The 105,138-nt window shown below is 49.9% G+C and overlaps 2 protein-coding genes across 2 annotated transcripts; one reads left to right on the top strand and one right to left on the bottom strand.

Moving 5' to 3' along the window:
* The first annotated feature begins 23,077 nt into the window (after positions 1-23,077).
* Positions 23,078-32,432, top strand: CCDC177 (coiled-coil domain containing 177). Its single transcript, XM_061429244.1, has one exon. It carries the CDS (start codon positions 24,399-24,401, stop codon positions 26,493-26,495), a length of 2,097 nt encoding a protein of 698 aa, XP_061285228.1. The 5' UTR covers positions 23,078-24,398; the 3' UTR covers positions 26,496-32,432.
* Positions 32,433-61,115: 28,683 nt separating this feature from the next.
* PLEKHD1 (pleckstrin homology and coiled-coil domain containing D1) lies at positions 61,116-93,856 on the bottom strand. The gene is made up of 13 exons (XM_061429243.1): positions 93,394-93,856; positions 78,157-78,250; positions 77,744-77,833; positions 77,449-77,525; positions 76,519-76,610; positions 75,255-75,307; positions 68,642-68,736; positions 66,807-66,900; positions 65,163-65,341; positions 64,545-64,677; positions 64,004-64,148; positions 63,561-63,710; positions 61,116-63,253 (listed from the first exon to the last, which is right to left on the bottom strand). The coding sequence occupies exons 1-13, from the start codon at positions 93,540-93,542 to the stop codon at positions 63,084-63,086; spliced, it is 1,521 nt and encodes a 506-aa protein (XP_061285227.1). The 5' UTR covers positions 93,543-93,856; the 3' UTR covers positions 61,116-63,083.
* Positions 93,857-105,138: the final 11,282 nt, after the last annotated feature.

Genomic DNA, 105,138 nt, shown 5'->3' with positions numbered 1-105,138 from the left:
AAAGACTTAATGACTGAACAACAACTTCCTACTATGAGATGAAAATCACAGATACCATAAACTTCCTACGCACATACTTGCAGAAATTAAATGTATACATGTTACCAAAAGACAGCTATCAAAAGAATATTCACAGCATCATTATCTGCAATAGCACAAAACTGGAAACAACTCAAAAGTCCACCTACAGCAGAAGGGATAGATCCGCGTGGTATGTCCATCAATGGAATACTACACAATGACAAGAATGAACAGACTTTCAGTTCACACAACCATGTGGCTGAATCACAATTTTAAAAGAAGCCAGACACTAAAGAAGCATATACTACCTGATTTCATTTATATAAAGTTCAAAGATATATAGGCAAAATGAATGTCAGGTGTTAGAAGTCAGGATGGTCGCTAGTTACCTTTAGGGTGCATTGTGACTAGAAGGGACTTACGGAGTGCTAAGAACATTCTGTTTCTTGATCTGAGTCCTGGTTACACAAGTGTTCATTTTGCAAAAGCTCATAAGGTGTATACTTATGATTCGTTCACTTCTTTGAAGTTCATAGTTATTCAATACCAAGTTTACTAATAGAAAAAATCAATCAATCCAGTGCTTGCATCTAGAATCATCATAACTTTGGTAACTGTGAACACAGATGGATGTAGGGATATGGGTTTAGAGACCCAAATGCCTTGAGCAATGTTGCTGCCTGTTGATTTTTATGAAATGGTGAGCTCTTTTCAGCAGTTAGTAAAAATAAAACTCTTCATTTATGTGATTGTTGTATTTCTGATGGTCATAAACAGAGGCTTTTTTTTTTCCTGCATAAGCATTCAATGGAGCATCCAAGAAACTGCAGTTTCTTACGATGCAAGGCTGCTCTGTCCGCTGCCAACCTACTAGCCTCCCCTCACCCACCTTGCCAACTGTGAAATGGGTATGATGACAGTATCTACCTTGTAAGACTGTCATAAGGATTAAATAAGTTCCTTTCAATAAAATACGTCTGGCACACAGTGAGCACAAAATAAGTGCTTAAAATTACTTTCATCATTCTGACTTGCTGTTCAGTCCCTCGGTCGTGTCCGACTCTTTGTGACCCCATGGACTGCAGCACACCAGGCTTCCCTGTCCTTTACCATCTCCCGGAGCTTGCTTAAACTCATGTCCATTGAGTTGGTGATACCATCCAACCATCTCATCCCCTTCTCCTCCTGCCTTCTATCTTTCCCAGCATCAGGGTGTTTCCCAGTGAGTCAGTTCTTCGCATCAGGTGGCCAAAGTATTGGAGTTTCAGCTTCAGCATCAGTCCTTCCAATGAATATTCAGGACTGATTTCCTTTAGGATGGACTGGTTTGATCTCCTTGTAGTCCAAGGGACTCTCAAGAGTCTTCTCCAACACCACAGTTTGAAAGCATCAATTCCTTGGCACTCAGCTTTCTTTATGGTTCAGCTCTCTCATCCATACATCCATCCATATTATTCTGAGTACCCCCACCCATTAAATGCCAATGGTACTGTTAATCCTTATAACAACCAAAAATACCCTCACAGTTGTCCAAACAACTCCTAGGAGGTGACACTGCCCATAATGAACCATGGTTTTAAACCCACCAGATGACCACGGCTTACATGAAGTAGCAGCAGCATTCATTCATTCATTTACTCACCCACCATATGTTAAGGACAACTTATTTCAGGCCTCACCCTCAGGTTGCTACCAGGCTGAGTGGGAAGACAAAGATGTCCACAGATAGTGACAACACAAGATAACAAGTGTTTACACAGACTAGCAAATTGCCTATCGGCGATGCTAGCCTCCTGTAGAGGAGTGTGGTCAGCCTTCGGTTTGTTTTAATTTTTTAATTTAGTTACTAGTATTTGAAAAGGATATTTCACATAAAAAGCAAGACTTTCTGCTTCTCTTTTAAAATCCAAAGCTGTGTACACACTGGGCCTGTGTTTGCGTGTCTGGTTGAGAGTTATGCATCTGCCACAGCCTCCACCTGGCCTTCATTTACTTCCCCCTGTCTCGAGGACCCTGGAGCTTGGGGCCACTGTCATAGATATGGCTGCTGGTAGCTATGGGAACCCCAAGGAAAATGAAAAGTCTCCAGGATAAGCAGGTGAGTGAGTCTTGAATGCTCATTGCAGGCATGCTTAGTCATGTCTGACTCTTTGCGACCCCTTGGACTATATATAGCCTGCCAGGCTCCTTTGTCTCTGGAATTTTCCAGGCAAGAATACTGGAGTGGGCTGCCATTTCCTTCTCCAGGGGATCGTTCAGACCCAGGGATTGAACCCGCGTCTCCTGCATCTCCTGCATTGGCAGGCAGATTCTTTACCATTGAGCCACCTGGGAAGCCACCTTGAATGCTTGTTGGGAGGCAAATAAAGAGGGAAAGGATAGGGATTTCCCTGGCGGTCCAGTGGCTAAGAATCTGCCTGCCAATGCAGGAGGACCCAGGTTCTATTCCTGGTCTGGGAAGATCCCACATGCCACGAAGCAGCTAAGCCCATGCACCACAATTATTGAAGCCCTCGAGCCTAAAGCCTGTGCTCCACAAACTAGAGACGCCACCGCAGTGAGAAGCCTGCACACTGCAACGTGGAGTAGCCCCTACTCGCTGCAGCTAGAGAAAGCCCACATGCAGCAATGAAGACTCAGCACAGCCAAAAATAAATAACTATAAAAGTTAGAAAAAAAAGAGAGAGATAAAGGACATTTCACTGGAGAAGGAAACGGTGTGTTTAGTGGCTGTGGTCTGAAGCAGGGGCGTGCCTGAGGACCAGTCGCTAGGACACAGAGGCCTGCGGCAGAGTCCTTGGGCCACTGCAACAGGGGGTGGCCTGGGACCAGCTGGAAGCCAGGCCAGAACTTGGAAGTTCCCAGGTCTGAGATCAGCCTGCTGTCTTTCTCTGCATACTTGCTTGACTTGAGATAGTCCAAAATCAGAGCGACTGCCAGGACTGAGGTGCTGTCAGACCCTGACCACAGTGTCCTTGCCTCTGGGATTATCTATCACACGTCTGGGGACTGGGGCTCAGGAGATGAACAAGAAGAGAGAATAAAGTGGCAGGAGCAGCATAGTCCTTGGAGTCCTTGCAGGGCTGGTCTAACCTGGCATGACTGAAGGGTTCAGAGACAGCTTCTCGGCTCCTTTCACATGTCTAAAATACGCCATTCATGTCCTCTAGCTCAGTGCTTCTCAAACTTCTCTGTGCACACGAATCACCTGGCTATCTTGTTAAAAGCGCAGATCCTGGCTTAGCAGGTCTGGGGTGGAGCCTGAGAGTTTGCATTTCAAACCCACCAGGGATGCTATTCTGCTGATCCAGAATCACACTTGGAGACCCCAGATAGGAGTTTCTCAACTGCCCCACTATTGGTATTGTGGACCGGATAATTCTTTGCTGTGGGGAGCTGTCCCGAACATTGTGGGATATTGCAGCATCCTTGACCTATACTCACTAGATGCTGATAGCAGTGCCCTAGAGTTCTGTGCTAAGTTGCTTCAGTCGTGTCCAACTCCTTGTGACCTTATGGATTGTAGCCTGCCAGGCCCCTCTGTCCATGGGTTTCTCCAGGCAAGAATACTGGAGTGGGTTGCCATGCCCTTCTCCAGGGGATCTTCCCAACCCAGGGATTGAACCACGTCTCCTGCACTGGCAGGTGGATTCTTTATCACTAGCACCACCAGGGAAGCCCACAGCCCCCCATTTGTGATGATTAAGAAAATGCCTTCAGATACTGCCACATGTACCCTGAAGGAGGGACAAAATCACTCTTGGTTGAAATCCTCTGATCTGGAGTCTGGAGAAACTCTTAAAATGTGGAGTTTATATGTCTATGGGCTTTGCTGAAATTTAGAGAGCCTTCAAGGTACTGAGCAGGGAAGACTGCGTAATTTGTAGGGCCCAGTACAAAATGAAAATGTGGGAGTCCCTGTTCAAAAAGCAAGAAAAACATGCCACTAAAGGTACTAGAATGTAAAAGTTCTGCCTTTACAAATATTTTTATTACTTACGGAATCTATCGGGGGTAATAAAGATACATAAGGAACAAACTAACAAATTGTAAAAAAGTATTTTTGGTGTCATATTTTATATAATGCAATCAGTTCAGTTCAGTCCAGTTGTTCAGTCATGTCTGACTCTTTGCGACCCTATGGACTGCAGCACACCAGGCCTCCCTGTCCATCACCAACTCCCAGAGTTTACTCAAACTCATGTCCATTGAGTCGGTGATGCCATCCAACCAGCTCATCCTCTGTCGTCCCCTTCTCCTCCCACCTTCAATCTTTCCCAGCATCAGGGTCTTTTCCAATGAGTCAGTTCTTCACATCAGATGGCCAAAGTATTGGAGTTTGAGCTTCAGCATCAGTCCTTCCAATGAATATTCCAGACTGATCTCCTTCAGAATGGATGGTTGGATCTCCTTGCAGTCCAAGGGACTCTCAAGAGTCTCCTCCAACACCACAGTTCAAAAGCATTAATTCTTTGGCGCTCAGCTTTCTTCACAGTCCAACTCTCACATCCATACATGACCACTGGAAAAACCATAGCCTTGACTAGACGAACCTTTGTTGGCAAGTAATATCTCTGCTTTTTAATATGCTATCTAGATATAATGCAATATATAGTGATAATTCATTAATGTTAGATCTTGATTGAGCATAAGCATTTTCTGCCTTGTTTATCTGCAAGTTCATTTATTAGGTCACCAAAATTTATAATTTTCGCAACTTTATTTTCAGTCAGTATAATGGAGAGTGACGTTAGTTGCCCTTGCAAATGTAAGATAGTAAATATTTTCAATAATTTTTTATTTTGAGAAGGAGTTTTCTGCGGATGCAGCTGTTACTGAAGCTGTTAAGAATATTTTATGGCCTGTGAATACATTTTTAACAAATTATTTCAAAATATAAATTTTGGTACATTTAGATCTGATGATTTCCATGGAACAATCTTTCTAGGCAGATTTAATTCTTCATACAAGCCAGTTTCATGTAAGTTTGAATTTGGTTTTAAACGTAAATTTACACCATGCCTCTTTAATGTTTCCTTTGACTATTTCTGTACCTTGAGGTCAAATACGAAACTGAAAGTGGCCTCATTTTTGGCATGTAATTTAAAACACCTATTTATGCACTCTTTCATTGTATCTTAAATGACAAGAAAACTTAATTTTGAAGTCACCTTGCTTGTTAATAACTGGTTTAATTCAAGCTTCATATGAATATAGTGTTCTTTTCCATTGAATGAAAAAATTCAATTTGAATCTAATTTCTCTTTGTAAGCCTGTGAATATTTGCTTTGTAATTTTGTAGTAGTTCTTGAAGATTATCTAAACTCCTTGAAGAATTCTAATAATTCCTTGATATGCTCTATTATAATATCTATATATATGCCATTATTTTGTAATAATTTATTGACAAAATTTACTGCCTGAAGGCCAGCAATTCTTTTCTGGGAGCTCAGATCCAAGAGTTGTCCAGACACTGCAAGGATGGGCTCCAGGGGCAGAAGCAGGCCCCCCGGGGGTATCGGGTGCTGCCTTCCTGTGAGCCCCTCCACCCCCACCCCCCATCCCCCACCCCCCGCTCCTGTGGTTTCTGCCGCCGCCACTGTCACTGCCACCAGTATGGGTCCAGGTCTGACTGGGCCACACTGGGGCCCAGTGGTCCCCTAGACTTTGCCAGGCATGCATATAGTTGCAGGGCCACTAAGCCTTGTGTTCCTGTTGCCTGCCCGCCTGGGGTCTTGTCTCCATCAAGTCATTGGACTTCACTTACAAAACACTTACCCATTTCAAAGATTAAATTATTAGAAGTTTCAAGATGGAGACAGAAAAAGAGCATTAAATCAAAGCAGATTTAATGCTCTTTCTGAGCATAGGACCTGTTATAACCACCCAGGCTGCACACCCAGGAACCCGACCCCACACTGGCTGGTGCAGGCAATGGGGCTTAGTGAGAGAGCGGTTACCAGGAGAACCCACAGGCCTCTCAGAGGCAGCAGGAAGGCCTGCGGAAAGGAGAGCTAGGGACTTCCCTGGTGGGCCAATGGTTAAGACTCTGTACTTCCACTGCAGGGGGGATGGGTTCAATCCCTGGTTGGGGAACTAAGATCTGGCATTCCCTATGCAACAGTTGGGGGAAAAAAAGAGAGAGAGAGAGAGCTAGAAGACTCTGGGGGCACTAGGAGTTGAATTTAGAATCTACAGGCAGGCAGCCCCTGCACAGCTCCATGGAGGCAGGCTGCTCTGGTGGGGACAGGAGGCGCTGGGAGAAAGCCTGTTCACAGGGACTGCTGGCTCCCACGGTTACTCAGGGAGAGACCCTCCAGGTTCAAGGCCCTCTTCCTCTGCCCTCTAGTTCCCTGCACCTTCTCTATTTGCTGCTTTCACATCATTTCTTTTCCTAACTTCACTCCAACTTTTCTCTGCCTCTTCCTCCTCTATCCTGCCCTCCTTTGCAAATGTGTGTATGCGGAGGTTGCGGGGGCAGTGGGGGGGGGTGGGCAGGCAGGCCTAGATCTGTCTTGGTGGTAAGAAACTCTTCCATACAAAGATTAATTTCAGAAAGATGGAAACCTCCCCAAGGCCGAACATAAGTGGGGGGGTGGAACATGGCAAAGGAAAATTGGCCTCAAAATGCAAATACCTTTGGAAAACTTGAGTGAAATTCTAACACCAGCCTCTCAATAGCTTGCACGGAAGGTCACCACAGCTTCGGAAGGAACTGCCCAAGAATAAGCAGGGGACTTGGGCTGAGAAGAGCGATCACAGCAGAGAGAATCTGCGAGGCAAGTCGAACATCCCGTCCACAACAGTGCCACGGGTGTTTGGGCTGCCACTACTGATAAATTACACGTGTGCTCAGGGTCTCAGTAAAAGGGCATGTTCACATTCATGGCAATCCTGCGAGGCAGGAGTCAATTCCCTGCTTTAGCAATGGAAAAGTGGGGGCTCAGAAAAGTCAAGTGACAGGCTCAAAGTCAGTTACTTGAGCCAGTAATTGTCAGAGGAAGGATTCAAACGGTGGTGTACCTGACTCTAAGTCCGGTATCTGTTCTGTGCTGTTTCTGTTCAGCCACTCAGTTATGTGCACCGTGGGATAACATGTCTTTGTCCCAAAGCTGCCCTTAAGCAGATCAGCGCAGTCAGCAAAGTGTATCTTTCCCCACATCTTTTTCAGCCTCCTGGCCTCTCCTTTTGGGTCTTCTTTGACCTGATACGGCCACCCAGTGCTACCAACTGGCAGTGGTGGAATTTCAGGCATGGGAACATGCTGGTGGAGAGAGATGTCTTCTGGTTGGCACACCTCTCTGGTCCCTCATTCACCTATTCCAAAGGGCAAGATCAGCTCTGTCCGAGCTGCTGTGTTCTGTATACAAAACCATGATTTATGGGACTTATTTGGTGGTCCAGTGGTTAAGACTCCATACTTCCACTATAGGCATGAGGGTTCGATCACTGGTCGGGGATCTAAGATCCCACTTGCTGCGCAGCATGGCTAAAAAGAAACAAAACTATACCATGGTTTATGGATATGTCCCTACATTATTTCTACTGTTTATCAAAGTCTCACTCCTTGGCAAACTTCAGGCATTCAGTTGTTCCCCATTTCCAAATGCGGAGGCTGAGTATAAAGCTGCAAGAAGGAATGATATCCATGGAGTGCCATGTGGGTGGGGTGTTGGGGAGGCACTCATGGGAACGCCTGTTCTGTGCCCTTTCTGTCTGAAACGAGTCACTGTGAGGCCAGTCTCTGAAGGCACTGAGCGGGGCTCCCCTGGAGTCCCCTGACACCTGACCCTTCCTTGGCCTCTCCTTTCAGAACAGACTCTCCAGGTCTTTGCTCAACAGTTTTGTGAGCTAGCTGAATCCCCATCCATGCCGGCCGCCTGTCTAGCTCTCGGAATGCTGGCGAGCCACAGGCAACGTCTGCTCCAGAGGCTTAATCCAGCCTTTGGAAGCTTTCCCTTTTAAAATCTCTGGCCTGGCACCACTCCCAGCCCCAGTCAGCAAAGAGCTGCCGCATCACTGCGGCTTTTCCATCAATGGCTTTGTACGGTCGAGGGATCGGCTTTGATCTCTGTGGAGCTGGAAGGACTGGGGATGGAAGAAGGAGGCCAGAGATGAGAAGGCAGAAGGGCCTGTACACACTTGCTCAGGACCTTCCGCCCAGCACCTGTAGGCTCCATACAACCCCAAGGAGCTGACAGATGTGACTTACATAGTCACAGTTCAACTTTGATACTAACCCTCAGGCAGAAATAGTTGTCAGTTCTAGCAGTATATCAGGGAATTTGGAGTTAAGAAGGATGTCTCTGAATGTGCCTTTTCATCCAGTCATAGGCATTTTGATATTTTGTAATCATATGAACAAAGATGCTCTGTCTACAGTACTGCTCTCCAGGTTCCCCAGCTTCGCAGATTAAAGTAGTCCTCTCTAACATGTCTTGGAAGAAGATAAAACTTTTGTGACAAGGGATAACATAGACACTTTAAAAAAAACAGAAGTAATCCGTCAGAAGTCCCAGCAGTTTGGGGAATTCCTTGGTGGTCCAGTGGTTAGGACTCTTCACTTCCGCTGCAGGGGGCACGGGACAAAGATAAGCTCTGTCCCCCCAAGAAGGTCCTCTGCGGGCCACATTCCACTCTCCCTGCCACTTTGGGAAGGCCTTCAGCAGTGTTGCTTCCTCTCCATTCCATATCGGAGAGGATCTCAAGAAGACCCAGGTCTCAGAAAAGGTCCTCAGGGCTCCGATGGAGGTCCTGTCCACCTAACCAGAAATCCAGCCACATGTGCGCACAGGGCTTGCTCTTTCTGCTCTGTATTGCACAGTTTGATCTTGTTGCCACCGAGACGGTCTCAAGCTGACGTTGCTCAGCATAGTTAATAATGTGCTTGAACTTGAGTATCTTTAGGTGGAGCAGGCCCATTCTCACGCTGCCATGGGCGGACCGTCCACTCTGCATCGCAAGCACTTGCTATAGAGGATACAATTATCTGGCTGGTAGCCTAACAATTGTTTTAAAAAATGATGGGCCTTACTTCTCACGCATATTTTTAAGTCCAACCTTCTCTGGGAGGTATGAGGAGGGTATTCTCCAGCAACTGACTCCCTCTCCAGGGCTGTTGGTCTTTGAACATCTTTGCAGACATAGCATGGCTTTGAGCTGATCTGGATTTTAATCCTGGTTTCACTGATTAGCTGGGTTTAAAGGACTTCTCGTTGTAAACCAGAGCTCACTTCTGCTGATTCATTGATATGCATCAAACATCTTTAAAACACCCATGAAAAGTGAAATTGTTTGTCGCTCAGTTATGTTTGACTCTTTGCGATCCCACAGACTATAGCCCACCAGACTCCTCTGGTCATGGAATTATCCAGGCAAGAATACTGGAGTGGGTAGCCATTCCCTTTTCCAGGGGATCTTCCCAACCCAGGGACAGAACCCGGGTCTCCTGCATTGCAAGCAGATTCTTTATTGTCTGAGCCACCAGGGAAGCCCCACTAGTTAAATTATTAAATTATTGTCCATCCTTAACAAGAAATACTGTGCGGTGATAAGGATAGGAAGTATCTCCAAGATATATTGCATGCGTTCTCAGTCACTAATGTATCAATAAAAAAGGGAAAGATGTGCTTATAGTATATCAATTTTAGTTTTCTAAAGAAACGTGGATTATACAGACATATAACTGTTGTTTACACCCATTATCTCTGGGAAACACGCACAAGAAAGCAATTTTGGTTCAGAGTGGGAAATTGGAAACCAGTGTCAGAAAGACCTCCTTCTCATTGTGTATATCTTGTACCATCTGGATTTTTTTTTTTTTACCATGTATACATTTTCCCTTCTAAAAATAAAAATTTTAATACAACAAAAAGTGAAAAAAAAAGTCTGCATCATTTATCCCAGTAATTCCACTGTGACTCTATCCAAGTTGGAAATGTAAACCGAATGACTGGCAGGAGTCTGACTGGGACCACGCTTCACCATCCCATCCACAAAGAGTGTCCAGGATCTTGCCTTGGATTGCCAGTATTGCCCTGATCTGCCAACCTTGTCAAGAAAAGGAAACGAAAGCAGCTGGGCTCTGTTCTTGGTGATTCTTCTTTTCCTTTTGAGGCTCACAGACCATTCACTGGCGGACCCCACCCTGGGCTGACGTCAAGTTCACTTTTTGCCCTGGGCTGGGCCAGATCATGTAGCCTGGCAACAGAAAGTCTGCAGGTCCCTGCCCAATCCCCTGGGCTGCCCAGGGCCCTGGCTCTGGCTGTGCCAAAGCAAGGAAAGGCTCCGGGGGCTGGTGGGTTGCTCTGGTGGGGAGAAGTTAAGGGCACAGTGATGGAGAGAGGGAGGGAAGCCATGTATGACTTTCCAACACTGAGCAGAAAGTGCCTGAGATGCTCAGTGTTTGGAATCTGTTCTTTAAAGACAGATCCTCTCTGTGCATCCTTGAATAGAAGGCAAGTGCTCCCTGAACAGACACATTTCCCAGTTGTCATCTTAGGGAGACTTCCTTGGTGAAAAAGAGCCTCTGGTTCCTGCAGCCACTTGAGAAGAGGGCCACAGGGGCTGGGCTAGGCGGTTTGCGGGGGCTTGGCTCAGGTGGAGCTTTGTGACAGGGAGCTCTGGGTGGGATACCCACCTGGAGTCCCCCATAAGCTGATGGGGAAGAGTGAGTGAGCCGCACTTGGCCTGGCTCACTCCCAGCCATCCTTTCTGTCTCCGTTTCCAAGTCCCTTCCTCAGGGAAGCTCTCCCCTCTCCCAGACTAGGTTATATCCTCCTTTGTTCCCTCATAGCCCTTATTCCCTGGTGGCTCAGATGGTAAAGAATCTGCCTCAATGCAGGAGACCTGGGTTTGATCCTTGGGTTGGGAAGATCCCCTGGAGTAGGAAATGACAACCCACTCCAGTATTCTTGCCTGGAGAATCCCATGAACAGAGGAGCCTGACAAGCTACAGTCCATGGAGTCGCAAAGAGTCGGACACGACTGAGCGACTGACACTCATTCCATCCCTCTTTGCAACATGCACCTGTCTCTCTTTCCACCCAGCCACTAACACCACATGCTCCATGAGGACAGCGGCCACGTCTGCCTGTTCACCGCCAGCCCCAGCACCTTGCCCCTCGAGAGCATAGAGTGTCAGCTGAAGGAGCAAACGAATGGGAAAAAGGACAATCAAAGCAGGAGGGCGCCGTGCAGAGGCCCCGCTGCCCTGCACATCTGCCTCCGCCCACCTGGCCTCCCGGCAGAGACAGAGGGCAGGCTGGCCTGTTTCCTGTGCCAGGCAAGGGAAGCCGGTGTTTCCCAAAGATGCTTGTTGTCACTGTTCCACCTGCATAATGAATAACAGCCATTCTTCCCCAAGGATGAAGTCACTTCCCTGGATTCAACATAAAACCCCATAGGAAGGAAACTAGTATTTATTGCACACCTACTACGTGCCAAGCAGTTGGGTATCTTACTTAATTCTCACAACAGCTCTGCAAAGCAAACAATTTCTGTTTTCACAGATAAGGCAACTGCTGCTGCTGCTGCTAAGTCGCTTCAGTCATGTCCAACTCTGTGCGACCCCATAGACGGCAGCCTGCCAGGCTCCTCTGTCCCTGGGATTCTCCAGGCAAGGGTACTGGACTGGGGTGCCATCACCTTCTCCATAAGGCAACTGAGGCTCAGAGATGTCCAGTCATTTGTTGTGTTCATAAAATAAGATCCGAAATTTAGACAGGGAGGTGTGTGTGGTCCCGAAGCCAAGTCTCAGTGGAGGATGGCGTCCTGGTGAGCCTTAGCCCTGAGCCCTGCTGGCAATGCCCGTGGCTGCCTCTCCGCAGGACTCTCAAAAATGAGGCAATGATGGGAAGGCCCTCCCCAGAGAGGAGGAAAGAAGGGGGAGAGCATGAATAGAGAGATGAGACCAAGTATGTCTTGTGTCCATTTATTCCTCAAACCTTCTGGATATCTGTGTCAGGCCCAGGGGTTGGGGACAAAATGTCATAAAATACAAGTCCTTCCCTCATAGACATCCTTATCTGTGGGTAAACTGAATAAGAAAATCAGACATTAAGTTTAGCAAAACTGATGCTGTTAGTTCATTCACTCAATTTTTAAAAATGTTTGAAGATCTCTACAATAAAATGTTTAAAAATATGTATTGTAGGGCCTTCCCTTGGGCCCATTGGTTAGGAGTCCTCCTGCCAATGCAGAGGGCACGGGTTTGATCCTGGTCTGGGAACTAAGATCCCACATACAACCCGGCAACTGAGCCCATGCACCACAGTAGGAGAAGCCACTGCAATGAGAAGCTTGCACACAACCATGAAGAAAGGCCCTGACTGCTGCAACTGGAGACAGCCTGCACAACAGTGAAGGCCCAGCCCAGCCGATAATACATAAATACATATTTTAAAAATAAATAAAAAAGAAAATCATTCTCTTTTTTTAATCTAGAAGGAATTATATTTTTTTCTTTCACCTTGCTTACTTTTTAAAAAATTAATTAATTTATTTTAATTGGAGGCTAATTACTTTACAATATTGTAGTGGTTTTTGCCATACATTGACATGAATCAGCCACGGGTGTACATGTGTTCCACATCCTGAACCCCCCTCCCACCTCCCCACCCCATCCCGTCCCTCAGGGTCATCCCAGCTCACCAGCCCTGAGCACCCTGTCTCATACATCGAACCTGGACTGGCAATCTATTTCACATATGATAATATACATGTTTCAATGCCATTCTCTCAAATCATCCCACCCTTGCCCTCTCCCTCAGAGTCCAAAAGACTGTTCTTTACATCTGTGTCTCTTTTGCTGTCTCGCGTATACGGTCATCATTACCATCTTTTTAAATTCCATATATATACGTTAGTATACTGTATTGGTATTTTTCTTTCTGACTTATTTCACTCTGTATAAGAGGCTCCAGTTTCACCCACCTCATTATAACTGATTCAAATGTATTCATTTTAATGGCTGAATAATATTCCATTGAAAATAAAGTCATTCTTACCCCCTTGGAGAAAAAAAAAATGTAGTTCCATTCAAACACAGCACTCAGGGTGTGAAGAAAGCCCAGAGGAGGGGTGTCCAACCCAGACTGAAGGGCCAACCACGCGAGGTGTCACTGAGGAGGGGCCATCTGAGCTGCGTTTCTCAAGACAGGACAGAATTCATGGGGCAAAGGGGCAGGAAATAAGCATTGCCGGCAAAGCCTACGTGCAGAGAGAGATGCCAAAGTGTGAAACAGCATGGCCTCCCGAGAGAGTTGTAAGTGCACGTCAGTTCCTTGGACTGCAAGGAGATCCAACCAGTCAATTTTAAAGGAAACTAACCCTGAATATTCATTGGAAGGACTGATGCTGAAGCTAAAACTCCAATACTCTGGCCACCCGATGCGAAGAACTGACTCACTGGAACAGACTCTGATACTGGTAAAGATTGAAGGCAGGCAGAGAAGGGGACGACAGAGGATGAGATAGTTGGATGGCATCACCGACTGGATGGACATGAGTTTGAGCAAGTTTCCGGAGCTGGTGATGGACAGGGAAGCCTGGCTTGCTGCAGTCCATGGGCTCGCAAAGAGTCGGACACAACTGAGCAACTGAACTGATGACTGAACTGACTGTCAATTCCTATGGCCAAAAGGAGGAAGATGCTTCCTTCAATTTCTTCTGTAGAATTGTCCCTCGATTTAACATTCCTCTGGGCTTTAGGGATTGGGTTTGCTGTTTTCCGTCCTGATTTCTCACTTTTGAGGATAGCATGAGAACTACCAGATGAGCGGAGGAAGGGCGCCACCTGGAGGCCACAGTGTGAAGCGAGCATCGAGTTTCCTCCTCAAAATTTGCCTTCAGTAAACAAAATAATCTTGCCTGCCATTCAGCTTTATCAAAGAGCTGAGCATCAGGGAAAGCCCCTAATCTCCAGGGACAAAAGGCGAAATGAGTAGCGGGCAACATTTCCAAATGGAGAGAGGAACTGAAATTCAAGTTAAAGACATGACTTACAGGCATAAAGGAAATTAGCCAAAAAGCTTGGACTTGCTCATCATTTCATTCAAATTTAGCAATAATAATAATGATATTCTATTTGTGGAGTGCTTACCATGTGCCAGCCACATGGGTACGCTGTGCTATATGCTGAACATAGTCCCTCTTGTTTAATTCTCAGCAACAACCTTATAAGAGAGATACTACTGTACTTATTTTGTGGTGAACAGAGAGCAGTTCAGAGAGGTGGACTAACTCTCCCAGGATCACACAGCCAGGACACGGAAAAGCTGGGATTTGAACCCAGGTTTGTGGACTCAGAAGCTCAAGCTCTCAACCGATGAGTTAGACACCCGATGGATATGGCCATTAAACAGGTCCAAAAAGAAACTCATCATCTTTGCCCAAATCTTCCCCTTCCCCCTGCAGATGGTACTTCCATCCCAGCAGATGGTACTACCCTGCCCACATCCAGTTGCCTAAGCCAGCTTTCTAAGAGTTTTGATCCCACACCTAATCACTCACCAATTTGTGATTCTCTCATAAATATCTTTATCATTTTTCTATTCTCACTGCTGCCTTAGTCCAGGCCAAAGCCATCTCTTGCCTGACTGGATGCTCTTCCGGCAGTCTCTCTCCTTCCACCAGCACTTGTGTGATCGATTTACAGTCATCTCCCCCATTTTTCACTCCATGACAATAGGGTTCCACTGCTATAAAGAGATGGGAATACCAGACCACCTTACCTGCCTCCTGAGAAACCTGTATGCAGGTCAGGAAGCAACAGTTGAAATGAGACATGGGACAACAGACTGCTTCAAAATTGGGAAAGGAGTATGTTAAAGCTCCATGCTGTCACCCTGCTTATTTAACTTAACATGCAGAGTATATCATGCAAAATGCTGGGCTGGATGAAGCTCAAGATGGAAGAAAGATTGCCAGGCGAAATATCAGCAACTTCAGATATGCAGATGACACCACCCTAATGGCAGAAAGCGAAGAACTAAAGAGCATTTTGATGAAGGTGAAAGAGGAGAGTGAAAAAGCTGGCTTAAAACTCAACATTCAAAAAACTAAGATCATGGCATCTGGTTCCATCACTTCATGGCAAATAGATGGGGAAAAAATGGAAACAGTGGCAGATTTTATTTTCTTGGGTTCCAAAATCACTGCAGATGGTGACTGCAGTCATGAAATTAAAAGATGCTTGCTCCTTGGAAGAAAAGCTATAACAAACCTAGACAGCATGTTAGAAAGCAGAGACATCACTTTGCCGAAAAAGGTCCATATAGTCAAAGCTGTGGTTTTTCCAGTAGTCATGCACAGATGTGAGAGTTGTACCATAAATAAGGCTGAGCACTGAAGAATTGATGCTTTTGAACTGTGGTGTTGGAGAATACTCTTGAGAGTCTTTTGGACTGCAAGAATATCAAACCAGTTAACCCTAAATGAAAGCAGTCCTGAATATTCATTGGAAGGACTGATGCTAAGACTGAAGCTCCAATACTGTGGCCACCTGATGTGAAGAGACGACTTATTGGAAAAGACCCCGATGCTGGGAAAGATTGAAGGCAGGAGGAGAAGGGGACAAAAGAGGATGAAATAGTTGGATAGCATCACCGACTCGATGGACATGAGTTTAAGCAAACTCTGGGAGATGGCAAAGGACAGGGAAGCCTGGCAGTCCATGCTTCCTGCAGTCCATCGGGCTGCAAAGAGTTGGACACAACTGAGTGACTGAACAACAACAACGATGCACAGTGTTCAGTGTTAGAATTTCCCCTTTTTAAAAAAAGGAGTGTGTGTATGTCAGAGTGTGTGTGTGTGTTGCCAGATAGTTGGGGGAAAGGCCTGTGGGAACAGGAGCTACACAGAGTAATCCCTCTGAAAACAGAAGTGGCCTGAAGCACTGAGCAGGCAGGTGGCTTCATGCAAGAGACAGATGACCCAGCAAGAGAGGCAGAGACAGAAGACAAGTCTGGGTCACGAGCAACAGCTCCTCCTTTGCAAAAAATTATTTTTACTTATTTATCTGGTTGTTCTGGGTCTTCGCTGCAGCATGTGAACTCTTAGCTGTGGCATGTGGGATCTAATTCCCCCACCAGGGACTGAATCCAGGGCCCTCTGCATTGGAAGTGTGGAGTCTTAGCCACTGGACCACCAGGGAAGTCCCAAGAGCCCCTCTTTTGAGCAGACCCTTAAATGTTTCACAGTCAAAATGCCCAGGGGACCCCCAGGATCTGGCTGTACTGAGGACTGAGGCCACTTCTCCAGTATCATACAAAATGGAATGAGGTGTGGCCCTTCTGGGAGTAAGGGAAAAACCCCACTAGGTTAATTGTAAGACTCCCTCTAGATCTCCTTGCTGGCACACCTCCCACAGGACAGTCCTCAAACATGAGCATCATCTGCTTAAGACACTTGACTCTAAAGATTCATCCAAGTGGCCTAATAGCTCAAAATACTGTGACAAGGCCAGTTTCATGGGACATACGGTGGGCAAAGTAGCACCAATTATACCCTGTTCCCTTTTGCTGATGCATTGATCAGGAGGGTCTACTGTGCACCATTGATCAGGAGGGTCTACTGTGCTCTAAGCAGTTGTGAGCAGAAACAGACCTGGACCGGTCCTCCCACAGCTCCGAAGTCCCTGCTGCCTACACACCAAGCTGTGTAACTGGGCTGGCGGGTTCCAGGTAATTATTCGCTGCTGCTGCTGCTGCTAAGTCGCTTCAGTCGTGTCTGACTCTGTGCGACCCCATAGACGGCAGCCCACCAGGCTCCTCCGTCCCTGGGATTCTCCAGGCAAGAACACTGGAGTGGGTTGCCATTTCCTTCTCCAATGCACGCAAGTGAAAAGTGAAAGTGAAGTCGCTCGGTCGTGTCCGACTCTAGCGACCCCATGGGCTGCAGCCCACCAGGCTTCTCCGTCCATGGGATTTTCCAAGCAAAAGTACTGGAGTGGGGTGCCATTGCCTTCTCCGAGGTAATTATTTATCTTCAGGTAATTTTTTTTTCTTTCCTATTTTCTGTATTTCTAATTTCCCATTCTGATAAACATGTATTATTTCAGTGAAGTATGAAATAAAACATATTTATGTTTAACAACTATTACCTTTACCTGCTGGTTTGTGTGATAAATTTCTTCTTAAGGCTTTATTCTCAAGAACTGGGAATGATTCCTTTTGACACTGCATACTGCTCTGTGTCTAATCAGGAGATAGAAACTACACAGTAATTTAAAGTGAAAGTGAAAGTCACTCAGTCATGTCCGACTCTTTGTGGTCCCATGTCCTATACAGTCCACGGAATTCTCCAGGCCAGAATACTGGAGTGGGTAGCCTTTCCCTTCTCCAGGGGATCTTCCCAACCCAGGGATCAAACCCAGGTTTCCCGCATTGCAGGCAGATTCTTTACCAGCTGAGCCACAAGGGAAGCCCAAGAATACTGGAATGGGTGGCCTATCCCTTCTCCAGAGGATCTTCCTGATCCAGGAATCGAACCAGGGTCTCCTGCATTGCAGGTGGATTCTTTACCAACTGAGCTATCAGGGAGGCCCACACAGTAATTTAAAGGGGAAGCTGAATATAAAGAGGTACTAAGCTATGAAAAGAGAGTAAATATGAAGATATAAAGCAAATGCTCGAAGGTTCCCTAAGGCTGAGGGGAGTCCTCAAGGAAAGACAACTTGGAAGGGGTGCCCCTTCCTCAAGGTTGGGGCTCAGACCGCCCTGGACAGGGTGTGGCTGCAGCCCACTGGTCTGGGGCAAAGAAGTTTAGGGCAGAGGTGCTTTGCAGTTGCTGGGTGAACAGGAAACAATTGTCGCCGGCGCACAGAGGCTGGTGAGAGGGAGTGAAGGGGACACTACAGGCTCAAGGCTCGGAGCACGTGGTGTCTGCCTCAGGAAGGCATGGGAAGCTGGTCCCCAGGCTTGAGCCAGGGCGGCAAGGTTGCCAAGAGACTGTCCTGAGTATGCAGCTGGAGTTGGGGGTGGGGGGCCCACAGAACAGTCCCACACCTGAACTGCTCACTATGGAGCAGAAGAAAGAAAAGGTAAAAAGCGCAACACACAGGAACCAGGGAGAGATGCTGTCTTCCTCCTGCAAGGATCCTGCAGCTCCCTCACCTGGAAACCTCAGCATCGTGCGTGTGTGTTAAGTCACTTCAGTCATGTCAAACTGTGTGTGACCCTGTGAACTGTAGCCCGCCAGGCTCCTCTGTCCAAGGGATTCTCCAGGTGAGAATACTGGAGTGGGTTGCCATGCCCTTCTCCGGGGATCTTCCTGACCCAGGCATCGAACCCGCATCCCTTATGTCTCCTGCACTGGCAGGCAGGTTCTTTACCACTAGGGCCACCTGGGAATTATGCAGAGCAAGTACTGACCGGTAAATTAGGAGGTGCAAGGCAATAAATTCATAACTGGCACGAGCTGTTATCAGTCATTAGCATAGGGGTTGCCAAGCTTTTTCTATAAAGAGCCTGATAGTAAATATCTTAAGCTTTCTGAGTCATACAATTTCTGTCAAAGCTATTGAATTCTGCCACTGTTGCATGAAAACCAGCAGGGACAAGTCAACAAATAAGCATCGCTATTCCAATGAAACTTGATTTACAAAAATAGCCAGTGGTTTTGATCCACAGATCATTTGCCAACTCCTGATTTAGAACTTTAGATTGAATCATCTGTTCTGCGAAGGGGATTACATAGAGAGGAAGGGGGATGAATGCACAGAGCTGAGGTGGGTGGTGGAGGCTAAGAAAAAGGAATTTAAATGGAGATAATATCAACATTGTGTTTTATTTTGTCCAAATTAGATGAGTGCTATGTACTGAATGTCTGTGGCTACCCACCCCCCCAAAAAAATCCATTTGTTGAAACCTTAACGCTCAATGCAATGGTGTTGGGAGATGGAGCCTTTAGGATGTAATTAGGGCATGAGGATAGAGCCCTCATGATGGGCTTCATGCCCTTACAGGAAAAGACAGGAAAGGGCTTGCCCTCCGCCATGTGGAGATACATAGAAACGGTCATCTAGAAACCAGGAAGTGGGTCCTTACCAAGCACTGGCTCTGCCGGTATCTTGATCTTCTCCATCTTCAGAACAGTGAGAAATAAATTTGTTTTTTAAACCACTCAGTCTATGGTAATTTATTATAGCAACCCAAACTGACTAAGACAGTGAGCTATTATACTAAAGGATCTAGTGGGGGTACTTAATACATTTTTATCTCTAAGGGTCTCTGCAAGACAAAGGCCATGTTGTGCCTTCTTCTTTTCAGGAAGCTGAGACTGAGAGAGGTTAAGACACTTGCCTCAACTCATAAAGGCCAGCTGAGCCAGAATTTGAGTGATTAAACTGACGCCTAAGACTGCTGTGTCTACTGCCCCTCTCGCAAGGGACAGGTGGGTGTTCCCCAGCTGGGCTGCTTTTTTGGCTAGGTACCCTAATAAAGTTGGATTTAATGATCCTGATTGTTGACAGGCTGGGACTCCCAACCTGGGGGAAATCAAAGCTTAACCTGTGATAAGCCCATCTCCTGAAATGTCCAGGGCACTTAGAGATGAGAGCTGAGTGCTATCTGACTTTTCAATGGTGCCCCATCAATTACCAAGTTGATGCTGAACTGTCTGGCTAGGTCACTGTCCTAGTGACCTCTGCTCCAGTAACCCTCCCAGATAAAGCATCATTTCTTAATCAAGGGTGCAACATTTGTTGGGCTTTCCCTTAATATATTGCTGACACTACACGTGTCCTTATTCTGATCACACCTATTAGATGAGATTTTTCAAAACAAATAGTAAGGGGGCTTCCCTGGTGCTCCAGTGGTTAAGAATCTGCCTTGCAATGCAGGAGACACCAGTTCAATTCCTGGTCCAGGAAGATCTCACATGCCTCAGAGCAACTAAGCCTGTGTACCGCAACTGCTGAATCTACACTCTAGAGCCCTTGCTCTGCAACGAGAAGTGCCACCACACTCAGAAGCCCATCACCACAATTAGAGAAAGCCTGCGCGCAGCAACAAAGACCCAGAGCAAACAAAATTAAATTAAAAAATTTTTTTCATAAAAAAATAGCAATGATTTTATTACTGTTCATTGAAACGTGTCAGTCTAGGTACTTTGCCTAATTTCCAGTTCTGACAACAACCCTGAAAGGTGGCTATTACTGTCTCTATTTAAGAACAAAGATGACATTTACATAGCAGACATTATTAATTCTTGAGGTAAGCAATTTGGTAGGATCTTATGTAAGGAGGGGAAAATTGAAGTAAAGAGGTTTGAGGAGGTTGACCTGACCACCCCACTTATCTCCATCTGAATCCACGTCTCTCCAGAGGTTTAATTTGGAGTGGAAAGACAATGCACAGGACCCACTCAGGATGAGACTGAGCCAGGTCTAAAGCCCAGCCTTATCTCTTACTAGCCATCTGACCAATCACTCCTTTTCTCTACCGAGGGCAGTTCATGGCATTTCCGTATGTCTTGTAAAGGCTTTTAGTCTAGACTACTTTTCAAGGATGTTTGTACAACAAGCCTCCTTAGAAGACAGAGATAGTGTTTCCCTCAACGTGAGAGGGAAGATTTGTTTTCTCCCAGGATAACAAAAATAATGCCTCCCTCAGGGGCAAAGTTTAAACAGGTTTGCTAGCAGCCGCCTTTAAAAGGGTATGGTCTACACAGCTGAGCGACCCTCAACTTTGCAGCATGTGTGCTAAGTCGCTTCAGTCATGTCTGACTCTTTGTGACCCTATGGACTGTAGCCCTCCAGGCTCCTCTGTCCATGGGATTCTCCAGGCAAGAATACTAGAGTGGGTTGCCATGCCCTCCTCCAGGGGATCTTCCTGACCCAGGGATCAAACCTGCATCTCTTACATCTCCTTACCTGGCAAGCGGGTTCTTTACCACTAGCGCCACCTAGGGTTACAAAGAGGAGGACACGACTAAAGCCATTTAGCAGGCACGGCCACTACTAAGCTTAGGGTCTCTCTCAGCTGTGACACAAACCCATGTATAACCCCTATCTGAACCCACATCTCCATTGCCCCACGACACTTGGGGAGCAAGAGGGATCAACAAAAACACAAACTTCATGCCATCTGCTGTACCTGAATAACAAAGTCCTTTGTCTCTGACCCAGTTTCATGTCTTCCGTGAACATCTATGAATGGTGGCAGGCTAACTTACTAGCATGAAAGTAGGATAAAATCTCATGCCCTTCACAGTCCTTAACACTTCCACCCAAATGTCAAAAATAGTAACTTTCACGTTCTCACCTCCCACTGCCCCCCAACCTCCTGTGGTTTGGCATCAGCTCCCAGGACACTACTGAAGCTATTTCTGCTGATGTCACCAAAGACTGTCTTTCTGCCAGCTTCTGTGGGTATCTGATTCAGACAAACCTTTCTGAACCTTTGCAGCCTTAACAATAGGGGCACATCCTCCTTCCGAAGTGCGCTACCACTAGATTCCACGAGACCGAACTTTTCTGTCCTTACTGGTCCCTTTCATGGACTCCTCTTCCCTTAGCAGCCCCATCAATGCCCTGCCCACCTCCCGATTGCTTCACTTGCCCTCCCTGGATGATCTCACTCACACTGTTTGAGAACCTGAAATATGGTTCAATTGAGTCCAGTTCAGTCGCTCAGTCATGTCCGACTCTTTGTGACCCCATGGACTGCAGCATGCCAGGCTTCCCTGTCCATCACCATCTCCTGGAGCTTGTTCAAACTCATGTCCATCGAGTCGAGATGCCATCCAACCATCTCATCCTCTGTTGTCCCCTTCTCCTCCTGCCTTGAATCTTTCCCAGCATCAGGGGCTTTTCCAATGAGTCGGTTCTTCGCATCAGGTGGCCCAAATATTGGAGCTTCAGCTTCAGCATCAGTTCTTCCAAAGAATATTCAAGACTGATTTCCTTTAGGATTGACTGGTTGGATCTCCTTGCAGTCCAAGGGACTCTCAAGAGTCTTCTCCAACACCACAGTTCAAAAGCATCAATTCTTCAGCACTCAGCTTTCTTTATGGTCCAACTCTCACATCCATACACGACTACTGGAAAAACTGATGCGATAAACTCTAGCTTTAGTGCAGACCTGTGACACAACTTACTAGGCGCCTTACCACTCACCTTCCCAGCTGAGTGGCTCCACCTCAAACCCAAGTGGTCCTAAAAGGAACCCATCCTTCCTTGGCCCTTCACACCACCTAATCCTCCTTCTTGGACCCAGGCTCTCGGTTTGTGGCACACTCAGCCAGCTTGTCGCTTCAGGAAGCCATCCTTGCCCCTTCGCTGCTCCTCACACCCCACAGCCAAGCTCCCTCTGAGTACTGTTTCTCTTACTCTCGGGAATCTGTACACCCCCACTTCCCACCAGGCCCAGGCCTCCTGTTGTTTCTCCTCAGGCCCCAATCCTTCCTGCCTTGGGTGACTGTAGTGCCCAGTTAACTTGGTTTCCTGCCTCCCTTTTGCCCCCCAAAGCCTTCACCCCATCGTTGCCAGAGCTATGTTCCTAAAGTATTAATATAAACTGAATCATGTCATCTCCCTCACTGCCTGTCCGAAACGTCACGGTTATTAACGACAGAGTTCACCATGCTCTCTAAATGTTATGTCCCCCTCCCCCTCCAACCCTTTCCCTTAAGTACCCCTTCCATCTGTCTGCTGCAGCCACTGCCGCTCAAACTGCAAAAGAGGTGGTGAGGAGGTGTCTCTAAAGAGCACTCATAACTGGCACTGACTGGTTTTAATCGGTATTGTCTGGAACCAGGAAGTCGTAAAATGTTGCGCTAAACCCTAAACACATCTTCTGCCTGCCTCAAACCTGTTTGAATGTCCTTGATTTTTCTTTAAAAAAATAAAGTCATGGTTCGGATCAGGAGCCATAGTGCTACCAAATTGCCATCAAGATTGTTTGCTTGTCAGGCTGAGAAACAATCTGAGCAAGTCCTTCATTCTGCCTAGTTAAGGTGCTGATAGAATAGGGTTTCTTAATAAAAAATATTATGTATATATTATGTATGTATGTATAATGTATCATTTATATACATTTCACCCCCCCCCCCAACTTCTCTTTGCTTTCTAAGCAAGCAAATCAACACCCTTGAGCGTCCACCAGGAGGCGCCAGGGGGCGTCGAAAGACCTGCGGTCCCTTCGCGATTGGCGAGGCGGCGGTGGATGCAGCAGCGATGGAACCCGGCTTGCTTCCTTTTTTAAGAATCAGCGTGAGGGAAGGGAGCAGATCTGCGTTATTTTAGGGAGACCTTGTCGCACTCCCCCTCCTGCGGGTAGGGAGCGTCTGGGGTGTGCGCGGCCCCATGGAGAGACGCTGGCGGCGGTGGCGGCGGCGGCAGCTGGGGCTACTATCGCGGCTGCGGCCGGCGGTAATCCGACCCCGCCGGCGAAAGGACTGAAGAGGCACAAGGGAAAGCGGCGAGCTGCGAACAAAAGCCTCGGCGCGGGGCCGAGCCCGGGACGTGGGGTAAGCGCACCGGCCCGGGCACCAGGGAAGCGGACGGGCTCACTGAGCTCCAGGAGCCCAGCCTCGCTGGGATACGGTGGGGCCACTCGGAGGACGTCTGGGGACAGGTGTCCGAGCCTAGACTGGGGTGGATGGCGCTTTTAGCACGGCTTTAAGAGAGAATCGGGTGCATCTGGGAAGACCCAGGCTCCTTCATCACCCCGGGCGAAACCCGGTGGTGGGGACGCGGGGAAGGCGGGCACAGCTCCTTGCAAGCCCTGCCCAAGAGGCAGGAGCAAGGATCGATCAGCCCTCCCGGGGAGGTCTTTTTCGGGCAGAGGCACTTCTCTCCTCTCTACCGTCACCTCTGGGCCCTACGCCTGGGTCTCCTTTGGCAAAAGGGAAATCAACTATAAACTTCTTCCCTGGGCAAATGGGGTCTTCACAGCAGTGCACTGTGAAGATGCACAGACCTCCTTTTTTGTTTCTGCAAAGCTGCCTCCCCGGTCGCCCGCCTAAGCGACAAATGAATACGCTAATCCTCTCGGGAATCCTCCAGAGCCTCTCGGGTCGGCTGCCGCCCGCACCTCGATCTTTTCATTTTAACCTGCAACAGGGAGGAGATGCATCTAGCGGGCCAGACGCCTGGGGGGAGCTTGGCCACGGGCCTCCGCCCCGCACTCCGGCGCTGAGGGAAGCAGAGGCTGTGCATCCTCCCGCCCGCTTGGGTTTTCAGGGCATCGGTATTAGGACTTACATTCCACCGGGCCTTTGAGCCTAATCCCAGAGCGGATTAAGTTGGGTGAGGGGGGGGATGAACAGGAATGGGGGATTGGGGGGGGGGTGGGGGGTGGACTGCTTTTAAATGTATTCCTTGATGTCCCTCCCTTGTTATCCGCAGTGACTCCACAAAGGGACAGGGCTCAGCCATGGTGGATCCCGTGCCTGAAGAGGAGAAGCTGGGAGCCGAGCCCGGAGGCTCAGGAGGGGACGAAGCCGCCGCTTCGGTGCCCCCTGACTCCCAGGGAGCCCAGCAGCCCACGGCGTCTTCGGCCTCGGCCTCCGCCGTGGCGCCCCGCAAGGCTGAAGTCCCGCCCGCGGCAGAAGGCGGGCAGAGGGAGCAGTCCCCGCTGCTGCACCTCGACCTCTTCAACTTCGACTGTCCGGAGGCCGAGGGCAGCCGGTACGTGCTGACCAGCCCCCGCTCGCTAGAGGCCTGCGCCCGCTGCGCCGTTAAGCCTGTGGAGCTGCTGCCCCGGGCCCTGGCGGACTTGGTGCGCGAGGCCCCCGGCCGCTCGATGCGAGTGGCCACTGGGCTGTATGAGGCTTACGAGGCGGAGCGGCGCGCCAAGCTGCAGCAGTGCCGGGCCGAGCGCGAGCGCATCGTGCGCGAGGAGAAGCGGCGCCTCTTCACGCCGTTGGGCCCCGCGGCCGCCGCGGCCTCGGCCCCCAGCGCGGGCAGCAGCAGCAGCTGCAGCAGCGCCAGCCTCCCGGCCTCGCCTGCCCCGCGCGCCGCTCGCAAGGCCTCCTCCAGCCCGTCCCCGGCCCGGACCCAACCCCCGCCCGCGGGGTCGCGGGCAGGTAGGAAGAGCCACTCACTGGACTCCCTGTCCCGCCGGCGGGAGGGCGCCCTCAGCTCCGAGTCCGGAGCGTCGTCGTCGTCCTACAGCGGAGAGAGCCTGCGGGAACTGCACTGGCCGCCGCGGGCCTCGGCCAGGAACAGCTGCGCGGCGGGGTCGGCGGCCTCGGCTCCCAACCCCCTGGGCCGCCCATCCGCCCTGGCCCTGGTTCCGCTCACCGGCCGCAGCTTCAGCCTCGGCGACCTGAGCCACTCGCCCCAGACAGCTCAGCACGTGGAGCGCATCGTGCGCCAAGTGCGCGCCGAGCGGGGTCTGCGCGGGGTGCCCGAGCGCGACCGGAAGATCGCGGCGCTGATGTTGGCGCGGCACCAGGAGGAGCGCCTGCTGCTGGAGCAGCGCGCCGCGGCCCACGGCCAGTGGGAGCAGCAGCGCGTCCGCGCCGAGCAGCGGCGGGAGCGCGAGGAGCGCGAGAAGCAGCGCGCCCTGGAGCAGGGCCGCCGGGCCTGGGCCGCGCAGGTGGAGGAGCGGCGCGGCCGCCGGGGTCGCGAGGAACGCGAGGAGGCGCGGCGCCGGCAGCGACAGTGCGAGCGCAGCGAGGAGCGGCGGCGGGAGCTGGCCGAGCGCCAGGGACTGCTGCGGCGGGAGCGGGCGGAGCGCGCGGCCCGGGAGGATAGGCAGCGCAAGCTGCAGCAGGAACAGAACCTGAAGCAGCGGGAGGAGGGTCTGCAGGAGGTGCGCGAGCGGGCCGAGCAGGTCCGCAGGGAGCGCGCTAAGCGCGCGGCCCAGGTCAAGCAGCAGCAGGAGGGCCAGTTGCAGCGGGAGAAACAGGAGCTTAGCCGGGTGGAGCGGGCGCGCCACGAGGCGTTGTTGAAAGGTCGGGCCCGGCAGGAACGCCAGGAGCGCGAGGGCCTGCGGAGTTCCCTGGAGGCCAGCTTGGGCCGCGCGCAGGAGAATTACGAGCAGTTGGTGGAGCAGCGCACGCGGGAGCTGCGCGAGCGGGCCCGGCGGGAGGAGCTGCAGGGCCGGCGGGCCAAAGAGGCTGCTGAGCGCAAGGAGCGCGAGCATCAGGCGCACCTGGAGGCTCTGGCCCGGGCAGGCGAGCGGCGGCTTCAGCACGCGGCGCAGGCGGCCGAGGAGGCGGTGCAGCAGAAGGCGCGGCGCGTGGGCCAGAGCCGGATGGAGAAGGAGCGGGCCCAGCGCGCCAACAAGGAGAAGGTGGAGAGGGACGAAGACTGCCGCCGGCGGGAGCTGCTCCAAGCCATCGGTCGCAAGCTGGAGCGCAGCGAGCAGCTGTCTCGGGAGCGGCGCAGCGCTCTGGAGAGCGCTCGCTCCACAGCCCGCGCCTCCTTCCACGTGCGCGAGAAGGTGCGCCAGGAGACCAACACGCGCTCCTTCGATCGCATGGTGCGCGAGGCCCAGCTGCACGCCAGCCTGGACCGTAAATGACCGCCGCAGTGCGCAGGCCAGACTGCCACGGTCAGCCCCGCGGCGCGCCATTTTGTCCGGACCGTGGGAATCGCCAGTCGGGGCACAGCACCGTGGCGTCGCCAGGCTTCTGACCAATGAGGCGATGAGAGGACTGATGTATGAGACCCTTCAGTCCGCCGCCTTTGTTTTTAAAAATCGGCTTTGTTTGGAAATGACATAGCACAATCTTCCACCACATCCCACCTTCTTGGCTCCCACCCTGGTCCTTGCCAAGGTTCCCAATGTGTCTGTTGAGTTGGAAAGGAAAAGAGCTGGGAGAAAGGGGCAGGGTCGAGAGTCGGGCAGGGCCCCCAAGGGGACAGTGCCGAAGTGACTGGCCCCTCCTGCCGCAGTCACCCCAGGCGTCTTCACAAACTTGGTATCTGAGGCGTCTGCACAGATTGCAGCAGAGGAGGCATCTCCTTGGCTCCCCTCCATCTTTTAAAATGTGGCAAGTTGCACAAAGCTCGGAGGCCTCACAGAAAAGCACAGCTCTTACAAGGTATTAGGTCACCCTCAAGTGACCGAAAAGCTATTGACTTTTGTATGCTAGATTTTTAATCTGCCACTTGTGCAAACTGTGGTCTTAGTTCTGCTAGGTTTTCTGTTGTTTCCCTTAGATTCTCTAGTTAGACAATCATCTGCCAGTAATTATCAGTTTAGGTTTTTCGTCTTTCTTATGTTCCCCAAATGACACAGGTTTGGTGATGCTGTTTAGCTTTAGTGGAAGTCCCCAGCCCGGGGATGTGGATTCCTTAGGCATCAGTGTTCCACCCCACTGAGCTTTCTTGCAGGGTATTTTCAGGGGAGGTAGTGTCTAATGGACACCTCCCAGTGTGGGGCCCACTCCTCGCAGACAGCATCCATGCCTTAAGAAGCAGAGCTACCTATGTGCCTGCCCAGGCCGATTCTGCCTCATTCTCCAGCCCTGGATGCAGTCCCAAGAGTGGGCCCCAGAGAGTTTGGGGTGTCCGGTTCCCTCTGTGAAGGGATCATCACAGCTACTCTGAGTGCAGTTACTTTACTGTGTGGGCAGAAGAGCTGGAATTTGCCTCTTTTCGGTGAGGGTCGTTCTCACTATGGTTTGACAGTGTATCTTCCTCTCCTCTCCTTCCCCGAGTGAGGAAAAAGAGGACCCACCCCTACCCGACATTGCCGGTTCCCTCTCCCCTAGGACTGAAAGTATTAAGTCAGTTTCTCCGTGCCTCACTTGCCTACCGTCCAGATGGGGCCATCGGTCCTCTTCTTTCTCCCGGTACCTCAAGGCCTCCCAGATCCAAAGCACCGCCTCGGTATTATTTGTTGGTCTTCTTTGTGCCTTTCTTGACCTGGAGTTGGGAGGCAGGAGGACTGCTGTTGGCCTAGTTTGTTTCCAGGACTATGGATTCCTGGCAGTGTGTCATGGACAGGTGGTCATTTAGCCTCTGGGGGAAAATACATGCAAGACCAGGACACTTTCTGATCCAAAAAGTCCCGTTCAGTTGTCTTTCGGCAACTTTCACCCTTCAAGTGCTTCTCTTCCACGAAGCTGAAATCAGCCCCCAGGCATGTCCACCCAAGGACTCTACCTTCATCAAGGATGGTGGGGAGTAAAATATTACTTTTTACATGAACAGGATCGAGAAATAAAAGTTGCCAAAAGAGAAGAAGAATCAGGGTAGAGAAGTATTGTATTAGACATAGTTCATGTATATTCTGTTTGGCAGAATTGTCCCTAAAGTGTCTGGTGTCTCACTCACATGCACACACATGCACACATTCTGTTATTGACTCCCCCCACCCCCACCCCAATGAAATGCCAACAGGTACAGGAGTATTGTGTAGAAGGAAGCAGTGCTTAGCTGTTACACATCAGATGCTGTGAAACCAGGAAAGGAGCTGTGCCAAGGCTTATTTCTTGAATAGATGAAGTTTTCCTCACATTTTCATGTCGGTAACCAGGTTGTCAGTGAGCTATAATAATCAGCATTGTCGGTGAGTCAAGGGTATTTAACTAAAATGTTAGTGTGATACTGGTTCTTAACTGGTGGTTCCTGATTTGACAGAGGAGCCTCTGAGACCTTACTAGAAAGTTCCACCTAAAACCACTTCCTTCTAGGGTATATGCATTTGTTTGAGAAGGATACAGTCTGTTTTTTTTTTTTTTTTTTTTTGACAAGGCGCTGAAAGGTGATCTTACCTGCCCTGTAGTCAGTTGGTTTTCTGACTTCCTGAGTGACTTTGGGTAGATCGCCTCTGTGTGCCTTGGTTTCCCCACCTGTAAAGTGGGGATCGGGACTTCTGCCCTCCTCACACAAACACTGTGGGGATGAATCAGAATCAAAGGGGTGCTCTCAGTTCTAGGACTTTGGAACAGCAGGTACAATCACTGCAATCAAGGATTATGTGACTGCACTATGCCTAGAGTGTAATGTGCCATTGTGACCTAGTGCAGAAAGAAATGTTCTCGAAAAGCACACTGTGGATCATAATGCCACATATGATGTGAGGGTCCGGGTCTGAATGTCACCAAATTAGAGATTTGCGCTTAGCGAAAAGCACAGTGTAAAGGAAACAAGACTTTGGGATTCTTTAAATATATATATAAAATTCAAGCAAAACCAGACGCTAAACCTTGTAACAGTAAGGAATGGTTCTTCCGAGTTTCCAACCTCCTGATCATCCTCTAGAGTATGGGGCTTCTGTGTATTCTAGGATAAGTACTCATGTTACTCTTTGAGGAGGAACAATTTCCAGGACCCTTTTGTGTATGTGTGCCCTTTACTTATAGTCTTTTCTTTGAATCTATGGTAGAGAGGAATAGTGTTTCTTACTCTGAAATGCAGCAAGAGAAAATTGGAGGAGTGGGGCATGGTGGGGATGACGGACAGAGAAAGTCTTACTCCTCCTGATGTGAACATTCTCACCAAATGCCCAGAATTTGGCTTCCATGCTGCAAATTCCTACCATCCAGGAAAATACAGACTTGACGTGACCCCAGACCTTCCTACTTGCCCTCTTGGAATATCCCTTTTCTCAGAGCAGAAAGAGCATGAAATGGGATGAAGAAGAATGGGAAGGGTTGGGAAAAACTTTAGTTTGGTTCATTACCCAGGAAACAAGCAGGACCAAACCATTTCAGGTGGAATCAGTTGAGCTAACCCATGGTCCTGCTCAAGCAATGACCAGTGCCTACACCACATCTGGACAGGAAGATGGAAGTTTGCTTTCAGAAGCTCACAGACTGTGAGTCTATAGTGGGAGCAGTAATTAGGATTTTCCAAAGGCAAAGAGTCTGTGGGGTAGTAAAGGTACACGAGAATGCCCTTTGTGCTCAGGCCATTCTGCAAAGCCCACCACTTAGCATCCCCCTTCCTTTAAAAAGTCCACTAAAACAGAGGGGTGATTGGCTCTACATAAGGGGCTATATCTTATTTACCATTGAGTCTGCCCATGGTTTAGCACCTCTTATATAATAAGCACGTAAATACTAGATGGAGAAGAGGGATAGACAATGGATGGGTGGTGGTCAGAGAATGGTAACCAGAGGACATCTGTACAGGATGGATTGAATGGAGGCCTCCCTTCATCTGTCAAATTAGTATCAAGCACCTACCAGGGGGGCCAGGCATTGCTCTTAGTGCTGGGAAGACAAGGTCTCTGATATTGACCCTGGAGAACATAATATCATGAGATGAGCAGACACCTTTATCTCTTTGTTGGGCTTAACTGCCTTCCCATCATGGTATCCAACCACAGGCAGACGCGATAGTCCTTCAAGCACAATTTCAAGTGTTTGGAGTTTCCTGGGGCTTGCCATCCTCCAGCCTACTATCATCTGGCCCTTGTTCTCTTTCCCTTAGAGGAGCCCTGATTATTCAGGTCAAATTTGTAAGGTCATGTACTTAACTTTAAATTACAGTTAAAAAAAGATTAATTACCTTCAAGGGCATTATTGGTGTTGCCTTTAACAGAGGCAGTGTAAATAATGATCGTCGACGCAGAGAACCAAGCCTCAGGCCCTGCAGAGTCCCAGATCACTGAAACGGTACCAGCTCCATCATTCCACTCTTCTTGCTGAGATAAGAAACTCAACATTTCAGAAGCATTTCCAGTTTTAAAGTCCCCAAAAAAGAGATTTTTGATTCGTACTAAATTGCTAAGAACGTTCAGTGAACCAGAATATCCCACCTCTTAAAGCTTCTAGATGATTGAGATTACCCCCCGGGTTGCTATGGAGACTTGCCCATCTCCACCCTGCAGGACCCTGGGAAACACTGGGCAGAGGAGCATAAGGAAATCTGGCGTTTCTCGACACAGCCTGGGAAGGGGCTTTCAGAGATGCAGCAGACAGCTCCCGGTTCTAGAAATGTTATTTAGGCCTTAGATGTGACACGTTGGCTGGGGTATCTTACGCGGCACTGCAGCGTTATGCCTGATCATGTGCTTTGGCTGCATGACTCTTCGTAAGAGCACTACGTCTGTTCACGTCCTTGCTCTGTTCCATGGAGCTCTGGTGCTCTCCACACGCACCTCCTCCCAGGCCTATGCACCCCCACGTGCCCCTAGCCCCTTATATTCTCCCTGGTGCTGCTTTGGCTTCACATAGGTCAGGGTTAGGACAGAGGGTATGGTTAGTAGCAGGTGTTAGGATATAGAGGTGGAGGGTGGTTTCTTTCTGAGGAACACTGGTAATCACTGTTTACAGTATTGTTAACTTGCTGATGCATCAAACACCATCATGTCCCACTTGAGCACAAAAAACTAGTCCGAAGTGATTTTTTAAAAATATTTTTATTTATTTATTTGGCTCTGCCAGGTCTTCGCTGGGACATATGGAATCTAGTTCCCTGATCAGGGATCAAACCCAGGTCCCCTGCATTGGGAGCGTGGTGTCTTACCCACTCGACTACCAGGGAAGTCCCCAAAATGATTTTTCCCCCCAAAGTGATTTTTAAATTAGCTGCCATGTTGAAGTGCTCGTGCCTCTCTCCTCTCCACTAGTGCAGGATTGATGGCGTGTTTTTGTGTCAGACACTTGTGCAGTTCAAGGACTGTCAGATGATCCACCTCTACTCCTGTGTTGGAGTATACACGTGCATGCCCACACACATCCTCCTCCCCATCCCAGCATCAGCAGTCTTGCAGAGGGAGGGGTTCTGTAGCCATCTCATTCGTTCAGAGAAGGGTAAGCGCTGGGCACAGTGAGATGCCCCTTGGTGGGGGTCCACTGATCCCACCTACCTCCAGCTCCAAGGCAGCTTCAGTCTCTGGCTGGTGAGCATGGTGTCCATGTTCCCAATTCCATCATTGTGCCATGTGGGTGACAAAGGCTTTTCATATTGCCACTACACTTCTTCCCCCAACTTATTGTGAGAAACTGACTGGGAAATGGAATTTGGATGCCAGAATACTGACATCCAGAACATCTCAGCATGACAGAATGACTGGTATCTTCTAAAAATCCAGTTCATTGTGGCTACCATACCTTCGAAGCAAAGCGTTTGGCAAAGGAACAAGCTTTGCTGACTTATTCAAACTATCGCCTACTATTCCACAGGCTCCTCCTGTCATCTGTAAAATGGGGACAAAAAATCCTACTTGGTAGGGAGTTATTAAATGAGTTAAATGCTTGGAAAGCGGCACGGTCCCTGGCAGATAGCACTCAATTTGTGGATTCTGTTATTTTGAACTTGGAAAGGTAGTGAAAGAAGGCCTGGGGTAGATTGAACTTCAGCCTGGTGGGACTGGTGGACCCCAGGCTTGGCTGGCAGCCCTTTGCAGTGGTATGCACCCCTTGCTGTGTGGCAGTCCCCCAGCCGTTCCAGGGGAAGGGGCTTTGGAAAAATGGGTCCCCAGTAACGTGTTGTAGTCTAGGGTTGGGGGGATTACCATGTTTACCAAATGTTTGGCAATAAAATTGTTGTATGATGATAAGTTTTGAAATTTTACTTTAAGACTTGATGACTAAAATGACAGACTGTTTTAGGATTTGCGTCTCTTTCTTGGGGGTAAAGGAAGGTGTATTGTCCTGGTTGGACCCAGTGCTTTGATAGCATCTTTAGCAGAACCAAGTAGAAGAGGGTGTGGGAGAACCGCTGTTCTGGGGTGCTATGGTTCTGCAAGGTGTGGCACTGGGCAGGAATCCTGAGATGTGCAGCCAGCTCTGCTATGGCCCCAGGAGCATGAAGAAGAGGGTCTGGGACAAGCCCAACCTGGGAGAGCACCGATGGACTCGCTGTGCAAACCAATGTTGGACCAGGAAGGAGAGAGGTGGGTGTGCATTAGCATCACTTCATCCTCAACAAATGACATAGTCTGAGAAGGCTCAGAAAATGCTCCTGTCTCCTTCCCTGCTTCCTGGCCCTGCACACAGCTGCATGAAGGTTAGCTGAAGGACTGGATCTGTAGACATCCACATCCCACTCTGGATGTACATCAATGCACAGAGATGCTGAGCAGGCCATGCTGGCTCACACTGTGCATCAGAAGGTGAGGACTGCCAGTGAGGCAAGTTGCCGGGAGCTCCCCTGCAGTGCCACCTCTCTTCTGCCCCTAGATATCCTAGAGGGAGACCACAGTGGACCTTAGAGTAGGCGGAAGGTGCCTCCTAGGAATATCTGCTTGTTTGAAGAGAACCCTCAGGGTAAGAAAAACACGGAACCAAAGGGAGCAATTTGCTAACATGCTAAGCACTTCCATTGGACAGCTGACTGTTTTAATCACTTAATCCTCACTTAAGCTGTAACTGGTAAGGACATTATTATTCCCACTTTACAAATGAGAAAATTGAGGCACTGAGTTTAAGTCACTTCCCCAAGGTCACACAGCTAGTTGGGCAGAATCTGGTTTAGAGAATTCAGTTTAAATGGGCTTAACTTCAACTGGTACACATGTCCCTTACTAGACCAGCCTTTTCTGCCTCTTGAGATTTACAGAAAAAGAATGATAGGCGTGGAAGAGTTTAATTGTTTGATCTGGGCTCAGTCAAAAGCTCTGGCCCTACATTTCGTGGTCTGCTTCTGTTGCCATGGGTGGGTGGAGAATTTTGCCTGGGCTCCCACTTTCTGCAGCCACTAAAATAAGTGGAAATAAATGACGGGGAGGGAGGAAAGTGAGATTCTTTGGAAAAGGAAAGGGCTGATTTATGAAGGGTCATTAAAATAAGTGAGAGCATCATTGTGTCCGAGAAAAGATAAGATGCAATGAGAGTGGGAGAAAAAAGGAAGGAAATTTAAAAGAAGAGGTTGGAGAATACTAGGAAGAAGTCAGAGACAGCAAAATTCAAGGTTAGGGACTTCCCTGGTGGTCTGATAGCTAAGACTCTGTACTCCTAATGTGGGCGAGGCGGGGGCAGGTTCAGCCCCTGGTCAGGGAACTAAATCTGCATGCCCCAATGAAGACCTAGCACCGCCAAATAAACAAACATTTTAAAAAAGAAAAGAAAAATCCAGGTGGGATCTATGTCTCGTGAATCTGAGCATAGCTAAATAAGTCAATGCCTCAATCAAGGAGTAAGAGGCCTACCACTGGAGCTATCTTGAGGCAGCCAAAGCAAGGTCCAGGGAGGAGAAAGGAGAAAGTACCTAAGGCGTCCTAGGTACTGATAGTAGCTATAGTCCCAATTCAAACTTGTTCATAGTCTAGACCTGTCAGATTTACAAAGGAAATGGTAGGCTAGAAGTCTCTAAGGGGCTTTCCAAAAGTCACCAAAACTTCTAAGAAAAGAATGTATTTAATTTCTTGTGCTAGTGATTAAGCCAGTTAACAGATGCTTGGAATCCATTTGAAGGTACTTTTGAGATATACCTTCTCTGCGTGGGCCCAGAACAGATCTAGTCTCTACCTCAAGTAGCAGGAAAAGTAAACAAAACTCAAGGAAAAGAGACAGTACACTTTGTAACTTTGAGGGCATGGTGGGTAACAGTATTTAGAAGGTGAAGGCTTGAAATGTACACAGAGCACTAGAGTTCAGAACGATGTAGAAAGTAATTGATGATGTTTATTAGGCAAGAGAAAAATCTAGCACCGATTTTCTTTGATGTTCTTATCATCTAATTCCAATGAAAGAGCTAGCTTGCCCTGAAGCTATCAATTTGGCTGAATAGGAAATTACTTATATTCAACTGTTTTTTGACCTATAAAGCAGCAAACAGTGGGGTGACTTGTGCCCTAAATGGGCTGTCTGAAGCCCCTGCAGGAACTGGGGGTGGAAGTTCCTGATGGAAACCCAGATGGCTGGGACATCCAGGTCTCAGGCAGAGAGATGTCTCTTAAGGAGCCAGCACAGACAGGTGAAGGGCAGCTTGCGGGCATGCATGGGCAAAGGCAGCTTTTCTGCCTGCAGGAAGCATACATTTACATCAGCATTTCTAAGTGAGAGTCCATTTGGTGTCCCCTCCATCAGACTGGGCTGCAGGGCGGTTCATTTTCTTAAAATCTGCAAACTTTTCTGCAGAGGCTATAGCCTCGTGGCTGACTGCATGCTCCCAGGAGTCCCGCAGGGAGTGAGTTGATCAGCACGCTGCTGCCTGCCCAGAATACCAAACAGCAAACAGCAGTACAGACTCCCAGTTCTCTGCTGCAGCCGGCTCCCCTGGCGCCAGCTCCGCCCTCCAAGAGCCCTTTCTCTCCCTCCATTGTCGCTTTTCTACAAGCCCACTCATTTCCAGGTGGCAGAAAAGCATCTGCAATCCAGTGATATATTTCTAAAACCTTCTCCATGACAACACAGGGCCTCGAGGAGACTGCCAGCTTGCAGCAGCCAGAGAACTGCCCTGGGGGCAGGATGGCAGAGAGCTGGCACTGCTCAGCCAGGGATGCTAAAATCTGCCTTAGCAGTGTTGCAGTCTGGGGTTAACATTCCACAGATTCTGAGGAAGTGGCGAGCCCGTGCCTCCAGATGCCCGCAATGATAATTCATAAACCCTGATGTTAGCTCCAAAGCCAATAGTCCAGGGCAGCATGGACTTCTTTTCTCCTTGAATGATCTTTTGCAGCTGAACAACAAGAGAGAAATCTGGCAAAGAAAGGACCTGGGTTTTTTAATGGGCTGCCAGTGTTTTGTGACTGTAGAAATTCTTTATACATCTCAAGTGCTGTCCAGATGGTGTGTCTCACAGATGTCGTCTCCCTCCACCGACCCAAATCACCCCCCGCCCTAGCTGATCCCACAGTGGCCAGAGCCTCAGAACCAAAAGCTCTACTTCCCCTCCCTAATATTGAACGACATTAACCTTGGGGCAGAATGCCAGGCACGGCAGAGATGGCTGCTCCAGACCCAGAAGCCACAGCGAAGCTTTGTGGAGCTTGTCATCAAAAATATGGGGGCATTAGACAAGGGAGAAAGCCGGAGGAGCAAGCTGGGGTTTATCTGTGAGCTGGAAACAAGGGTGAAGACACGAACCAAACTGGATGGCACTGATTCTCCTCCCCAACTCCGCCTTTCAAACTAGCTTCTTTATGGCTAAACCAGAGGCGGGACCCCCAGACCTTGGGTAGCTTTTAGTAAGGAGCCACCTTGCCCACACTGTACCCCTTCCCAACCTGTTTAAGCAGAGCCCTTTCCAGTGGTGTGGTAGTTTGATCGTTTGGCTGCAAAACAGGTGGTACCAAAGGCCCTGAACTCCAGTCTGAAGTCAGAAGACGTGTTTATGTCCGAGGCATTGAAATCAGACCATTGGCCGCCAGTCAGGGCACCAAGCAAACCCAAACTCAGGGAACCTTGAGCCACCTTCCCCCATCCTCCTGAGGTTTTCATTAGCATCAGGACTCCCTCCACCTCCGTTCTTCTGATGGAGACAGTGCTGAGTTCCTGCTCTGCCATCAAAATCAGCCCTCTCTGCAAGGCAGGGAGTGGCTGTCTCCTCCAGGTTGCTTGCTATGGTCACAGAAAGTGAGTTGACAAGGGGGTGCCACAGGAGTGTCAGCTTTGACTCGGGGGTAGTTCACAGCTTCTTCTACTCTGTGTCATAGTACTTTTTTTTTTTTTTTCTGGCCTCACCACATGGCATGTGGAATCTTGATTCCCTGACCAGGGATTGAACCCAAGCCCCCTGAAGTGGAAGCACTGAGTCCTAGTCACTGGGTCAGCCAGGGAAATCCCACAGTACATTATTTTTATCTCCTAAATTCCAGGACCAATGACAAAACTGGCAGCGCCCAGTGCAAACTGGAAATGGACACCCTTTCATTCAAATACCATAAACCATTTCCAGACAGCTATCGCAGAGCAGCCCAAAAGCACAGGACCCTTCAAAGCACAGGGCCCCGGGTGGCGCTCAAGAACTACCCCCATGAAGCCAGCTCTGCCAAATCCATATACTTGGTAGAAGAAGCTGTAGCCAAAGATACACCATGTGGGGAGTTTCAAACTTGAAGGGTGATAAGGACCTTTACAGTTGCAAAACCAGACTCAGGCAAGAAAGAAATTCGGACAACCTATTTTGTTGTTTTCTTTTATCTAATTCCCATTCAGATCCTTCCCTACTCATGAGCACAAAGGTTGTGGAATATTTTTCTGGGACCATCAGAGGTGGGTGATAAAACACAGCCCTTTCTGAAATGGAAGAACCTGGTTTCTGCCCATTTCATTAATAATCAGCCCTTTAAAAAATTTTTAACTAAGGGTGCCTTCTTTTGTTTATTTATTGATGGCTGTGCTGGGTCTTTGTTGCTGCATGAGGGCTTTCTCTAGATGTGGCGAGTGAGGGCTGCTCTTCTTTGTGGTGCCCGGTCTTCTCTTGTTGCAGAGCTTGGGCTCTAGAGACTGGGTTTCAGTAGTTGTAGCACATGGGTTTAGCTGCTCCTTGGCATGTAGGATCTTCCCAGACCAGGGCTCGAATCCGTGTCCCTTGCATTGGCAGGCCTACTTGCCCTCTGCAGGCCTGGCAGCCGGGTAGACCAGCTGCCTCCCCAGGAAGGCCAAGTTGGCCAACGCAACTGGTTGACCCAGTGGCTGGGGCCTAGGGAGGCCAAGTCAGCTGGATTCCTATCCACCGTACCACAAAGGGAGTCCCAATAATCAAACTTTTTGCAAAATTATGTAGTGGTCAAAACTGTGGTCAGTGTTCCCTGGTAGTCCAGTAGTTAAGAATCCACCTTATAACACAGGGGACATAGGCTCAATCCCTGGTCTGGGAAGATCCCACATGCCACGGGGTAAGTAAGCCTGTGCTGCAATTACTGCAGCCCGCGCACCTAGAACCAGTGCTCTGCAACAAGAGAAGCCCCCACAAGGAGAAGCCCAAGCACCACAGTGAAGAGTAGCCCCTCTCACCACAACTAGAGAAAGCCCACGTCCAGCAATGAAGACCCAGCACGGCCAAAAATAAATAACAAAAATAAAAAAACTGAGCAGACAACCTGGCGTTTGCATCACCTTGAGCAAATTATATAATTTCTCTGAGCTTCAGTTTCCTTATCTGTAAAGCAGGCATAATAATGGTACCTACGTCTCAGGTGTCATAAGAGCTACATGAGATAAAGTGTGAAGAGAGAATAGCACAGTGCCTGACAAGTAATGTGAGCTCAATAAACTGCTTTTATGATTAATTTCATTGTTTCATTTTTTTTTAAAGTAGGTGCTTCTAAAAGTTGGGGTCTGTTGAAACAGAGGTAACTATGAGCTGAACTATTTCTCTTAGCCTCATTCTCAGTAAGAAACTGCTAGAAGGGATAGAGAGGCCGGCTGGAGGTGTCTGTATTCAACCCAAATCACAGACCCTAACAGTCCATTAGAGTGGGGTCGTGGACCCTCAACTAAGCTCCCCCAAAGCTGAATTGATTCTTGTCAATTCACAGACAAAATTAAGCATAAACTGCCTTAATTTTAGGACCCTGTTGCTGGGAAAGATTGAAGGCAGAAGGAGAGGAGGGTGACAGAGGATGAGATGGTTGGATGGCATCACCGATTCAATGGACGTGAACTTGGGCAAACTCTGGAAGATGGGGAGGAGTGGGCAGGACTGGTGTGCTGCTGTCCACGGGTCACAAAGAGTCAGACATGATTGAGCAACTGAACAAACAAGCCAACCTCCACCCATGCTGTTTTTCTTAAGAAAAAGACTTTGGTGCTTCTGGATATCTAAATTGTTAATACAATGTAGTCGAAAATGGTAGCCATTTAAAACCAAAGTGTATTGAGTATTTTGAAGTTTAAGACCAAAAAGATTCATGATTTGCACGTGACTTGTCACCTGAACACATTTAAGTAAGGTGAACATGAACTTTGAAACAGTGTCCTAGGATCAACATTAGCTAACTCGAACTAGTCCCAGGGGAGGCCCTGGAGGACTCTGCTTGATGGCTTATCTGAGGGTGGCCTCCTCTCCCACCCTCGTCACACTGTGCTCCACTGGGGAGGATATCTGAACAAGGCCCATCAGAGGCTGAACCCGAGGAAGCTCAGCCCTTTGTATCCCTCCACAAGTGTGTGACATCCTGTCTCAAACGCCAGGAACGCCTGCTACTGCTACTGCTAAGTCACTTCAGTCGTGTCTGACTCCATGTGACCCCATAGACAGCAGCCCACCAGGCTCTCCCATCCCTGGGATTCTCCAAGCAATAACACTGGAGTGGGTTGCCATTTCTTTCTCCAAAGCATGAAAGTGGAAAGTGAAAACTGAAAGTGAAGTCGCTCAGTCATGTCTGACCCTCAGCAACCCCATGGACTGCAGCCTTCCAGGCTCCTCAGTCCATGGGATTTTCCAGGCAAGAGTACTGGAGTGGGGTGCCATTGCCTTCTCCACCAGGAACGCTCAAACCACCATAATCTCCTTGTTGTGGTCAAGGTTGTGGCTGAGACTAAAAGCCCCACTCTGAGGTGGTACTCCTCTTCTCAAAAGCACCAATCTCATTCTTTCTAGGCTAAATGATACATCCCCCTGGTCTGGGGTAAACTCAGCTTCTTAGGACTGGGGCTCGCTTAAACCTACCAAGCTCTCAGGGAAGCTGACGCAATTTCTGAGCCTCCTGGGCTGTGGGATCACAACACTGCATGTTTGGAAATTTGGATGATGCCGTGGGCTTGGTCCCCAAAGCCAAGGCTGATGAACAGTGAGGCAGGCCAACCGTGATCTTTTGAACTCACAGACCTCAATGAAAGCTGCCATCAACATAGAGTACCCCAAAGAAAGGTCTGGCAGAAGACAAGGAAGCACTAATGAAAAGCAACAGCATCTAACTGCTGCCAAGGCCAGCGCTCCTGGGAACTGTCTTCAAGGAAAGGCTGGCAGGAGGCCAGAGCCTCTGCATTCAAAGTCAGCTGCCAAGGCCTTGGACCATTGGATGGTGCATTCAGTGATGAGAAATCCACCAGGACTGCCCTGCTCCAGGTTTGTAAACAGACCTCATTGATGTATATAAATTGAAAACAAATACAAAAGAGCTTGCATATCTTTTCTAATTAAAATTGATGTATGGGTTTTCCCCATTTTTACCAAAAGACTATTTTTTTGCCCAGGCTTTCAAGTCAAAGATAATCTAGTGAGGGTTGGTTAGTTAGTGTTAGTTGCTCAGTCGTGTCCTATTCTTTATGACCCCATGGACTGTAGCTCACCAGGCTCATCTATCCATGGAATTCTCCAGGCAAGAATACTAGAGTGGGTAACCAGTCCCTTCTCCAGGAGATCTTCTCAACCCAGGGATTGAACTTCAGGTCTCCTACATTACAGGTGAGTTCTTTACCGTCTGAGCCATCAGGGAATCAAAACACTCCCAGGTCTCACATTGGGGTGGAGCTCATGGCTTCCCTGGTGGCTCAGACGGTAAAGTGTCTGCCTGCAATGCGGGAGACCCGGGTTTGATTCCTGGGTCGGGAAGATCCCCTAGAGAAGGAAATGGCAATCTGCTCCAGCACTCTTGCCTGGAAAATCCCATGGACGGAGGAGCCTGATAGGCTACAGTCCATGGGGTTGCAAAGAGTTGGACACGACTGAGCGACTTCACTTTCACTTTTTACTTTCTCCTGATAGCAGGACTCTTGTGGAAATGTACTCCCATGGACTGGGTCCAGTACTGGATTGCATCTGGCCATAGTCAACAAACCCCTGGGAGAGTGCTACTCTCCCGAGCCTGGTCTGGACTACTGGACTGTGGAAGAAAGCCCTGAGTATGTTTGGAGGAAGAGAGGAATGGGGGTTGGTTCTTCAGCTTTTGTTTGGGATTCAGCAGTGGGAGTGTTGAAGGTCCCTTCAGGGAAGAACTAAGGCAGTCTGCAGGTGCGTGGCCCTGCCGCTGATCTAATCAGCGCTCACTGAGTGCCTCCTGTGTTTCAGATCCCGAGAACAGAGAGCGTGTGAGATTGCCGTCCCTGCCTTAAAGCACCGCCAGGATGGTGAGGGTTACAAATAAGCCAGTAGATCTTTGTAAGACTCTGTGGTGTGTGCTTCAGTGAGGACACGGGTGAAAGCTGGTCCTGGGAGCAGCAGAAACAGCTTCCTAGAGAACTGAGATCTAAGCTGAGGCCTGAGGGATGAGCAGAAGGCTGAGGGGAGGCTTGCTTTTCTCTTGCATGGTATTCCATAGGCAGGCAGATGGTCCAGGCTGGGTAGATGCTCCAGGACCCAGCTCCTTCTCGCTTACTCTGCCATCTTCTAGGGCATTTCTCTCACGTGTATAATCAAAGCCAACTCACCAGCACGGTTTTCACATTTCAGGAAAAGAGAGAACACAAAAGACAATTTCTTCTTGTAGGAGCTGCATACCTCACTTTTGCTTCCATCTCACAGGCCATAACTTAGTCATATGGTCACTCTGGGCTGCAAAGAGGCTGGAGAATATAGACTCTGGCTAAGCTGCCATGTATCAAGCTAAAACTAAGAGGGAAGAAGGGGGGAATGGACACTAGTGAACAATTAGAAGTCTCTGTCACAGTGGGGATAGAACGGTCTATGCATGTACCATAGTCAAGGGCAGGAGGCAAAAGAGAGTACAACAGACTTGGGAAAGGATGTACCATACAGTAGACTAAATACATTAACTACATTATTTCATTTAAACCTCACAGTTCTATATATAAATAAAAAGTGTTACCATTCTAATTTTACAGAAGCGTAAAGTGAAGGTCAGAGAGGTTAGGTAATTTCCCCAAAGTCACTCAGCTTTAAAGGTTAAGCCAAGATACTGATCTAGGTCCACCCAACTCCAGACCTGTTTACCTCTCCATGAGGCTACAGTTCCTCTACGTAAAGCCACTAGAAGGTCAGGGAGGCTATAGGGGACTTCGGGAGTCTCTGGCAGAATGGTGCCCAATGGTGAAAGCACTGTAAGGAATGAATGAAGAATAGGAGGCAGAGAGGGTATTGGCAACAGTTGACAGGTAAATCCAAGAAAGAACATCAGATAAAGCCAACCATTTCTGAGTCTGAGAATCAATGATCAGAGTCTGCTCTGAGATCAAATTATTCCTAGTAACTGCATTCTAGAATCTCAAGACACTCAGTTACAAGGATGATCTTTTCCCGAAAACTGATCAACAGGATAATTCTGAATAATCATCCACAGTTAGTCCAACACTACCCAAAGCAGGAGCCCCTCTAACAACATGCCTGGTGTTTGTTCATCATGGCCAACTCAAACACTTTCAGGGCTGGGGAGCTCACTGCCCCCAACCAGTGCCTCTGGGTAAAACTTCAGAAAACTCTGGGTACCCTGATCCCCTCCTGAATGGTCCCAGCTGAGGGGGAGATGGATTCTAGACAGGTGTAGAGGTTGAGTGAGTCCCAGCTATCTTCTGGTGTGTTTAATCCATCAGTCCACTGATTGAAGAGTTCAGGGAGTCCGGAGTTCTATCTACCCAAGGCCACGGTTTTGTGAATCACTACACAGGGCATTTCTCTTCAGTATGCTTGTCCTAGGGCCTTATGAGACAGACCCTGCACTACCTGATTTCTGAGGGCATGTCTGACCTCCTTGAAAGTTAGGCATATTCATTAATTCTTTCACCCTCAGCCTCATAACCACAACCTTGAAAAAAAAATCACTTTGAAATTTGCAACAGATTTGACCTATGAATAATTCAGCATGACTCTCGACTCAGGGGAAGTATTGAGTTTCTGAAGCCTCTGAACCTACAGGAGACAGTAGATAGGATGCTGCAGGCATGCATCTGCTTAGATTTGAGTGCATGCATGGGAGGGAGGAGGGAGAGTAGGAAGATAAAAGGAAGGAGGACGGGGAGGAGGGAAACAAGGCGGGAGGAAAGTTAGGTATAGAACAAATTTCCTCCTTCAAGCAGTCTCAGAAGATCCCAAGGGCTTCAGCTCATGCGGGGAACAGGCACTGAGGGAAGAGAGGTGGTCAGGTTGTGGTGCCAAGCCAACACGCCTCCCAGGGCAGCTGCAAGAGAGTAACAACTGAGTGTGGAGCTTGTCCACCGTGGAACCAACCTTGACCCCAAGTGTGCAGAGCTCCTCCCAGAATGCCCAAGGCTGCAGGGCCATCCCCCATCCTCCCATTTTGTCTTGGCTTTGTCTCAAGACTAGAAGAGATAGAAGGAAAAAGATGGAGACCTGGCTGAATTTCAGCTCCGGTTCTACTTATCATGGCGGTGGGACCTTGGGCGGGTCGCTGATGTGTGGTTTGAGCAGGGTGACTTTATCCGGATAAGGATGACAGTGTCTGGCCAAAGACCCTCCCAGTTCCACCATGGGTGGGATCTCAGCTTACTATCTTGGCATTCTTTTGCTTTTTAAGTAAATGTACTTTTTACTGTTCACCTCTCACTCTAAATAAATGAGGTGTATAGAATTAAAAAAAAAAAAAAAAATCCTATCTTATCCCAGGGCAAACAAATGTAGACTCTTGAGTACTGAAACTCGTTTGTCCAAGTGGACCAGGCTGCCCTATGTAAGAGACTCCCTATTGTAGGCTGAGGGCTCACTGAAGGAGCTTATTTTTTCCTTCTGAATCCTGAAACTACTTAACAGTCACATAGCAAGGAAAGGTAAGTCCCAGGAAAAGCATTCAAGGAAACGTGAGCAAGAATTTCTGTCCAAGACCCAGATAGAGCATGTCCAACCCACATTTCTCAGGCTCACTCAGGGAGAGAAGTCCCAGGCATGGAGAAGGGCGCGAGGAGGCGCCCTGCCCATCCTGCAGGCCCAGAGCGCTGCCTGCCTCCCCAGGCCCTTGATCACCCCTGGTAACATCCTATTCCTGGGGACTGGAGGGGAGGATGGGCAGGGCTGGGCAGAGTGAGATTTCAAACTTCTCTTGAACCTGGCACTCTCTCATCTCTGTTTCTTCAACTTTAAAACCGAAACTGGAAAAGCACCACCCTGTTTCTTTAGGGGCCGAGGCAGTGGAGGTAAAGGCGTACTGTCAACAGCAAGGAGCCTCACAATAATGGCCATCATTGCGGAGCCACCAGTCCCCATTTCAGGACGCTCTCCCTGGAGTGCAGATGGGCAACAAGCCCATTCTGGCTGCCGCAGGTTCCCTGGAAGGGTGCACTGTGTGTGAAATACAGTCCCAGCCTGCCGGTTACCTAAATACTTGTCAGGAACAGAACATACTCCGGCAATACCGTGCGGAACCACCCTGCGATGGTAGACTGCCTGGTGCTGGTTCTTTGCTGCAGATAGGTGGTTGTCTGCAGTTAGCATGCTTGTTCTAGAATCTGAGTCCCACAGCCTCCCTCCAGTCAGACTCCTGGCATCCTCCACCCTGTAGTGGAGTCGTCAGGACTCCCAGTCTGGTCCTTAACTCAGCAGTTCCAAAACCCTTTCAGAAGTTAATCCACCATGGGAAAGAAGTTCACATCAGCCAGCCCCCTGGTCCAGATGAGCATGCATTCTTTACATTGGAAAAGTGCCCCCCATCATTTGCACAGAGCCCACATCCACTCAAGGGACCTAGGGAGAGACCAGAGGATTTCCTTGTAAGAAGAGTGAAACCAGTGGGTATTGGTCAGCCTCACAGGCCATCACCTGTTACCCCATCACACTTGCATGGTTACTGCACCTTGGGCCCTTCTTATCCACAGTCTCTTTCTCTCTGAGCATCTTGGGAACCCTCACTCTCCTGACAGTCTATTGCCTCTCCTTGTTCTGTCCTCCATGTTTTTCTACCAAGAAAATAAGTTAGATGCAATTTATCTGGTGTTGTGCACACAATGGACATGGGTTTCCTTAATAAGACTCACAGTGAGCCAAACCCCTAAGAACTGCCCCACGCATCCAGGCTGCCAGCCCCAGGGAGCAGCAGTTCCTTCCATGATTGGTTGCATTGTGGTCACTGTCCCAAGGACCAACTCTATCCTTCAGGGGAGACTTCATCCCCACTGCCAAGAAAGGTTCCAGCAAACAATCTCTTGGGCTCTGATTCTTGACATTTTTAAACTCATGGTCCAAAAAGACTCCAGCGTGCTTTACTACTATCTGTGGTCAGAAGGCCAGAAATGCTGGATGGTGATCATTATTTTAAATTATATTAGAATATTGGATGTATTTGCAAGCTCTGTGACACCCAGTCCTCGTGCTGACACCCTACCCTCCCAGAAGCAGGTTCCCCTCCACTCCCACGCCGTGGTGAATCACTGTTTGCGGGTCACCTCTTCAAGTGGACCTTCTCACTTGGCAGTGAAATCAATTCCACAAGCATTGGGAGTGCCAGGCTCTATGCTGATATCGCCAGCCTGTTCGTGGGTGGACTCCGGGGGGTGGGGAGAGGCAGAATTTCAGAAATAATTAACACAAAATTCAAAGAGTGGAAGAGTGATTTTTTTTTCCCTGTGTTTGAATTCTCAGAGTGGATCTGAAGGTGAAACATGGCATCTCACTGAATGCAGAAAGATCCATTCAGCTGTAGAAGGAAAGATAAGGACCCTCTGCAGGGAGTCGAGGGAAACTGGAGGAGGGTGTCCGGTGACCACACAGTGCTGTGAAGGGAGAGGTAAGGGTTGGGGAGGATGACCCAAGATAAAGAATAATCCCTCTCCTTTGGTTCCTTTCCAGCCTTCAAAAAGGTGACTCATTCTGGCCTCTCCTGGTTTCTACCTCTACAGTCTATGCAGAGAGCAACTTTTTTCCAGTTTCCTTCCATGGACAGAGGAGCCTAGTGGGCTACAGTCCTTGAGGTCACAAAGAGTCAGACACAACTGACTAATCAGCAGCAGAGGACCTAATGGTCTCTTTCCCAAGCTGCTGGGAGGACAAGTGGGGCATCTCTGGGAGTTTTCTCACTATTAATTATCCTGTGACGCCTCCAAGGCTTTGTCTCTGCTGCGAGTGAGAAAAATGAGTCGTGAGCATCCCCAGCGCTGAGTCATGGGGAAGAGTGAGACTGTTTTCCCGAGGGCTGCTTTCCTGGGGATCTGAGTGGAGCCACACTCCCGGGCCAGTGTATACTGCCCTCAGCTGGGAAGGCTGACTGCCGCTCCATTGGCCTGAGCAGGTGAGAAAAGTCACCTGGAGGGAAGCCAGGGAATGGGGGTGCGGGAGGCTGCCAAGGGGACTCACAGGGAGGGGGAGCGGCAGGCAACGCCCCTCCTGGAACAAAACGGGGCACGGTGGTAGGGGAACCTCTGCTTCTGGAGACTGGAAACCATAGGGTGATCAGAATACAAACTTTGGGCTCTCATCTCAGATTTTTATACTTTTCACTTTAAAGGTCAGAGATTTGGAAGCAGAATCAGCTCCCATCTCTCGCCTAGGAAAAGCCTCACATGGTCCTCAAGACCCTGCATGATCTGGTCCATCACCCCTTTAACCTCATCTCCTACTACTGTGCCCTGCTTACCCAACCCAGCCACCCTGGCCGCCTTTCAATTCTTCTAACTTGTGGGCATATCCCCACCCCAGGCTCTTTGCTGCAGCCATTCTATTGCCGGAATGCCCTCCCCACCAGATATTCCAATTCCCTCACCTCCTACAATCCCATCCTCAAATTTTGCTTTCTCAGCAAGGCTCGTTTTGGACTGAATCGTGTTCCCCACCCTCCCTCTGAATTCATATGTTGAAGCCTGAACACTCAATGTGACAGTATTTGGAAATGAAGCTTTATTGTTGTTCATTGCTAAGTTATGTCCAGCTCTTTTTGACTCCATGAACTGCAGCACACCAGGCTTCCCTGTCCTTCACTATCTCCTGGAGTTTGCTCAAATTCACGTCCATTGAGTCGGTGGTGCTATCCAACCATCTCATCCTCTGCTGCCTTCTTCTTTTGCTTTCAATCTTTCCTAGCCTCGGGGCTTTTTCCAATGAGTTGGCTCTTTGCATCAGGTGGCCAAAGTATTGGAGCTTCAGCTTCAGTAGCTTATAAGGAGGTAATAAAGATTAAGTGATATGATGAGAATGGGACCTTATTCCAATAGAGCTGGTATCCTTTTAAAAAGAGGAAGAGGGACTTGCCTGTTGGTCCAGTGGTTAAGACTCAATGCTTCGAATGCAAGGGACATGGGTTCAATCTCCCATCAGGGAACTAAGAGCCCACATGCCCCATGGCAGATAATACATGAACAATGATGTCAAAAAAAAAAAAAAATAGGAAGAGATCCTGGAGCTCTCTTTCCTCACACACACAAAGAAGAGGTCATGTGAGCACACAGGGAGATGGCAGCCACCAACAAGGAGAGAGAAGGGACCTCAGAATGAAACCTAGTTTGCACCTTCATCTTGGACTTCCCAGGCTCCAGAGCAGTGGGAAATAGATTTCTGTGGTTGAAGCCGCCAGGTCTGGGGCATTTTGTTATGGCAGCCTTAGCCGACTGATGTGGAGAAGGCAATGGCACCCCACTCCAGTACTCTTGCCTGGAAAATCCCATGGACGGAGGAGCCTGGTAGGCTGCAGTCCATGGGGTCGCAAAGAGTCGGACATGACTGAGCGACTTTACTTTCACTTTTCAGTTTCATGCATTGGAGAAGGAAATGGCAACCCACTCCAGTGTTCTTGCCTGGAAAATCCCAGAGACGGGGGAGCCTGGTGGGCTGCCGTCTATGGGGTCGCACAGAGTCAGACACGACTGAAGTGACTTAGCAGCAGCAGCAGCAGCAGACTGATCCTGTTTCTTTATTACTATTGCAACCTTCCCTCCCTCCCTTTCTGGGACACCCAGACTCCCTTACCTTGCTCAACTTGTCCTATTCACCATAGCCCTCGGTGCCTTTTAATAAATTATTTATCTTTTTTCTTATATTTGTTGTTTACTGTCTGTCTCCCCTGCTGGAACACAAGCTCCTTGAGGGCAGGGGTTTTTGTCTGTTTTGTTTACCAGTGTATCCAAGTGTCTAGAACAGTGTCTAATACATAAGGGATGTTCATCAAGTCTTTGTCAGGTGAAAAGATGAGGCCCCTTTCTGAAGGTCAAAAAAACCTAAGGAGAGAGTTTTTAAATTTATCTTGGGTCTGCTTGTCTCTAAAGGGAAAGCTGTCCCACCTGGCCAGGGGTCGCCAGATGGGCTGGGCAGGCCTGGCCACGGCCTCGTGCACCCAGAGGGACAAGTGTGGCTCAAGAGGCTCAAGCTCAACCTCTTGGCTGGTGCTGTCCTAGTCTGAGAGTCATGCAGATGGGAGGAGCCGCTACCCACCTTGTTTAAAGAAGGTGCTAACGTTCTCCAGTGGAAGCAGGAAGATAGTCCAAGCACACAGCACATGCAAAGGTACTGAGGCATGAAGCCATCCGGGAATACAGATTTGCAAGGAGTGTGAGTGGAGGAGAGGGACAGTGAAGCAGAGAGTCCAGAGAAGGCAAGATCATGAGGACAAGGAATGTCAAGTTCAGGTACTTGAGCTTTAGTCTATCAAGAATCAGTGGCCACCACAGGACTTAAGCAGAGAAGCAGCCTGATGGGATTTACTTGCTAGAAAGACTACGTGGGCAGCAGCCGGAGGAGGAAGGCTGGAATCGGGAAGTCCACATGGGAGGATATTTCACCAGCCCCAGGCACCTCATCACAGCATATTTGCATCTTGTGAGCTCTCAGAGTGCAGAACACACATCTTTGTTAGCCTGTAACAGGCAGAACTAGGGCCACCTGTCCCCTGCAGCCTCAGAGGGAAACTCAAACTCCATCCCGCCCTCCCCCACTCAGAGTGAGACAACCCAAGTAGCTGGGGTGGGTCTTTCTTTGGCTCTTAGCAAGAGAGGTGCTCATCTATAGGCAAATACCATTCAAAACATTCCAGCCTTAGTCTTTTCCTTAAGACATTCCCATCAGGCTGTTGCCATGACAACCACTGCTGACCCCGGGCTTCCGGAGCCCAGAGAGACGTGGTCCTGCTGTTACCGCTACTCATCAACTCGTCAACAATGCTTGTCCCATGATGCAACAGTCCCAGCCGGCTGTAGTTCACACACATACCCACACCCTCCCCAACACACACACACAGACCCACAACCCACTCCACACACACTCCTCAGCCGCTGTCCCCTGCACTTATTGTTTCCACTCGCCTCCTAAATTATGTTATATTTAATATATAATATATATAATATAATATATAACATAGAATATATATAATATAAATATATAATATATAAATATATAATATATTGCATTGCCTGACCAGAGAAGGCAATGGCACCCCACTCCAGTACTCTTGCCTGGAAAATCCCATGGACGGAGGAGCCTGGTGGGCTGCAGTCCATGGGGTCACGAAGAGTCAGACACGACTGAGTGACTTCACTTTCACTTTTCACTTTCATGCATTGGAGAAGGAAATGGCAACCCACTCCAGTGTTCTTGCCTGGAGAATCCCAGGGACGGGGGAGCCTGGTGGGCTGCCGTCTATGGGGTCGCACAGAGTCAGACACGACTGAAGTGACTTAGCAGCAGCAGCAGCATTGCCTGACCAATCACAGATCCAATTCTCCCCACCCACAGCAGTGATTGAACCAAGTGGTAAGCATGGGGACCGATTCATTCCTTGGGATGAATACAGGGAATGTCAAGAAAGTAACCCTCCTTCCCAAGCTGGGGCTGGGAGTGGCCAGCCAGATGTTTGCAGTGAGAGCGAGGTCAACACACCAATAGAAGCAAATACATAAGCAGAGAAGAGAGCGAACATCCCAGTGACAAGAGTCCTCAGTTCTAGGCCCTAAGCCCTGGATCCTGTGACTCATACTCTGACTCAGAGTCCTTCCCAGCCTCTGAAGCCAGTGTGTTCTGTCACAGCAACCAGAAGTGTCCCGATGGGCCCTCCTTCTTTCCAAGTGAATTCTGCCCAGTCACCACCCATCCACCTCTACTTGCCTCATCTGAAGAAATCCCCTCCCTCTCTGTGTCTTAATTTGCATAGGTCTACAACTGAGATCAAACCAGTCAATCCTAAAGGAAATCACCCTGAATATTCACTGGAAGCACTGATGCTGAAGCTGAAGCTCCAATGCTTTGGCCACCTGATGTGAAGAGCTGACTCACTAGAAAAGACCCTGATGCTGGGAAAGATTGAAGGCAGGAGGAGAAGGGGACGACAGAGGAAGAGATGGTTGGATGGCATCATCCGCTAAAGGACATGAGTTTGAGCAAACTCTGGGAGGTTGTGAAGGACAGGGAAGCTGGTGGGCTGCAGTCCATGATGTCGAAAAGAGTCGAACACAACTGAGCAACTGAACAACAACAAATTCCACACCCTCATTTAATCAAGGGGAGGTCGGCTGGCTTGCCCCTCTCTCAGTGTTAATCACTGGCTTTACAGGAACACCCAGGCCTCTAGATTCAGCCCAGGACCTTCCCGTGAGCAGCCTCCTCCTGGAGAGAATATTTCTGTTTCAGAGGACACTGGGCTGGGGGTGGGAGGGCCACGGGGAGGGGAGGGTAAAGGAAGGTGAAGGTCAGGAGACTGCCAGACTAGAAATGGTTGGAGGCAGCAAGAAAAGGCATGGTTGCTTTGCCAAGCCCTCAGGATAAAAAGTTCTGACCCTCAGGGCCTGCTACCCTGGACAAGCCAGATTTTGAGAAAGGAAGGATTCTAGGGAGACTGTCAGTTACCAAGCAGCTGAGTCAATCCCCCAAGAACCTATGACAGCAAATATCTTCCTAGAGACTCTTGAGGCCCTGAACATAGAAGTTCAGTTCAGTTGCTCAGTCATGTCTGACTCTTTTGCGACCCCATGGACTGCAGCACACCAGGCCTCCCTTTCCATCACCAACTCCCGGAGCTTACTCAAACTCATTTCCATTAAATCGGTGACGCCATCCAACCATCTCATCCTCTGTCATCCCCTTCTCCTCCTGCCTTCAATCTTTCCCAGCATTGGGGTCTTTTCCAATGAGTCAGTTCTTCGTATCAGGTAGCCGAAGTATTGGAGTTTCAGCTTCAGCATCAGTCCTTTCAGTGAATATTCAGGACTAATTTCCTTTTGGATGGGCTGGTTGGATCTCCTTGCAGTCCAAGGGACTCTCAAGAGTCTTCTTCAACACCACAGTTCAAAAGCATCAATTCTTTGGGGCTCAACTTTCTTTATAGCCCAACTCTCACATCCATACATGACTACTTGAAAAACCATAGCTTTGACTAGACTGACCTTTGTTGGCAAAGTATTGTCTCTGCTTTTTAATGTGCTGTCTAGGTTGGTCATAACTTTTCTTCCAAGGAGCAAGCGTCTTTTTATTTCATGGCTGCAATCACCATCTGCAGTGATTTTGGAGCCCAGAAAAATAAAGTTAGCCACTGTTTCCACTGTTTCCCCATCTATTTCCCATGAAGTGATGGGACCAGGTGCCATGATCTTTGTTTTCTGAATGTTGAGCTTTAAGCCAACTTTTTCCCTCTCCTCTTTCATCAAGAGTCTCTTTAGTTCTTCTTCGCCTTCTGCCATAAGGGTGGTGTCATCTGCATATCTGAGGATATTGGTATTTCTCTTGGCAATCTTGATTCCAGCTTGTGTTTCTTCCAGCCCAGCGTTTCTCATGATGTACTCTGCATAGAAGTTAAATAAGCAGGGTGACAATATACAGCCTTGCCGTACTCCTTTTCCTATTTAGAACCAGTCTGTTGTTCCATGTCCAGTTCTAACTGTTGCATCTTGACCTGCATACAGATTTCTCAGGAGGCAGGTCAGTAGATGTTTTTCTGGAATTCTCTTGCTTTTTCAATAATCCAGCAGATGTTGGCAATTTGATCTCTGGTTCCTCTGCCTTTTCTAAATCCAGCTTGAACATCTGGAAGTTCATGCTTCATGTACTGTTGAAGCCTGGCTTGGAGAATTTTGAGCATTACTCTGCTAGCATGTGAGATGAGTGCAATCTTTTTGGATTTGAAATAGCTCAACTGGAATTCCATCACCTCCACTAGCTTTGTTCATAGTGATACTTCCTAAAGCCCACTTGACTTTGCATTCCAGGATGTCTGGCTCTAGGTGAGTGATCACACCATCGTGATTATCTGGGTCATGAAGATCTTTTTTTATAGTTCGGTGTATTCTTGGCACCTCTTCTTAATATCTTCTGCTTCTGTTAGGTCCATATCATTTCTGTCCTTATATTGTGCCCATCTTTGCATGAAATGTTCCCTTGGTATCCCTAATTTTCTGGAAGAGATTTTTAGTCTTTCCCATTCTATTGTTTTCCTCTATTTCTTTGCATTGATCACAGAGGAAGGCTCTCTTATCTCTCCTTGCTATTCTTTGGAACTCTGCATTCAAATGGAACATAGAAGAGCTCCGCATACTTGTTGAAGGAAAGAAAGGAGGGAGGAAACTCACTAAAAATAATTTACATGTAAAAATTTACATATTTATACAATATTTTACATTCTAAAATTACATACTAATATTTACATATGCTAGAAAGGACATTAGCCATGAACTCCACTACCTGAAACTCCACTTAGAAGCTTTGTGGGACTCCTGGTGGTCCAATGGTTAAGTATCTGCCTGCCGATGCAGGGAACACAGGTTCAATCCCTGCTCCCAGAAGATCCCACATGCTTCGAGGCAACTAAGCCCGAGAACCTCAGCTACTGAAGCTCATACGCCTAGAGCCTGTCCTCTGCAACAAAAGCCACCACACTGAGAAGCCCTTGAACCGCAACTATGAAATCGCCCCTGCTCACCACAACTAGAGAAAACCCACGCACAGCAACAAAGACCCAGCGCAGCCAAAAATAAATAAATAAGCAAACAAACCTTTTTTTTTTTTTAATCTTAAAAAAAAAAAAAGAAGCTGTGTGACCTTGAGGTTCAATGTTCTGTAATCAAGGAGAGGGGTATTGTGAGAACAAAAAATAAATCAGTGTGAAGGTGGATGGTACAAAACAGAGCTGAAGGATGATGGCTGAAGCAGAGACTTTTGTTTCATATCTTAAAGGGGAGAACCGCTGGGAGACTCACAGCAATAATGCAGAACCTCAGGAGTGTCACAAAGCCCTCCCTTTTCTCCGAGAGCCTTGGTTCACTTTCCCACCGGTTTTGCAGCCCAGCTCAGAGCATGCTGCCACCTGCTGGGGATACAGAGGAAGTGAACACCAAGGCATCCCTCAACGCAAGGCCGCACGAGGAGAAACCTGGAGAAAGGGAAGCATAGGCATACAACTTCCTCTTAGATATGACTCTCATCCTTTAAGACAGTCAGGGCCCTTACCACTGGCCAGCAATCTATCAGAAAAAATAAGATACCTCTCCGTTTTATTTTTCTTTTTAAAAGTAGGATAAGATATTATTCAGCCTTAAGTGAAAGTGAAAGTCACTCAGTCGTGTTCAACCCTTTGCAACTCCAAGGACTGTACAGTCCATGGAATTCTCCAGGCCAGAATACTGGAGGGGGTAGCCGTTCCCTTCTCCAGGGGATCTTCCCGACCCAGGGGTCGAACCCAGGTCTCCCTCATTGCAGGCGGATTGTTTACCAGCTGAGTCACGAAGGAAGCCCAAGAACACTGGAGTAGGTAGCCTATCCTTTCTCCAGTGGATCTTCCCCATCCAGGAATTGAACCAGGGTCTCCTGCATTGCAGGCAGATTATTTACCAACTGAGATATCAGGGAAGCCCTTAAGGAGGAAGAAAATTCCTACACATGCTACAGCATGGATGGATCTTGAGGACATTATACTAAGTGGAATAAGCCATCACAAAAAAGACAAATATTGTATGATTAAGTTATACGAGGTAACTAAAGTCATCAAATTCATAAAGACAGAAAGTGTTGATAGAATGGTGGTTGCCAGAAGCTGGTGGGGAGGGGAAGTGGAGAGTTGTTTACTGGGCATGAAGGACTTCCCTGGAGTCCAGCAATTAAGGTATCACACCGCCATGGCGGGGGGCATGGTTTTAAGCCCTGGTCAGGGAATTAAGATCCACAAAACAGGAGGGATGTGGAGTTTCAGTTCTCCAAGATGAAGAGCTCTGAAGACAGGTTGTACAACAGTGTGAATATACACTGTTGAACAATACACTATGTACTATTGAACTATACACTTAAAAATGGTTAAAATGGTAACTTTTATGTTCTGTATATTTTACCACAATTAAAAAAAACAGTAAGTGATAGGGATAATAAGCGCACGGTAGGTGCTTGGCTTTATGCACTAGAATCACAATAAATATTTGTTGAATGAAGATGGGAAGAAATGATGCTGACAGATGGTCTCAGACAGCAGGGTGAACACGCGAACTGACATCTTTCCCTTCCCAGGACAGCCTTCCAAGGGACTGCAGTTGGTCGTGGCGACCTTCTCTTTGGGGTGATTTATCAATCAATTATCCTTCCTCTTCTCATCCCTTTTGATACCAGCATGGTTCCAAGTTCATCCTGAGCTGAAATGTCCTCCCTGAGAACTTCATCTCCTCGGTCAGGCCTTCGGTGGCGGCCACGTTTCCGTTGATGTCAAGGCCGCAAGTTCTCAGATCATAGAATTTCAAACAGCAAGAGAGGGACTGCCTCGTGGTCCAGTGGGTAAGAATCCAAGCTCCCAAAGCAGGGGGCCTGGGTTTGACCCCTGGTCGGGGAGCCAGATGCCACATGCCTTGACTAAGAGTCCACATACTGCAATTAAAGACCCTACACACCGCAACAAAGACCGAAGGTGTCCTGCATGCCACAGCTGAGACCTGGCCGAGGCCAAGTAAATATTTTTTAACGTTGTTGTTCAGTCACTAAGTCACGTCTGACTCTTTGCAACCCCATGGACTGCAGCATGCCAGGCTCTTCCGTATTCCACCATCTCCCAGAGTTTGCTCAAATTCATGTCCGTTGAGTAGGTGATGCTATCTAACCGTCTCATCCTCTGCCGTCCCCTTCTCTTGCTGCCTTCAATCTTTCCCAGCATCAGGGTCTTTCCCAATGAGTCAGTTCCTCACATCAGGTGGCCAAAGTACTGGAGCTTCAGCCTTCGCATCAGTCCTTCCAATCAGTATTCAGGACTGATTTCCTTTAGGATTGACTAGTTTGATCTCCTTACAGTCCAAGGGACTCAAGAGTCATCTCCAGCACCACAATTCAAAAGTATCAGTTCTTTGGTGCTCAGCTTTCTTAATAGTCCAACTCTCACATCCATACATGACTTCTGGAAAAACCATAGCTTTGATCATATGGACCTTTGTTGGCAAAGTAATGTCTCTGTTTTTCAATATGCTGTCTAGGTTGGTCATAGCTTTTCTTCCAAGGAACAAGTGTCTTTTAATTTCATGGCTGCAGTCACCCTCTGCAGTGATTTTGGAGCCCAAGAAAATAAAGTCAGCCACTGCTTCCACTTTTTCCCCTTCTATTTGGTATGAAGTGATGGGACTGGAAGCCATGATCTTAGTTTTGTTGTGTTTTTTTAGTACCTACTTTTAACAAAGAAAAAACCTCCAAGGGCTCTGAGCAGCCTCATGAGATTTGAGTTTTATCTCCTATCTAAAAAAGATATATAAATACAAAAAACATTTCGCATAGTGACATCAAAAGCTCCAGAGCCAGTAAGCAGTGAGACAACACCCCCCCGCCCCTACTCTGCTCCCAAGCCCTGGATAGCAGCAGGCAGAGTGCTGGACAAGTTCCTCCCCCAGTGCTTGTGATGAGGGCTGTGCTCTGCGAGAGGAAAGGTTCTTCTTGTGTGTCACACCAAGGCCCATCCGTCCTAATTTTTGCCAGGCTAACAGAGCAGGTTGTCTGTTTATAACAGGACTCTCAGTCCAGAGGGAGGTGTCAGATCCTCCAAGGCAAGCAAGGCAGAGAATATGAGCCCCAAATGCACGGAGCTGCCTCTGCAACTGCCGGACAGCTCCTGGAGCCCCCGTGCTCCAGCCCTGGCCTTTGGGCAGCCCTGATTCACTGCAACTTCCCTGCCTGATCATCACGTGTCACCCAGAGATAAAGCCATGGGACACACAGCATGCTGGACTGCACCGAAACGTGGGTGGCAGTGGTAGGTAGAATTCACCACAAGGGGATGGAGTTTATTATGACCTACCCCCAGGATCTGGGGGCTTGGAGTGCTTCCTGAACTTCGCCTGAACTTCGCCTGAACTTCTTTCACCCAGCAGGATGGAGAAGGAAGCTCTTTTCTGGGTCAGAGAAGTTGGTAGCGATGAGTGGAAGCCCAGGTCTAGGGAAGGGAAGGGGAGATGAGAAATGCAGAGAGTCAGGACAGCCAAACCTGCAGGGTTATACCACAGCCATCCACACCCACGTGGACGTTTGAAGAACCAGTTTCTCCTAGTTGCTTTGGATGTCTGGGAGTGGGCCTGTTTCCAAGTGGCAAGAACAAAAGGATATCACTAATTCCTCTCCGAGAGCCTTGCAAAGCACATGCTTCACTTCTGTTCCCAGGGGTGGGGTGGGAGAATTCAGCATCTTTCCCCCCAGAGTTAAAGCCATAGGATTTCTGAGCTTGGAGAGCCTTTGCTGCATCCCAGGGGTCTGAGAAGCTTTGTCCTGGCTTAAGGCAGAAGCACAAGGGTCTCCAGGGACTGCTGAGAGCTCCTTTGTTTAGTGGTATTAAATTTTTTTTTTAATTGGAGTACAGTTGCTTTACAATGTTGTTTAGCTTCTGCTGTACAGCAAAGTGAATCAGCTATGAAATGAAGTGTTAGTTTCTCAGTTGTGTCTGATTCTTTGTGACCCCATGGACTGTAGCCTGCCAGGCTTGTCTGTCCAGGGGATTTTCCAGGCAAGAATACTGGAGTGGGCAGCCATTCCCTTCTCCAAGGGAACTATATGTATACATACAGCCCCTCTTTTTTAGATTTCCTCCCCATTTAGGTCACAACAGAGCACTGAGTAGAGTTCCCTGAGCGATACAGTAGGTTCTCATCTGTAATCTACTTTACACACAGCAGTGTATGTTAACCCCAGTCTCCCAGTTCATACCACCCCCACCCCTTCCCCCTTCCCCCCTTGGTGTCCATTAAATTTGTTCTCTACATCTGTGTCTCTATTTCTGCTTTGTGATTACATTCACCTGTACCGTTATTCTAGATTCCACATATAAGTGATCTTATCTGATACTTGTTTTTCTCTTTCTGATTTTCTTAACTACCTTCCAATTAGACCAAATCTGACACACCCTGGGCTTAAGCAAGTTTCTGTTTCACCATCACAGTTCACTGTGGGCTCACTTGGATGGTACCTGAGCACCCACAGGCTGCCCAGGTCATGCTGGGCTGGGCAAGATAGGATGCATGGGCCCAAGAATGACATCCATTCAAAGACAGTGGTATCTGTTCATTCTTGCCACTTGGAAACAGGCCCACTACCAGACATCCAAAGTAACTAGGAGAAATTGGTTCTTCAAAGGGCCATGTGGGTGTGGATGGCTGTGGTATAACACTGCAGGTTTGGCTGTCCTGACTCTCTGCATTTCTCATCTCCCCTTCCCTTCCCTAGACCTGGGCTTCCACTCATCGCTACCAACTTCTCTGACCCAGAAAGGAGTTTCCCTCTCCATCCTGCTGGGTGAAAGAAGTTCAGGCGAAGTTCAGGCGAAGTTCAGGAAGCACTCCAAGCCCCCAGATCCTGGGGGTAGGTCTTAATAAACTCCATCCCCTTGTGGTGAATTCTACCTACCACTGCCACCCACGTTTCGGTGCAGTCCAGCATGCTGTGTGTCCCATGGCTTTATCTCTGGGTGACACGTGATGATCAGGCAGGGAAGTTGCAGTGAATCAGGGCTGCCCAAAGGCCAGGACTGGACCACAGGGGCTCAAGGAGCTGTCAGTGATTCAGGCAGTGGGTCCTTCCCAGAGGCTGGGTCAGAGCCCAGGTGTTTTACAGGTCTCTTGCCTCACCTGTTAACATCTTCCTGGGGAAAAGCACTAAAGCTAGGATGACCATGGCATTACCGTCCAAACTGGGACATGTGTAACAGCAAAAGTGAAAGCCGCGTCCGACTGTTTGAGACCCCATTCCATGGAATTCTCCAGGCCAGAATACTGGAACGGGTAGCCTTTCCCTTCTCCAGGGGATTTTCCCAACCCAGGGATCGAACCCAGGTCTCCCATATTGCAGGTGGATTCTTTACCAGCTAAGCCACAAGAGAAGTCCAAGAATACTGGCGTAGGTAGCCTATGCCTTCTCCAGCGAATCTTCCCGACCCAGGAATTGAACTGGGGTCTCCTGCAGTGCAGGCAGATTCTCTACTAACTGAGCTATCAGGGAAGCTCTTAACAGCAAAAGGGGGAGTCATTAATAAACATGCTGGGAAACAACACATAAAGGGCTATGATGGGGCTTCCCTGGTAGCTCAGTGGTGGAGAGTCTGCTTGCCAATGCAGGAAACATGGGTTCGATCCCTGGTTCGGGAAGATCCCACATACCACGGAACAGGCCCATGTGCCACAACTATTGGGTCTGTGATCTAGAGCCCAAGAATCACAACTATTGAGTCCACATGCTGCGATTACTGAAGCCCACGCACCCTAGAACCCACGCTCCACAGCAAGAGAAGCCACTGAAATGGGAAACCTGTGCACCGCAACTAGGAGCCCAAAGCCCTCGCAGCAACGAAGACCCAGCACAGCCAAAAACACACAAATAAGTAAAACTATATTTCAAAAAGGGTTATGATGGTAGCTCATCCATCCCCAGTGAGGGAATAAATCAAATGGGAGGAGAATCCAGTTATCACCATTTCTCACCTTCCCTTTGATGCAAAACAAAACCATAAACCTCTCCTCACCAGAGCAGGTAAAAGGGTCCATTTCCAGCAGGGACACCAAAACGAGCAAATTATCAAACTAGGTACCCTTTGCCTGCCTGAGGCTATTCCCAAGGGGGCAGTCATCTCTGTCCCTTCTGTCCGTGCTCAAGTCAGAAGAAAACCTGGTTGACAGCCTGGATGGGAGCGGGGTTTGCGGGAGAATGGATACATGTATATGTGTGGCTGAGTCCTTCGCTGTCCACCCGAAACTACCACATTGCTAATCAGCTATGTGCTGTGCTGTGCTTAGTCACTCAGTTGTGCCCGACTCTTTGAGACCCCACAGACTGCAGCCTGCCAGGTTCTTCTGTCCATAGGGATTCTCCAGGCAAGAATACTGGAGTGGTTGCTATGCCCTCCCCCAGGGGAATCTTCCTAACCCAGGGATCAAACCCAGGTCTCCCACCTTGCAGGTAGATTCTTTACCATCTGAGCCATCAGGGAAGCCCATGAATACTGGAGTGGGTAGCTACCAGGGAAGCCTGTTAATCAGCTATACCCTAGTACAAAATGTTTTTGGTGTTACAAAAAATAAAAATCAAGAGGCCTGGTGTGCTGCAATTCATGGGGTCACAGAGTCGGACACGACTGAGCGACTGGACTGAACTGAACTGACTGAAGAAAGAAAGAAAAGAAAATTCAGCTGACAGTCCTTGTTACAAAGTGACGACCTGGACTTCATGGCAGGAACAAAGATTTTTGTTACTTATTAAGAAGCTGTGAAAGTGCTGCACTCAATATGCCAGCAAATTTGGAAAACTCAGCAGTGGCCACAGGACTGGAAAAGGTCAGTGTTCATTCCAATCCCAAAGAAAGGCAATGCTAAAGAATGCGCAAACTACCGCACAATTGCACTCATCTCACACGCTAGTAAAGTAATGCTCAAAATTCTCCAAGCCAGGCTTCAGCAATACATGAACCGTGAACTTCCTGATGTTCAAGCTGGTTTTAGAAAAGGCAGAGGAACCAGAGATCAAATTGCGAACATCCGCTGGATCATGGAAAAAGCAAGAGAGTTCCAGAAAAGCATCTATTTCTGCTTTATTGACTATGCCAAAGCCTTTGACTGTGTGGATCACAATCAACTGTGGAAAATTCTGAAAGAGATAGGAATACCAGACCACCTGATCTGCCTCTTGAGAAATTTGTATGCAGGTCAGGAAGCAACAGTTAGAACTGGACATGGAACAACAGACTGGTTCCAAATAGGAAAGGGAGTTCGTCAAGGCTGTGTACTGTCACCCTGCTTATTTAACTTATATGCAGAGTTCTTCATGAGAAACGCTGGGCTGGAAGAAGCACAAGCTGGAATCAAGATTGCCGGGAGAAATATCAATAACCTCAGATATGCAGATGACACCACTCTTATGGCAGAAAGTGAAGAGGAACTAAAAAGCCTCTTGATGAAAGTGAAAGTGGAGAGTGAAAAAGTTGGCTTAAAGCTCAACATTCCGAAAACGAAGATCATGGCATCGGTCCCATCACTTCATGGGAAATAGATGGGGAAACAGTGGACACAGTGTCAGTCTTTATTTTTCTGGGCTCCAAAATCACTGCAGATGGTGACTGCAGCCATGAAATTAAAAGACGCTTACTCCTTGGAAGGAAAGTTATGACCAACCTAGATAGCATATTCAAAAGCAAAGACATTACTTTGCCAACAAAGGTTCGTCTAGTCAAGGCTATGGTTTTTCCTGTGGTCATGTATGGATGTGAGAGTTGGACTGTGAAGGCTGAGCGCCGAAGAATTGATGCTTTTGAACTGTGGTGTTGGAGAAGACTCTTGAGAGTCCCTTGGACTGCAAGGAGATCCAACCAGTCCATTCTGAAGGAGATCAGCCGTGGGATTTCTTTGGAAGGAATGATGCTAAAGCTGAAACTCCAGTACTTTGGCCACCTCATGCGAAGAATTGACTCATTGGAAAAGACTCTGATGCTGGGAGGGATTGGGGGCAGGAGGAGAAGGGGACGACAGAGGATGAGATGGCTGGATGGCATCAATGACTCGATGGACGTGAGTCTGAGTGAACTCCGGGAGTTGGTGATGGACAGGGAGGCCTGGCGTGCTGCGATTCATGGGGTCGCAAAGAGTAGGACACGACTGAGCGACTGATCTGATCTGATCTGATCTGAAGAAGCCACTCCCTGGAGGTGCAACCTTCCTCCTAAGTAGGGACTGCTGCTGCTGCTGCTGCTAAGTCCCTTAAGTCGTGTCCGACTCTGTGCGACCCCATAGACGGCAGCCCACCAGGCTCCCCCATCCCTGGGATTCTCCACGCAAGAACACTGGAGTGGGTTGCCATTTCCTTCTCCAGTGCATGAAAGTGAAAAGTGAAAGTGAAGTCGCTCAGTCGTGTCCGACTCTTAGCGACCCCATGGACTGCAGCCCACCAGGCTCCCCCATCCATGGGATTTTCCAGGTAAGAGTACTGGAGTAGGGTGCCATTGCCTTCTCCATAAGTAGGGACACGTGGGTTTAAATGGCCACAAGCTGCCAGTTCCATAATTCCACATTCAGCCTGCAGGGGGCAACATCTCTCTAGCAATTACCACAATGCGAGTGACTGCAGGAAACGCTTTTAATTGACCAAGGAATTAGGGTTTTGTTTTTGTAAAAAAAAAAAAAAATCAGATCAATATATTTCCAGTAAGTAATTTTTACCCCTACATATTGTCACATAGAGATGTTACTCTCTTTCTATATACAGTGCTAGGTACAGAGTAAGTTTTTAACAAATAAATACTTGTGGATTGATCAGTTGTTTGAAGAAAACCCAAACTTGCCTGAGGCATGGAAAGTACAGAGTGAGCAAGGAGGAAAGAAATTAGAGGTTGGTGAATATGCATGAAAAAGCACTTTCTTCTCTGGTTAATAGTTTGCCCAGGCAGGGAAGTGCATTTGAAAAATCTCTCTCCAAGAGCAAACCATTATTAATTTGGAGTCTTTAAAAACAAAGAATAAAATAGTAATCTCGGTTGATAAATCGTCCTCATTTCAAAGTCCATCTCGCATACGTGATGGATCAATGGGTTCCAGGTTTATGCAGGTTCCTACATGTTTAAAGCTTTACATGGAGACTCAGGCCTTTCAGATGCGTTGACTCTGAAACTCTTGCAGCTCTTGCACCTAGGCTTGGAAGAGACTGGTTGAAGCCCGCCTACCACGGAGAAGGGACCATTAAGGTTCGTTTCTCCGGCAGCCCTGACCGCAGAGCAGGGCAGCCCTCCTGGCCTTGGCTGGCCTAGCAGTAGACACGCCCGTGTTTTGAGTCAGTAACATTCCTTTCCCCACAAAGCAGGCCACAGGCCCCTGCCCTGCAGCCATTTGTCCACCTCTCCAACAGCTCCATTTTCCGAACATCAGAGGATCAGCACCTTCAATACCACCAGCATCCCTGAGCACCCTGACCCATGGGGACTGCTTTTGGGGAGAGGCTAACAGACTCAGGCAGTTTGGGACAAAAGGCCCTGCCAGAGAGGATGCCGGGCAGATGGTCTGTCCATGAATGAGGGACACGCAGTTCTCAGCGCCCCCCTGGAGGGCAGTGTCTCCCACAAAAGCTGCAGACGGATGTTCCAGCTTCACCCCTGATGACACTGGGCCAACCAATGGCTGCAAGCCTTCTTACAGGCCCAAACCCCATCTTCCAGGGTTCGCAGTGGCAGTTGCATGGGGTAAAGCTTCTGCAGGGAGGAGGCAAGGTGATCCGAGTGGGGGCAGCTGAGAGGGAGACCTCCGGGACCCCGCTGACCAGCTGGACCACGGCGGCCAAGGGAGCCGCCTCCCCGCCTGACTGGGAGTGGATGTTGCAGGAGCCCGGCTGCCTTCCTCCACTCCCTGACTTGCTTCCTGTCCTCTGGGGTAGACTTCAGCATGGCTGTTGGCCGCAGCTCCGGCCCAGGGCCCTCAGGACACATATGTGAGGGATTTGGGGGTGGGGGGGGTAGTCAAGTCTTCCTCGAGGGTGCTGAGGCTGCAGATGGGGGAGCTCACCTGAGGAGGGGAGTGAGCGAGCAGCCCCATAGCCAGGGCCCCCCAGGAAAGGGTCCCGTGGAGACTGTGGCGGGCCACCAGCCCAGAAGCGCATCGGGCCCCTTTCTTCTCTCCCCCACAGTGTGGTCGACAGAAGGGGCCTTGACAGAGGGTTTCAAAAGCCAAAGGAGGGCTGGGAAACCCTGGGGAAGCCAGGGTCAAGGAGGGTGGCAGAGTCACAGAGAGGTACAGGGCGCTTGACAGAGGGTCGTGGGCCCTGCCCACCCCATTCCCCTAGTCAGAAAAGTCTCTCCACACAATCAGGCCCCTCTTTCACTTTACCAGGCAGCACCCAGCTTGAGCCTGCACAGGCCTGGCCTGGACGCAAGGGTAGGATCTGGGGTGAGGGGGACGGGGTGGCACTCCTGTCCTCTGAGGGTGAGGCTGCCCACCCCCAGGTGGAGCTCTGGCAGAGAGGAACTGGGTGGAGTTAGGCCTCCCCCTGCCACGCCTCTGCCCCCAGTGAGGAAGGCCTTGGGGGGCCAGGGGAGGGGTGCCCATCACTTTCCCCCTCTGGGAAGCACAGAGGGGGCTCCAGGCTGCGTGGCCATGATGTGGTAGATGGACTCTCGGAAGCGCTGGTCCCTGCTGAGCCGCTTGGCTACCTCCTTCAGCTCCTCCATATTGTTGGCTTCCAGCTGGGAGGTCATAAAGGACTGGGACGGCTTCACTGGGGAGATGGTGGCCCCAGGGGCCTGGCCGTGAACAGCCTTCCCGCCACTGGGACACAGCCCTGTCCCCAACCCCGAGCCCGGCCCCACCCCACCCCCCTGCTCCCCATCCTCCTCATGCTGGTCCATGGGCTCCTGTGATCCTGGGGGAAGCCTAAGGCTGGGGCCACAAGGGCTCAGGCCACACTGTCTGACTTCAGGGCTGGGTCAGCCTCCCCACCTCCCCGCCCTGCCTTCTTCCTGCCCATTGTCACTGACAGCCCGTGAGCATCCCGCCCACTGGTGCCCAGGGGCTGCCACACCTACCGTCGTTCCAGGAGGTGCTGGACCGGCGCCGGTGGAAGCGGCAGCTCTTGATGCGGCGAGTGGCCGCCTTGTGGATGTACACCGAGTTCTTCATGATGACCGGCATCTTGGCCTCCAGCTCCGCATTCCGGATACACTCTTCAAAGAACCCTGCAGCCACAGTTCCACTGCAACCTCCCTTCCCGGCTGCCCCTCCCCTTCCCAGGATCCTGGTGGGCTCCAGAGGGAAATACCCCGACCCCATCCTTTGGAAGATCAGAGTCACCTGCTGAAGGGGGAAGAAACACAGCCTTCCCTACCCCCGCCCCAGATCCAAGAGCCAAAGGCAGCCACGCCAAGAGCACGCCCGAAGGCAGGGCGTCTGGAGCAGAAACTCCATCCACGCTGGCCTGGACCGCCATGCAGAGCTCTGGGGCTGGGCTGGTACCGAGGGCAGGGCTTACTCTTCAGGTGGCTCACGTCAGCCCGCATCCTCTCCTCCTTCTCCTTGTTCCGCACCTTGGAGTTGAGCCCTTGTTCCAGGCTTCGCAAGGCCCCTTCCGCCTCCCGCAGACGCCTCTCCAGGTCCATGCGGACCTTCACCTCAGCCTGAGGGCAGGGGCGAGGAGAGGGAAGTGGGTCCTGGGGCAGGGGAGGGGGGGCAGCTGCCAGTCCCCAGGGAGCCTTCTCTGATCACCCCTGGCTCAAGTGGGCTTTCTTGCCTCCAGACTTGGATGGAAGCTACCGCGTTCTGCTTGGTGTCTTATGCCCTCCATCCGATGGCCCGGACTTGGCCCCTGCACTGGGCAGGTGTCTATAATGATGCCGCACAATGTGCGGCAGGCTTTGCCTCAGGGTGGCTGCACTGCCCACGCCTGGCTGGTCAGATTGGCAGGGATAATTCAGGAAGTTGCCTGATGAGGGCAGGGACGTGAGGGAAGTAAGACTCCAGGGGAGGGGAGGGCCCCCCACCCCGAGCACCAAACGCTCCCAGTGACCCAGCACCTTGAGCTCACGCTCAGCCTGCTGCTTCTCCACCGTCAGCTCCTGCAGCGAGTTTTGCAGTGCCTGGGACTGGCTGGAGTAGAACTCCCGCTCCTCCTCCAGGGCCCTGGAGCGCTCTTCATTCTCCTTCATCCTGCCCCCCCGGGGAGAGGCGCTCACTCAGGGCCCCACTTGCCAATGGGGCATCCGGTAAGAGGGTGGCTCCTGTGCAGGGAGCTGGCTAGAGAAACCCAGAGACCCTGCTTGGTGAGCCCCAGAGCTGGGCTGGGTCCTGTCCCCCCACCCCGATGGTAATGGGAGTGACGTGGTCAGTGCAAGGAATCCTGGGTTCAGGTCTTGCTAGTTCTGTGAGCTCAGGAAGGTCCTCCAAGTCTCAGACTTCTCATCAGTAAAAAGCAGCTGGGAGGACCTGTTCAGCCTGTCTATCAGACAGTCCTAATGACTCACATCATTTCAAGTTAGCTTAGGATAGTGAAGGATTGCTTCCCACTTGCCTGGTGGGGAACCTGAGACCTAGGCAAAAGGGAGTGATCCATCAGATCAAGGCCAACTGGAACCCAAGGGCCCAGGTTCAAGGAAAGCTACCCCCGTGGGCTCAGGCCTTCAGGGCTCCCTCACCGCTTCTCCGCCAGGAGCTTCTCCTCCAAGAGCTGCTGCATCTTCTCCTCAATCTGCCTCAGGTTGCTATGGAGACCTCCGCTGGGAGGCGGCTGCTCGCTCTGATTGGCCAGCGTCTGCAGCTGGTTCTCATTCTCCTCCAGCATCTCTAGGGTTTTCTTCTTCTCTATGGAGAGCTCCTGGCATGAGGAAGGAGAGGAAGTGAAGCAGCCTAGGTCAGGTTCTCTGCCTTCACCTGCCTTTCAGTTCTGGCCAGTGAGGCCCTCCTTACTTAATCCTCTGAGGGACACTTGAAATGTCTTCATTCATCCCTTGAGGGAAAAGGTCAACTAGAGTCTCCCTCCTCCCACTGAGGCAAGGCTACTCCTCCATTGAGGGAGTCAGGGAAAAGCCCAGCATGGCTTCCAGGGGACACGGCACCTACTACAATGGGGACCCAAGGCCCAAGGGCGCCACGAGGTTGTGGGTGCTTGTTCCTCCAGGGACAAGTGAGGGAGGGTGTTGGGCTCATGCAAAAAACACCTAATAGGAACCAGCCCAAGAGCAGACTTAGACATGCTCCCCACTTATCAGACGGGGATCTTGTACTACTCAGAAACTCTGGAGTTGAAACTACCCATGAGAACCACCTCCTGTGATGTGGGACAGGGAAAGATGAACACATGAAAGACGCCCCTAACAAAGCCCCATCGATCAAGGGAGAATAGAAACCTCGCAGTCTACAAGTCTTGAATTTTGTAACCATCACGGATGCCCCACAACATGCCAGGCTCACTCGAGGCACTGGACTTGGAGGGACCTTAAGACACAATCTAGTGATGCCCACCATTGGAAAACACAACCTCACGTGTTAGGCGCTTTCACAGACGCACTAAGTGCTGTGGGCCCAGAGCTCAGAGCAAATCCCTCCCCTAGAACAGTCAGGGAGGCTTGACTAAGGTGATACTCGGGCTGAGTCTCAGAAGGATGAGAGCGTTCTCCAGGCAGAGAAGAGGGTGGAGCACAGTCTGGGCAGAAGGAACAGTGTGGGCAAGGATGGGGAGGATGAAAGGCATGGCTTCCTGGGGGCACGTGTGGTCAGTGGTCTGAAGTTGGGGTTGGGATATCATGGTGCTGGGAGGGGCAGCAGGGGGAGAGGGGACAGGAGGGGAGCAGAGGCTGGGATGGGAGTGGGCACTTGGCTGTGCTAAAGTGTTTGCACTCTTTCCTTTGCACATGCCACCTCCTCCTCCCTCACAACTTCTGGGGAATCAAATGGATTTTCCCTCCTGCTCAATGTCACCCCGGAGCAGCTAAGTGAATGAGTCACAGGAAGGAAGCGGTGGGTCACCCTGCCCCCCTCCCTAACCAATCCTCCATCTGGTGTAAAAATATAAGCACTGAAGATGGTGGATTTCTTAAGGCCATAGTCACCATAAAGGCAAACTTGAATTTGCCCTTCTGGGTCCTGCTTTGGGCCTCCTGTGTTGGCTGGAGTTCCCAATGGTCCACAGAGATGAGACCCTTTAGATCAGCACCCCTTCAGGCCCTGTTTTCCTTGCAGATAACTGTCTAGAGAAACACTGTTGGAAAAAAACTGCATCATGTGGCCCAACCGACCACCCTGCCTCCTTCCAGGCAACCAGCCCGCCAGGGGCCCCTCACCTCCAGTGTCTTCTGTAAGGACTCTGTGAAGTGTCTTAGCTCCTTTTTCTCTTGCTCCACGCCCTTGAGGCATCTTGCAGTCAGCTCAAGCTCCCTGTGGGGACAGAAGGCAGGGTATGGCAGTGCCCACCCCTCCCAGCCCCGTTGTGGCTTCCACCACACCTCTCTGTATGGCTCAGAGGGCTCTCTGAAGGCATACAGCAGCTGTAGGGGCCCTGAGCTGAATGAAGGAGATTCTGGCCAAGTGAGGCTGAAGTCACCTGCTCCAGGTACACAGGAATCTGTCAGAGTAAATCCAAGGCCACCCCAAGGGCAGAGAGGAGAGCTGGAGAAATGAAAGCCTCACTCCCTGTCTTCCCAGGACAGCTCTTGCTAGAACCTACTCACCTTGACATGGGATGTGGCTGAGGCCCTTCTCTGGGGTAACAAACTCCTTGCTGCTATTTTAATAAGCCTGGGTCCCCTTCCCCTTGCTTGGGATGTTTTTCCTTTCTGCCCAGTTTTCAAACTCCTACCACCCCTCAAGGCCCAGCTCAATCTAACCTGTTGAAGCCCACAGGGATCACACATATATCTTAATTCCTATAACACAGGGAGTCTGTGCTACGCCTCTGAGCACCTGTTTGCACATTATGGGGAGTATTGTTGATATTTCCTGGGTGTGAGTCTGGTTTTCCCAACCAGATCCTCAAGGGAGGAGACTTATCTTCCACTCCAGGATCTGGCACAATTATGGAAGTATTACTTCCAGGTACTTCCAGAATTAGCTGGCTATTAGCTGGTGAGTTTCTCTGAGCTTCTTCTGCCCCAAAATACATGTCCAGTGACTTTCTTTTATAAGGGTGTTACAAGAAAAATATCCTTCTGGGTTATCACTGATAATCAGTAGTGGTGATGGTGGTGGTGGTGATGGTGGTGACTACAACCAAACCCACCTACAGTACCCAGAGCGGTTGTCTCCAAGTTCATGGGTCGACTGCATCAGAATGACCCGGAAAACTTTTTAAAATATAGATTTCTGGGTTCTACTTTCAGCAGATTCTATTAGTAATCCTCTTGTGTGTGCTGTTTCCTTGCTCAGTTGTGTCTGACTCCTTGCGACCCCATGAACTTAGTCCACAAGGCTCCTCTGTCCTTGGGATTTTTTCAGGCAAGAATACTGGAGTGGGTTGCCATTTGCTCCTCCAGGGGATCTTCCCGACCCAGGGATCGAACCTGTGTCTCCTATGTCTCCTGCATTGCAGGCAGATTCTTTACCTGCCGAACCATGGGGGAAGCCCTAATAATCCTCTTAGATGATTATAATGTACAATTGGGTTTGCAAACCATACACAGTTAAAAAAAAAAAAAATCCCAAGGGACAGGCATCATTAGCCAGAACGTGAAGAGACTGTGCAGAAAAGACAGGGAATGTTGGGTCGGGTCTTGGCCAGGGGCCCCTCCAGACCAGCCTGTCCTGTCTACCCTGGGGTAAGGGCGGTGTGACGCAGCAGGAGGGGCTCACTGCCGGTGGGGAGGGGTAAGGGCGGTGTGACGCAGCAGGAGGGGCTCGCTGCCGGTGGGGATGTCTGCTTGCACCTGCCCATGCCTCACACTCCCCTGGGCAGAAGTGACCCCTTGGTGTGGGGTCTATGGCTTTTTCTAGGCCCCTCAAGGCCTGGAGCTTTGGGGGGCCTAGAAAAAGGACGCTGGACGGGTCCAAACTAAGTCACTGACCAGTGAGGATCTCCTGGGGGGAGGCCTCACCAGCCTGGCGGGACACACAGGTCCTACACGTCCTAGCCTGGGCGCACCCTCCTCTCCCTACCCCCGCCCCACCAGGGCACCACAGCCACCTCTTGATCTGTTCCTGCTCCATCCTCAGCTCCTGTACCACCTCCTCAAACTGCTGCTTCTCGGCCTCCAGCACCTGGTTCAGGCGCTCAAGAGCCTGGAGAGAATCAGAGAGGAAGAAAAGAGTCAGAGACAGCAAAGCAGCCATGGGGTCAGGAACCCCCGCTCTAACCCAGAGGACACCCTGGGATTCAGTACAATCGGTACCAGACTTAGAATTAAGCCCTGAGGAGTCCTGATCCCACTCAGTGATACACAGTCTCAGTGAAACCAAGATCTGTGATGCGCTGGGCTCATTTACAACACCCTTCACAAAAGAATATATATACAGACATATAATTGAATCACTTCTGTTGTATGCCCAACACTAAAACAACATTGTAAATCAACTATACTTCAATAAAAATGTTAACAATCAACAAACAAAATGAAACAGGTATGGGGAGGGAGGAGGGTTCAGGATGGGGAGCACATGTATACCTGTGATGGATTCATTTTGCTATTTGGCAAAACTAATACAATTATGTAAAGTTTAAAAATAAAATTAAAAATCAAAAAAAAAAAAAAAAAGAAACAAAAACACACTTAGCATGCTGAGGGCAGGGTTTAGAAATTATCCCAACATTAGTTCTTACGGCTGGCGTGCATGCATCCTAGGTCATGTCAGACCTCTCTGTAACCTGCCAGGCTCCTCTGTCCCCGGGATTCTCCAGGCAAGAGTCCTGGAGTGGGTTGCCATACCCTCCTCCAGGGAATCTTCCCCACCCAGGGATTGAACTGGTGTCTCTTAGCCTCCTGTATTGGCAGGTGGGCTCTTTACCACTGGCATCACCCGGGAAGCCCTCTTATGACTGGATGTTTGGTAAAAAATCTGCTAATGCAGGAGATATAAGATACATGGGTTCAATCGCTGGGTTGGGAAGCTCCCCTGGAGAAGGAAATGGCAACCCATTCCAGTATTCTTGCCTGGAAAATCCCATGGACAGAGGAGCCTTGTGGGCTACAGTCCATGGGGTTGCAAAGAATTGGACACAGCTGAGCATCTGAGCATTCTACAACAGACTACGATAATTTTAGATGTCCGCTCTGCTGGGCAGCTCCAGTCACTCGCACCTAAGGTGTGTTGGCTGACCCCCAAGCCCTGGAGTGAAATGTGTGGGTGTACGTTTCCATTCAAGATCTCTGGAGTGGCATTTGTTAGAAGTGACTAAGAAAAGCCATTCTCAACCCCAAAGTCACAGAATAAAGACTTTTTCTCAAGGCATCCAGGAAACAATGAGCATTGGTGGCAGCTTCCCCTGGACTCACCCCCAAGGGAACAGGTGAGGCAGAAAGCCCAGGACTAGCTGACCCAGGGAACCGGACCAGCTCCTTCAAATCTGCTGGCAAGCACAAGTGTTTTCCCAGCAAGCAGGTGCTCCCCCAGGGGACCTGTATTCCTGGGGTTCAGTAACAGGTAGTATTGGTGGGTACACGTCAAGCCAAGGGTGGTTAGAAGCATTTTGTGACAACTGCTTTGTTCCTCCACATATTACTCTGTGGGAGAATATTATTTCTAGATGCACATTCTCTCTTATCTTCTAGTTCTGAATTACGCCCTCATTTTTCACCCAGAGGCTTTGTTCTCAAGGATAATGCAAACCCCGCCAGGGAAGTCGGTGGGGGGTGGGGCGCTGCCTATAGGGGGAAATTGCCCTTGGCCTTGAGGAGAATCAGAGAAGGAATAAAATCCAAGGAAAGGGAAGAGTCCGATTCCAAACCCTATGTCCTTCACCCCTAAGCTTTTTACCCAAAAAGTTGCTATTTTTTCCCCTTATAATTATTACTGGCATTTTAGGTGTGGCTCATAAGTGGTCATCCCTGGGGCTGCTCACAGGACTCTGATGTCCTCGTGGAACACTGCACGGCCACAGTCCACCTGTAAAAGTTGGTGGGGGCCTATGGGCCTGGCCGAGGCCAGTGGAACGTGAACAGAAGTGTGTCCCTCCGAGCAGATGCCTTTTACAGACAGGGCGTGACACGCTGTGTTCCCTTCCCTGCCACGTCAGCCAATGCTGCTGCTAACAGTGGAGCTTCCATGAGCCTGGGTTCCCCAAGCGAGGAGGCATGGAGCAGAGCCCCGGCTGAGCCATGTAGCTGAGTGAGAAATAGACCTTTGCCCTTCAATACCACTAATATTTTGGGGTTGTGTGTGATGGCAGTAGACACAGCCACATGCAGACATAATATAAATATATTTAAAATTTTATTCTTGTAGACCTCCCTCTTTTTAATCCAAGAAGAGTTCAGAGCTTCAAAAAGTTGGAAAGCCTCTGTTCTCATACATTCTCAGTAGCTGACATATGGTATTGTGAATGACGATAAACACTGATGTGGCCTCAGATTCGTATTTCCTCTCTCTGGTGGCCTCTACCTGCTGCGGCAGGGCTGTTACAGCCTGGAGGCATCCCTGGGCTTAGACCTGAGAAGTCACAAGGGCACTTGGCTCTTATGGGCACCTGGCTTTTGCTGCTTCAGAACAGATCAGATAGGACCTGACTGGAGGACACCCTCCCATGGTCTCAGCCTCTTGGCCTGGAGAGACCCCTTTTTCCAATACCTCAACTTGCAAATATTTCCCTTTACTTACTATTACTCTGTGGTATCTTTTTATAATTGAAAATGAGAGAAAATAAATTATTAAAACCCCATGGAAATGTCCATACACTGCTGATGGGAGTGTCAATAGGTACATATTTTTAAAAAGCAGTTTGGCCATATGCATCAGAAGGTCTAAAAGTTCTTGCCCTTTGAGTCAGTAATTCCACCTATAGGAATTTATCCTAGGGAAATAATTAGAAAAGTAGACCAAGATTTATATACAAAGATGTTCACTGTGGCATAATTTATAATAGTGAAAACAGCCTAGATGTCCAAAAGTAGAAGATGAATGAACATCACAATCAGTGCTTGGTCATTAAAATTGATATTTTCAAAAAATATTGAATGACATGGAAAATTGCTGAAGGTATAGTATTAATGAAGGTAAAATGAAAGATATCATGAAAAAGCCCATAAAACTGAGTATCTAATATGACCCTATTAGGTTTAAAATATATATAAGAATAATCTACAGGAACAAAGACAAAGAAAAAAGCTGAATTGACAGTAATTGTCTGTGGAGTTGTAGGGTTAAAGGTAAAACTTGTTTTCTTTTTCACGTTTTCTAAGTTTTCTACAAAAAGCATGATTTCTACCATTATGGGAGAAAGGTCTATATTAAAGAGCAAAAAGAAAGAGAATCTTCTTCCTGGATGCTGACTTCTTTCCCATCTTCCATTTCATCCAGATGATTCTTAAATGCTGTCCAAGTGTAGCCTAAGAATGCTGACTGGAGTGGCACACACAGTCTATAAGCCTGAAGCAGCTAGAAGCTCCTGTTCATGCAGCCCAAGACGGCACAAGTCTTTGAGGCCCCCTGCCACAGGCTGCGGTCAGCTAAGACCCACAGCAGTCTTCATCCACCACATCATGCGTCTGTCAGTGACTGTTGGACTTACTTAAGTTGCCAAAGTATGAGGTTGGAAAGAAGTCGGTAGAAAGCAGATTCCAGTTCCATGGAAAGAAGAGCTTTCAAATAATGGAACAATAACGCAAAGGACATCTCCTAAGCTGCCCGTGGCAGAATCATGATCAACATCCATCAGGGAGGTCACCTGAGAGTCTCACCTGAAAGGGAGAGGTCCTTTCCAGCTCCAAGAGTCTGAGTTCTGACTGGGAGCACTCCACAGGCAAGAACCCTGCCTGAAGGGTCCTGTGCATTTCTGATTTCCCGTGTGCCTGCCCACGTGCAAGGTTGAGCTCTCACAGTTCAATCAGAAGAGGGAAGGCAGGACAGCTGCCCTCCCCCAGGGGATAAGAGTGATGCGACCATGCCCAAAGGAGCCAGGGACACCTGAGGGACCTGTGCCCAAGGAAGGGCATTGTCTTCTGGAGAAAGGCAGAACATTGTTTTATTTTGTTTTGTCTGCACCACGCGGCAGGCGGAACTTCACGGACCAGGGATTGAACCCACGCCCTTTGCAATGAAAGCACAGAACCTTAACTACTGGACTACTGGGGAAGTCCTAAAGGCATTATCTTTTGATCTCAGGGCAGAAGAGCCCAGGACAGTGCCCTTTGAACTCTCAGCTCGTGCCCCTTGAGTTCCTGGCCCTTTCTACCACGTGGAGGATGTCAGAGCCACACGATCACACAGCGCCCGTCGGCCCAGACCTTACTGGTCCACAAAGCACCCCCTGCCTTCTGTTTCAATGAGCCCCACAGCAACCTGGGAGCCAGCCAGGTACAGCCATCACTCTTACTGGAGCAACACGGAGGCAAACGTGCCCACGGTCACACAGTTAGTGATAGACTGGTACCAGACCCTGCGTCTCCTCTGAAGCCAAACTACCTCCTAAAGATCAGAGAATCTTCAACTTATCACTGGGCCAGGGTACCACATGCCTTTCTAAGTGGCCCAAGCAAGGCATTCCCAGAGCATCTCTGTGACCTGGATGCAGATGGGAAAGGATACGGGGGCAGGTGGATCCATAATATAGATGAACAAGGCAAGGGAGGGAAACCCTGGACAGCATGACTCAGGGAGTTCTATTCTCCATCTAGAGCACACAGCTGCCCCAGAAATGTGAACTTGAACACCCTCCTCTCCCTCCTGCCAGCCCGGGGCAGCCTTCACCGGGGCACCAGCTGGACTCTAGTGAGTCTCACTCACATTTTGTACCTAAAACCCAGGAAATTCACAGCTGGCCGGCCTCCCTCCTTCAGCGTGCTAGGGCTTTAAGCGAGGCCTGTGAGCAGTGGGTCTCTGCTGGCCTCATTTCCTGGCTAAAGACCTAGATAGAGTGTCTAAATTTTCCTCGGGCTGACTGCTGCCCCAGATTTAGCCTCTCTGATGGATAAGTCTGTCTCCCCCTGCCAGTGGCTGTATCTGTCACTCCATCCCATCCCCTGGCTTCCTAAATTACCTGCCTTTAAGTTGCTGACAATCTACCCCGTCTCACTTCTCAAAATGTACAGAACAGTCAAAAGAAAATGCCCACACTCTAACACAGGAGGGACCCATTTGAGAGCCTGATCCTAGGGGCCACATGTAGCTGGGGGGAGAAGGCTCAATGCTGTCACCACGCCAATCCTCAAATCCATGCGATCCTAATAAAAATCCTCAGATTTCCTTCTCTGTTTGTTTGGTTGGTTGGGTTTTTGTAATTAACAAAATGACACTGAAGTCCAGCTGGAAGAAAAAAAATGGGTGAGAATATCTGATAACATTTCAGAAGAAGAAAAATGAGGGTGGACTGTCCTACTGGTTAAAAATCAAGATGCAATGTAAAATTATAAGAATTAAAAATATTAAGTCATTCCACAGCATTATCGAGCGCCCATCCTAGTTCAGGTACCCTGAAAGGCCCCATCAGTATTCAGGGTGCAACAGCGCCGTGAGGCTGCTTCTTTTTTTTTTTCCCTGTGATATGCTTCTTGACTGTCAAGTCTGTTCCCAAGCCCAGGGAGGGTGGTTGGGAAGGGCAAGAGGTTTGTGAGAATCAAGTCAGAGAAGCAGGCACTGAGCCCAGCCCTGAACTTTCCTGGGAGAGATAAGCAACAGGAACCAGGCAAAGAGAAATGGACTAAGTCGGGCCCTCCTTCTGTGGGTGTGCTGGGGCATGCCACTCTGCGGCTTGGACCTCAGGCAGTTCAACTGTAGGATGGACTCACAGTTAACGATTGTAATACTAACAAACACATATGTTCATTAAGCACGTACTCTGTGCTAAGCACTTTATATATCACATCTCACTTAATCCTCAAAACATACCTGATAAGATGGCTTCTATTATTATCTCCATTTTTCACTTAAGGCTATTAATGTTCAGAGAGGCGGAGTAACTTGCCCAAGGTCACACAGTCAGAAGCAGTGAAGGTCCAATCCAGACACAGGCAGCCTGGCTCCAAGTCAGCACTGATAACCACTACCCTACTCTGCCCTTCATGGCTCCTCAGAACAGGCAAGGCCCAGGGTTTCATGGAGATCCCAAATAGTGTGGATTTCAGCAGCCCTAGTCTTCAAACGAGGCAAGGGTCTCCTTCACCCCACAGGCTGCCTCCGGCCAATGCTTGGCCTCCTTAAAACTTGTCTGTTAACATTTAGAGGATGAAGGAACCTCTGATATCTTCCAACCCAGTCACCTTTATGGGGCCAGAAGTCCCTCTGGATGAAAAAGGCCACCTCATCCTCCTGTGAATATCAGTAGTGACAAGAAGCTCGTTGCCTCCTGACACAGCTTATAAAATTTCTGAATGGCTCTTTCTTTAGAAAGTGAACACCTACTCTTTTGACTTTCCTCCCTGGGGACTGGTAAGGAGAAACACACTTCTTGTCAAAAAGCAACAGCAAGTCCCAAGCACTGTCATCTCAGCGGCTTCCCTGCTCTGCCCATCTGATTTCCCAGCAGGTTGTCTAGGAACCCGTCTCCCCTACACCCTTCCCTAATGCTAGGAACATGGGTCAGCGCACAGCGGCTGTGAAAGGGCCCACAGAGCGGGAGGCGGTGGGGAGTGGCCTCAACGTGCCCCTACCTCTCTCTGCTCCCTCTGAAGGCAGAGTTCTTCGGTCTCTTCCATCAGTTTGTCTGCCAAAGCAAGCATACACACTCTCACAAGATGCTCACTGTAGATCCAGTCCTGAGGGGTCACTGCCTCAGGGGTCACGCCTCCATTGCCCCCAGCTCCTTCCAAGGATGAGGTTGGCACTGCTGGCCCCAAGGCCAGCCGGGGTTGGCCACTGAGGGGCCAGGAGGGGCCAGCTCCTGGGGCTGCAAACTCTGTGCTGACCTGATCTGCTACCCTCCTCTCCTGGCAATGACCCCGCGTTGTACATTCACAAGAAAATGACATCTCATCTTTGAAGCTCAAGTGCGTCTCTGCACCCCCATTGTGCTGTTAACCTTTGCACTGATGTCTGGCTAGTGAAGTAAGGCAGGTCCTGGGAGCAGAGGGTGTCTAGAGCAGGCAGAGGGGAGTCAGTGCTCTGGTCCCCACATGTTTAAGGAGGCAGTAAGGGAGAGGGTCGCAGGCAAAGGACCAACCTCCCAGACTTACTGTCTTCTTACAGAGCATGCCTACCAGCTAATCTCATTGGAAAAGACCCTGATGCTGGGAAGAATTGAGGGTAGGAAGAGAAGGGGGCAACAGAGGATGAGATGGTTGCATGGCATCACCTACTCAATGGACATGAGTTTGAGCAAACTCCAGGAGACAATCAAGTACAGGGAAGACTGGCGTGCTGCAGTCCATGGCATGCTGCTGCCCACGAGGTCTCAAAGCGTCAGACCCAACTTAACAATTGGACAACAACCACTAGCCAATCAGGGGCACATGGGCCTAGAACCTTAAAGAGGGTTGGGGGTGAGAACTGGGGTCTGGGGGCAACATCCTCTCCATTTGTGGGGCCCTTGCTGCACACCAGACACAGGTGTTTCTAGGCATTTCCACCACCTCTAAAAGTTGGGGGCTAATTTTGTCTCTAGTTTAAGGGTGAGGAAACTGAGGCTTAAGATGAGCTGCCTAAAGATCCACACAGCTGATGGATAAATGACAAAGCTGGGTGCAGAGCTCAGGCTCCTAACCACTAGGCTCTCCTGCCTCCTGTCATGCCAACCCAGAGGACTCGTATCATGCCATATAGCCCCCCAGGCTCTGGGCTGGTCTCCGGCTCCTTGGAGCCTACTAAACCCCTACCCAAGACACGCTCCCTCAGTCCTGCGCCAAACCCTGGGCTGCAGCCCCTGGCCCTGAAATGCTATCACCAGAGAGCCTGTTTGCAGCCCATCCCTCAGCCAACCTAAATACTCCTGCTTCTCCTTGGCCAACTGCAGCCCCTGGGCCTCCAGGCTCTTGATCATGGCTTCTCCCAGCTGGGCATTCTTCCAAGTCCTGGGGAGGGAGGGCAGATGGAACAGGAGAGAAGAGGAAGACACACACAACTGTTAAAACAGAAGGCTGGAGGAGAAAGAGAACGTGCAGAGTGTCCTCGTCATCCTTTCTCCCCAGAATCCCAGCCGCACCCACCCTGGGCCCCGTGACTCTGGGCGTGCCACCAGCATCGATCCACTACAGTCCCCAGAGGCTGGCCCAGGCTGCAAAGTGGGCCACCAGAGGCTGGGCCAATAGCACTTTGGGAGCAGGAAAGAGATTGCTTCCTGGGCTGCTTTCTAGACCGCTGAACGCCCACCACCTGCCACAAGGCCTGGCCCAGGGCACCACTCAGAATCATCTGTGGAACCAAAAGCACAGCCCACCACAAATAGGCAGGGGCTGAGACAGGGGTCTGTGTGCAAATGGGCTGTGTTGGGCTGGAGGTTTCTGTACCTGGGCAAACCACTGGTCTGTGCTAGGATAACTTAGGGCCTGGGGAGATGGGATGGGTGTCAGGAGGCTGCCAACTTCTCAATAGTGACACTGGATTTGCTCCCGAGAGTAGGAAACAAATGGTGTCTACGTATGCCACCTGTGACTCTAAACAAGCAAAGCTCACTTTGCTCGAATCTTATTTAGAAGACTCCCCAAAGATTCTCTAAATCTGGTCCATCTCCACTCCCCACACAAACCAGCTCCCCCCAGCCCTGTGCTTCCCACCCTGCCCTCTCCCAGGGTGTCTCCATGCCCACCAGGACCCCAGTCTAGAGGCAGGGAGGTCAGGGTTGGCTTAGCCCACACTCTTTCCCCTTCCAGACCGTCAGGCTGCCCCCGCTTCCTGCCCAGGTGCACTTACACCTTCCCAGACTCCTGCAGCATCTCCAGCCACTGGGTCTGCTCAAACTCCGACTCCGCGGCCAGCAAGATGGTCCCCTGCCAGGAAGAGAAGACACAGGTGTGCCTGAGAGGAGCCACTCCAGGAGCCACCACTCGGCCTCTGCAGGCCTGCTCCATGCTCTCACCCATGTCCCCAAGTCACTGACACTCTTCTCAGGCAAGCCCACTGGAGGGGATGCCCCCAGGGAGCCTGGGGTCCCAGGGAATCTGCTCTGTTTCTGCGGAGCCCAGGCCAAGCGGAGAGCCTTACTCACGTGGAAATCCTGGTGGGAGATTTTCATGGCGTAGGGCATGCTGGGCTCTTCCTTGGCCTCCACCAGGCAGCCGCCCAGAGGGATGACACCCTGAGAAAGAACCAGGACAGTGGCCCCCATTCCCCACCCAGCCCAGGTCACCAAAGGCCTCTGGGAGCCTCAGCCAATATCCAGGTGTTGCTAAAGGCTTGAGGCTAGAAGCCAGACCAGAACTCTCCCAGAGGGACACAGGAGGGACACAGCCTGGGAGGGGGCCAGGGTGGCTTGTGCGCCCTCCCCGCCCTCCGCCCCACGACAAAGACTCTCTGTGGGACCTGAGCAAGACACCGGAGAGCACCCTCCCCTCAGAGGATACCGTCCCCTGTTGTTCCCACTGGGCCCTCCCGACTGTGCCCTGGGGAAAGGCCCCTCACCTTGGGATGGATATTGAAGTATTTATTGGTTTCAAAGCTCTTTTTTTCGCTCTCAGAGTAGTAAAGAAGGAAGCTCTCTTTGATGATGCAAAACCTATAGTGGGTGGTGGGGAGGAGGGGCAAACAGGAGGGAAGGGGTGAGGTTTCTCGGGATGACAAGAGCACCCTTGGGGCATCTGTGCTCACGTGGGGAGCCCACGAGGACACTGTGCAGACTCATCTTTGCCAACTCACGTGCCACATCCAGGCAAAGTCCTCAGCTGGCCAGCCCCCCACCAACAGACAGCCCACCCTCACGCCAGTGGACGAGCGGAAGTGGGAGGCCCACAGGCAGCCTCCACAGCTGGCTCCTCCAGCCGCTGAGCCGCCCCCTTTGGCACAGGGGGGTATCTGTGGTCCTTCCCCTCAGGTACCTTCAGCCCTGTGAGTCTACCCCAGGAGGGGCAGGAGAAGGGCTGGAGGACCCACAGTTCCAAAGTGGGTCTTTTGACAAGTGGTCTTGAAGACTGGCAATCAAATGGCGTGTGGGTACCAGGCTGGTGAGGCCAGGCCTGCAGCCTACATGTGACACCTGCATTGCCTTTGGTCTTGGATGTTCCAAGGCCTCCTTTCTGGGCCCTGGGGCTAACTTAGGGCTTCCCTGGTGGCTCAGACAGTGAGGAATCCACCTCCAATGCAGGAGATGTGGGTTCGATCCCTGGGGTCAGGAAAATCTCCTGGGGAATGGAATGGCTACCCACTCCAGTATTCTCACCTGGAGAATCCCATGGACAGAGGAGCCTGGCGGGCTACAGTCCATGGGGTCGCAAAGAGTCAGACAGGACTGAGTGACGAACACTTTCACTTTGGGATCTCTAGGCCCTTGGTGCTTTCTGACTTTGATGCCCACAGGCGGAGCTCTTGCATCCACCCAGGGGACTCTCACAGGACTGATGACTAGATAAGACACCAGGAGAAGATCCAGCTGGACCTGAGAGCCCAGAGTGATAGCTCCATCCTCCTGGGGCAGCTGCTAATGCTGCTGTTGGAGCCATGGGACTAGGGGGAGCTAGAAACACCGCTCAGATGGGCTCATGACGGCCAACAGCATGACTTTCCCCTGCTCTGAGTTCAGTGACATCACACCGGTAGCTGATATCAGTCAGAGTGGGAATATTTACACCATGGAAATCATCAAATGCTACAAAACATCAAGGGCTCCACCCCACCCCACCCCCAAGAGAGCAAGTGGTTAAACATTCACCGGGACACCCCTGGTTGGACCCACCCTCTTGGGAGGGACTCGAAAAGGGGCTGGTGAATCTCTGAAGGTGCCACCAGCCACGGGGACGCTCCCGAGGCCACAGCTACAGTGGGAGGGTCGTTGTGATTGCCGACAGCTGCTGTCTCACCTCCCCCAGGAAAGGAGCTCAGCTCTGTCCTTTGCTGTGCACCCCACCCCACCCATGCTCTTTATTTGCATGGACCCTCTCGGCCCACCCAGACACTGAGGACAGCTGTGGACCTCAGAGGTGACTTCCTGCTAAAGCCGATTCACCCCGCCGCCAACCCCACCCTCCAGTGGAGGAAGAACACACGAATACCACTGTCTGCAGAACAGCAGGCACGTTCTGGGCCCCCCAGCACCTGACCCCTGCCCATTTTCTCAGCCTTCCTGCCACTTCTGCCCTTTAGCCCCTTGGCCCCACGAACACTAAGCTCGCTGCCTCCCGCCTCACTCTGTCTTGCACGATCCTGAGAAAGAGACCACACAGTTTTCCCAGGAATGCCCACCCTCTCTCTCTTCACCTGGCTGAAACTGTCTCACTGTTGGTGACCAGACCAGCTCCTGTATGTGCTGACCTGCCATGCACTTGGCACTTAGCACCACTGCCGCACCCTGGGTGCTCACTCTTGTCTGGAGGACCTGTCATGGTCCTTCGGCCCCGTGGGACAAGAGAGATGTCCCCTGACAGTTTCAAAGGAAATTCATAGAGTAGATAAGAACACAGACCTGTCATTTCTCAGCCTGGGGTCGGGGGGGAAGGGGGAGGGGCTAGACCAAGTAAGCTTGCCTCTCTGAGCCTCAGTTTATTCACTTGTAGAATGGGAGTGATAACATGGACCTCATCTGGTTATTGTGAGGATCAGATGAGACTGTGCTCATCACTCTGCCAATTTGAAGAACAGCCAGGACTGGACTGAGTGGCACATCTCCACAGTCCTGTCACCCACAGGAAAATGGGAGGCAGGGGACACAGGACCGCCTCTTAGGGACCTTCTCCTCCCCTTTCAGTGGTTACTGAAATACTGCTATGGAATGAACTGTATTCCCCCAGATTTATAAGTTGAAGCCCTAACCTCCAATGTGACCATATCTGGAGACAGGGTCTTATTTTTTTTTAAGATTTTTCTTTGATGTGGACCATTTTTAAAGTTTCTATTGAATTTGCTACAATATTGCTTCTGTTTTATGTTTTGGTTTTTTGGTCCCAAGGCATGTGGGATCCTAGCTCTCCCATCCCAACCAGGGATCAAATCTGCAGCCCCTGCATTGGAAGGTGGACTCTTAACCACAGGACTACCAAGGCAGTCCCTGGAAGTAGTCTTTAGATAGTAGTTAAGGTTACATGAGGTCAAGAAGTGGGGCCACAATCCGATCCTATTAAGATGAAGCATTTGCTCTCCCACTTGGCCCCTTTAGAACACAGTGAGAAGGCAGCCATCGACAAGCCAGGAAGAGAGTCCTTCCCAGAAAGAACCTGCTTACGTCAGCACCTGATCTCAGACTTTCAGCCTCCTAGGAAAATAAATTTCTGTTGCTGAGCAGAGGGTTTAACAGTGTAACAGACTGTTTATTCAAGCTATGGTATTTGCCTGAGCTGACCAAGATAAATACTTCCTTGCCTTTGTGACACTTCTAGAGACTCCTCCTCACTCAGAGCAAAGCACTGTGCCGGGGATTCGGTGAGGGTGGCAGACAGATGGTCACTAGACACACGGGCAGGGAGAGAACAGGGCTCTGGAGGCAAACAATCCATATCCCTCAAGCCACAGCCTCCAGCAGGCTCCCAGCCTTGCAGGGTCTTCCCTTCAAAGCTCCTCTACAAAATGAGGCTTCGAGTACCTGTCTCCTGGGGCTGCTCTGAAGAAACGTTCATTGGTTCAATAAATAATCGCTGCACTCCCACCTGTGCCAGGCAATGTTCTGAGTGTCGGGGACAGAGATGTGGACAAGAGAGACACAAATCCCTGTTCCCATAGAGCTTATACTTGAGTGTGTGTAGTGGGGAGGCAGACAGTAACTAAGTTAGAAAGAAAGACTTGCAAAGTACCAGATGTTGATAAATGCTATAGAGGAAAATAAACCAGGGGAATTGATGGGGTGAGGGGTGGGTGGGCGAGGTTTTGATATTAAACAAAGTGGTCAAGGAGAGCCTGAAGGCATTATCTGTGGAAAGGTAAGTGTTCCAGGCAGAGGAGCCGTAGGTGCAAAGGCCCTGGAATGGGAAGTGTGCCTGGTTCTGGAAGGAACTGCAATGTGGCTGCAGCAGAAGGAACCAGGTAGAAAGCAGATTGTGTAAGGCCCTGTTGGCTACTCTAATAGCATTAATGATAAAGTTAATGTTTATTTAGCACTTACCCCAAGCAATATGTTATTGCAAGTAGTTACCTCTGTTAATACATTTAACACTCACTATTATCCGACAATTGGAGAAGGCAATGGCACCCCACTCCAGTAGTCTTGCCTGGAAAATTCCATGGACTGAGGAGCCTTGGTAGGCTGCAGTCCATGGGATCTCGAAGAGTCGGACACAACTGAGCGACTTCACTTTCACTTTTCACTTTCATGCGTTGGAGAAGGAAATGGCAACCCACTCCAGTGTCTATGGGGTCGCACAGAGTCGGACACAACTGAAGCGACTTAGCAGTAGCAGCAGCATTATCCAATAAGGGCTTCCCTGGTGGCTCAGACAGTAAAGAATCTGCCAGAAATGCGGGAGACTTGGGTTCAGTCCTTGGGTGGAGAAGATCCCTTGGAGAAGGAAACGGCAACCCACTCCAGTATTCTTGCCTGGAGATTTCTGTGGACAGAGGAGCCTGGCAGGCTACAGTCCATGGGGTTGCAAAGAGTTGTTAATGACTGAGCGACTAACACTTTTATTATCCTATGAGGCAGGTGTCTACATTTTCTATGGGCAGAAATGAAGCAGAAAGGTGACATGACCTGCTGAAAATCAGACTGCTAGTTGATAGAGGCTGATTTTTCCTCTGAGTAGGAGGGACAGGCACTGGAGGGTTCTGAGGGGAGTGATGCAATCCAATTTGCACGGCAGAAGGCTCAGTCCAGCTGCTGGGCTGAGGACAGACTGTTGCTGGAGGGCTAGGGGGTCATGCATGGGATCCCTTCGGGGCTGGGGCCACAGGAGGGACAGGAAAGGACCCAGGGGATGAAGGCATGAAAAGTCCTCCACACCCGTCTGCCACGTAGGATGTCACGGCCCTCCTCTCTGTGCCCACTGAGAGGCAGGGGAAGACGGATGTCCAGGGCATGCTTTGTTCCAGACTTCAGCAGAGCTAGGGGCTCCCATGGCTACAGGGGTCATGAAGGGTCACGTGTCATGCATGCCAAGCCTTGGTCTGGCTGCAGCTGCTCTTGTGGTGGGGATGGGAATCAAGGGAAGGGAGCTGGCATGGACCTGGAGGAGGAGGGTGACTCCCTGGCTGGCAAGGAGGAGGATCGCCCAACAAAGGGTACATCTGGCAAGGTCACTTCGAGGACCCAAAGGGCTGGCTTTGCTTGTAACCCTGTCTCAGTGCCTGCCCGCTGCTCCAGCCGATGACTCTCAGCTGCTCTGCAGCGGGTGGGGGCCCAAGGTCAGAGTGCCCTGCACAGAAGGATGCTTCCTCTTCCTGCCCCTTCCTCCAACATCCCCTTACTCCTGGGGTTCTCATTCTGACCACAAGCCAGGGGCTGCCTCCTTCTGAGTCCTGCCGAGTTGGGCTCACTGAATAAGGGCTGGAGATAGACACTGGTTGTTTAGCTGTTCTCATGTGCTGCTTTCCATGCTGGATGTGAAAGAAAAAATGAAAGTGTTAGTTGGTCAATTGTGTCCGACTCTGCGACCCCATAGACTGTAGCCCACCAGGCTCCACTGTCCATGGAATTCTCCAGGCAAGAATACTGGAGTGGGTTGCCATTACCTTCTCTAGGGGATCTTCCTGACCCAGATATTGAACCCGGTCTCTGGCATTGCAGGCAGATTCTTTACTGTCTGAGCCACCAGGAAAGCCCTAGGTATCAGTATTTGATCCATGTAATAATCCTGGAAGGTAGGGCTTTTTGTTCCCATTTTACAGATGAGGAAACTGAGGCTAAGAGATGAAGCTACACATGCAAGGTCATATAGCCAGGGTAGAGGTAGACCTGGGACTGGAAACACAGACAACAGCCTCTGTTCCTACTCCCATACCACACTGCCTCAGAAGCTGCTTTGGCCTTTGGGCCATCACCTGGGCAGGAAACAGATGGGCCAAAGGCAGTAGGTTTCAAGGCTGGGGTAGACAAGCATCAGAACTCTGCCACTTACCAGCTGTGTGACCAGGGCAAGTCCTCTGATCTCTCTAGGGCTCTGGTCCCCCAGGGGAACTTGAAAACACCAATAGTACATATATCTCTTAGGGTTGTTGGGATAACGAAAAGAGTTGTTCACATAAAGTCTTTGAACATTGTGTGACACATGGTAAATGTTCCCTAAACATTTACTTTTATTACTACTAATAATATTTATTATTATTAGGTTCAGTGTCTGCCACTGCCTCCCCTGACCTCCTTTCCCATTTGTGCTCAAAAAACTACTGGCAAGAGCTCTTGGCTTCAGCCCAGCTGGCCAACTCACTGTCCTCCAAATACACAGCCCTTTCCTGCACCCGCCCCTCCCTCCTGTCCAAAGCTCACCCTTCTACCCAGGCCAACGTCAGTCCTGGGCAAAGCTTGGTCTCCAGTCCTAGCCCCTGGGGTCTCCCTGTCTAGTCCTAAGCTTCAGTGAAGCCCAGAGCATGTACATGAGTAAAGGGTCTGTGTCTGCCCTGGCTGCGTCTTCTCTCTGGTCTTAAAGAATTTCACTTCTAGATGAAGGAAAATTTACCAGGTACCAAGATGCTCACTTTTCTAAGTGTTTTATTGACATTATCTGATTTAATCTCTCACGACAACTCTGAGAGTTGGGGCTGTATTTCCACTTCACTGATTCAGCAGCTAGTAAGGGGCAGACCGGGAATTCAGTTTGCCGGCTTGTTACCAGACCAGGTTCGTCAGCCCGACGTGCAGCAAGCCAAATGCTGAGACGCCGAGGTTTGCAGCAGAGAAGGAGCATGTGTGTGGCGGCCAGTAGCTCATGTTATGTGTATACTAACACCACGTTGGAAGTTAAAACCTACTGAGAAAAAATTATGCAACTTGGCTCCAACAAGTGTCACCCGAAGAACCTGGATTCTTAGGAAATATCTTCTTGTGGATCCTGTAAGGAACTAGGTCTATATCTGAGGGATTACTTAAACTGTCTTTTTTTTTTAAGATTTTCTTTCTTGATATGGAACCATTTTTAAAGTCTTTTATTTGCTACAATATTGCTTCTGGTTTTTTCATGTTTTGGTGTTTTGGCCCCAGGGTTTGTGGGACCTAACTCCCCAACCAGGGTTTGAACCCTCACCCCCTACAGTGGCAGGCAAAGTCCTAAACACTGGAAGACTAGGGAAGTCCCCTAGACTGTCATTCTCCTGTGAGCTGGCTAGGATTTATACTCCTTCTTGGTAAAACCCTGTACTTGCTCTTTGCCACGTATCCTTAAGCCCCAAACTCTAATTCATATGATGATTATTCAACATAAAGACTAAAGCGCCTGCCTTCAAAAGAGGAAAAAAACCCAGATCCTAAACATGGTCCCATGTTTGCAATCAAACGCAAAACAATTCCATTCCTCTAATTCTCCAAAGGCTTTCCACCCTTATCAGCAGAATGTGGTCCTCTTCTGCCAAAGCTGAGGAACTGAATCAAGAGATAGGGGAGGACTGAAAGCATGAGCCATGGGCTGAAAAATCCGTAACAGAAACTGGTGACTAACACAAATTCTTGAGCTTGTCTTAACAGACCACCAGATAAGGGAAGAGCTTGTTTAAAAGCCCTCTGCTTGTTACACAACAAACTGGCTGAAACTGGGAGGACCCAACACATCTGATCAGAGTCTGCACAGAATAGACCTGCTCGCCCCACAGGTGACGTCACAGCCCAGGTTCCCTCCATATCGGACTTACCTGGAATTTGCACATGCCTTCCATAAAGAAGCATGTAACTCAGATGCGCCTGTGCAGAACACAGACTCCTTCACCCCCTTCCTCCAGTCACCTCCCCCCATGCCTCAGACTCCCTTCTTGTTTAGACCATAAATACCCCAAGCTGCTTGCCTCTGGGGAGGCAGATTTGAGATTAACTCTCCCGACTCCTCACTTGGCTGCCTCGTGAATAAACCTTATCTCTGCTGCAAAGCTGGGTGGCTCAGCATCTGGCTTGCTGTGTGTCAGGCAAGCAAAGTTGGCTGGGTAACACACTGACAAAGCTCAGGTTCTCAGCCGCTCTGTTCTCTGATGCCCAGCCCCTCTCACCACTACTGTTGGCTCTCCTTACTGCTTCAGACCTGGCATCGTGATTTGTCTTCTTAGAGCTTCTCTCTGCAAGGTGACTGCAAGCCCCTGGCCAGCTCAGGTCAGAGAGCATGAGCGAATCTCCTGGTACGGTCTGGGCTTGATGATTTCCTGTCCTCAGGGAGCTTACAGGCAAACACTGATTGTACAAATCAATAATTTAAAACACAGCCAATGCTTTTACAGCTTCTCCTTTGTGCCAGGCACTGTTTTAATAACATCAGAATGGTTGTTAACCATTCACTCCTCACATGAGCCAGATGAAATGAGCGGAGAACAGAGAGGTTAAGTAGCATGCCCCAGGTTACACAGCTGGCAAGTGGGGAGCTGGGAACATTGTAAAGCACCAGGGTACCCTGCCACTTTGTAAATTTGTATGAGAAACAGGAAGACAGATGGGTGAGGAATGAATCGTTTGGGTGTCCAGCCCGGAATGTTCTCCGAGAGGGGGTGACAACTCAGCAGGGTTTGGAAGGATGAATAGGAGTGTCTAGGGGACGAGGGAAGTGGAGAAGCATCTCAGACAGAAGGCACAGCAGATGCAACGAACACTGTGTTTCAAGGCTATCAGAACACGCCAGGTATCACTGGCAGCTAAGTGCCAGAGGGGTGAGCAGTGGTGTGGGGGAGGGGAGTGAGAGGTGAGTTCAAGTCAAAGACAGCAGTGGGGACCAGACACGGGTGGGGCTTGTGGTCCCTGTGAGAAGGTGGGGCCCCTTATGGCAGATGACGGGAGCTGCCAGTGGGCTTCAAAAGGGCCCTTGTGAGGTCACCTTGCAGTTTTAGACGTGGAGGTGTCTCAGAGGGTGCCACAGCTGGGCAGAGGGGCAGATTAGAGTTCTTGGTTGTTGCTGATAAAAGTCAGCAGAGCTTGCTGAATAGACAAGGGAGGGAGAGCAGAGTCTGGGATGACACGAGGGCCAGGACACTAACTGAGGTGCAAGGCAGACAAGGTGCCGTCCGAGCTGAACCAGGGAGCCCAGGAAGGTTTTCCTCAGCTTTGCTTCCACCTTTACTCCCCTCCTCAGTGCCCTGAAGGCAACAAGGGCTCAAGCAGAGCGTGATGGTCAACATGGGCCTCACAGTAGATCCAGCTGGAAGCAAGCAAAAAAGGCTACTTAGACCCACAGGTCAGAGAAGGCAATGGCACCCCCTCCAGTACTTTTGCCTGGAAAATCCCATGGACGGAGGAGCCTGGTGGGCTGCAGTCCATGGGGTTGCTAGAGTCGGACCCGACTGAGCAACTTCACTTTCACTTTTCACTTTCATGCATTGGAGAAGGAAATAGCAACCCACTCCAGTGTTCTTGCCTGGAGAATCCCAAGGACAGGGGAGCCTGGTGGGCTGCTGTCTATGGGGTCGCACAGAGTCGGACACGACTGAAGCGACTTAGCAGTAGCAGCAGCAGACCCACAGGTACCTTCTAAGTTGGATGGGTCCTGGCAAAGCAAGGCCCATCTACACTGTTCCGAAGGCTTGGAGGGGCAAAGCCAAGTGTGAGTGTAGGGGCTGGGAAGGGCGTTGCATCACAGAGTGAGAGAAACTTGGAGTGGGGGGAATCCTGGAGGGCAGAAGGGAGGTGGGGTGAGGGAAGAGGGCAGAGGAGAGAGGATGCAGGGAAGATCCAACAGCCTGGGCCCTACAGGGTCAAGAGACAGCATCGAACAATCCCAGCCCTGGTGGTAGTGAGATGCAGTATCTGGAAGGCTCAGGAAACCAGGGAACTGACCCAACCAGGTGCTTGCACCTCTGGGATTTAAATACCTCTCCACCCTGCTCTTTGACAAACCTGCTCTTCACGCTGAAGCAGGAAATGGCAACCCACTCCAGTATACTTGTCTGGAGAATCCCATGGACAGAGGAGCCTGGTGGGCTACAGTCCATGGGGTCGCAAAGAGTTGAACACTTACTTTCCTTTCACACAGTCTACAAGGCCCCCAGAAAGCTTGTGTGGAGGCTGGTGCATCAGTGTGGCGGTGGGGATGTGGGGGGAGACTGAGGAAGGAGCCAGAGTCCATATCTGCTAATGCAACAAGGAGCACCTACGCTGGGCAGCCAGTTCATCCACAGATAAGGAAACAAGAACTTAGAGCCCCTGGGGATCAGCAGAAACCCTGGCCTGTGGAAGTGTGAAAGGCCATGGGTTACCTGTTCCAGGAAGGCAGGACACCCAGCCTGGCGGCCTCTTCTTCCTGGGGACACCAACATCCAGAACAGGAGCAGCACCCAGGCTTCCTCAGCCCTGAGCTCCTCGGGCACTGAGAAAGGGGGTGTGGGGTGCAGAGTCAAGTAAATCCTAGAGCCAGGGAAGGACGGCTTATCAGAAGTGTCCCTTTTAGAAGTGGCAGAAATGACACAGCTCCCAGTGCATATCCCTTTTTGTTCATTCCGGGCAGCCTGGTACACTCAGGGAATGCCCACCCTGGCCTCTGTTACTTGTCTGGCTCTAGGTCTGAGATGGCAGGACAGCAAAAAATCCTGCCTGTGAAGTACACGGGTGATGACAAGTGAGGGTTTATGCAAAGATCACCAAGTCCAAGGGGCTCCAAAAAATGTTAGCAGAGGGGATATATGTATACTTACAGCTGATTCACATTGTTGTACAGCAGAAACTAACACAACATCATAAAACAATTGTGTGCATGCTCACTCAGTCATGTCTGACTTTGTGACCCCATGGACTGTAGCCCACCGGGCTCCTCTGTCCATGGGATTTTTCAGGCAAGAATACTGGAGTGGGTTGCCATTTCCTCCTCCTGGGGATCTTCCCAACCCAGGGATCAAACCACATCTCTTGCATCTCCTGCTTTGGCAGGTAGGTTCTTTACCACTTGAGCCACCTGGGAATTATACTCCAATTTTAAAAAATAAAAAACAAGTTAGCAGAATTCTTTGAACAACATAGTAAAGACAAGCTTACTATGCCAAGCAGGCAGTAATGCAGAGGCACTGGGAGAAGTAGGAGGGGACCGTGGAACCCACCTTCTGCCCCCCGCCTCCCTGTGGTGGAGTTAAGGCACCTTTACAATCACCATGGAACAGAGTGTAAATGTCACAATTGGACCCATTTCCATTTGACGGATGAGACACTGCCAGCCAGTGAGATGTGAGGCAGCTGTGCCTTGGCCTGGGTCACAGAGCTGGTCACCTGCAGAGCTGGGACTGGAACTCAGGGCACCTGCCTCTGAGCCTGGGTTCACTTGCCACCAGGGCCACAACAGCTCTCAAAAGAAACTGCTTTATATTTCCAAGTCTTGGACATAAGGCAGTTGAATCGCCTGAAAGTGTTCCGCTTGAGTTCTGGCCCTTGTTTTCAGACAACCCATCAGTACCCTCTAATGACAGCTCCTGGGGGTGGGGAGGGAGAAGTATGTCTTATTTGCATAAGCAACTCATTTAACTTCAGGCCAGGCAAATCGTCACGTGACCCCAGTGAAGCCTGACATAATGGGTGCCATTTCATCTTATAGCTACGCTATGATCTGGAGACTGTACCCAGATCATACTTAAACTAAGGACTCAAAACAACTTTGATGCCACCATCTTAGATGGATCTGGGGAGAACCCTGAGCTGCCACCTGGCCACTGCCCACCCAAACAGTCATTCTGAAAGAAGTTGGGAGAGCGCAAGCTGATTATAAAAAAAAAAGAGGGGCCTGCAGACTGGGATAGAACAGGCAGAAATGTTGCAGCCATGCTGGGGGGACACCTCCCAGTCAGCCGTGAGAAAGGCTATTTGAGCCAGGAAGCGAGACCAAGTCCTGGTGTCACTGCAGTGAGGCTGAGCCTGAGTGGAGGGGACGGGCCAGCTCTCCCCGCCCCAGCCCTCTGGGACAGTGTCACAGTGTCGCCTTCAGGAAGCGGTGCTCAGAGCCAAGGCTGAAACTCCCGGGCCCAAATCTCTGTGGGAAGAAAGTCTCCTCAAGTCTTTTGGCGGGATGAACACCAGCTGCACAGATCATCTTTCCACACCTGCGCAGGTTGTGGCCTGAGATTTGGGAAATGAGGCCTCCTCGTCTCCAGGGTTCCCCTGGCACTTAGTGGACACCATGAGTCTCAGCTCCCTGAGGCAGGACCCGCAGATGCTCCACAGGAGTGAGCTGATGCCCAGGGCCCACCGGTCACCTTATACCCAGGGGAGGTGGGGGGACACGAGTGTAGATGTCCCAGATGCAGGAAGGAGTCAGCTGGGCCCTCCTCATCAGAGGCTCCAGCCTTGGGAGATGTGGAGAGCGATTAGGGAGTGGACTGGACTGCAAGGAGATCAAACCAGTCAATCCTAAAGGAGATCAACCCTGAATATTCACTGGAAGGACTGATGCTGAAGCTGACACTCCAATATTTTAGCCACCTGATGCGAAGAGCTGACTTATTGGAAAAGACCCTGATGCTGGAAAAGAAGACTGAGGGCAAGAGGAGAAGTGGGCAACAGAGGATGAGATGGTGGGATGGCATCATCCGCTCAATGGACACGGGTTTGAGCAAACTCCGGGAGACAGTGAAGGACAGGGAAGCCTGGCATGCTGCAGTCCATGGGGTCTCAGAGTCGAACGTGACTTCGCGACTGAACAACAACTGGAATGCTGGGAAAAGAATGAAGCCCTGGGAGAGAGCTGGCCTGTCTGCTAGACCAGTGCCACTGCGTGGCTGACAATGGCCCAGGCAGAGAGGCTTCACTCCTGTCCTACTTGTCTCTGAGCACCTGTGTCTCCACTGCTCACAGGTGAGGGGGAGGAGTCACCCTCTAGACACCTCCCAGATCCTCTGATTACTGCTAAAAAACTCTGTGGATCCCTTTCTCTTTTTGTTGTTCATAGGGGAGAAGAGCTGGGCCTTCAGCTCAAGGGCATCTTCCCACCCTGAGAAGGGAAGGGCTACTCAGGCACTAGGAGCTGGCGGCACAGGCCCCGAGACAGGCCCTGGGCGGAAGAGGCTTTACAGGACCCAGCTGGCCGCAGCCGCTCCCATCCTGCCCATGAGTTATTTATGCAGCTCAGGAGCCTTTCCAGGCCCCCTCCTCTTAGCTGCTTCCCCCCTCAACCATGGCATCGATCGCTCTAATGGCAGGGCTCTGCGGTGGCAGGCCTGAGTGCCCCCTCCACAGGCCTTCCTGTGGCTGCTAATTAGCTGGAGTCCAAAGAGGCCACAGATAGGTAAGTGGGGCCCAAGGGGCCCTGCTGGGAAGTGAAGGGGCTAAGCTTAGCATCAGGCCTCCCCCCGCCCCATTCCAGACCCTCTCTGGCCGGCTGTTGCTGATCCAAGGCTAAATCACGTGTGTGTGTGTTTATCTGTGAGGATGGACAGAGGCCTAGAGAGGTCAGGGGAATGTTACTTCTTTCCTGAGTCCCAGGGAAGGAGGAATCTTCGCACAGGGGCAACTCCAGAATTCCCATGAAGGAACAAGAGTATGAAAATCTCCTTGGAAGGGGGCTGGAGGACTTGACTTTGCAGAGTGTATACACTGTTCTGACTTGGGCTGGATGATTTTTTGAGTGGCTGTGGGAGCTACTGGTGGAGATTCTTGGTGGGGGGCGGGGGGGGAGCGGTGCTACAGCTCTCCAAGGCTCCCGGGCTCCATCACTGTGCTTTTGGCTGGGGAACTTTTGCCCCCAGTGCCTCCCAGGCCTGGAATCAACTGCAGATGCAGTGGCCAAGTCCCCACACCTGTAGGTGAGGGGCGCTGGGGACAGACCTGGGGGCTGCAGATCCCCAGCACTTACTAGGGATGCTGTCAGGTGAAAATGCATGGAAAGGGACGTCTTGGAGGACAAGACCCAAAGGTAATACCAAGGACAGCAGCTAGACCCAACAGAGGAGTGTTGTCTGCCTGGAGCAACTGAGGTAGAAGGGGGTGGTGGGGTGCATTCTGCTAACGGTTCTTGAATTTATAAGCTGCCTCCCCATACCCACTTGATGCCCTTGGTAGAGACAAGCCTGCTCCTGGTGCTTGAGAGCTGCTGCTCAGATTACACAGCCCTGGAAACCCCTCACAACATGGCTTCTCTGCTGCCCCAGGCCTCCCCTCAGGGGGTCAGAGATAAGCTTAACTTTGGAGGAACTCAAGCAGCCACCACCCCATTAAACCCCAAAGAGAAGTCCAGCAGAAACCAGGTGTGTAAAATGTGAAACAGCATCCACAGCTCCGTTTGTTCTGTAGACATATTAAATTATTCATCAAAACAGAACATCAAAACCAACTATAACCATGTCCCTCTGGACTGTGTTCCTGGGCACAAAGGGAGCCCCCGTGCTCAGGGGCAGATGCACAGGGTGGGATGGATGGGGCATCTGGACCCCCTCCTAGTTTCCTGGCAGGGTCAAGCCTCCAGGCAGGGGCCATCACACAGCAAATCTCAGAGCTGAGATCGCCCTGAAGGTGAAAAATTTCCAGAAGATGGCCCATTGCTCCTGAAACCAGCACTGGGAGATTCCTGCAAGTTCAGGGCTGTGAACTCCCCCTTCCTCCAATACCTTCCAGGCTCAGTTATGAGTAGCTACCATCCTCTGAGGAGTGGCCTTGGAGCTGGGACCTGGAAGCTGAGGCTGAAGACCCAGGCTGCTTTGACCTTACCCACCACCCCTTCCACAGGATCAGTCCTTCTGACAGGACCCATCCATGCTCAGTCCTGCCCCATCTCCCTTCCCCCAACCCCCAAGAGCCCCTCCTTTCTGTCCCAGCTTCTCTGCCTGAAGCACTGGAGTCTCTCTTCTGTAGGCCCAGTTTAAAGACACACATGACTGCATGTGCGTGCTAAGTCGCTTCAGTCCTTTCCAACTCTTTGTGACCCCAAGGACTGTAGCCTGCCAGGCTCCTCTATCCATGGGATTTCCCAGCCAAGAAAATTAGAGTGAGTTGCCATGCCCTCCTCCAGGGGATCTTCCCAACCCAGGGATCCAACTCAGTCTCTTACATCTCCTGCGTTGGCAGGCAGGTTCTTTACAACTAAAGAAGCCCCAGCTTCCACCTGGGAAGCCCCAGTTCCCAATAAGACTCCTCCAGGGGTGGACCCAGACTCTCCCAGGCCCTTCTCTCTCCCCTGGCCAGTGCCTTTCAGAAGCTCCCTCCCTGCGTGTACCAGGTTGTTGGGCTTGGGTGGAAGTGGGGGGTGGAAGGGAGGACACCCATGCCCCACCTCTACGCCCACTTCTAGAAGCCTGGGGCAGAGGGATATGAATATGATGGCATTGGGGGCGGGGTCCCAGGGAGGCTGTTTGGCTGAAGACAGGGCTTCTTTCTCCGCTGCAGAGTACGGCCCAATCTGACTCAACTGGGCTCCAACCACGGCCACGATCTCTTCTGCTCGCGCCCCCTCTCCCCAACCCGACTTAGATTCATTCCACAGAGAACTCAGCGGCTCGACCAGCCTCGGGCAGGGATGACCCGGTCCAGGGTTGGGATCCACATCTTCCAGGAGAAGCCCCCGAAGAGCGAAACGGGGCGAGGCCAAGGTCACAAGGAAGGCAGGCGCAGGACGGCAGTGAGGGGTTCGGTAGGGGGTCCTTAGGCCCTGGTTCCCTCCCCAGGTGGTCCTCACTTGGCGCGGGAGGGGCACTCACCGCCGGGACCACTTGGCCGACGGCCTCCCGAAAGACCGCTTCCACAGCACACCGTAGAGCTGCACCTTGGTGCTGATGTCTAGCGCGTCCGAGTCAGCCTGCTCCAGAGACGGCGAGGGCGACACCGAGTTGGACTTGGACGTGAACATCCTGCCTCGGCGGGGCTACCCGCGGCCGGGCCCACCCGCTCCCCGGGGCCGGCAGGGACGCGGGGCTCTGGGCGAGGGCGGGCTCGGCGCGAGGCCGCGGGGAGGCGACGTCGGCGGGCGCCGTCTGGGCGCGTCCCAGCCGGCGGAGACGCGGAGCGGCGCGGGCCGGGAGCTGCGGCATTCAAGTGCGCGGGTCCCGGAACGCGGTTGCTAGGGACGAGGGGGCGCGCAGCCTGCGGCTCGGGCTCCAGGCTGCGGCGGGCCAGGCGGGGAGGAAGGCTCAGCCTCCAGTCAACGGCATCACCCCCCTCTCCCTGCGACAGCCCCAATTCTGGTGGCCCCGATTGGCTGGGAGGGGCAGGTGAGCTGGCTGGAGGCCGGCCGCGAGCGCCAATCAGTGCGGGCGCCGGCGGGAGGGCCGGGCTCAGTGCGTCCGGAAGGTCCCGGCGGGTAGCCTGGCCCCGGGACCCAGCCCAGCTCCCCACCCCCGCCCCGCGGGCTCATTTCTCCCCGGGTTCCTTCTCGCGTGGGGAGCCTACATCAAAACCGGGGACACGTCTGCTTTGTGACGGGCTTGGAGTCACTCCTGCAGATCCTTAAACTCGTTTTGGATGCGGGAGAGCAGACGATTGGGCTTGGAGTCCCATCTCAGTCCTTACAAGGCTCGGGGAAGCGGCAGTGAGCCTTAGTTTTCTCTCCTTTAGAGCGGAGACCTCTTACCTCCTCGGGCAGGGCAGGGAGCCAGGTGAGACTTCGGCCGGTGCCCGAGCTCCCGCCGGGAAAGGAGACTCCATCGCGGCTGGCAGCCCCTCCCCGCCCGGCTCAGGTGGGTCTCACTTTGCACCACCGCTGCCGCGATCCGGATCAGATTTTCCTTCCCAGAACTTGGCTGCCGGCGTCGGAATTTGGCACTCAGTGCCAATCCCGAACGATCCGTGCCGCTGGTGTCCGTGATTTATCTGCGCGCCTGGCCTGTGCTCCCTGGGGCCTGGCGCTCCATCCACTTCCGCTCCTCTCGGCGGCTCTAGGTGATCGTCTCACTTTCAGACGAGAGCAGACGCCTGTCCAAACCCTGGGGACCGCCCGCGGAGAGATTCTGTTAGCACCGCCGCCTATGGGCACCGCTCCAAACGCAGGGAAGCGAATCTGCGCGGTGGGAGGCAGCCAGCTGAACCAGGCTGCAGTCTCCCTACCCCTGGCCGGGGCGCTGCAGCCATCTCTGGGCAGGCAGGTTTCTTCTGAGCTCTTGGGAAAACCCTCCTCCTCAGGGGTTCTTGATGCCTCACTTGTAAGATAAATAAGTCCGATTGGAACAGAGGTTTGCTAATAGGTAGTTGTTTAGTCACTAAGTCGTGTGTCAGACTCTTTGAGACCCCATGGACTGCCGTAGGCCAGGCTTCCCTGTCCGTCATCATCTCGTGGAGTTTGCTCAAACTCAGTCCATCCAGTTGGAGATGCCATCCAACCGTCTCATCCTCTGTCTTCCCCTTCTCCTCTTGCCCTCAGTCTTTGCCAGCATCAGGATCTTTTCCAGTGAGTCGGCTCTTCAAATCAGGTGGCCAAAGTACTGGAGCTTCAGCTTCAGCATCAGTCTTTCCAATGAGTATTCAGGATTGATTTCCTTTAGGATGGACTGGTTTGATCTCCTTGCTGTCCAAGAGACTCTCAAGAGTCTTCTCAAGCACTGCAAATAGGTAGCCTGAGTGTCAAATCACTTTATAGATAAACTTTATTAATTTGCCAAAGTAAAAAGTAAAAAATTGAGGTATAATTAAAGTATGACAGAATGTACCCATCTTAAGTATTTGTTGGATGAAGTTTATTTGATGAATGTATACACAGAGTCAGCGACTGAACTGAACTGATACACAGAGTCACCACCACCCAAGGCAAGATGCAGTGCATTTCCATCACCCCGGAAGTTTCCCTCATGCTCATGCTTACTCAACGTCCCCTCCTCACTCCCTCCTAGGCGAGCCACTTTCTGACTCTTATCAACTTTTACAAGCCTTTGTAAAAGTTTATATTGTAATACCTAAAATGGCATTCTCCACAGAGCAAATATCCCGTTGTCTTTCAACCTGCCCGCTTCTCTCACTGTTAACCTCAGTGCTCCTCCAAGGCCTTCCCAGGTCTACATATTATGAGTCTAGTTAAGAAAAGTGAAAGTGAAGTCGCTCAGTCGTGTCTGACTCTTTGAGACCCCATGAACTATAGCCTACCAGGTTCCTCCATCCATGGGATTTTCCAGGCAAGAATACTGGAGTGGGTTTCATTTCCTTCTCCAGGTGATCTTCCCAACCCAGAGATTGAACCCGGGTCTCCTGCATTGTAGGCAGACGCTTTACCATCTGAGCCACATAGTTAAGAAGGAGCTTAACAAATGCCTTCTCCACCCTGGCACCTTTCCGCTAACCAAGTCCTGGGGTCCTAAGCCCAGGCAGCATCCCCTTGTTTCTCCCTGTCCAAAGGGGCCGATTTGAATTCCCCTCTTGGCTCATGTTGCCCTGCAGAACATCTTAGGCTCAGCTATAACACAGGGTCCAGGGCCAGAGTCCATCAGAAGGAAAGAGACAGGACTAGGAAGATGATGAGAGCCCTCAGAGCCGATACAAAGTAGACATTTCACACATTGGGGGGTTATTTTGGGCACATGCTTTAATGCTTGGAAAATTTCCTACTTTAGGAGTTCTGTTTTTTCCAGATGGGAGCCCAAAAACTTGTGTTGGAAGTTTGTGGTGTGGAGTTCACTGGTCAGGGGCATCAGGGCGGGACTCTGAGTGGCAGGTGACAAACACGAGGAAAAAGCATGCACAGCCGTCAGTTTTCCATGAGCGAATACCAGAGGCATCTGTCTGGCTTTGGGCGATAGCTGGGCTGCAGGGTTGTGTTCCTAGCTACAGCTCCTAGCAGCATTTGACTGGCTGCAGGGGCAGTCACAGGCAGGTGGGCTCCGGGCGGCACCCACATGGCAGCAGCAACAGCCTGCCCATCCGGCTGCTTCTGCAGTTGTGGGAGAAAGGCAGGATGCCTGGAATCCTCTTTGAGGAAGTCCTTCCCAAAAAGAAGGGCTGGGTGAGCCCAGATGCCTCCTGGGAAAGCACCATCTTTGTTCCATTTCTTCAGTGGAAGAAATAGAGCACAGGTTTCTTCAGTGGCAAAGAGAAAGCAATCTTTGCCTCTTGTCTCTGCATACAGGACATCTGAATAGACTTTAGCTAATGATAGTCAGGGAGAGGTGGATAGACTGCCACGAGCTAAGCAGCGTGAGTGTGATGGTTCACTAGGTACTAAATGGCTTCTGCGTCCCTCAACTAACGGGTCCAGATCAAGCCAAGCCAGGCTTGTTAGAAGCCGTTTCTACTTCCATCGTGTTCTCTGATCCAGCTGGTGGGAGTGCAAGATGTCTGGCAGATAGTTTAGCAGAAGACACAACAAGCGGGCTGCCAGTCTACTGCCCCAGCCCGAGTGTGGGCCAGGGCTGTCCAATCTGATCAGAAAGTAAGTCAGGGTGGAAACTCAGGGTCCTGGTGCACTGCAGACTCAAACACAGAGCTGATGTTCTGAATATATGATTTACGTCGTATTTATTTCATTTCATGTTTGAAACATCCCCAGTGGGGTGTGTTACTTTTAGTCTTCCAGATGAGAAAAATGAAGTTCAAAACAGTTGTCTACCTAAGATCACCAAGCAGTTCATGTCCTGGAACATGGTGGGCACTCAAATATGCGCTGAATAGAGGAAAGTGGCAGGACTTGGTTTGAATCCTAAGTCCATGCTTGCCACACTGCAGCACGCTGCTGCGTAAGGTGCCGTCTGGAGAAATCCGGACCTTTCTTTCAGTCTTTCCCCTTTTTTCCAGTAGCTTTTCTCAGTTGCCAACTCACTTAAAGTTCCAGGCTCCTACAGTATTGAAGGTAAAACTCCACCTGCACTATAAAACTCCAGCCTTTCAGCTGTGCTCAGGAATAGACTCCTAATAATAAACACACATTTTATTTTTCTTATTGCTTTTATTTCTTGCCAGCTTTCCTGAGATATGGTTTACAAATGAAAACTGTATACCTTTAGTACGTGTGTGTTCTAAGTCGCTTCAGTTGTGTCTGACTTTTTGCAACCCTGTGGACTGCAGCACACCAGGCTTCCCTGTTCTTCACTACCTCCCAGAGTTTGCTCAAACTCATGTCCATTGAGTCAGTGATGCCATCCAACCTTCTCATCTTCTGTTGCCCCCTTTTCCCCCTACCCTCATTCTTTCCCAGCATCAGGGTTTTTTCCAATGAGTTGGCTCGTCACATTAGGTGACCAAATTATTGGAGCTTCAGCTTTAGCATCAGTCATTCCAATGAATATTCAGGGTTGGTTTCCTTTAGGATGGACTGGTTTGATCTCCTTGCAGTCCAAGGGACTCTCAAGAGTCTTCTCCAGCACCACAGTTTGAAAGCATCATTTCTTTGGCACTCAGCCTTCTTCTTTACGGTCCAGCTCTCACATCCATACATGACTACTGGAAAAACTATAGCTTTGACTAGACAGGTCTTTGTCAGCAAAGTAATGTCTCTGCTTTTTAATACACTGTCTAGGTTTGTCATAGCTTTTCTTTCAAGGGGCAAGTGTCTTTTAATTTCATGGCTGCAGTCACCACTTACAGTAATTTTGGAGCCCAAGAAAATAAAGTCTCTCACTGTTTCCATTGTTTCCCCATCTATTTGCATTAAGTGATGGGACTGGATGCCATGATCTTAGTTTTTTCATGTTGTTTTAAGTCAGTTTTTTCACTCTCCTCTTTCACCTTCATCAAAAGTCTCTTTAGTTCCTCTTCGCTTTCTGACATTAGGTGGCGTCATCTGCATATCTGAGGTTATTGATATTTCTCCTGGTAATCTTGATTCCACCTGTGCTTCATCCAGCCCAGCATTTCGCATGATATACTTTGTGCACGAGTGGAGCTACCCCGTGCCCGAGGGCAGGGGCGGCGGCTGAGGGGAGCTACCCCTGCTTCCGAGGTAAGGAGCAGCGGCTACGCTTTGCTGGAGCAGCTGTGAAGAGAGACCCCACGTCCAAGGTAAGAGAAACCCAAGTAAGACAGTAGGCACTGAGAGAGGGGATCAGGGGCAGACAGACTGAAACTACAATCACAGATAACTAGCCAATCTGATCATATGGACCACGGCCTTGTCTAACTCAATGAAACTAAGCCATGCTGTGGGGCCACCCAAGACAGACGGGTCATGGTGGAGAGGTCTGACAGAATGTGGTCCACTGGAGAAGGGAATGGCAAACCACTTCAGTATTCTTGCCTTGAGAATCCCATGAACATTATGAAAAGGCGAAAAGATAGGACACTGCAAGATGAACTCCCCAGGTCGGTAGGTGCCCAATATGCTACTGGAGATCAGTCGAGAAATAACTTCAGAAAGAATGAAGGGATGGCACCAAAGCAAAAACAATACCCAGTTGTGGATGTGACTGGTGATGGAAGCACGGTTCAATGCTGTAAGAGCAATATTACATAGAAACCTGGAGTGTTAGGTCCATGAATCAAGACAAACTGGAAGTGGTCAAACAGGAGATGACAAGAGTGAACATTGACATTCTAGGAATCAGTGAACTAAGATGGACTGGAATGGGTGAATTTAACTCAGATGACCATTATACCTACTACTGTGGGCAGGAATCCCTTAGAAGAAATGGAGTAGCCATCATAGTCAACAAAAGAGTCTGAAATGCAGTACTTGGATGCAATCTCAAAAATTACAGAATGATCTCTGTTCGTTGCCAAGGCAAACCATTTAATATCACGGTAATCCAAGTCTATGCCCCAACCAGTAATGCTGAAGAAGCTGAAGTTGAACAGTTCTATGAAGACCTACAAGACCTTCTAGAACTAACATCCAAAAAAGATGTCCTTTTCATTATAGGGGACTGGAATGCAAAAGTAGGAAGTCAAGAAACACCTGGAGTAACAGGCAAATTTGGCCTTGGAATAGGGAATGAAGCAGGGCAAAGGTTGATGGAGTTCTGCCAAGAGAACGCACTGGTCATAGCAAACACCCTCTTCCAACAACACAAGAGAAGACTCTATACATGGACATCACCAGATGGTCAACACCGAAATCAGACTGATTATATTCTTTGCAGCCAAAGGTGGAGAAGCTCTATACAGTCAGCAAAAACAAGAATGGGAGCTGACTGTGGCTCAGATCATGAACTTCTTATTACCAAATTCAGACTGAAATTGAAGAAAGTGGAGAAAACCACTAGACCATTCAGGTATGACCTAAATCAAATCCCTTATGACTATACAGTGGAAGTGAGAAATAGATTTAAGAGACTAGATCTGATAGACAGAGTGCCTGATGAACTATGGATGGAGGCTCATAACATTGTACAGGAGACAGGAATCAAGACCATCCCCAAGAAAAAGAAAGGCAAAAACGCAAAATGGCTGTCTGAGGAGGCCTTACAAATAGCTGTGAAAAGAAGAGAAGCGAAAAGCAAAGGAGAAAAGGAAAGATATACCCATTTGAATGCAGAGTTCCAAAGAATAGCAAGGAGAGATAAGAAAGCCTTCCTCAGTGATCAATGCAAAGAAATAGAGGAAAAGAATAGAATGGGAAAGACTAGAGATCTCTTCAAGAAAATTACAGATACCAAGGGAAAATTTCATGCAAAGATGGGCTCTATAAAGGACAGAAATGGTATGGACCTAACAGAAGCAGAGATATTAAGAAGATGGCAAGAATACACAGAAGAACTGTACAAAAAAGATCTTCACGACCCAGATAATCACAATGGTGTGATCACTGGCCTAGAGCCAGACATCCTGGAATGTGAAGTCAAGTGGGCCTTAGAAAGCATCACTACGAACAAAGCTAGTGGAGGTGATGGAATTCCAGTGGAGCTATTTCAAATCCTGAAAGATGATGCTGTGAAAGTGCTGCACTCAATATGCCAGCAAATTTGGAAAACTCAGCAGTGGCCACAGGACTGGAAAAGGTCCGTTTTCATTCCAATCCCAAAGAAAGGCAATGCCAAAGAATGCTCAAACTACCACACAATTGCACTCATCTCACACACTAGTAAAGTAATGCTCAAAATTCTCCAAGCCAGGCTTCAGCAATACGTGAACTGTGAACTTTCAGATGTTCAAGCTGGTTTTAGAAAAGGCAGAGGAATGAGATCAAATTGCCAACATCTGCTGGATCATGGAAAAAGCAAGAGAGTTCCAGAAAAACATCTATTTCTGCTTTATTGACTATGCCAAAGCCTTTGACTGTGTGGATCACAATAAACTTGAAAATTCTTCAAGAGATGGGAATACCAGACCACCTGACCTGCCTCTTGAGAAATCTATATGCAGGTCAGGAAGCAACAGTTAGAACTGGACATGGAAAAACAGACTGGTTCCAAATAGGAAAAGGAGTACATCAAGGCTGTGTATTGTCACCCTGCTTATTTAACTTATATGCAGAGTACATCATGAGAAACGCTGGACTGGAAGAAACACAAGCTGGAATCAAGATTGCAGGGAGAAATATCAATAACCTCAGAGATGCAGATGACACCACCCTTATGGCAGAAAGTGAAGAAGAACTAAAGAGCCTCTTGATGAAAGGGAAAGAGGAAAGTGAAAAAGTTGGTAAATCTCAACATTCAGAAAACGAAGATCATGACATCTGGTCCCATCACTTCATGGCAAATAGATGGGGAAACAGTAGACACAGTGTCAGACTTTATCTTTCTGGGCTCCAAAATCACTGCAGATGGTGATTGCAGCCATGAAATTAAAAGACGGTTACTCCTTGGAAGGAAAGTTATGACCAACCTATACAGCATATTAAAAACCAGAGAGATTACTTTGCCAACAAAGATTACTTTGTCCGTCTAGTCAAGGCTGTGGTTTTTCCAGTGGTCATGTATGGATGTAAGAGTTGGACTATAAAGAAGGCTGTGCACCAAAGAATTGATGCTTTTGAACTGTGGTGTTGGAGAAGACTCTTGAGAGTCCCTTGGACTGCAAGGAGATCCAACAAAGTCCATCCTAAAGGAGATCAGTCCTGGGTGTTCATTGGAGGGACTGATGCTGAAGCTGAAACTCCAGTACTTTGGCCACCTGATGCGAAGAGCTGACTCATTTGAAAAGATCCTGATGCTGGGAAAGATTGAGGGCAGTAGGAGAAGGGGACAACAGAGGATGAGATGGTTGGATCTCATCGGCATCACCGCCTCCATGGACATGGGTTTGGGTGGAGTCCAGCAGTTGGTGATGGACAGGGAGGCCTGGCATGCTGCGGTTCATGGGGTCACAAAGAGTCAGACACGACTGAGCAACTAAAGTGAACTGAGTCTGCATATAAGTTAAATAAACAGGGTGACGATATACAGCCTTGACGTTCTCCTTTCCCAATTTTGAGTCAGTCTGTTGTTCCATATCTGGTTCTGTTGCTTCTTGACCTGCATACAGGTTTCTCAGGAGGCAGGTTAGGTGGTCTGGTATTCCCATCTCTTCAAGAATTTTCCATAGTTTGTTGTGCTGTACACAGTCTAAGGCTTTAGCGTAAAGAAGCAGAAATAGATGTTTTCAATTCCACGGATAGGTGAAACATACAGCATTAATCTTTCTGTCTGGTTTATTTCACTTAGTGTAATGTCCTCCAGGTTTACCCGCATTTGTTGCAATGACAGACTTTGTGGTGAAATAATATTCCAGTGTGCGTGTGTGTGCGCGCGTATGAAATGTTCTTTCCCATTCATCCATCAGTGGACCCCTTCTGTTGTTTCCATGGTTGGCTATCGTGAATAATGCTGCAAAGAACCTGAGAATGCAGAGAGCCCTTTAACACACTGATTGCAATCTCTTTGGATATAGATACCAGGCGTGGGATTTCTGCATCATATGGTAGTTCTATTTTTAATTGTTTGAGGAACCCCCATACTGATTTGCATAGCGGCTGTAGCAATTTACATTTCCACCAACAGTGCACAAGGGTTCCCTTTTCTCCACAACCTCACCAATATTTATCTCTTGTCTTGGGTCTTGGTGAGAGTAGCCATCGTCATAGGTGTGAAATGCTATCTCATTGTGGTTTTGATTTGCATTTCCCTGCTGATCAGTAATGCTGAACACCTTTTCATGTACCTGTTGGCCATTTGTATTTCTTCCTTGGAAATATGTCTACTCAGGTCCCTTGCCTATTTTTTTCATCAGGTTGCTTCTTTGCTATTAAGTTGATTGAGTTCCTTACATATTTTGGATGTTAACCCCTTATCAGATAAATGGTTGGCGAATATTTTCTCCCATTTCATAGATTATTTTCATTTTGTTGATTCCTTTACTGTGAAACTGAACAGATATTTTCATAATGTTGCTTTTACCTATAGTCTGCAGGCTCATGTGGTAGTCACCATTCTTCCGTGAAGCAGGTATTAGCATGTCTGTTGTATATGCCCAGCCCACGGTAGTTAAATGTGTGAGTACCAACAGGGAGCCAGCTCTCTAATCTTATGCTTCAGCCAGAGTGAGTCAGACACAGAGGCTTTCTTAACCCACTCTGGCCAGAGATGGCTAGGAAGACATTCTCAGGCAGGACACAGTGACGAGGGTCTCCCTGGACTGTCACAGCCTGATTGGGCCTCCAAAGCTCTCAGCAACCTGGGCAAAAGTGGCTCTTCCCATACTGCCATCTCCGCAGCCCCTAGCCCTCCCTGGCCCCACCCTCAGGCAGGCAGCCAGGCTGGTGCTGAGCGAAGGACCCAGGGACGCTCCTCCTCAAGTTCCCTGAGCTCTCCTGGGTCCCATGTCAGTCTGATGCCTGGGCCCAGCAAGAGTGTCCTTAGAGGGCCAGGAAGCAGAAGAAACAGGAAGATCTGGGCTCCAGGCCAGGCCCTGCTGTAGTACTGAATCTCTTCCATAGACGTCTTTTCCTCCTCCAATCCTAATTCCATCATTCAGGCTCCTGTCCTGGTTTCTGCAGGGTATGGCACTAATTCAGCTGAAACTGAACTCTCCTCTTGGTTGCAGTGAACGTTTGCCCATCCTTCCATCCTAGTACCTGTCTGTCTGCCTTGTTGGGAGTTTTTCTTTTCCCTTCCAGACTGTGAGCTCCTGGAAGCAGAGTCCAGGGCATGCAGTAGGTGCTCAGCAAATGCTTGCTGAACAGATTCTTCTTGGCCCCTGTTCTGGTGCTTCAGATTCTTGTTTCAATTTGCCAACTGTATGGAGACTGACTTCTCAGGCCCTCCGCTGTCCCTCATCTATAAAACAGAACCTGTGAGGAGGCGTGAAAGCAATCTTTAGATGGATGGCAGACTTATCAACTGCTTTTGGCGTTAGGAAGGGTTAATTCCAGGTCCTGTCATTAGGTGTGTGACCAAGGACAATCCCTGGACTTCTCTGGGCTTCTCAACTTGCACTGTATAGTCATCTTCCACTTGGACTATGCAGGGAGTCCTGGCTCGCCACCCTCACTCACGTGATCTTCTCAAGACTCAAAGGTTCATGTAAGCTTCTTGTTTAAAACCCTTGACTGGGTCTCCATTCCTTCAGCTCCAGTTCCCCATTTCTGACCTTTGACAACACACTCCTCAATCTGGTCCTGACTTATTGTCGGGGCTTAACCCTGTCACCTTATCACACCTTCTCTGCTTTGGTTGCACTGATTCTAATATTTCAAGGAACTACCACGCTCTTTCATGTCTTCTTTTCACTTGCCTGGAATTCTCTTAGTCTGGAATACTTTTTGTATCTTCCGCAAATTCTACTTCAAGATTCAGCTCAAATGACTCTTCTTTTGTGAAGTTGTTTCTGATGGCATCCCTTCTGGGGATTAAAGCACTTCTTTTTATAGAATTGTATTCCATTTTGACTAATTTCTCATGACCAGTGTAGGTCTCAGACTCTTATACTAGTGGCAGGGCTTGACTGCTCACAGGGGAACCCAAGAGGAAGGGGCTGGAGGGGTGGAGGAAAGAAGAAGTGGAGGCTGGAGGCTTTCGGGAGACAGCGATAGCACAAGAAGATGGTGAGACATTTCCTGATCCCGGGCAACCAAGTGTAAGATCAAAGGGGATGGGGAGAGCACGTGTGGGCACAGACCCACTGTCCCGTCCCCAGGCAAACCCCCATTCTAGACGTCTTGAGACAGGAAGTCCCTTGCATTATAGTTCAGTTCTCATTAGCAAGGTCACCCTCTTGCTAGCTAGGCTTCTGCCGTCTCTATCCAACAACTGCTCACATCTGAGGTTGTCAGTGTGTATTTCTGGGGGTGGCCAAGGACCTCCTAACCTGCCAGCCTCGTCACAGCACTGACGCAGGTTCTCAGCATCCAAGGGCGTCACTGAGAACAGCACAACTGCTCAGAAAAACACCAGAGGTAAAAAGGACTTCCCCTTGTGCGTGATGTGTGGGTTCAAATGTACACATTTAGCTTCTAAGAGCAAAGACAAGACTTCACTGGGGGATGGGAGATGGGCTAAGTGTGGCCAATAAGCCCACAGCCATTCTCTGTCAAAATCTCACATGCTCTCCCAGAAAGTCCGAGGGAGAGCTAGGGTGCTGCTTTCTCCTCTGGAACAGAGTTAACAATCCATGGG

Source organism: Bos javanicus, chromosome 10 (assembly GCF_032452875.1).
Source record: "Bos javanicus breed banteng chromosome 10, ARS-OSU_banteng_1.0, whole genome shotgun sequence".
Lineage (NCBI taxonomy): Eukaryota > Metazoa > Chordata > Mammalia > Artiodactyla > Bovidae > Bos > Bos javanicus.
This window is presented reverse-complemented; position numbering and strand designations above follow the sequence as displayed.

Bases quoted from the DNA above. Each gene is read 5' to 3' on its own strand.
- CCDC177 (XM_061429244.1), top strand. From the start codon at position 24,399: ATGGTGGATCCCGTGCCTGAAGAGGAGAAGCTGGGAGCCGAGCCCGGA.
- PLEKHD1 (XM_061429243.1), bottom strand. From the start codon at position 93,542: ATGTTCACGTCCAAGTCCAACTCGGTGTCGCCCTCGCCGTCTCTGGAG. The intron at 77,526-77,743 runs GTGAGTAAGGCT...TCTTCCTGGCAG, and splicing joins TCTCCCACCAGGATTTCCAC to GGGACCATCTTGCTGGCCGC. The intron at 75,308-76,518 runs GTTGGCTGAGGG...TTGCTTTGGCAG, and splicing joins GGAGAAGCAGGAGTATTTAG to ACAAACTGATGGAAGAGACC.